We start from the raw sequence: 141,634 nt of genomic DNA, 5'->3' as shown, positions 1-141,634 counted from the left end.
TAGAATCACGGTCCTGACTAACTGGAGTTTCCAGTAAGAAGAGCCAGTAACAGCTAGGTCCTCTCACCTCAACAGGGCCCAGACACAACAGCATAAAAAATCTGAACCAGTCAGGCTAGGCCCTACAGTGTTAATTATAGCAAAGAGCAAATGCCTTTGTGGAAATGATTTAAGGGATGGGATTGTTGTGGTACTTTTTTTTTCAACCTGATTGAAACATAATTGAAGTACATTAACCTGCACCTAGGTAAAGTGTACAATGTGGTCGGTTTTGACATATGTATACACATATGTATGGAAACATCACTACAATCAACATTACAAACATCACCCCCCCAAAATTCCTTTGTGCCCCTTTGTAAGTCATCCCTCTCCACCCCTGACAACCACTGATTTGCTTTCTGTCACTCTAGTTTGCATTTTCGGTGATTTCATTTGCATAGGTTCATACGGTAAATACTCTTTTTTTCCGCCTGGCTTTTTTCACTCTGCAGAGTGACTTTGAGATTTTTGTGCTGGGGATGAGATTTAAACTGTAGTTCTGCCATTTCTTAACTGCAGAACTATGACTGGGGAAATTGCTTAACCTGTCTGTTCTTCGGGAAGGAAACAATAAAAAAATCCTACCTTGCATAGTTCTGAAGATAAAATGAGTCAATATAAGTAAATAAAACACTTCAGTTCCTGGTACTCACTGGGTGCTTGATAAATAGTAGTTATTTTTGAATATATGTTTGGGGTAGGAATTAAGGAGGGTAACTAGCACAGCACGGGGATGGGGAGAGTCTTGTTTAGACTAATTTGATTCATGGCTCAGGTTTAACTATTTGTGAAATGTTCTTCACTTGCACACCCCAAACCTGCCAGCCTAACCAGGAAATTTTTCTTTAGTGAGGGCTGGGGACATGGAAATTTGTAGCTTTGGAAGTCCTGCCAATTTGCAGTCACCCTGTTGGAAAAAAACAAAATCCTACGAGGCTGCTTTGAAAATGGAAAGGGTGTATTCCTTCTCCATCCTCGTTGCCTCCGCGTCCAACTGGCCCGGTTTCCTCAGCCTTGGAATGAGCACTCCTGGCCTGGGGGTGGGGCGAGCTTCAGGGGTTCTTGGCCAGAGGAGTTTTAGGTTTTCCGTGTGACTCGTCGCCGCCAAGCCTGGTTCAGGACAAAAGTGGTCAAGCTGAGGAATTTCTCAGAGAATCTCAACTGGGATCCCCTGTTTCTTGGCCCTCCTAAGTGCCAAGGGCCATGGGGACCTGCGACAAGCGTGTTGTGTTTGCTGCTGGCAACTGATGTTGCTCGTCTCCTCCTGCTGCTGGGAGGGAACTGCTTTTTCCTAAGCCTGAAGACACAGACTGAGAAAGAAACAAAACAAAGAGGACACGAGAGAAGAAGAGAGGAGGGAGGGTGAGAGAGGGCTGAATTGATCGCCGTCTGTTCAGGTCTAGCTGGAAAACACAATGAAGTGAAAAGCCTTCTTGGTTGGTGTGCTTTTCTTCATTTTTTCCCAGGGTTTGAAGTGGGGAGGGAGGGATGGGAAAAAAGAGAGGAAGAGGTGGAGGATTGGCAAGGCCTGGGCAGAAGCAGCACGAAGCCTTCAGGGATGGGGAGGGGAAAGTAACTTGGTGATTCTGGGACCCTCTTGAGCCAATCCCTTCCTTCCCTAAGAGACGGTGGCTCAGGGTGATGTTGCTAACAGTGTATTTTGAATGAAGAACAATCCAGTAGCTGAAGCCCGCCCATCCCTGACCTAGAAAAAAACACCACGTAATTTTTCTTCCATATGGGGGTGGTGAGGGCATTGATGTTGGTTTTATTTTCTCCAGAATAGAGTATTTGCAAACTTTTATTGCCTACTTTATGCCAAGCGCTAGCCTAAGTGCTTTACAGGCATTCACTCAATTAATCCGTGCAACAGCCTTGTGAGGTGTGGGTTCTATTATTATCCCCATTTTTCCGATAAAGAAACAGAGGCTTAGAAAGGTTAAGTCAAGAACCTAAGGTCATGCAACTAGTCAGTGGCCAAACCAGGCTTCATCACCAGGTCTGTCTGAATGCTTAGCCAGCATTCTTAAGGACTGCGCTATGTGTATATTTAGATATAGTCTCTTAAATAGCTCACAGTTTACTAATACTCAGAGGGGAGGGCTGGAGCCAGGGAGCTGGGAGGTGGTTAGTCTTATGGGAAAGCAACTATATAATACAATGTGTTATGGGCCTCCCTAGCAAGTTGAAATAAATGCTCCTGGAGGCCAAAGAAGAAAATACTTGTTTATAGGCCTGGGGTGATGGAGTTAAGGAAGGCTTTTTACTTTTTTTTAAAAAAAAAAGTGACTTTAAAAAAGGTTAAAAGCTCAAGCTGAAGAGCTACCTGCCTGGCATCAAACCCAGCTCTGCCACTTACGAGCAGTGTGATCTTGGTCAAGTGACTTACCCTCTTCTGAGACTCAAGTTCTGCAAGTTCCTAACAGCCAGGCTAAACTTTTATATTTATTAGTATAAATTATATATTTGATAAAGAGTTACTATCTAAGAAATATAAAGAACTTCTAGTCCGGCTGGTGTGGCTCATTGGTTGAATATTGACCCATGAACCGGGAGGTGATGTTTTGATTCCCAGTCAGGGCACATGCCCAAGTTTCGGGCTCGATCCCCAGTGTGGGGCATGCAGGAGGCAGCCGATCCATGATTCTCTCTCATCATTGATGTTTCTATTTCTCTCTGCCTTTCCCTTCCTCTCTGAAATCAATAAAAATATATTTAAAAAATAAATAAATAAAAGGAAAGGCGTTTACTAACCTCATCATCCCAGGTCTTTAGGCCCAATAATCATGGCAATTCGATTGGAGTTACGGTGACTTTTGTACAGATGGGTATACGACAAGATGCAGTCTGCTGGGGGGCTTCTGAGAAAGGTTTCCTCCCTGCTAAAAAGAGACCCACAGCCCTAACCGGTTTGGTTCGGTGGATAGAGCGTTGGCCTGCAGACTGAAGGGTCCCAGGTTCGATTCCAGTCAAGGGCATGTACCTTGGTTGCGGGCACATCCCCAGTAGGGGGTGTGCAGGAGGCAGATGATTGATGTTTCTCTCTCATTAATGTTTCTAACTCTCTATCCCTCTTCCTTCCTCTCTGTAGAAAAATCAATAAAATATATTTAAAAATAAAAAAATAAAATAAATAAATAGAGACCCACAGGAAGATATGGCCTGTCTTCTTCTGCTAGATCTTATCTCGTCCACATGAGATGCCTAGGACTGAAAAAATAGTCTTGGAACCATGAATAGTGCGGATGGAGACAATGCTGACATACTGAGTATGTCAGAATTGAAACATTTTTTATCCAAAGTGATGACACAACAATGACATCATCGAATTCTAAATTAACCCTGAGGGCCTCCTTCCTCCAGACTTATTATGAGATGATAAATATTCTTTACTGTTCAAGCCATTTTGAGTTGGGTTTTCTATAACTTGTGGCCAAAGACCTCCTAACAGACAGAATATCATAAAATCAGGGCTGGATCCTCTGACCCTCCGAGTGCTTTTTCTCCCTGCAGCCTTTCCCAAGTCGAAAAATCACATTTCCTCTCCCAAGGAAGTGCTGTGTCTTAGCACAAAGTCTACGGGGTGCCCACTGTGAGGCTGGGAGTTTGTGGCAGCTATAGAGGTGCACCACTCAGATCTCAAGGAAGAACTTGCCACGTGGCTGCCCTTTCGAGTGGAGCCTACGTTCCTCACAGGAGCCCTTGTTAGTGCCTGAGCGGATCGGTGCCAGGACCTGGCCACTCCTGCAGTGCGGGGCTCCTCTGAGGAGCAGTCTTTCCTCCAGAGCCTGTTCCTGCCCAATTCTGCTTCCCGCTTTTGTCTTTCCCAGGCATTGCCCCCCCACCGCCCTCCCCCTCAGACTGCATACTTTTCTCTGTTGCAGTGTCTGCTTCCTAGAGGACCCAACTAACACAGAGTTGAAGACCAATCATGATTCCTTTTGAGGGGTTTGTCCAGCCTGGTCTGAAAATGGAAAGCCTACTTTCTCCTTTCTGTTGTTCTACATCTTTCCCAATACACTGCTCCTAATATCTTGAGTAATAGATCAGCAGAAGCTCAGTTATTTAGCAATTGTTAAGTTCCTATTTATGCTAGCACAGCACTGGAGGCCTTGCATTCCTCGTCTCATTGAGTTCTCAGCAAAATCCTGCGAGATGGGTATAAGTTTATTTATTTATTTATTTATTTATTTATTTATTTATTTATGTATTTTTAATCCTCACTCGAGGATATTTTCCCATTGATTTTTATCGAGAGCAAGAGGAGGAGAGACAGAGAGAGAAATATCGATGTGAGAGAGACACATCAATTGGTTGCCTCCTGCACCCGCCCTGTCCAGGGCCCAGGCCGGGAGGAGCTGCAACTGAGGTACATGTCCTTGACCAGAATTGAGCCTGGACCCTCAGTCCACAGGCCGATGCTCTAGCCACTGAGCCAAACTGGATAAGGCTATGTATTTAACTGATGAGGAAACCAAGGCCTGAAATGTTCGGTGATGTATCCAACGTCACATCATCAGAAAGTGGCAAATTTTATTTTATCCAAATCTGGTTATCACCCCCTCAGAGTCCTGCCTCTCTGCCTACCTCCGTTAGTTTCTATGCCTCTGCCCCGCTTTGCCACTCTCTGCAATGACAGTTTTATGTGTTTATTGTCTGCCTCTGTCTCTGAAAGGGAACCTTCCCAGGGCATGGGTCCTGCCTTATATCCCCAGAATCTAGAGCAGCCGTGGGCAAACTACGGCCCGTTTGAAATGAATAAAACTAAAAAAAAAAAAAGACGGTACCCTTTTATGTAATGATGTTTACTTTGAATTTATATTAGTTCACACAAACACTCCATCCATGCTTTTGTTCCGGCCCTCCGGTCCACTTTAAGAACCCATTGTGGCCCTCGAGTCAAAAAGTTTGCCCACCCCTGGTCTAGATCAATAGCTGGCACTGAGCAGTGCTCAACTAGTCCCTGAACAAATTCATAAAAGAAACTAAGCTCATCTTTAAGGCATGTTTCTAATCATGGTTTTAAAAAATAACACCTCACATTTGAATAAAGCTCTACATTTCACCAAGTGTTTCCACTGGCGTCTCATTTGACTGACACTGTCACTCCTTCTTCAGGGTCTTCTCACACTCTCTTCTGTGCCGTTTCCTTAGGGATGCTGGCCCGATTCTCACAGCCCAGGTAGGAACTCGCGTTAACACACTCTCTTCACACCTTGGAAGTCTCTTGTAGCCCTGATCACAATGCTAGTTAAGTAATTATTTTATGACTGGCTCCCCCCCTAGCTGAGGCTCCATGAGGACAGGGCCTTGTCATGCCTGTATATATTATGTGCCACTGTGCCCGACACACTGTGGTGCTCAGTATATATATGCGCATATGAATGTGTATTGTATAAATGTATATGTATAGAGCTAATTATTTCCACTCAATAGATGGGATAATCAAAACTCTATGGTCTAAGCTGCTGGCTGGGAAACTTCTGTTTGTTACCCTGAAGAAATGCATTGTTCAGCATGACCCCAGGGAACATACAGCCACACCCACATGCAACAGTGCTTGTACTATTGCAGTCCAAGAACAGATATTTTATTTATTTATTTATTATTTTTTATTAATTAAATCTTTATTGTTCAGATTATTACATTTGTTCCTCTTTCCCCCCCCATAACTCCCCTCCACCCAGTTCCCACCCCACCCTCCTCCCTCATTCCCCATCCACTGTCCTCATCCATAGGTGCATGATTTTTGTCCAGTCTCTTCCCGCATCCCCCTCACCCCTCCCCCCCCCAAGAATAGCCAGTCTACTCCCTTTCTATGCCCCTGATTCTATTATAATCACCAGTTAAGAACAGATATGTTCTTTTATTCAACTTGACTTTATTAAAAATTTTTTAGTTCCAATCCATTTTGTTGTTTTCACGACCAACGAATAGCTGAACAACCTAGGACTCAGTGGCTTGCTCAAGGTCAAGGTCCCCTAACTAGGATGGTGGTGGAATCAGGAGAATAACCCAGTATTCTTCCACCTACTACCCTCTGGTGAGTTTCTTGCCCTAAGGGAAAGTGATCACAGAAGTCTTGGGTTGGTTTTGATAACCAAAGAACAAATTTGTTCTTCTACCTTCCAGCCACAGTGAAGGCGATGCTAATCTCACCATCTGCAGGCGTTTCAATTCGCTTTGTCCAGATACCTGGGCTCTCTGCAATGCAACTGTCCAGAGGGTTCTTCCTAGAAGCTCTGAAGATAGAGATTTAGCCCTACTGGGTAGCACACCCCGACTTGCTGGAATTCCCATCCGAATTACACCAAACATGAACATGTGGACAAAGGCACATGGCATATTAAATGATTTACTGGGGTCAAAGGTCAAGTCAATGGCAGACCTAAAGTTAGCCTGCCACACATCTCCAGAGCCTGCGAGGCTAAGACACAGGGAAGCCTCAGCTAAGCGGGGCTGTCAGCCTCCACCTGGTCAGCCATCAGCCAGTTAATCTACAACAGCACCTTCTTTTCCTACCGCAGGGAGGTTTGCCTTGAACTCCTGGGAAACCTGCCTTCTCGGAATCTAGATTTCTCTGCGCCGGCGTCTAGTTTAGCTGGTGTTGGATGCAGAAGCCGAGAGAAAGCTGAAACTTGTTTATTTGTTCTCTTATTCCTGGATTTATAATTTGACCTAATATACTGTATGTCTGTACATGTGTTGATCTCCAAAAATGTTTGAGCTTGCCTGCTTCTCAGGCCATGTTGGCAGGCAGCTGTTAAAGCCATCAGCGATGTTTGCTTCCAGTTACAAAAGAAAACATTCTTTATTTGGGGCTATGTTGTTGTTTTTTTCTTTCCTGATTTAAAAGGGGAAATATGTTTCCCAGTAGAGATGTGGGGCTGCCCCCATCTCCTTCTAGGGCTAAGAATGACTAAGAAACCTTTTGGCACACCTGGTTCATCATCTTTCTAATATTCATACTTTTCCCCCCTCTCTTTGTGAAAATATTCTTAGGGGATTTGGTCTGAAATTATTTGAGCGACTAGGCAGGTTTCTCTCCCTTCCCCGGGGATACCGGTTTATGGTTCAACATCTCTCTCAAACTGATGTGTTTTTAGCTTAAAATAAAATAAAAAAAAGAGTCAGGTTGTGTCCCATTATCAGGTGCACTGATGAAATAACTGCTGATGGAAGCAAGAAAACATGAGTAATTCTAACCTCTGCCCAGAGTCTTTGAAGGAATGCACAAACCCTGACCTTGCTTTGGTGCCTTGGAGAGACCATCTGGGGAAAACTTAATTTCCCAAAATATATATGAAACTGAGCGTTCCTCCAGCGGGGAAGTAGGAAAAACCAGATGGCAAATGTGAGGTTTCCATATGCAAATATTTGTTTCGGAGAAAATGATTTAAACACGATAAATACACGCTTGGAGGACTGACCTGTGCCCAGACGAGGAGCATGGAGGGAGCTGGAGGTGAAGAAGGGCGGAGAAAAGAGAAGCCAGACAGTAACTGGGAAACGGACACCAGGCAGCATGACTTGCGGGAGGTTGGGGGTGCCATTGGAAGTGTCAGACCAGCGCTCAGTAACCTGCTGGACGCAGGGGAGGCGGGGAGGTTTGAAAACGAGGAATGGAAGCCTGCAAGGAAAGTGTGGCTGCCTAAAGGAAAGCAGCTCAGAAAAAAGACTCGGTAAATAGTTCCTCAGAGGAATCCAGGGGTGGTTAGCATCACTGAAAGGGCAGCTCTGACTCAGAATTGAAGGTGAGATCTGGGTCACGATGGGAGGGTCTCGGTAACCCCAGGATTTCTGACTGAAGGGCGAGGTCAAGTTGAAACTGCTAATCACCAAGCGAATGTGCTAATCACACGAATGAACCACATGACACTAAAAAACAAGACTTTTAAATGGTATCTTTTAGAAAATTTTAGATTCCAATGGTTCATTCCTGGTATATGGGAAAGCAATTGACTTTTGCATACTGACCTCCTAATATGAAATATCTCTCCACTTATTAAGATTCCTTTTATTTCTTCCATCAGTTTTCTACAATAGATCTTGTACATGTTTTGTTAGATTTATACCCAACTATTTGGGATTTTTGGTGCTAGTATAAGTATTTGGGGATGTGTGTGTGTGTCTGTGTGTGTGTGTGTGTGCACGTGCATGCTATTTTAAATAGTATTTTTTTTTTTTTTTTTACATTTCAAATCCCAGTTTTCATTGCTGGTCTTTAGGAAAGCATAAGATGCTACACTCTTGTCTTCTTAATTGCCATTTTGAGCTTGTACCCAAAGACACTCTTAGTGAGGAAAAGCTGGGGCAGGATGGGTCAGTAATCACAGCTGTCCCCTCCCCATCTTTCCCTCCTTCCCCTCTCGGTAAATATTTGTTTACTTCATTTGACTGAGTCGATGTTATGCTAAAGAGCAACTAGGGAGGAGGGGGTACTGGTGAGAAATAAGGGAAAATGTCTAAGTCTCAAGGTAAGATCTTTGGAGGAGACAGGTTTGAACTCTTAGTGTCTGACACAGAAAGGTGAGTGTGGGAAAATTGGTGGTAACAGCATCATCAGAAGAGAGGGGGCTTCACCCAGTGATTTGGGTAAAAATAAAGGCATATTATACCTGGGGTTAGATGTAACTTTCTATCAAAGCAGCATGTGAATTGAATCAAACCCCCCCCCCTTTTTTGCCCAGAGTAATTAGAGCATAATTAAATCATTGCTGTGTTAATGTTTATGCTAATGTTTGTTTCAGAAAGCAATAAGGAAACATGAACAGTCTCTGTGCAACTTGAAGGTTGTGAAAAAGTGCAGCTTTCTGTGGAAACGGGGTTGAGAAAAAAAATGAGAAGATTTTAGACCCCACCCTTTTATTCCCAGGACCTGGGAAGTAGGTCTCAACAAATCTGGAAGCAACTCAGCAAAGTTGACTTTCGTGCCCAAGTGTCCAAGGTGGGCAGGGCATAGATGAGTTTAAACAACTCTTATCAACAGAATTTAGAGTAGCAGCTAAATCTAGATTCATGTGGCTTCCAGGGAGTTGTACTTGGACACCATGTAGATTGACACTTTGGACAGAAAGGCTGTTGCTTACTCAGTGACTGAGGTAGCGGAGAGACATGAGTCTGCTTTGGGTTCAGGTGAACTGTCTGTGGACTCATACCATCCCTAAATCTGAAGAATGTCTTCTGAGCTGTCAGTGAATGAAATGTGGAGCTGGGGAGATATGGTGTCATGATAGGACAACCTTTAGAATCTCTTCCAATCAGGATCACCTATGATTCCCTTAGCCACAGGGTTAAAGAGTTGTGCCCTAGGTCATGGAGGGTGACTGCAGGGGAAGCACTCCTGGAAGCCACAGCCAAGGCCTTGGAGCAAAGCAGTGGGGGCAGGTCACCTAAGAGGTTACAAGTGCAGTGGGGGAGCCATTTCTAAGAGGGCTGCTCTGAGTCGCAATTAATTAAGGTGTAAGGGAAAAGACACCTTCTCGCCTTCCCAGCTTTCATTCTGGGCCCCAAAGGAAATAATTTACACAAGGTTCTCACCTGGAACATTTCCCCGACAACTGGGGTACGTGCACATTTCTTTCATGCCTCTGCAAACACTACAGAACTTTCTTTAGGTGGTTTCTGTACTCAGAACACCGCCATTTTCTTCTTAGGCAAGGACCTAAAAGTCAACAATAATATTACTTCAGAGAGGGGCACGTGTCCACTAATAGTTAAATAAGGAGGAAAGTTTTATTATGTGAGACCAAGAGCATGAGCTTTGGAATTGGTGGCTCTGAATTAAATTTTCTGTTCTGCCATACACTGGCTTTGTGACAAATTACTTGACCTCTCTGAGTCATAGGGATGATAATAACAACACCCAGTCTGTTGTCCATATAGGCTGTTGTGGTAAGCAGGGAAATGCTGTACATTAATTATGATTATTGTTGGGGCAAAATTGGTATAAGGCCTCCCTGAAAACTGCCCTAGGAGAGCGTCCATTAAGGAGGACTGACATGGACCTATTGATACAGGCAGGTCAGGAAGTGTGGGGAGAGTGAAAAGGGTCAGCCAGTAAATATTTATTTATCGTCCACTATGTGTAAATCATTCTTAATACAGAGGGAGAAAAGTGGGGTGGGGGGAAGAGTTGGTAGGCATGACTCCTATCCTTTGACAGGATACCTAGAGAAGACAAATACACCATCAAAAGTGTGACTGATGCCAGGTAGTATAGACCTACTACAATGCAGGGAGCATAGACAAATGCAAATAAATAGTCTAGTCAGGGAATGCTGAGGATTTTTGTGGGAGGGCTTTCAAAGGAGCTAACACATGAGTTTGTGATGGTGGATGGTAGGACTGAGATGAGAGGACTTTCAGAAAGAGAGCAGGTCAGGGCAAAGGCTGAGAGGCCTGGATGAATAAGACATTCACGTCACCTACCAGACACTCATTACAGACTCTGCATCATGCTAACTTATTTTACATGCTGTTGTCCAGTTTAACACATGCACAGGGGTGAGCAAAAGTAGGTTCACAGTTGTTCATATGAAAAAAGACATGCAGGTTATGATTGTTACAATAGCTTTATTAACTCTATTTTGCATACTTACAACTGTAAACCTACTTTTGCCCACTCCTGTACATAATAATGCAGCAGATTAGGCCAGGGGTCCTCAAACTTTTTAAACAGGGGGCCAGTTCACTGTCCCTCAGACCGTTGGAGGGCCAGACTATAGTTTTTAAAAAAGCTATGAACAAATTCCTATGCACACTGCACATATCTTATTTTGAAGTAAAAAAACAAAACGGGAACAAATACAATATTTAAAATGAAGAACAAGTAAAGTTAAATCAACAAACTTACCAGTATTTCAATGGGAACTATGGGCCTGCTTTTGGCTAATGAGATGGCCAATGTCCGGCTCCATATCTGTCACTGCTCGTCGTAACAAGTGATGCAAGTGTGCATCAGTGAGTCTAGATCTGGTTGGAGATTTCAGATGTTTCATTCTGTAAAAAGGCTCTTCTAACTTCAAAAAAAGAGGCCCTACTAACTGCAAAATAAAAAAAAATAGACCTCCTAACTTAAAAAAAAAAAAAATCCTAACTTGTTCTTACCTCGGTCCTCAGGCAGCAGCAGGCTCTGCACAGGCAAGCTCATGACTCGTCCAATCACACCTGAGACTGAGAGGAGGAGTCGAGAGACAGAGAGAAGGAGGGGAGTCGGAGAGTGCGGCACACATTCCACACATGCGCACTGCGGGCCCAGTCGGCTGCTAAGCAACAGGCAGCGGCGGCAAAAACACCTGGCGGGCCAGATAAATGTTTTTGGCAGGCCGCATGTGGCCTGCGGGCCGTAGTTTGAGGACCCCTGGATTAGGCTTTGTCATCCCTATTTTACAGATGAGGAAACTGAGTCTCAGCAAGATGAAGTATTTTGCCCAATGTCACCTAATAAAGAAATGGCAGAGCCAGAGTTCAAATTTAGATGATCTATCTAACTCCAAGTCCAAAAGTCTTTTACAGTATGAAGTATTTGTTGGAAATACTGAAAATAGGTCAATATGGATGGAATGGAAGTTTTCATGCTGGGGCAATAAAAGTGGAGACAGGTAGAGGTAGAGGGAATCAGAATATTGCATGCTAGGCAAAGGGGTTTATATTGACCATGAAGTCCATGGGTGGCCAAGTTCTCTAAGTAAGGGCGTGAGTGACACAACTAAAGTCTGTATAGGATTTCTAAGTCCAAGGCTCTGTGGGGCACTGGCTGTACTGACTAATTATTAGGCAGTTCAGGAGGGAAAAAGGTAGCCCCTTATTAATTTACTAGAGGCCCAGTGCATGAATTTATGCACCCAGTGCACTGTGGGCCCAAGGCTGTGGTAGGCACAGGGGTGTGTCTCAGCTCATCCTCCGCGCCCTTGCCCATCCCACCGTGGCCCCAGTCTCCTGTCTGCCTGCAGCCCTGCTTCCGCCGCTGCTGCTCCCACACGCTGATGGTGCTGGCCCCACTTGCACACACTGACTGCGTGGAGCAGTTGGAGCCAGTGCCAGCAGCAGGTGCGAGCAGGGCCGGCGCTGTCAGCAGGTGCAAGCGGTGGCTGCTGCTCCGATCACCCCTCAGGAGCAGGGGGAGGTGGAGAAGCCCTCAGGGGCAATCAGGGCCGGCAGCCACCATTCGCTGATAAGTAATTGGGACTGACACTGGGCACCGGCAGCAGGTGCAAGCGGCTGCTCTGGTGCTGGCTGTAGGTGCGAGCAGGGCCGGCGCTGGCAGAGGGTGCAAGTGGGGCTGGCGCCGGCAGCAGGTGTGAGTACCAAGTGGTGCACAAGAGCAAAGAATTTTCAGTAACCACCAGAGGCTTGCCCCAGTGACAGCGACCGGCACCCTGCCTTGGTCTGGCGCCCCCGATCACCTGCTCCACCATTCCGCCGTGGCCAACACCCGCCATGTTCCGCACATGCCCCTCCGGTGGTCAGCGAACGTCATTCATAGCGACTGGTTGTTCAGTTGTTCGGTTGTTCCAGTTGTTTCGCCGTTCGGTCTATTTGCATATTAGCCTTTTACTATATAGGATTCCTGGATGATTCCTCATCTTGAACTTATTTCCTTGATTGTGTTAATCTTGGGTACTTCTCCAATTTCCACCCCCAATATAGCATCGTATTTCAGTAATGAGAAAAGTAGAAGAGATTCAGTTTGGTCCTGGATACTGTAGTGAGTTACAGTGATGAAAATGCTCTCACACTGGCTATGCTAGCACCGTGAATACTATTGAATCAAGTCTTCCAATAAGAGGCTTCTACATTCTTTTCCTCAACTAAAGATTTTGATGTCGGTCAATGGTGACAGACAAATTGCTGGAGGGTTAACAGACAATGCCCACATTGTGTATGAGAATTTCTTAATTGATTAAGTAGTAGTTTGGTTGGGGTCTCAAATGTGTATCTGCAGTAGTAATTCTTTCTTTCCTCCAATCCCGTTTTTAACTGAATTTTAAAATGGATATTGATCTTCAGAGCTTTAAAAAAATGTACATGCCCTATGACCTAGCAATATCACTGTTAGGACTTTATAAGCAAATTTAAAGCAAAGTCAAGTATGTGAATATGGAGCACTCTTTGTAATGCCGAAAAACTGGAGACACCTAAGTTTCCAATAATAGGGAATTGGTTGAGTAAATTATGGTACATCTTATTCAGTGGAATGCTATGCAGCCATTAAAATTATATTGAAGAATATTTAATAGCATAGAAAATGTCAAGGTTATATTAAGCTACAGTTGGGCAATTTTTTAATAGTCTGTGAGGCCCTGTACAAACAAGCCATTACCATCTTTTTTTTTTAAAAAAAGTGTTTATTGCCAAAACCGGTTTGGCTCAGTGGATAGAGCGTCAGCCTGCGGACTGAAGGGTCCCAGGTTCGATCCGGTCAAGGGCATGTACCTGGGTTGCGGGCACATCCCCAGTGGGAGATGTGCAGGAGGCAGCTGATCGATGTTTCTCTCTCATCGATGTATCTAACTCTCTATCTCTCTCCCTTCCTCTCTGTGAAAAATCAATAAAATATATTTGAAAAAAAAAGTGTTTATTGATTTCAGAGAGCAGAAGGAAGAGAGAAGGAGAGCTAGGAACATCAGTTCGAGAGAGAATCATTGATCAGCTGCCTCCTGAATGCCTTTTACTGGGGATCGAGCCGCAAACCGGACATGTGCCCTGACCGGGAATGGGTCAATGCCCAACCACTGAGTAACACTGGCTGGGCTACAATTAAGTCATTTTTTAATGTTTAAAAATATATAACTACTGCACAACTTTAGGATGACTATTATATATTTTTAAAAAACATCAGAAAACAAGTGTTGGCTTGGATATGGAGAAACTGTTAACGATTGTGCATTGCTGGTGGGAATAAAAAATGATACAGCTGCTGTGGAAAACAGTATAGTGTTTCTCAAAAACTTAAGCATAGAATTATCATTCGATACAATAATTCCTCTTCTGGGTACATACGCAAAGAACGGAAAGCAGAGACTCACACAAGTATTTGTACACCAGTGTCTATCACAGCACTCTTCGCCATGCTACAAGGTGGGAACCACCCAGACGTCTATCAGTGGAGAATAGACACATGTGGTCTAAACGCACGATGAAATACTATTCAGCCTTTAGGAGCGAAATTCTGATGCATGCCGCCACATGGATGGACCACGAAGACATGATGCTAAGTGAAATAAACCAGATACAAAAGGACAAATATTGTATGCGCCCACTTATACGAAGTTCCTAGAGTAGCCAAATTCATAGAAGCAGAAAGTATAACAGTGGTTGCTGGGGCTTGGGGCCAGGGGGAAATGTGGAGTCAGTGTTTAATGGGTACAGAGTTTCAGTTTTGGAAGATGAAAAAGTTCTGAAGATGGATGGTAGTGATGGTTGCACCACAATGTGAATGTAGTTAATGCCACTAAACTATACACTGAAAATGGTGAAAATGGTAAATTTTATATTATGTATATTTTACCACAAAATTTTTTTAAAAAGAAAAGTCTATATACAAAGGACTATATAGAAGGCTGGATAGCAGATTATAGGAGATTTTCTTTTCTTTTTTAGTTATCTTCTATTTGGATTTAAAAATTATTAACAATTTGCTTTTAATTACATAAGAATTATATAAATACATTCTCCATGTAAAAGAGTAAAGCATTACCGATAAGGTTAAAATCTCCTTAGATCACTTCCTTCAATCAAAAAAAAAAATCTACACCTATATCTATAGGCTTTTAAAAAAATGTTTTTATTGATTTTAGAGAGAGATGGAGGGAGAGTGAGAGAGAAATCTTATGTGAGAAACTGGATTAGTTGCCTCCTGCACATGCCCCGACTGGGGATTGAACCTGCAACCTGGGTATATGCCCTAACTGGGAATCCAACCGGTGGCCTTTTGGTGCATGGGATGACACTCAACCAACTGAACCACACTGGCCAGGGCTAGGATTGTTTGGTACATAACATTTTTTAACTTAAAAAAAAAGTCAACACTATTTCTTAGACATGTTTCCATGTCACTCTTTCCCAGCTTCTCTCTTTTTAATTATTGTATATCATTCTATAGATGGATACATTATAGTTTAGTTCACCAGTTGCCCATTGATGAACATTTAGGTTGTTTAATTGCAGTTTTTTTTTGCTATTACCAACAATGCTGCATGAATACAATTTGTGGTTTTTAAGTTGATTCTAATAACATGTTTTACATTTATAAAGAGAAAAAGTATTTTAAAATGTTAAAAAATTTATTATTTTAATTTGAGCTGGAACGAAGGCAGAGACTTTAGTTCACTGTGTCCCCATTTTCCTAGCGGCCAAGGTGGCCCAGGACACATATTTGCCCTAACATTGTGGGTGTGTTAGGAGCTAAGTGATAACAATTGGCCTCTATTATTTTTTCTCACAGAATTCAGAGTAATATAAATCCATATGTTTCCCCCCTTCATTTTCATGATTCATTCGAAAATTGCAAAGACCACACTGCTACAGATAAGAGGTTGAATCCACTTCTTCTAAAACCTCAATCAAGGGAACTGAGACCTGGGGAGAGATCTTTCTGTGCAAAGGGGGAAGGAGATAATAAGATAGATATCTGAACCCATATAGAATATCAAACTTACGCCCTGACCGGTTTGGCTCAGTGGATAGAGCGTCAACCTGAGGACTCAAGGGTCCTGGGTTTGATTCCAGTCAAGGGCATGTACCTTGGTTGCGGGCACATCCCCAGTGGGGAGTGTGCAAGAGGCAGCTGATCGATGTTTTTCTCTCATCGATGTTTCTAACTCTCTATCCCTCTCCCTTCCTCTCTGTAAAAAATCAATAAAATATATTTTTAAAAAAAGAATATTAAACTTAGGTAGAATTGATATAATTTGGCCCCTTAGATATGTAACCCATTAGCTCCCATCATCATCGGATCTTCAACTCCTAACCTTATACTTGGGATGCTGGAGGTGTTGGAATTAATGAGGAAATCAGCAAATTCCTAGCACCCTCTACTTAGTGCCATGTCACCGTTAACCAAAGGTGCAACTGAGTGTAAAATAAGTGAAGTTCTTGCATTTGCTAAAATGAGTTACAACACAAAGGCTCTCCAGTTTAAAAAAAAAAAAGAAAGAAAAAAGGAAAAGAAAAAAATTTGCCTCCTTCCAGCCTCCCCTCAACCCTCTAATCTCATCTGTGAAAAAGAACTGTACTTTACTGTCCACAAAACAGTCTATTTTCAAAGTGAGGGAGGATTGCTCTGTGAGGAGAGCCATCAGGAACTGCGGTGCATGAATTCCTACTTGTTTATAGAAAGCAGTGGCTAAGGAGAGACACTTTGAAACCACCTGTGAAAGAATTAAAGACCAAGGGGGGCAAAACCCCCATCACAAACAGAATCTCACTGATCAAGTGTGAAAGAAAAGGAAGAAAGAAAAAGCCAAGTAGATCTTTGCAGGCAACCACTAGATGGACATAGAATTCAAAAACATTCTTTAGTGAGATCAAGGATGGCAGGCTTTGAAGCCTGGAGGGCTGGCGGGTCTCAGAAACGGCCTGCCTGGCCGTGGCAATCCCCACACCGAAGCGTCCGCAGTCTTGCACTTGCTGGAGCAAGGCATTTAAATTGGAACAATGTCAAATTTCACAGCTATCTTATGTCCAGTGACCTTACGGGACCCCAAGGAAAAGACTGATAAAAAATGATTGTTCTCAACAAGGTCCTGAAAGCGAAGAAGTCACATCGGCAGCCTCCAGAAACAACTTCAAAATGAAAACACCCGCACATTATTGCTTGCGGGACGACGAGCAAACGGCTTATTTATTCTCTATTCTTTCTGCTGAGGGCTCACGGTGTGTCTTTTTCTTTACAGTACACACACACACACACTGTGAAAGCTCTACCACCACAGTACCATTAATTTCTGAGGATAAAGTTATCTTGGAAAAAAGAGGAGGTCACAACTACCCTGAATTATTTAATCAGTTGGAAACAGGTTTTATTGTTGTTACAAAGAAAGTGAGACGTAACTAGCGTCTGACAAAAAAATACATCTGTACATTATGTGAAAGAATAATTTGAGGACAAAGTTGAGATCTCAAACCTCTGCTGTGTTTTTTAGACAAGAATTTCAATGATACTTCACATCCCCTAACTATGTCTAAGCGAGTCATCTAATCTGAATGGTTCCCCCCCTCTTTTAAAAGAATATTATATGTAAAGAAAAGAAATAAATATTAGAAATGTAGCTAAAATTCCCTCTCACCCCCTATCTCATTTTCCCCTTCCCAGAGGCAGCCACTAGCATAAGTTTGAGATACATAATTCTGTAAATTTTTGAATTTTTATATACATGTATACATTGTTATACCATATGAATTATGATATTTTTTGTTAAGTTTTCATAAATTGTATCATACTTATATATTGTTCTGAATTTATTTATTTTGCTTATTACATTCAACTTTATGTTTTTTGCCATCTATCCAGATATATATTTGATTATTTTTTTTGGACTTAATGTTTTAAAGGAAGAAATCAAGGAGGAAGAAAAATGTATTCATACTAGAACAGTTGCATGTACCTATATGCTTTTGCCTATCTCTGTTTGGGAGACTAAAGCCAGGAGGACTTCTTGGAAGAAGAGGCCTACATTTAGTTTTTGAAAGAGATAAAAACATGCTAAGTGACAAAGCATGTCATAGGGCATTTCAGGGATACCCCATAAAATAATTTCCTAAACTAGAAATTGTGAGGTTTGCTGTATGATTTTTCCTTCATTGTATAGAATATAGGTTTTATGGCTAATAAAAAACCCATTTTGGTTAGATGAAGATTTTGACTGTGAAAGATATGTTTAAAAAGGGATACCATAGGAACCAAATCAAGATTTGCTAAAACCAATCAACTCCAGAAATTCTATAAAACAGTATCATTTAAGTGCAACAGGTGGATGCAGACCAATTACAAATGAAAGACGCTTTGATCCATGGAGTCATTGGTGCATGCTGAGTAAAATACATTCAAAATGTATTTGTGGTGAGATAAAGATATGGAGGTCACAAGGCAGTGCTGCTTCTGTGAGTAGTTTTAATTTTACCTCGTCAGTACCCCTGTATACAAAACTTGAGAAAGCAAGACTTGGATTTGTTCAGGTTTCCTTAAGGAGGGGCCACAGAATCCTTGAAGCATGATTTGAAAAAGATGGATAAGATATTCCATCCAAAATTCAACATCACCTTTAATCTTGCCCTCTCCTCCTCTAATCCCTAGGTAATGTTTTGTGCTTCTTTTGCAGGAAAGCAATTTTGTTAATCACTTTAGCACCAATTCTTGCATCCCTGGCAATACTCAGAACTGCTTCCATCCAAGTCTTTGATGTGGGAAAGAAACACACACACTCTTTCGCATGTAATCTGAAAACAATTCACCTCTTGCCAATGAATGCACAGCACTCCACTTTAATAGAGAGCAAGTTCTGTGGAGGTTTGTAATCCTTTCTGCCAAAGAAGAGAAGAGAGAGAATCACTCAGGTAGCCCAACCTCATTCAGGAGTTAAAATCACTTGGAATGTTTTGTGGTGTGTTTGGGGCTTTTAAAAAATATCACTTGCTGAAGATTACTGCTCTCAGGGGAAATCAAAACAACTCAAGATTTTAAAAAAATAAAATAAATAAATAATAAAAAATAAAAAAGACTCCCCGTCTGCAACTCAAACAGGATATTCTTCTCAGTTCAGATAACTCTTGATCTAAGTGTATTACAAGAAACCTGCTCTAATCCCTCAAAGCAATGGTGTTATAGATAAGTAGCGGTAACTGAGGTGGCTTAAATTCCAGAAATGTACAAAAGATTTGGTTGGGAACAAAACTAAAAAATAAAGAAAGCTCCATCTGCACCGCTGTGACTTGAAGAGGTAAATTTAGAGCAGTAAAAATGCAAAGAATGACCCCTAAAAAAAGAAATAGCCATAAGAGTCCAGGATTGTCCTAATAGTCTTACAGGCTTCTCACAGTGTGTGTGTCTGAAGTCTGTGCGTGTTTCAGGGGTGTGTTTCTGCAAGCATTTTAGGAAAGTGAAATTGTTCTACTGATTTTTGGATCTGATGGAATCCATGTGGAAATTTATATATTTTACTGTGACATTATAACACTCTGATTATTTAATTGAGTTCCAGTATTTTTTCCCTGTTTAGTCCTTTTTCCTAACATATCACTGTTTACTTGAATGAGATGAGATAGACTTTGCCTTTTCTCTTTCTGTCAGCAACTATCATATTTTCACAATATGGGTATTAATTTTGATTTACCACTGACACACCAGTTAGTATATTGCAAAAACCCCAGCCCTCTTCTCCACTATAGCTCTGTATTGGCGGGTAATGACAATTTCTTTTACTTTTCTTTTTTTAAAATCCTCACCTGAGGACATGTTTGAAGAAGAGAGGAGAGGAGAAAGAATATCAGTTGCCTTCTGTACATGGCCCAACCAGGGATCGAACCAGCAACCTTTCAGTACACAGGATAACACTCCACCAACTAAGCCACTCCGGCTGGGCAACAATTTCTTTCATGATTTTTATGATGGCCTCTTCCATTTACCCGAAATATGCTCGAAAGTGCTCTTTTACTTTTTAGAGTGTGCCTTTCTTTTTTTTTTTTTTTTGAGATAAAGTTTATTATTTGATAAGTAATACACACAAATACTTAACAGTTAAAAATTCCAAAGGTATAAACTAGCATATATAGTGAAAAGAAACTCTGCCCCTCACCCACTCCTTAGAAGCAAACACTGGTACTAGCTTTTTTGTATTTCTCCAGAGATATACAAGAGTCAAAGCACACAAATATAATTCCCCCGAACAAATGACAATGTGTGATATGCAGTTATGCATTTGCTTTTTTCACTTAATGTATATTAGAGATCCTCTATAACAATGCATATGATCTCTTCCTTGTTCTTGATCACAACTTCTTAGTATTCTATTCTATGGATGTTCCCTGAGTGATGTAAGCAGTTTGGAATATATTTGTTCCAAACACTTCTATTCTCTTGTTTCTTCTCAAGTTGATTTTATGACTTTATCTATGGGTTCTGTTGAAGAAGTGATTTAACTGTAACAAGGAAGACCCTTGAACAAATTTAAAAATTTTATTTTCTAAACTTTTAAAAACTTAAAAAAAATTTATCCCAAGGGATAAGGATTTAGAGTTTTCAAAAGACCAGCATTATGGAAGTTGTGTGATGCCAAGACTTTCAGTTACTTCCTCTGTTTCCTCGTGGATTCCACCTAGACCGTGTCATGATCTAACAGCTTAAACATTTAAAATACTGTTGTTCACTGATTTCCCCATGTGGGTTAACATAGGTTACTGAAGGGAGAATTTTCTTCTAATAGTTGATATTAACTTTAATTCTCTTAATCTACAAAATATTAAATATTGCTTTTTAGCCCTTTAATTGAACACCAATTCAACATGCTATCTCCTATGTGACGAAAGATTTACATCAGGGAAATTCAAACTTCTAGTTGACCTCAACTCTTTTGGAAGAGCTGGGCAAGCAGTGGAGCCTGACCATTGTGATTCCTCTCCTCTTGTTGAGAGGGCCAAGAGGTGGAGACCTTGAGAGATGATAGGTTAACTATCCTGGGTGATGTCACATACCCACTGAGATTGGTCGTGCTTCAGGGATGCATGAGCAGCTGGGCAAAGTTCCTTTCTACTTCTTGGTGGCTCCGTAGCACTTGGAAGCCCAGGCCCTTGCCAAGTGAGGATCTGAACGTTAGCTCTGTCATGCCGGGGCTGATATCTAGGCAATTATTGTTTGGTTCTACTATTAGACTGACTTCAGTTTCAGCTTTTTAATCTATCCACTTCACTCCTAATTTATGAGCTCCAGTCATAGATGTGACCTTTAGCTTCTCTTTGCTTACTCTTTTACTGGGACACTTCTAGCATAAAGCCTGTCGTCTGTTGTGAAGGAGAGCTGGCATTGAAGCAATGGAGTTGGTGGTTCAGGGGCCGTTGTCCTATGTTAGGAGCAGGTGGTCTTGCTAAGCTCCATGTGTTTGAAACTTTTCTGACCAGCACTTGCACTGCTAAAGGAAGAAGAGCTCCAGCTGCACTCCTTGTTTTCGGGCCAATCTATGGAACCTGGGGAGATCCCAGGTTTAGCTGGGACTACGCCCTGATTTTCTCTTCTTGGTGGATTTTAAATGTAGGGAATTTTTCTCATTTATTTCTCCATTTGTGTTTGAAACAGCTGCTGTGAGAAGGGAAAAAAGACACATTTACTGGTTACATAATTTTTTTAAAAAAATATATTTTATTGATTTTTTTACAGAGAGGAAGGGAGAGAGATAGAGAGTTAGAAACATTGATGGTAGAGAAACATCGATCAGCCGCCTCCTGCACACCCCCTACTGGGGATGTGCCCGCAACCCTGGCACATGCCCCTGACCGGAATCGAACCCGGGACCTCTCAGTCCGCAGGCCGATGCTCTATCCACTGAGCCAAACCGGTTTTGGCTACATAGTTTTTTTGAAGTAGTGACACAGGTTCTGAAAGGATAACAGTTAAATTCTGGTCCAAAAGCTTTACCTAGTATATGAGTATGTGTGTGTATATATATTTTACTAAAGTACCCCTCCCCCAAATTAAATAAGACCTATCTTTATTCCATTCATATCCAAACTTTCATATTTAACAACTAAACACAACCCACCCTTTGTTCAGAATAATGTACTTGAATAATTGAATGATAGTCCAATTATCCTTTTGTATTTTTCACATTTTTAACAGGACCCAAAATCTAGGATAAGATAAATTATATTCTGTGATTCATTCAGTGTAATGAGTGTCTTGAATGAAAAAAACTTAAAGGCTCATATTTGACCTGGCACTTTCTTCCAAAAGAAGATACTTAAGAGAAAACTTTTCCCTAGAAGGTATCATTCTTTTCTTAGAAAAAAACTCATTAAGATTATATTTGTATATAATCTATCTCAGTGGTGACCTTATTTTTATGTATGTATTTACTTAAAGAAATCCATAGATACTCATAAAAATTTCAGAAGATCTTTTGGTTCCATTCATCTTCAAGTTTTATATCTTCCATCATCTGTTGCTAAGTGACTCTGTCTTCTGACTGACAGAAATCAGAAAAATCACAAATTCTGATGCTATATGGCAATACAGGAATTTATGTTAGATCCTAAATGTTCTACATTTTGTTCAAAATCTCTTTGACCACCACCTATTGACATGAAGAAGGCTATTTCAGACTAAGCAATAATAGCATTGCTTCATTGGCACATCTGGAAATCTGTTTTTCCTACGAAGTTACATTTTCTATTTCCATCCTGCCCACCCCCTTCCTTGCTCTTGGATCCATATAGACATATGATCCTTAAATTTTATATACATATGTGCATATTTACAATATATATTTAAGTACATATTATATAATTTATATAAAAGTTTGTGCTTGAAAATGTCTGTTTTCTCAGTTATAGTCAGGACAGTATCTTGGAATGATATCTGACCCTTTGGAAAATAAATCTAATACAGATGTTAATTGGATAACTAGAATTCTTAGGTAGTGGTTTGCTTTTTGTTGGAGATGACTTATGGTACATTATTTTTACTTTTTTCTTTTGCATTTTGGGGGGACAGGATAGGGTTTCATATCATGAATCTCTGTAACTCAGGAAACACACTGCCTTCATGTGCATTACAACTTTTACAAAGGTTTTTTGTAAAAGTCACAGAAGGCTAAAATTAACTTTAAAAAAACTTCTTTTGGCTCGGCCGGCGTGGCTCAGTGGTTGAGCGTTGACCTATGAACCAGGAGCTCAGGGTTCGATTCCTGGGCAGGGCACATGCCTGGGTTGCAGGCTTGATCCCTGATGTGGGGCATGCAGGAGGCAGCCAATAGATGATTCTCTCTCATTATTAATGTTTCTGTTTCTCTCTCCCCCTCCCTTTCTCTCTGAAGAGAGAGAATATATATATATATATATATATATATATATATATATATATATATATATAAATTTATCATTGGTGTAGGTCTTACAGTTCTTCATCACATTGAGACTTCTCCCATTGAGGTATAGCAGCGACTATCTATTGTTGCAAACAAACTGTTTTTTGTGAAAATATATTTTTAAAAACTTTATTTTGTAGAACAGATTTAGATTTACAAAAAAAATTGTGAAGCCAGTATAGACAGTTCCCACATACTCCCATTATCAACATCTTACATTAGTTCATTTGTATCAGTTAATGGACCAATCAGGTTTCCTTAGTTTTTACCTAATGTCCTTTCTCTTTTCTGTTCTAGGATATCCTATTACATTAACTTGTCATGACATGACTCCTTTGGGCCGTGACAGTTTCTCAGATTTTCCTTGTTTTTGATGATCTTGATATTTTTGAGGAGTTCTAGTCAGGGACATTCTCGATTGGGATTTATCTGATGTTTTTCTCATTATTAGGCCAGGATTATGAGTTTTGGGGAAAAGTACCATTTTTATCACCATATCAAGGGCACCTTCTATCAACATGACTTGTAGATTTTGAACTTGATCACCTGGCTGAAATAGTGTTTGTCAGCCTTTTCCATTGTCAAGCTACTCTCCCCCATCGCCCTTCCCTTTCCATATTGTACTCTTTGGAAGAAAGTCACTATATGCAGCCGTGTGTGTGTGTGTGTGTGTGTGTGTGTGTGTGTGTGTGTGTGTGGTGGAGGAGTTATGCTCCACCTCCTTGAAGGTGAAGTATAAGATAAATTATTTGGAATTCTTCTGCATGAGATATTTATAAAATAAACTTTTAAAATATCAAAATGAACTAGCTTAATTAAATTATTTTTCTTATTTCTTCTAATACTCCAATTTGGGTGTAAACACTTCTTGGGCTTTTTGTTCTGAACTAATTATCTGTGTAATACATGATCGCTGCAGGAAACTTAGAAAATGCAGAAAAATGTAAAGTGACAGCAAAAGAAGTACCCACAATTCCACCTGTCATAAGCCATAAGCATTCATTTCTAGCATTTGGTCATCTTCTAATCTTTTCTGCATAAAGTACCTATTTTTAAACAGTACTTTAAATTGTTTCATATGAAATAAAAATGTTTTATCTCTTAATTTCCAGAGTTGATATGACACAGAGAGTGGATTTATAAAAAAACAGAGATCTTGATGGTGTTTCTAATAGAATTTCAGGATATAAACCACCAACCTGATAGATAATTTCTGAAAACAACAGTTTAGACTCTATCCTTCCATTTACGACTTGCTCAAATGTTTACAGATATAGCATTCACTGTTAGGCCTCTTATTTCTTCTAATACTCTAATTTGTTCTTAATTTTACTATTATATGATAGCAAATAATTCCACATTTTAAATGGAATAAATAAAGTTGGAAGAAACTTAGGTGGCCAGATAAAAACTCTGACAATGATCTAGGCTTCAAATCTCCAACTCTCTTGCAGCATGATGTGTTTGGAATCATGACAACTTTTCTTTTTTGACTTTATTAATTTTATAAAGGTGATATATGCTTATAAAAATCAAACAATATGAAAAAGTAAAATCCAAAAATTGTATTACCTAGAAATAACTATATCTATCCATCTATACATACATACAAGTAGGGACAAAGTTCCCAAAAGGCTAATATATATACCATACATACATTGTTACTTAAATTCAACAGAAGAAACTGAAGCTGAAGCAAAATGAAGGAATTACTAAACTTTAGTTAGTTAAATGTTCTTTTGCAAGATACATCAGTTCCTACAAATCAGTTTAAAGATTATGAAAAGCATTAGGGGTTGTAAGTCTACATGGTTAACTCTTAAAAAGTAATTGAGACAGGAGCTAATTTATTTGCTTAGAAACAGCTTTTATTTAAATACCGGACTGCTTGATAGTCAGAGGTATAGTATTATTAGGTGTGTCTTTATTAGTTGTAAGGGACCTTAAAGGTCCCTTATTCCATTTTCTGCTGTGTATGGTGAAGGCATGGTTCAGAGCAAGCTTTGGGGTTAGATATGATTTAATACCTACCTGTTCTTCCATCCAGGAACCATGTGATCATAGGCCTGTTTCATCTTCTGCCCAAAATGGGTTAATAGTACCTTCCTCATGTGGTTGTTGATAGGAATAAGTGGAACAATACATGGAAAGCTCTTATGATAACAGAATATATTCCAATTTTCCATTTTGGCTTTGCCTTTCTGCATAGTGAGTACTTTGGATTTTTGGGGGCAATCACTAAACCATCAATTCTACCTTGAACCATTCACTTAATGTCTAATTTGGGTGTGAAAGGTGATTTGATGTTTTGTAGTGATTATTTAATTTCTCCATTAATAAAGGTAACATGGGGTAAAAGAGTAAGTTGCACTTGTGTGAGTGTGGATTTTAATACTGATTTGATTTATATTGGATTAATTAAACAATTTTCTGAGCCTTGAAGTTTTCCACTAAAATCTAGGTGCAATATGGATACATTACTCAATTTTACTGTGTAAAGGAACAGTTAAAAAATAGTCACACAGTAAGAAATTACAAATGTGTCTAACAGAAATCTGAACACAAAATATAGGAGCCATATACAGCATTTATTTCTGTCTTCCAGCGTCCCTCACAGTACACAGTATAACAAAATCAATAAATGCTAAGATGATGATATTACCTCAATTTGCAGAGTTCCCACCTCAACAGCCTTATAACAGTATGAATAAGTAAATTTCTTTACAATGATCTCAAAGCGATGGTCTAAATTCTTTAGGTGTACTGAAATGTCATAGCAATTATTGCTTTTAATAAGTAAACCACTGGCTGGAGTTTAGAAATCTTTTTCTACACAGCGCCTTTTTTTTTTTTGAGTATTTTTTTTTTTTTTGGTAACAGGATTTGACCTGTAACTATTATTGAGAATTTTCTTAGTGGAGTTCAAAGCATTTTACAGGGATCATCTCATTTATCCCTCGAAAGTAAGGCAGAGGCATTATCTCCGCTACAAACTGAGAACACTAAAAGGCCAACATAGGTGGGGTTTTCTGTTGTTGTTTTGCTAAGATCAAAAAGTAATTCTAGGGCAAAGCCAGACTCGGGTCTGACCTTGTTACATGATGCTTCTGCGACGCCATAGTGCAATGTAGTTGCTTCCCTACACCTCTTCTACACCGGGCTAAGGTGTTGAATAATTTCCAGAGTTGATTTCTCATTCATTCTTTCTACCTAAAAATGGGTCTTAAGATGTTAATACAAAATGAAACTCTCAAATCCTTCCTACCACAATTTGGGGGTACAGAATACACCGACAGGAATAAGCATTTTCCTCCCTCCCCTCCAAATCGTGCTGTCCAATGGAAAAATAATGCGGGCCACAAATGTGTAAGTCAGATGTATACTTTTAAATTTTCTTGTAGTTACACTAAAATATGTTATTTAGGCCAATGCATCAAAAATCCTATCACTTCAACGTGTAATTCATATAACAGTATGGAGACAGTTTACATTCTTTTTCTAGTATTAAGTCTTCAAAACCTGGTGTGTATTTCACACTATGGCCCACCTGGATTTGGATTAACCACATTTCAAATGCCTGAAAGCTACGCGTGGCTGGGGGGCGGGGGCGTGCCAGCAGGTCTAGACTTCAGTGGGTTTTGCTTGGCTCTCCCTTCCGATTGGTGCCCTTGTGAATGGAATGGGTGGCGTGGGGAAGGGCTCCTGGGTGACTCTGAAGAACCCACTTGCGTTCGGGTGGTGACTAATAAGAAGCCATTTACTGCTCCAAGACTGGGGAGTTCGGGACTCAGGATCTAGCAAACGGCAAACCTCCCCAAATGTCTAAAATACCAGCTCACTGCCAGGCCCACGGGTCCCACCCGGTGCGAGGACCCGGGCCAACTTCTAGGGGCTGCAGGCGGTGGGCCCGGGCGGTGGCTGGTGGAAAGGGGGCATCTCCCGAGGCGGAGGCGAGGTCTCAGCCGTCCCAGTGGGCGCTGCTTGCGGGCAGGAGCTCGCACCAGCCGCTCCTGCGGGGGAAGCTCGGCGGCGGCCTCGGCCGGGCCCAGGCCTCTCGCTGGAATGAACGCACGTGCTGGCGCCGAGCGCTCCCCGCGGCCCCGGCCTGGGGGAGGGAGGTCGGCTTCCCGGCCCGAACCCTGCGGCGGCTCCGCGGCTGCGAGGGGCGGGCCCAGGTCCCGGCCCGCGCCGCCCCATGTGACCCGGTCCGACACGGTATCGCCTCCTCCCGCGGCGGCGGCGGCTCGGGCTCGGCTCCGCGTCGGGCCGGCCCTGCGGCCGCTCATGGGCAGCCAGGGCCGCTTGGGGTCCCCCGGGAACGGCGGGCCGGGCGAGGGCGAGAGCGGGGAGGCGAGGAAGCCGCAGGAAGGGAAGGCCGCGCGGGAGAAGCGGAGGAAGGGGAAGGGGAGAGCGGGCGCCGGGCCGGGCGGAAGAGGAAGCGGGGCGGAGGGGAAGCCGGGGCCGCGGGACGCGCAGGAGGCGGCGGGGCCGGGGTCCGCGGCGGGAGCGAGCGCAGGCCCGGGGGCGGGAGCGGGGGGCGGCGGACGCGAGGAGGAAGGAGCGGGCAGGGCCGCGAGGGGAGCGGAGAGGAGCGCAGGGCCGGGGGAGGAGGCCGAGGGAAGGGACGATGGGCAGGAGGAGTGGAGGGTCCGGGCGGGGCAGCGCGAGGACGCCGGGCCGGGGGGCGCGCAGGGACCTGGGGGAGAGGCCGGGGGCCGCCTCGCGGGGGCCGGGGCGGAGGCCGAGGAGGAGGCGGCCCCGGAGCCCGCCGGCCGCCCCGCCGCGGGGCCCGCGCTCTGGCGCCTGCCCGAGGAGCTGCTGCTGCTCATCTGCTCCTACCTGGACGCGCGCGCGCTCGGCCGCCTGGCGCAGGTGTGCCGCTGGCTGCGCCGCTTCACCGGCTGCGACCTGCTCTGGCGCCGGATAGCGCGGGCCTCGCTCAACTCCGGCTTCACGCGGCTCGGCACCGACCTGTAAGCGCCCGCTCCCCGCCCCGGGCCGGCCCGCGTTCGGGGGAAAGGGCGGGGCGCCGCGGCCTGGCCGGCCCGGGGCCGTGTCGCCCCCCCCCCCCCTCCCGATACCCGAACCCCGAACCCGAGCACCCTTGTCTTCTCGGGGGGCTCCCATCCGAAGAGCCTCCCGAGAGCATCCCTCCGCCCCGAGGGCGGCCCCCACCGTAGCCACCCTCAGCTCTCCCTGCAGCGTTTGGTGCTCTTTCCACGACGCCGACTCCCCGCGTTCCCCGGCCCGAGCGCCCGCTGGTCTGGGGCCCTGGAGGCCCCCTCTGGCCCCGGTCTAGCGCTCTTGGCCACTGTGGGGTCCACCAGGACGTTTTGTGGAATTGCATCCCCGCACCCTCTTCTAAACGTTGTGGGGCTCCAGGGCGCAGATAGAACCGAATATGGAGAAAAGGGCTCACACCCGAGAAGAAGGCGCGGGGCCAGGGTCAGCTGTGCTTTAGGACTGGATACGGGCAGAACGGCGCCCAGAAGGGTGCCCGCGCATGGCAGGTGCCCGCGCACGGCCGGAGGCTGGGTTCCGTGTGGGCTCAATGGAAGGGCATGGCACTGCCGTTCGGCTTGTTCTTGGCGGGATCTGAGACCTCGAATGAACCACTTTCCTGACCCCTAAGCTATTAAATAGAAAGGAAACCATGTATGGACATAGGGGGTCGGCGCGGGGGGGGGGGGGGGGGCGGGGAGAAAAGTTTTCAGATTGCACCCAACTCCATCCAGTTTGGGTTAAAAAAAAAAAAGTAGTTCTAATACAGTATTAACACCAAAGAAAGTTGTTTTAAAACATACAAAGCTATAATGCCACCACCTCTAGACAACTATTCATTTTTTAAAACTTTTCGGTTGCACACTTCTTCCTCCCTCTCACTGATTCTAACAATAGGTACATAATAAAAGTTTGTAAGCTGTACCATAATGAGATTAAAAACATTCCTCTAATATTGAATGTTTATGTTATGCCCAACTTTTCGCTATTATAGATAACAATGAAATGAATAATGTATGTTTGGTAACAGCTTTATTGAAGTATAAGTCACATTCCATCCAATATAGTATATCTCTCTTTGAATTGGTTACTTAGGATAAATTCTCAAGATTGGCATTATGGAATCAAAGGTTGGTTTGTAAAGATATATCAAGGCACAGTGGCACCAGCAATGAATGATGAAACCAATTTCATGTGAGAATTTAAAAAATCTTCGCTATTTTGTGACACATAATGGTACTTCAAAGTTTTGTTATTTATGCATTTCTTTTACCACTGACCAGGATAAATATTTACCCATGTGTTTGTTTCACCTGTGAGATTGTTCCAAGTCTTTGCCCATTTACTATTGCAATCTTGATGTTTTTCTTATAAATTTGGAATCCTGTGGATTGTAGCTATTAGGCTTTAGTTTGTTTTCAAGTATTTTTCCCCAATTCTTTATACTTTAATATTTTTAGCCTATAGAAGGTTTACACTTAAAATAGGGTTACAGTTACTGAATGGAAAATAATACAGTAATTAATAAATAGCAATACAAGAATAAACTGTTTTGTGTACTCACAACTGTAAACCTACTTTTGTTTACTTCTGTATATCAGAATCTGTCAGTCTTTTGTGGTTTATTTTCTATTTCCCCCAAATCTGAGAAATTTATAACTCCTCTACAGACCTGATAAATCTTCTCTTTGAATAGCTACTTGTTTCCTTATCATTTGATTTTTAAAATGTTTTTAAATTGATTTTAGAGAGAGGGAGGAAGAAAGAGAGAAACATCAATGTGAGAAACATCGATGTGAGAGTGGAATATCAATTGGTTGCCTCCCACATGCACCTCCACCAGGAATTGAACCCATAACCTGGGCATGTGCCTTGACTGGGAATGGAATTGGCAACCTTTCAGTGCACAGGATGATACTCCAACCAACTGAGCCACACCAGCTAGGGCTGTTATAATTTGATTTTAAAAAATAGTTAAAACTTTCATCAATACCACTTTGTGTGCAAGGGATGAGACTTCAACTCTTATTTTCTAAATGGCTACTTAGTTATCACTATACATTTTGTTCTTTCCCTTTGTTCTAGAAAGCTTATTTTGTCAAATATTAATGTACATATACATACATATATATGTGTACATATATGTATATGTGTACATATCTATATATATGATCTATATCTGAACTCTTCATTTTGTTCTACTGATATATTTTTCCATTTCCACACTATTTTAAATATTTTTTTGATAGGGTCTAATATCTGTTAGGATTAGATTATCCTTGTTGGATTTTTTTTTTTTTTTTTTTGGTGTGTGTGACATCTCTACTTCCACTCACCCACCCAAGCAAAAATAAATTCTTTGCCTTTTCAAAAGTTTTTGTGGTTTTCGCTATGAAGTTCCCGCACACCTTTTATTATATTTATTCCTAAGTATTCCTAAATATTCTATGCATTTTGTTTTTATTATGTTTTCAGTATGTTTTCTAGTTGGGTATTTTAATCATGTACAAGATTAATCTTTTATAAATTTTGGTCATTTTGTTCTAGTACAATTTTATTGTTGATGATAATGATTATCTGGGGTTTTGAGGGTTGTAGTCTTGTTACCTTTATTCCTGATAAGAAAAACTTTCAGAGAATGTATCAGTTGACCTATAAAAGAAGTTGGCTAAAATGACTGAACTCAAGACAGCCAAGGCAAAGTTTTGCTTTCTCTCTCTCCTAGAGCAGTGATGGCAAACCTTTTGAGCTCGCGCGTGTCAGCATTTTGAAAAACCCTAACTTAACTCTGGTGCCGTGTCACATATAGAAATTTTTGGATATTTGCAACCATAGTAAAACAAAGACTTATATTTTTGATATTTATTTTATATATTTAAATGCCATTTAACAAAGAAAAATCAACCAAAAAAGTGAGTTCGCATGTCACCTCTGACACGCGTGTCATAGGTTTGCCGTCACTGTTCTAGAGATTAAGTGAACGAATGAAAGAATTTTTTTTCAGGTGTTTTAAAAGAGAGACAATGGGAATGAGTGTGCATTCTATAAGCAATAACAATAAAAAAAAGTGAGTTTACAGTATAAATGTCTGGTGCTTTGAGACTACAAAGTGATAGAGCTTTATTATTTGTTCGGCCTGTGTATTTTGAGTTCTTGACTGTGCCCTGGGATGAGGTATCTCCAAACTTCTAGGGAAGCTGCTTTACCACAGCACTTGATAAAGAGCAAGGTCATTGTTTTCTGAGCTGAGAGGAAAAGTTTGTATTAGAGCAGGTGGAACCCGTGTTGACCAGTGTGGTCTGTTTCTGGACAGCTGCAGAGACGTGATAAGCTACCAAGAGAGGTACTTGTCATCCCTGGAGGGAGATGGCATGCACCCATTCCTCTTAGGGCATCAGGGCGCTAGGGCCAAAGTTCAGTGAGAGTATGGCTGCTTGGATGGTGGTAGGGCTGTAGTTCATGCTTTGGGCTGATTAATTGCCAACTGGACAGTGGGATAAGTTTTTGTCAGTGACACAAAACTTCATTTTATCAGAAGCTTCACCTTAACCTCACAGCATCAGAGTTTTTAGCATCTATCAAGAATGGGAATACCATACCTAGAAAAATGAGGCTTAAATGTGTGAGTGCTACAGCGTTCAGCACATAGTAGGCACTCAATAAATTGTTGTAAAGTAGAACTTCTTAATTGCTTGGCTTCTCCGCGAGTCAATCTGTATATGGCAGAAGTGGAGATGCGGCCTAAGGGCAAGAGGGAAAACACGCTGCCTAATTTCTCTCACCTGCCCTGGATGTTTTTGGAATCGTGACAGCAGAACCTGTGGGCTTAGGCCCGGGTCTGCACTCCCTGCCGGAGAGCCTCTTGATTCTCTGAAACACAAAACTGCTAAGGTTTACTGACCTTCCGGCCCAGGGCAAGTCCCATTCAGTTTGGCTGTTCCTAACTGATCATAGCTTTGTTGATGTGAGTAAGATGAACTGCTTTGGTTCCTTGTGATTTGTTAATGGTCTTATACTTGTGCTTGAAGGCATTTTGGCCACTTTTAAACCACAAACAAATGATTTGCTTTCCTTTAGGCCTCTTGCCCAAACAGTGAACACTGGTAGGTATCCTGAGGGTTTTCATTTTTTCTTGTTTTTTTTTTTTTTTTTTTTTTCCTCCAAGCAGACACAGAAACAGCCTGAGTCAGTCATCTGGCTTAAAATCAGTTTTGTTTGAAGGCTTTATTAAGCCTGGGGAAATAGAAATATCTTTAATATAAAAATCAAGGAAATGTTTCATATAGCAATCTTTTAAGTTTTCCCTAGAGCAGGGGGCAAACTAACTAGTTCAGTCTTCAAAAACAAAATAGTGAAATTGAACTCTGTCAGTTTATAACATTGGCTAAATGAAGGTAGTTAGTGTGGCAGGTGGAAGAACAAAGATGCTATCTACAGATATTCTGATACTGAAAATTAACAAGCGCAAAGAAAGGAAAGAAAGAAGTACATCTGTGTATGTACTAGTAAACCTATTTTTAAAAAATACTTCTGCCAGTCTTATGTTAAAGAAAGCCTACTTAATCCTCCTCCCAAATTAAGTCCTATATGTTCTCAAACTTGAATTTTATTTTAAATATCCTTTGAGCAATACCTGGGTGCGCTTGCATTTACCTGTGATAGATTTGCCTGGAACTAACAATAGGTGTTTAGGGAGTCAGGCTCTGAGGTGTTTGCCCTGGCATGTACATTCATTCCTCAGACGGGGTCTGGTAGGCTGGGAGCACTTTGAGGCTGGGGACCTGGGGTATCTATTTCAGTGATGATTAACGTCCAGAGTGGTGAGATGGACACAGATAAGCAGAGTGTGTTTGTTTGTTTTAAAATGATTGTGCCTAAGAGCATTTTTTTTGGGGGGGGGGCCCAGAAAGCATAAAGTTTCCTTTCCTAACTCTGAACAGAGAAGGTATTGCGGACTGGTTACATTTAATGCCTAAAACAAATATCAACTTAAAGTAACTTTGCTTTCTCCTTCACCTTTCTGCCTTACCTAGGGAGGAGAGTCACTTACTTGTTCTCCAGTTCATTGCAAGGTTTTGTATACAGGCTTGGCAAAAGTAGGTCTACAGTTGTGAGTATGCTGAAACACTGTATATCCTTGTATTATTTATTTATTAATTATTATTAGGTGTTTTATTAACTGTAAACCTACTTTTGCCCACCCCTGTATGGATGTTATTAATCTTCAGTCGTTTGGGGGAAGCCTTATTTTTAGTGGTTCTGTGAGCTAATAAAAATTGAGTTCAGTTTACATGCTTATAAAATAAATAAAACAATACACCTGTGGAAGCAGGAAATAGTCTAGTGCAGTCAGTACCTCCAAATGCAGACTGGAAGAATGGAAGGGGCCTTTTCCCCCCAGACCGTGAGAATATAGAAGCTGCTGATATCCTTTCCAGTCTTGTAAAACTGGAAGAGGAGGGGGTGAATTTGCTAGCTTTGAGGGCAGAAACATGGAGAAACCCAGAGTCCGCCCAATCTGCAGGATGAGCAATTCCTATTGGAGTGATATTTGAAGCTATTGCAGTACTCCATGCTTTGAATTTTCTGTGTCTAACACCTTCACCTGAGGTAAAAAGTTGTGCTTGAGCTGCTGAAGTCAAACTGACAGTGAGGTTACTGAGGCAACATACAGAGTTAATTTGACATGGAAAAGAATTACCTTTGTGTGACAACTTAACCTTAACTCTGGGTTGACTCTGGCATTGGATACATTTCTGGTCCCAACTCATAACCATGGAACAGGGAGGAGTTCAGGTAGAGTCTTCTGGAGGCCAGGCTCCAGTAAATTTTGAAAATTTAAGATGAAATAAGCTGTTTGAAAAATGAGAAAGTTGAGTTGAATTTTCAGTAAAAATTGGCATACCTCCGCCTTTGATTCTTAGAAACAGATTTTTGTTAAGCTCCAGAATTTATGTCAGGTGTGTCAACCATCAGGTGAGGCTGAGAATCCCAAGATCTGGCTTATTCTTTCTATTCAGCAGTCTTGCTCAGGTTTGACCAGGATTCAGCTGGAACTGCAGTTGTAATTTGTAGAAGCAAGATGGCTGGGCTAATTAAGAATCTTTTGAATCCTGAATCATGTAAATGCTTGAACTGTATCTAAAACTGAGTATGAGACTATCTGGAGAACGAATTTATTTCTTGTTAGTGGTTTGGCACCTGTCTCAACTTTGAATCAGTTCTTCATTATATTCAGACTGTCCACATTGCCCTCCTTGGAAGTCTGGGCCACCCAATGGGCCCCCGTGCCTGCCCCTCTCTAGCCCACAATTAATTGCCAGTACATTCTTTCTTCTTCTCCTTCGTTTTGGTATTTGACATGAGTTCAAATTGCTGAGAAAGGTGACAACTGTGAAATGAAGACAGGGCTTGGAGACACCTTAAAAAATACATGCAAAGGCCACTAAATGACAAGAGCAGACTGCCAGGCTCTTTCAAAACATCACCACGTCTGTTGACTTTCCATTCCTTGTCCACAGCACAAAATTGGAGGTCAAAGAATCATAGGAGTTAGAGATGGAAAAGACATTTGGGGTCAGCCAGTTCATCCCTCCGCCTTCTCCTGCCCCTGATTCCAAATCATTCCATACATTATATTTCTCCTCCAGCTCTTGTACAGTTTTCACGGTCTTCACTCAACCCCGGCCGTCACCTTTGGGGAATGATGCTGGAGGCTCTGTCCAGTTTCCCCGCAGCAAAGAGAGAGATTGCTTCTGCCCCCAGTTGACATTCGTGAACTTCTTTGTTGGTGGTCTCAGCTGAGAGGCTGAAGGCCCACGGCAGTCTCTGCTGCCTGGGGGCGGGCTTTTCTAGACAGGAAAGTGCATACAGTGTGTGATGATGTTGGGGAAGGGGAAAGGGCCAGGGTTCAGCGTAGCCACTGCTGAATTGGTTCCTAGACTCTTGTTTTTCAGGGCCCTTGACCTGAAAAGAGGGGTGTGTGTGTGTGTGTGTGTGTGTGCGCGCGCGCGCTAGGTATTGGGGAGGTGGACAGAGATAAGGAAATAACACTGAATAGGAGTTTGATAAGAATTCTACCTTGCAAATGGGCGGGTTAAACAAACAAAATAAAAAACAACAACAACTAGTCCTGTGAAGTAGTAGAAGTTTGTTTCAAGAAATACATGTTAGGGAAGAAAGTGGTTGGTGGCTTACTGTTCAAGAGGTTTTAGCTTAGAGTCAAGTTGAGAAGAACCGATGGGCTGGAGGGAAGTATTTTGGACTAGGGGACACTGTTGCTGTCGGTGGGTCTCCCCTTGTTTTAAGTAGCAGAGAAAGAAGTCCTCTGTTTACTGGCGGCGTGGTTTGGCAGGGAGAATGGTCATTTTTAGAGGCAGCTTTGGAAGGTTACCCCAGCTCCCCCTCTTGTTCTAGCAGCTGTTGGGAGCAGTCTGAAGAGGGTATTATATTTCTTCTGGTAACTCTGCCAAGAATGAGAGGAAATCCACAATCTGTGGGCTTTTTGGGGGGATGGGGATGGGGTGGCAGGTGATGGGACAGGGAAATGAAATTGTTTTATAATAAATATGTTGAGATACTGTTCCTGGAAAGCTGTTTCTCTGGAAGGAATGGTATTTCCCCTGCTGACCAGCTCTGTAATGGTCTCTGCCAGTACTTCTCTGTCTTCCCTGTAGCCCCCATGCTTCTTTGAATTTTCGTTAGAAAGTCCATATGGAATAGGTGGGTCAAGATGCCGATACGGGTGGTGTGTGTGCTTAAGAGAGGCCTTCCTCTAGGAGTTCCTAAAGGAGAACTGCTCATTTATCACTTATCTTGGCTGTAGTTTGACTTTATCATAATGGCCTAGGAACTGGAGATATAAAAACTTTCTGGGTGGTATCTAGTTCATGTTCTCTCCATCCCTTCATCCCAGGCTGGAAGGCACCAGGGATTTTGAAACTTGGCCACTAGGGCTAAGAATCTGCTTTGGTGGTTAATATGGAACACAGTTATAAGGTTAAAAACTGTGAGATGACCCCGATAAGCAGAGTAGTGTATTCCTCTCACATTTCAGGGAGTCCAAGGAAACGTCATTTTGAAGGTATGAGAATAAAGTCCACTTTTGAGTCTGTTAGTGCCCAGTTCGGGTTTCACTTAGAAGATGGTCTAGTTCAGTGGTCGGCAAACTCATTAGTCAACAGAGCCAAATATCAACAGTGCAACGATTGAAATTTCTTTTGAGAGCCAAATTTTTTTTTTCTTTTTTTTTTTTTAATATATATTTTATTGATTTTTTACAGAGAGCAAGGGAGAGAGACAGAGAGCCAGAAACATCGATGAGAGAGAAACATCGATCAGCTGCCTCCTGCACATCTCCCACTGGGGATGTGCCCGCAACCCAGGTACATGCCCTTGACCGGAATCGAACCTGGGACCTCTCAGTCCACAGGCCGACGCTCTATCCACTGAGCCAAACCGGTTTAAGAGCCAAATTTTTTAAACTTAAACAATATAGGTAGGTACATTGTTATTAACTTAATTAGGGTACTCCTAAGGCTTAGGAAGAGCCACACTCAAGGGGCCAAAGAGCCGCATGTGGCTCAAGAGCCGCAGTTTGCCAACCACGGCTACTATAAAGAAATAGTAGCATCTTTCTTGCTGTTGTTTATTCTCAGAAAGTGCTAGATTAGCCTTGGATTGTGGAATTCTTGAAAACTGATTCTGTGACCAAATGAGTGTGGGAAATGCTGTTTTCCACATCCCCTCTCTTGGGTAGTCACAGGCCCATTGGTAAATTAAAGACAACAAGATGGCCCTAGCCGGTTTGGGTCAGTGGATAGAGTGTCGGCCTGCAGGCTGATGAGTCGCAGGTTCGATTCTGGTCAAGAGCACATGCCTGGGTTGTGGGTTCAATCTCCTGTGGGGGTGTGCAGGAGGCAGCCGATCAATGATTCTTTCTCAGCATTGATGTTTCTAGCTCTCTCCCTCTCCCTCCCACTCTGAAATCAATAAAAATATATTTTTTCTCTGATAGAGACCCATTTATTGCCCAAAATGTTTTTATTATAAAATTCTTTTTTTCACTGATAAATATTCCTTAACATCTTGCAGAACATGCACACGGTCAAGTGTCCTGCAAATACAGACCTTGACCAACAGCAGGAGGAAATGAATGTGGATGTGAACATGACCATAAATCCTAAGCTCACCAAGGGATCAGGGTCATGCCCAGTGCTTCTGAAACTGCCTTGGACGGCTTTGCCCTGTGGGTGCCACATTAAGATACTTTATCTGCTCAGATCCCTCCCGTGAAGCCTGTCTACCATAAGGATTTGGAAGCCTTGGTTGAATTCCTGAAGATGTGCTGTATTACACGTTTTTAGGAAAGGCCTTTGGAGCTTGGAGGTAGTATGCCCAGGCTCCTGGAAATCTATAGATATTTTTGAAACTGACTTGCCGAAGGGAAACTGCACTTTTGAGAAGTTGTTTAAGCAGTTACTCTCCAAATACCTATTATATCAGGACCATGGTTCTCACCTTTTGTGTCGAAGACATACTTTTGTGTATGATGTTAGAATTTTTGATAATACATTAAAGGATTAAAAGGTGAAAGTCTTTTTTTAAACCAAGTTTTAGAAAGTTGAAAAACTAGTTTATATACTTGTTAACCTTCTGGTATGTTCCTATTTAAGTAGAACTATTACTGCCCTGACCTTGTTCTCTTATAATATACTTTGAGGTAAAGTTTATATCTGTTCCTCTGAACATGCAATCTTCCTCTTATTTGCAGCAACTATGTCACGAGTCACACTGTGGCTCAGTGGTGTGTCTCACAGAAAACTTTATAAAAGTGTGGCTCTTTTTTGAATGAAAATAAATTCTATAAATTGTTTAAAATTTGATGGCACACTTATTCAGGGTTCCTGGTATACCACTGGTTGAGATCCACTTTTAGAAGTACTAAGATGTTTAAGACTTGATCCTCTGGAATTTATGACTGTATTGGACAAACAAGACATACAGCTGTGAAAAGCTAACAAGGCTAGGTTTATGGTAGGTTCAGTCTATGGGTTCACATGAGAGGGATAGGAATGTTTGGAGGGGTTAGTGAAGTAGAGGCTTAAGCTGGATCGTGAAGAATGGGTGAATTTGACTAGTGCCCAGAAGAGGGAAGGAGGCATTTGTCAAGGAAAAAGGTAGGCTGGTGCTGACAATATAGGAGAAGGTATGGGTATAGTTATACATGTAGAAGAGATGGGCTTGGCTAGAGTTCACTTGCATAGTGTGGCGCCATGGAAGGTGAGGTTGAATGAGTAAGGTGAGTTGTCATTTGGAGGCCTTTCCTGGGAGATGTGAGTCACCATGCTCTCGGGCATGGTTCTGTCCTCAGGCTGGCATGTTCCCTACAGTCTCACTTCACCTTGCATGTTTGGGTTACTCCTTGTTCCCTGACCAAAAGAGTAAGCAATTTAACACAATATAATGATTTTTCATTGATTTTTTTTTAAACCTAATTATGGACATCTGCTGCTGAGGGCTATTGGCGGATTTAACTTAATGCCAAATATAAAGGAAGAGTTAGAAGTTTCTTGTATTAGGCTGTTTAAATACTTCTACTTAAAGCCAAATTATTAATTTAGTAGAAGAGTTGGTGGGTACAGGCAATGTGGGGGGAACTCTGCTTTCTGGAGAGTAAGAAGATCAGAGAAATCAAGAGATAGTACTAATTTAAAATTCCAGGCCCCCAAGCATCATTTTGCATAGTCCTGTTTCCCCTCCTTAGCCAAGTGCCCCTTGAGATGGCCTTGTCCATCACCTGTGGACAGATACCCTCCCTTTCTGAATTTTCAAGTCAGCAGGAAGTTATGTTTATGGTAATCATGCCAGTCATGCAGGTGGACAGCTTGGGTGGCATCAAGGGGAGTCAAACTTCAAGATAGAGCAGGGAGGGAAATTGATTTGTGATGCAGGCGTTTTCTGATCTTAGGGACCGTGCAGGTTTAAGACCTCTATAATATAGACACACTTTCCTTTCCTTTACCCCCCAACCATTTTTCTTCAGACTAGGTTTATTTATTTGCTTTTGGGTTGGAGTGTGAGGAGGGGTGAAATGAAAGGGGACTCTAGATAATTGCCTAGATTAATTTCTATCCCTCTGGACTCACTTGTTGCCAAGATTTTAAGGGGTCCAATAGCTTACTGTGGGTGCATGTTGGTTGTTTTTGTTTAAAATAGGTCATGTGCCCAGGAATGCAGTCAAACTATAATGGTGACTAAGTGCCGGAAAGCTGAGAAGAGGGGGCCCAAGTGGAAAAATGAGCCTGAGGCGAGAGAAGGAGGGCTGGGAAAATGGAAGTTCCAGTAGGCCCATAGGCCAGGTTAGAGATTCCTCCGTGCATAACAGCCATGCAAGAGGCTTATTTACAGGGCACCAATCATTTTTGGAGGGAGTACCCCCACTTTACACCAGTAACTGTGTTGCAGAAACAGCCAACCAGAGAGCATTTCAAGGATGGGAACCAGGGTCCTTATTGAATTCCCAGGGGCAACTGCTCCTGCCTTCTCAGGCACTTCTGCTGCCTTGTTTTACTGACCCTCTCTGACTGGACCACAGCAGGTCCCCACAGGGAAGGAGGGGTACTTGCTTTCAGAGAAGGAATTTTTTTTAATTCTTGATTTTTTAGGCATTAAAACCAATAAGAACATGAAAATGATTTGTCCAGCTAGGAAACCATCAGAGATGATTGAAGAAAGAAGAAAAAAGAAAAGGGATGAAAAAGCCTGGTTGTTCAATTGCTCTTAACAAAGTGGTACTATATCTCGGCTGAAAGCCAAATGGAATGGTTTAAAACAGTTGAAATGTGGTTTGAAGGACCAGAGCATTCACTGTGGGAGAGGAAGCCTGCACCTGCTATTTGGTCGCAGCTTCTAAAGTTCAACTCTGAAAGTTTCTTGCTGCTGTGATCAGGCCCTCAGGGCAGTGCTTTGACCCTTAGTAAAGTGTCACCAAATTGCAGTTAAGTGACCAGGGAGATGAGAGAAGTGTTGTCCTTATCCCAATTCAGGAGATCTACTGATTCATTCCCCCTTGTTTCCTTCCTGTTATGATCCAGAACATTCAATTTTGGTTTTATTCCACCTATGAACTTAGACCTAACCGAAGAGGAGAGGTTAGCTGTAAACTATCTTTTTATTTTTAAATTTAAATTCTTTATTGTTTAAAGTATTACATATGTCTCCCTTTTCCCCCATTGACCTCTCCCCACCTGCTCCCACCCCCCAGCACATGCCCTCACTCCGCTACTGTGTCCATTGGTTATGCTAAATTCTCTCTTCTTTTATATCTGGGCTATGCAAATAAGATTTGACAGGAAGTCTAATCTTTTTCATTAAGAGTTCAATTCTTTTGGTCCATCCTGTTGACTATTTTTTTAAAAAAATAATTTTAAAGTATATTTTGTTGATTTCAGAAAGGAATGGAGAGGGAGAGAGAGAGAGAAGCATCAATGATGAGAGAGAATCATTGATTGTCTGCCTCCTGCATGCCCCCTCCCCCCCACAGGGATTGAGCCCACAATTTAGGCATGTGCCCTGACCGGAAACTGTGACCTCCTAGTTCATAGATCAATGCTCAACTACTGAGCCACCATGGCCAGGCCCTGTTGACTATCTTTTACTGTCCTCAGTTCTCTGTCCAGCTGGTAGTATAGGTTACTTACTAGTAATGTGAAACCAAGGACCATAGTCACCCAATGGACAAATTCAGTAATATATTTTAGCTTTAGCATGTGTGCACCCAAATATTAATCATTCAGCCTGAAAGAGGACTGTTTGACATTAGAAGAACAATTTCTAATAGTTATAATTGAATTAGAAGAAAAATGATTAATTAGCTTTTAGAGATGGCACCATTAATGGATATTAATCACTACATATATTTATAGTCATGTAAAATTAACCTTTTTGTAGTGATTTATAACTCATACTGTACTTTGTTTTAGGTGTCATCTTTAAAATACCACAATTGTGTGAAATACTACCCTTTCATAGGCAAAGAAATTGATAACTAGAGAAATTAGATAACCAGGTTTGGATCCCAGTTTTCTAAGTTTGCATTTTATACTTTCCCCATAACTGAATTTAATCTACTATTTAAGGGTAAATTGAAAGACCTAACTCACAATAATTATGTGATATATTTTTTTAAAAATTGCTCACTTCCTAAAGTACCATCTATTTACCTCTTCTGACCTGTTATTTATGGAGACGTAATTTTATGTAGTGTCTCCTCACCTTTACTTTATACATTTGACTTAGTTTTAAAATTACCATTCCTTGCTATAATAATTTCCAAAGTATTTTGCAGTCCTCACATTTATCATTTCTAGTGGGCAATATATTTCATTGTATTAGTATACCATTCTCTCCCACAGACAGACATTGGGCTATTTTCAGATTTTAGCTCTAATGTATAGCTGCAACTATAAATATCTTCATAAAATATATTTTTCTTTTGAATTATGTCTTTGCGCTGCAGTGCCCAAAGTGGGAATGCTGGGTCAGAAGCTATAATTTAACAACTTTTCTCCACAGAATTCCTTTCTGAAAAGCTGTACCAGCATGCTGCTAGCAATGCATAGCCAAACCAAATCCTTCTGTCAAACCAAAGTTAGTGGTTTTTCCAATTAATAGATGTGAGGTGGTACTTTTAATAGTTGTTTTTAAATTTTATTTTTAATAATTGTTTTAATGTGCATTTCTGTGAACTATTATTGTTGTGGCTGTTTCCCTAGTGTTTTATCATGTGAACACTGTGTGACTTCTTAGCTGCTTTCGGATATGGATGACAGTGTATTGGAGACAGGGTGGTACCCTGATAGGTTTTTACAGTTTCTTAAAACTTTTAAGCATAAAACTTTTACCTATGGTATTAACTGTTAATTTTTCCTACTCTGTTGCTTTCATTTTAATCTCTTTTTTCTTCTGTGCAGTATTTAAACTACTTTTAGTTAAAAACCTATTTTAAATTCACTTTCGTTTTGGGTGAGATTATTGTGATATGAGATGATAATTTAAATTCAGTTTTTGCTCTACTGATATGCAATTTTATAAACAGATTTCATGTTTAGCTCTGTGATCTATTTTGAATTAATTTTTCCTTATGGTGTGAGGTAGGGGTCAGGGTTCATTTTTTTCCTTATGGATAGTCTGTGCTTCCAGCATTGTTTGTCATCCTTTATTAAATTGCTTTAGCATCACTATAGACACTTTAAAGGAAAAGCTGTTCTCCTTGGATTTCTTAGATATCCTAGCATGGAGAGAGAAGAGTTATTCCTTTCTTGTCTCCTAGTCCCTTCATTTATATCCAGATATATTCTGGATCAGCGGTTCTCAACCTGTGGGTTGCGACCCCTTAGGGGGTCGAACAACCCTTTCACAGGGGTCGCCTAAGACCATCAGAAAACATATATAATTACATATTGTTTTTGTGATTAATCACTATGCTTTAATTATGTTCAATTTGTAACAATGAAAATACATCCTGCATATCAGATATTTACATTACGATTCATAACAGTAGCAAAATTACAGTTATGAAGTAGCAACGAAAATAATTTTATGGTTAGGGGTCACCACAACATGAGGAACTGTATTAAAGGGCCATGGCATTAGGAAGGTTGAGAACCACTGTTCTGGATGTTCCTGAGTCCTGACTTGTAAGCCCATGGAATTTTCTCTGGTTGGCAATGAGTTGTAGTGACTGAATTACCTGTTCTGTTTGGACACAGGATGGCCAGTGTACCAGTAAAAGAACGAGTGAAGGTGTCTCAAAACTGGAGGTTGGGGCGCTGCCGAGAGAGGATTCTGTTGAAGTGGAGATGCAGGTAAGTAGCCTTTTGACTCTTAAAGCTACCTGGGACAGAAAAGCATGCTGGGAAGTGAAAAATCTGGTCCTAGCTGGAGTTGAGTAGCCTTTCTTGGATAGATGACCCTGGTGATCCTTTAAATATGACAAAGGGGACATCAGAGGGACAACTTTTTTCACATTTATCAAAAGGATTACAGAAATGGTATTTTAACGAATTCCATATTTTTATGATTATAAAAACAATAAATGTTTATTGTAGAAATTTGAAAAAAAAATAGAAATGTTTAAAGAAGAAAATAAAACTTAACTTATAATCCTACCACTCAGAGGTAACCACTGTTAATGTATCTCATCAAAAGAAATAAATGAAGCCAATATTTCAACCTATCTTGTCTTACAATGATTTTTCTTTAAATCTTCTACTCTAGGGAGTTACCCTTTTACTCCTGGCTTCCTATAGTTCTTTCCCTTACTTTATTAAAAAGCAAAATAGAATCTAAAGGTTTGTCGATATATGTTACAGGAGGCAGAGCTCAGAAAAAGTGCTAGGAGATTTAAATAATGGCGTTGGAACTACTAATACCACAGATTTTATGCCTTATCATAATAACTTTTTCAAAGTTATTACATGATTCTCTACCAAAAAAACTGCTCTTTGTTGATTGGTTGGATTGAATAGGGAATATCATGATTGCTCATCTGTACCTGTACTGATAGATATAGAGGCCAGGCTTCTTCATCTGATGACCCTTCTCGCTGTGTCCAGTTTCTGCTGGTTTTATTGACATCGGCTGCTGCGAATTAATGTGATAGTGGTATGGTAAAGAAAGCACAGGGGAGAGATGCGGATTTTTATGACGAAGGACTTTACCCTTTGCTTCCCACTTTTGTCTTTTAATACCAGAAAGTAGAGTTTACTTCTCTATCAAGGTTTTGTCCCTGGCATTTTTATTTTTATTATTATTTTTGGCTGGTTTAAAGCAGTTTGGCAAATAAACACACAAAACAGTTACCAGGCTGCCCTGGGATTCTCCACTGTTCACCTGGCATGAACCTGGTTTCTTGTCCTAGGCAATGGCTGTTTACCAGATGGCTCTTAGCACGAATTTCAAACCCCTCTGCTTGCTGCCCACTTGAGTGTGCCACAAACTCATGCAAGGGGATGCTGAAGAGGAATGTGCATAATGAGAGAGAATGCAGGCATCCATACACACGCTACACATGTTCCATATAATATATGCGCACACTTGTAAAAACCTCACAAGCAGAAACTCAGTTATTACAGAGTCCAAGCTGCATTTAATGGCCCGTCAAGTCAATTTGCAGAACTTTTCCACATTCCCATGACGCTTATATTAAGGAGTCTGGGGAAGAAACACAGCCCAGTTTGCTCAGACAGGCTTGGCAGTGAGAGATGGTGTCTGTAAATGGGGATGAATCAACTGTCCCTATGCTTTGCTTGGGACCTGGTAGCCTCAGAATCCCTAGTAGAACAGGACAGGCTGCTGGGAAGTCTACCTTGGGAAAGGGGCTTAGGCCCCACAGAGAGCTGGTGTCTGGCAGAGCCTTCTTTCTTCTTAAATCTCACTCTGTGCCATGGGACTGGCCTGTGGCTTCTAACTTTTTTTTTCTTGCCAGTATCTATATTCCTTTATCGCTCTTTTTTTTTATTATTTAAAGTTTTACATATGTCTCCTTTTTCCCTTCTACCTTTCTTCTTGCCAGATTGTAGAGGGAAGCTTTAACTCTGTGTGGATTTATTTTATCTGCTGCCTATGAGAGCTATTTCTCTGTAGCCCCTGTAGTAAACTGCCCTAGGGACTGTGTTTTTCCATTGCTACTCTTACCCTGTATCATCTCATACATCTAGAAATGTAGATATCCCCTGTGAAGATCTAGGTATCTAATCAGTACATTATTAGCATCCTTTCCTAAATGGCTGTATTCCTTTCACTTATACTAGTAAATGGCCCCTTTGCTCTAGAATGACAGGGGAAGGGAGCTTTCCTGGGATCACTCTTCTTCTTTCTCTATCATACCCTAACCAGCCTATTGGGAAAGAGACATGTATGGGAGTCTTGGAACCTTGAAACTTAGCAAATCAGTGAGGATACAGAATGAAAAAATTTACTTCATCAGCGTGGAAGGCTTCTTTTAGTCCCTCCCCACCCCTCAATCATTGCATTTTCTAAGCTCTGCCTACCCAATAATTTAAGTTGTAAGCATTCTCCAACTAAAAGTGATATTTAATTGGTCTTTTAATTCTCACTCTCTTAGGTAGTCCAAAGATGACTAGGTCAACACAACATTCAGTCACTCTAGTTTTCTGAGGGTACCCTAAGGTCATTTTGAAGAAGGGGAGAGCGAGGGATAGACTTAGCCTTGCAGGTCATCCTTGCTAAGTTGGGGATCAGTCAGCCTCTCCAAAGCTTGGAGTTAGATTTTCATTCTGTATCTTGATGATCCTTAAATTTTGTTTTTCATCTCTCTAGTCAGATGCCCTGGATGCAGCTAGAGGGTGATTCTCTGTACATATCCCAGGCTAATTTCATCCTGGCCTATCAGTTCCGCCCAGATGGTGCCAGCTTGAACCGTCGGCCCTTGGGAGTCTTTGCTGGGCATGATGAGGACGTTTGCCACTTTGTGTTGGCCAACTCACATATTATCAGTGCAGGAGGGTAAGTGCTAAGGTTTCTCCTTCCAGCCTCTTAGGATTTTTCAGGGACCATCTGCCTGTCTCTGACTTTTCTGTCTCAGCTCCAAAGGGATGAGGATGCACTAGAAGGAGTAGTGGGTTTTTCTCCCCATTCAAAGCACAGAGATTTCCCAAAGGCCCTTACTAGGGTTAGCTGGGAAGGAAAAGAGGAAGAGCCTTTTTTTTTTTTTAAATATATTTTATTGATTTTCTACAGAGAGGAAGGGAGAGAGACAGAGAGTCAGAAACATCGATGAGAGAGAAACATCGATCAGCCGCCTCCTGCACACCCCCGACTGGGGATGTGCCCGCAACCCAGGTACATGCCCTTGACTGGAATCGAACCCGGGACCCCTCAGTCCGCAGGCCGACGCTCCATCCACTGAGCCAAACCGGTTTCGGCAGGAAGAGCCTTTAATGAAAAGTGAAGCTGGTCCTGATACTCTCAAGGGGGGAATTTGTTCTGTCTCTCAGCTCTGTTCAGCCCCAGTGCACTGAAGAAGTAGAGGTATCTGGAAGACCAGACTGACCTCATTGGACTGAATTGCCTACAGCTTAGCAAATTTGGACGTCGTTGGAGGCTTGGGCTGTTTCTGTAGACTTGTTCTCTTCTTACAGAGAGAATAATTGGCTGTTGGGGTGGGCTCCTTATTTCTCTCCTAGAGATGGAAAGATTGGTGTTCATAAGATTCATAGCACCTTCACCGTCAAGTACTCAGCTCATGAACAGGAGGTGAACTGTGTGGATTGCAGAGGGGGCATCATTGTGAGTGGCTCCAGGGACAGAACGGCCAAGGTGAGATGGTCACTCCCTTATACTGTTATTCCCTCTGTCTATAGGGAGTGGGTGGGAGAGGGTGGATAGGGCCTGAGTCTCAGGATTGGCTGAGAGCATTGGGTGGGGGTGGGGGAGACAACACAATAAAGGACTCACTTATGTGCCTCTGGCATGCAGCTTGCCATGCCAGGTTGTCTCTTTGCCAGCTGGCCTGGGAAAAGAGTGGACAGTGGCTGGGAAGCTTGCCACTCACTTGAAATGTGGCGTGAACTCAAAAACAGAGGGCCTGGCCAGCTTTTCCTCTCTGAGCTGAGTTTCCTTAAGTTTGTGGGTTAAGTTCTGACCCCAATATTTTATTTAAAAATCTCCCTCTTTTTACTTGCTCTCTGTTTGGGGAGGTTAATTTTTCACCACCTTGTTTATTAGCAATCGGGCTGATAATTAAAATGTGTTTTCGCTGCTCCTCTGGAGAGTGATGAGGTCAGTGAGCAGCAGAAAGATGACAAGAGAAGGGTGTTATTTGTTGCGTCATTGCCAAATTGCCTGGTCTACAGTCAGACATCTGCCAAGTCCTAACAGAATGAGACTGATAGGTAGTGTGCCCTCTGCTTTGTGGACTCAGCTCATCCACAATTTGGGTCGAATAGGCTTCCACCCATGAGATAGAGAACTTTCTCCATTTCTGTGTCCAGCAGCCCTAGGCAGGGCCCACACATGCCTGGTCCTTTGGGGCTGCCGTGGGAACTTTGCTGACAGTTCAGTTGATGGTGCAGGAGGCCTGATAGTATCTTGCTTGTCTGTTTCCCAGCATCTAGAGACTTCCTAGTGTTAACAGGAGCAAAATGCTTGTCCGTGTCAGCAAATAGGCCTCTAAGACATAAAGGGAGAGGACTCAGGAGAGGGAAGTTTCAGTTTTTACTCACTAACTTTTCTTACTCTGAGTATCCTCTGGTGACTACTCCTTCATGGAAAAATGTCAGTAATTTATATAAAAAGAACAGCTAAATATATTCATTTCTATTTGTGGAAGTTTCTCCTTCATTTGCTGTTGTCTTCCTCACACATTATATTCTGCCAGAGACATGTGCACCAGCACAGGGAGCCTGAAAAATCTAGAAAATTTATGAACCAACATGGAAACTGAATTTCCTATTACCTGCTTCCCACTCCTCTACTCTATACTTCAGATTTCTGATTGGTCATGGTGTTTGTACCATTCCTTGAAAAGAGACTGGCCTTAAGTTGCTATACTGCTCAGAAGTCAATTTGCATAAAAACCTTTTTGTGGTACCTGTGACCTAGATCATCCCGTCTCATTGTTGTATCTTCTTGTCACAGCTTTAAGCTTCCCCTGGCTCTTCCTTTTCAGTGACACCTCTTTTATCCTATTTGAGCTGATACCCTGAGCAGTATAAAATTAGGCTTTATGACCGCAGCAATTTGAGGATTGTATATTGTAAAACATTATAGCAATTTTATCTGGGATATTGGGTTAGTTTCATGTTTTACCAACTCAGCCCTATTTAGTGACTTAGTTTTTTAAAAAGTATTGAAATAGGTAATATTGAATTCTAAAATCGTCACTGCAGTATATCCTGTTTCTTTTGAGGATTTCTTTTAGGTCAGTGACAGAATTCTCCCTCCTGGTTCTTCAACTTCAGAAAGCTAGTCAGCTCTTTGGGGCTAGCTCATCTTTTCTGGCTTTCTGGGTGCTGCTTTTGTTTCTTCCTTTCTGATACTGTCTTTGCATTTCACCACCTTCGTCTTCCTGGCCCATTTCTTTCTTTCTTTTATTATTAAAAAAATATTTTTAATGATTTCAGATAGGAAGGGAGAAGGAGAGAGAGATAGAAACATCAGAGATGAGAGCGAATCATTGATCAGCTAACTCCTGTACACCCCCACAACCCGGGCATGTGCCCTGACCTAGAATCGAACCATGACCTGGTTCATAGGTCAACACTCAACCACTGAGCCACACCAGCCAGGCTTCCTGGCCCATTTCGCTATTACCCACAGTTATTCTTTATAACTGACTCTCCATTTCCTTTTGGTGGCACGTGCAATTCTACAGCTGCTTCTTCAGATTTCTGATACACCTAAACCTACATAAGAACTATCATGTTTGCCTGTAAACATCAGTAGCAGTGGTTCTCAACCTTCTGGCCCTTTAAATACAGTTCCTCATGTTGTGACCCAACCATAACATTATTTTCGTTGCGACTTCATAACTGTAATGTTGCTACTGTTATGAATCGTAATGTAAATATCTGATATGCAGGATGGTCTTAGGCGACCCCTGAGAAAGGGTTGTTCGACCGCCAAAGGGGTCGCGACCCACAGGTTGAGAACCGCTGATCTATAGCCCGTTTTGAGGGAGTTCCCTAAATATGTACTGTGTCTTAGGATAGAGGTTTGTTTTATTGGGGTGAAGGAAACAAAAACATTTTCTTTGGAAGATCGCTGAGCAAGGAACTGCCCAGAAAGCCCTCTTCCCTCCCCTCCCAACTCTAGTTTCTAACTTACTGTGACTCAGCGCGGGTTGCTTCTCTGGGCTTTAGTGGGGCTGGTCTCACCTTCAGATGTGACAGGATGGTAGCTTATGTTCTTGGTGGGCCTGGGCTGGTACTGACCATCCCTTCATTCCTTCCTTTTTCTCTATTTCATTCATTTTGATACGTGTCTATACAAGGCATCAGGGCTCTTCAAAGAGGAGGAAGATATAATCTCTCTCCTCAAGTGGTACTGAGACATGTGTGCACTATGAAGGTGATCAGAGGTGGCTAAAGACTGAAGTGTAAGGCTCTATGGAAAGGGCCAGAAAGTTCAGAGGGTGGAGGGATCACGGCTGGATTGGGAGGGGAGACTTTATGAAGAGGGAACATTTGAATTTTTTTTTTTTTTACCTTTTAGTTATTTTTCAATGCATGGGTTTGCTTTTTTGATTTGTAACAATACAGGATGTAACCAGGCACTGTACTAAGCACTATATATATATATGGTGTTTTTTTCACTTTATCTTTTAGTGTAATTTTCTGCTATGTAATTATTCTTATAATATATTTTAGATACCCAATGTACACTGATATATCTAGTTTATTTTATAAGGTTTTCCATTAGTATTATAAATTATTTGTTTGTGTCGTCTTTAATGGCTTCACAATGGATTTACCATAATTTAGTCACTGTTTTTCCTAGTGGATATTTGTATCTAGTTATTTTCATATAGTATTAAGAGTCACTGTTATTGATGCCTAATGCCTACCAAACACTGTGCTACTATGCAAGAGAATTTATACATATCTTCCCATTTCCACACTGCAACCCTGAAAGATAGGTGTTATTTCTATGTTACGCATGAGGAAACTGAGGCCAGGAAGTTATGAAATATCTATAAGATTAGAGATAATAAGTAGCAACTAGAGCTCAACCCAGATCTGTCTGATTCCAAAGCCCATGTATGTGCTTTCTGCTACCACAGGCTGCAGGGAATAGTTTTATCATTTAGGTTTTTCTTCATTTTGGGATAATTATTTTAGGATAGGGTCTCAGCAATAGAATTACCCAGTCAAAGGCTTTGGTCATTTTAAGAGTCTTGATATATACAGCCAACTGCTTTTTAAAAGGACTGTATCAAGGTCTACTCCTACTGAGTTCTGTCTTCTCCAGGGGATGGGTCTCTTTTGGATTTGGCCACTGAGGATGAAGATGTGATCAGCAGACTCATGTTTCCGGTGGATAGTGTGTTGCTGGGGCTGATCAGGAGGGCCAAGTTCCCGAGATGATGCTCAGAGTTGGCAGCATACTTCCCAAGCCACTTCTGGGGACTAGGACCTTGTTCTGTGATTTGTACAATCCAGGAATCCACCCCCAGCCTGTTCCCTGGAGGGCACTAGTGAATTCAGGCCTCAGCTGTTTCCGTAGGTTTTGTAATCAGAGCACTTTGTGTCTTCCCACCACCCATGCAAGAACATGCCTTCTAGGGGGTTTGCATCAGGGAAAAGGAAAACCTCTCTTCCAATCTGGGCCATCTAAGAGAGGACATTAGAAGTGCATCTATTGCTATCAGAGTGCCCTGACTACAGATCCAGAAGAGTAAGCTGGAGTCGTGGCACTCCAAGAAATTTGTGCTATTTACCTTTATTTTCTGCCCTTTTCCATCCAGGATCTTCTTGTTAAATTTATTTCCTTTTCCCTATTTTGAGAAAAGTAAGTCATACCCTCTTCCCTCCATCATGTACACAAAATCTAAAACACTTTCTCCTTTTATAGGGAAGAGATATCATGTGACCCTAAGGAGGCAGGACCACCCCCACTCCATTACCTACCCCTTAAGCCCAAGGAATGTTTCCTGGAAGTTCTTCCATCTAAGGCCCGAACTGACTTGTGTGTTCCCCTTATAGCACTGCAGGGACCTTGAGAGGTCATTGATCCATCTGGCTGCCTCAGGATCCCTCCTTGGCTGCTGTCTGGGGACTGCTCTGTATATTTGAGGTTTCCTTTCTGTTTAGTTAGAGGCTTATTTCCCTGTGTGTGTCATCTGGGATAGGGTGAGGTAGGGGGGCCTTGTGCTTAATGGGAGATTTCTAAATGCACTGAATGCTGAGAGGGCTCTGTGAGTGTTGATTAGAGTTAAGCCCAGAGTGGCTGCTAATGTACATTCCTGACTGATAGGGACCAGATAATGTGCTCCAAGCAATATTTTTAACCTGTAGGAGATATGGAAGCTTAAAAGAGTTAAGCTTTTCTGCTACTTTTGGTGACACTAGGTGCTAAATTCCGTGCTGACATGAATAGCACTGAATCCTGGGCATTATCAACAAACAAACAACACACCACCTTTCTACTTTGAAGTCTCTCTTCTTCCATTCTTTCCTTCCCTTGCATCTTTCTTTTTACTCCTTTCTCTAGTTCTACTCTAATTCTATCTCTGTCCTTCCATACTGTGCCTTGATCTTTCTCCCTCCTCCTACCTCCCCAAAGTAAAATCTTGGTGAGAGATAGGAGAGAGGAAAATCCACAAACACGGGGAAGGTGCGAAGAGAAGCGAGCCCAATCTACTCGCTCATCTCGGTCAAGTCTCAGCTGAGGAATGTGGAACTTCGGATTCCCTGGTATAAAATTGGCTGGGAAGTAAGAGCTGTCTTGGGTGGAAGTAAAAGAGGTTGGTTAGGACTGGGAGCCAGGTCTGTTTGGGTGGTAGGCTATCCAGAAGCCAGGGCGGCACCTCTACTGATACCCTGCGCTCTGTGTATACAGGACAGAAAGGATTCTCCGTTCCCACCCTCCTTACCCCTGCCCAGGGACAGTCACCCCACCCCAATTCCAGGCAATGCCAACGAGAGCATCTTCTCTCCTGTTTCCAGGTATGGTCTTTGGCCTCAGGCCGGCTTGGGCAGTGCTTACACACCATCCAGACTGAAGACCGAGTCTGGTCCATTGCTATCAGCCCATTACTCAGGTAAGGGAGACATTTTGGATATGTCTCATATAATAATGCTTTTATTTTACAAGGTCAGTTGGGCTAGAAAATCCTCTACCTGTATATGCTAGGTTGCTTTGCGCTACTCTCTTGGAGATTTTGGAAATCCTCCGGTTCATATAAGCATTGGGTTGAGATAACCTTCTAGGAACCAACTTCCTAAGCATCTAGCCCAGCAATGTGAAGGAAGAGATACTATGTTAGAAGGTAACTGAGTCCAGCTGTTACAGCCATGTCTCTTCTGGAAGAGATGTCCTTTGGGGTTGTTACCAAAGCAGAGGCCTCTCAGCACCTCTGGGAGGTGACAGCACCAGCCAAACTGCTCTCATAACACGTCAGTGGTTTGTTCCCCTTGGGAAATGTCTTTTGGAGAATCCCTTAGAACAGTGGTCAGCAAACTGCGGCCCCTTGAGTGTGGCTCTTCCACAAAATACCACGTGTGGGCACGCACGTACAGTGCGATTGAAACTTCGTGGCCACACCCAAGGGGCCAAAGAGCCGCATGTGGCTTGTGAGCTGCAGTTTGCTGACCACTGCCTTAGAGCATTGAGTCATTAGGAGAGCTTGGGACCTGTATGCCATTGGGCCCTCATCCAAAGACATGTATGTACAGTAGAGGCACTGATCATTGTAGCAGAAGTGCCAGATTTTTTATGGTGGATTTATCCTACCTTTGGCCTGACTGGTATTTCTCTAGCTTTATCTATGAATGAGTGAGCTTGCATTCTAACTTCTGCTTTCAGTCTAGGCTCTCTTGGACTAAGGCAGAGCCTCTCTCCTCCTCAGCAGGGTGCATTGATGGCCTCTCCTGCACCTGCTCTGTCACAGTGTTTACTTAGGGTCTTCCCCACTTCCTTTACCCCTCACTCCCCATCTAGATGATCAGTAGGAAAGCTGTAGGGCTGCCACCCTCCAACACTGGGTTTGAGTCAGTCATTTGTTTTATGGGAGAGTCAGTTCCCCCCTTTGCTCAGCCCCCTTCCTTTTTTCTCTTCACCCAATGGAGCTTGCATGCCTCCTCCTGCCCCCTTCCACACCTCCCTTTCAAATTTTTTTCTTCCTAAAGAATTAGAGCCGATTAGCCACGTCATTAATTCTTCAATTTGACGGCTGATATAGCAGGACCTGAAACACATTGCTGACCCCAGAGAATGGAGACCCCATTCCTTAGCATATTGACGGTGGGAGAAGTTAATTAAAATTCCACAGAGCGGAGGTGTCGGCTAACCTATAAACCTGTCGCTGTTCAGAACAAATCATTCTAGCAATCCTCGGAAAGAGGGAAGGAAAGACCAGCAGGGAGAGGCCCAAGCCTGTGGGAGCGGAGGGTGGAAGATGGAGCCACCGAGCTTTGTCCCCTCCTCAGTTTCTTCCTGATGATGTCCCTTCTTAAGCCAGTTAGCCAGGCTTTGGGGTCTGTGGGCTGGATATGTGTAAGGACTGAAGGAGGGTGGGGCAGCCTGTGGGGGATGACAGGTGGGCTGGTGACTTTGTCTTGATGGTTACCTGTGGACTCCTGCTGGCTTCAGGCGACTAGGGTGGGGTCCGTGGTAGAGGGAAGTTCTTCAGGGCTGGAGATGGTCCACGTGCTTGCTGCATATGGGTTTAGGCCAAATAACACAAGCAGGCTCTCCCAGCATCCCCACACAGATTCCTCTACTCTACCTGCCTCTTCTGGAGTGTGTTAGGCTACCTGTTCACAGAATAGAGCATGGCAGCTGTTGAAGACGGTGCCAATAAAAGGTTGGGGACAGCCCTAGCTGGTTTGGCTCAGTGGATAGTGTCAGCCTGCGGACCTAAGGGTCCTGGGTTCGATTCCGGTCAAGGATATGTACCTTGGTTGCAGGCTTATCCCAAGCCTGGGCCCTAGTCAGGCACATACAGGAGGCAACCAATCGATGCATTTCTCTGTCTTTCCCTATCTAAAAATCAATGGAAAAATATCCTCGGGTGAGGATTAAAAAAAACCAAACCAGGTTGAGGACAGACGTCTGCCCTCATCATTGAGTAGCAGTTTAGATTACCATGAACTGAGTTTGGGTTGTTTTTTTTTGTTTTTTTTGGCTACAACTTGGAGGAAGGACATAGCTTTCTATTACTAGTACTGCTCTATGCCTGCTACTACTACTAGCAGCTAACATTTATTAGTCATTAGCTCTATGCCAGACCCTCTGCTACGTCCTTAATGTTCCTCATCTTTGGTGAAAACCTGGATCTTATGTTTTCTTCACATTCTCCTTTAGAGTCTTCTTGTCCTCTTAGCGCACTTTCTTGGCCCTGGATGAATCTTTCACTCACTGTTGGCTGGCTGTTCAGTTCCTGACCCACAGTTATTTGAGATGACCTTTTCCCTAACTTCACAGATGGTATCTTGGACTCTTTAAAAATAGTTTGCTTTTGGGATTACACTAGGTGATCAGGGCATATGCTGGTATTATCTCTGTTCCTTTTTATTTTACCTGAAAATATACTGGGACAGGGGCCTTTTCATCTTATTATTAGATCAGTTTCTTTTCTCTGTGTCCATGAATTGGAACCTTTCAATAAACTCACCCATTTATCCCAGTCTGGGAGCCTTTGCCTCCCAGCCTCAGGGTCGTTCTGGAAGACTGAAATTCTGCTTTGCCACCAGCCAACAGAGTAGCCTTAAGTCAGTCATTCCCTTCTCTGAGCCTCAGCTTCCTCATCTAATAAATGTAAATACTACTTCTTTTCTAGACCTTTCTAGAGTATTGTGAAGATGAACTGAAATGATCAATAAGAAAATACTCTGCAAAGCTGAAAGGACCATAATATGATGTCAGCCGGAATCTCCTCTCTGGGATAGTACTTGTTTAGTGGCTTTACCTGCTCTCGTGGCTCCACTCTTGCCCGGGGCTTTGGCTGGCCCTCGTGGCTCTTTTGCAGTCTTCCTGAAGTGGGGATTCAGCAGGAATTTCCCTTTCCTCTCCCTTTCCTCCCATAGTGTTCCTGCCCTTGATGGCTGCCTTCCGTTCCCGTCCCTGCCACTTTCCCTATTGAATGTGGTCATCAGTGTCACTAATGTGATGAGCTCCTGAACCCCTCATGAAGAACATGGGTGGGGTGGGGTGGGGAGAAGCTGTCCTCTAGGGCAGCTACTCCTGGTTTACCTGAAAATTTCTAGCTCCCTCATAGTTAGAAGGAACCTGGACAGTTAGAAGATCTGGCACATCTCTTTTCTTAATTAATCTCTTTCTTCTATTTAAAATATGTCAGAGCTATTTGTCATATTTATCTGATGCTGGGCTTTTGTGCCTTTTTTCCTTATGTGTGTACTTAGATACTTGTAGCATGAAACATGAAACCTCAAGCCTTAGGCTTAACTTGTGGAGCTCACGACTGGAAGAAAGCAGGTATTCTTTCTTGTGTCCAAGTATCACCTATCCTTCCTTCCATGACCCTGAGTTCTCGATTCATAAACAGCAATGGGAGATGATATTTAACACCCATCATGTGCTTAGAGTGTGTCAGGTACTCACAAAACATAGAAGTAAAACTAGTAGTCTCCACAGCAGGGTGGCAGACAAGGACCTTTTGCTCTAGCCTCTCACCCATCTTCTTGCCTTGATAGCAGTAATCCTGTTTTTAAGATTCATGCCTTATAGGTGAAGCCCTCCTCCTGCAGAGGAGGCCCAGCCGGGAGCTGTGAATGAGTGAAGGAAGAGTGGCTGGAGGCATGTCGGGGTGTATTTGTGGGGCTGAGCACATTCAGTCCAGCTGGTCTCAGACATACAACCTTCTGAGGTCACAGTGGATTCTGAGCACTTGTCCATGAGTAACACGGAAAAGCAGAGTTTTCAAAACGTGAACTATGTTTTGTTGCCATTTAAAATTACTTCCAGCTGAGTAAAGCTAGTAAATACTCAAGAGTTAGGAAATGCAGAACTATTAAAGACTTAATTTCATTCCCTTCTACTTTCCATCTTTTTCTCTCTTACTTGCTTTCCTCCTTATTCCCTGTGTATTGACTGAGCACTTGCTATGAGGCAGCTCCCCAAGGTCCTTTCAGTGGTGGGGACAAGACGGTACTAAGAGCCTAAAACTAGGCTGTCTTTGATTGAGGGGTAAGAGGAGTGCCATTCCTGGCTGAGGGAGAAATAGAAGCTTAGGGAAGCTTGATATTGGGCTCATGTGGGATGGGGCAGAAGAGGCAGCAGTTGGTGCTCAGGTCTCTAGCCTGTTGCCGTGTCCTACGAGCTAAGGGAGGACCACAAGACGTGCTTTTACCACTGGCATTTTGGATAGTAGCTGTGGCCCTTGAAGGACTCTGTGGGGACTGGGGAAAATTCTCTCCTCCTGAAGGCCAGAGTTGAGATGGAGAGGGATGGTGGAAGGCAGTGTGTAGTCGAGGTCTGGGCTGACTCAGGCAGCTGTACTGGTAAATGCTTGCCCCAGTCCAGGAGTATGGATGCTCTTAGATCTTTAGTTCGCAGGGCTCCTTCCAAGCCAGCCACGGGGGTCCTGGTGGTCAAATGGATCTGTAAGCCGACTTGCCCTGGTTGCCTGAGAGGGGAAGAGAGAAGAGCCCCCAGACGCCATGTTTATTACCTTTCAAGAAGAAGGAGGTGCTCAACAGAATCCTCTCCCCGTCTCTGAACAACACTTGCTCTCGTGCGAGAGTGTGGTCAGGAAGGCTTCCCGGGACACTTGGGTTTTAATCCCTTCTCTCTTGTTTCTGTCATTTGGGAAATATATGAGTGGTATAGGTGTAGAAACTTGACTTAGCTATGTTATTAAATATACAATATAATTTTGTGTTACTTTGCTCACTGTGGTGGCCTGTTTGTTTTCTGGGGGATTAGTCCAAGTCTGCATGAAATGTACCGATTCAAATTCGTAAAGTGAGTTGCGGCCTCTGGGGGGTTTTGATGGAGCAGCTGCCCCTTCTTGCTTCATTTTTCCCAGAGGTGAGGGAGAGTCTGGAAGGAAAGCAGGCGCTGTGTACTGTTTGGTAAGGGGGTGGGTTTATTGGGAGAGCAGGGTGTTTGTTCCAGTGGCTACAGAGTTTACTGTGTGTCGTGTGTGGGGTAGATGCATATTCACTAGCCTGTTGAAATGCACCTTTCTTTAGAGAAAGGTAATTGCATCTGGAGTTTTCCCTGACAGAGAGGTTTGAAAGATTGGAAAAAGCAGCAGCCAACTTTCAGTTTGGATTCTTCTGATTCCCAGTGGTTCAGCAACCCTTTGGCCCTGGGCTGCATAACTCAGTGCTTTTAGGAGAAGACAAATCAAAAGTAAAGGTTGTGCCTCTGAGTTTTGCTTTTTCTGGTTGGCAATGGAGAGCTGCGTCTTGAAGAGGATCCCTAACCTTGATAACCTGAAAAATATTCTGATGGTTGACTTAGTTATGCTTCACCTTGTGGCTGGTTCTCCTGATGGCTTGGCCCTTGGTCAACTCGAAGACCTCTCTGCTCTCCCTCCCAGGGCTGGGCAAGGGGGAAGCTTCCTCTGGGGCCTGTCTAGGGAAAGGGGACCTTCCTAATGAAGGAGTGGCTTGATGTTCCCCTTTGCCAGGCTGTAGAGCACACAGGAGGGAGCTTCCTGATGTGGTGCCCTCGGATGAGAGAGTCAGAGGCACAAAGGCACCATGGAGGGGCCAGGGATTGGCATGGCTGGCAGGGGAGGCATGACATCTGTAGAAAGAAGGATGCTCTGGGTAATGCTAGATGGGCTCCTTAGTCCAACCTGAAATGACCAAAAAATTGGAAAAGGATCAGTGTGGGGATACAGTTGAACCAGAGTCTGGTCCTTCTGAGTCTCAGGGCAGTGCTCACTACCCTAGAGTTCATTGCCTGGGCTAAGCCAAGCCTCTCCTATGGATGTATCCATCAGTAGCAAGGACGAAATGCCACAGGAACTGGGGTGGGTTTCACTTCCTCAAGATTGGATTTCTGCCACTGTCCAGGGCAAGATGGGCACAGGGAGGCTCATGTGCTAAGCTGCTGGCCTGAGACCAGCAACCCAACCAGTCCTGGCTGGCCCAGAACCCATTTGTGGGAGCGACTCCTTCCCAGGCCAGCAAGGTTGGCTCAGTTGTCAAGAGCTGACTTAAATAAACTACCACAAATAGAAACAAAGGCTGCTGCAGAAGCCTGAAACACAGCCGGTGCACGGAGACCCTGCCCCTACTAACAGGGATACATTTCCACCCAGTCTCAGTGCTTCAATTCTTTGGTTCCCCGTCTCTTGTCTCTCTCCCACCTGCCGCCCATCCCCAATCTGTCTTTCTCCAGATATGTAAGCATTACTATGCGCTAGACCAGCCGTGGGCAAACTAAGGCCCGCGGGCCCGATTCGGCCTGTTTGAAATGAATAAAACTAAAAAAAAAAAAGACCGCACCCTTTTATGTAATGATGTTTACTTTGAATTTATATTAGTTCACACAAACACTCCATCCATGCTTTTGTTCCGGCCCTCCGGTCCAGTTTAAGAACCCATTGTGGCCCTCGAGTCAAAAAGTTTGCCCACCCCTGGTCTAGACTCTGGGGAAACAGCAGTGAACTAGACAGCATAGTGTGATGGAGAGACAGACCGGTCAGTGGTAGTCTGTGTGCTAAGTTCTCAGATGGGAACAGACACATTGGAGGGATCAGAGTCTTCCTTCTGGCTCCAGTCCCGCCTGCACCGCTGTCTTCCCGAAGCGGGAAGGGAGAGGAAGGTAATTTTCCCGCCGCAGCTGTGGCTGACTTTTCTGGGTTGTGTGTGCAATGTGCCTGTGTTTTTCCACCTTTGATCACTGTTCTGCCAACAGATAATTTAGCAATCACATCCCAAGGTGGAAGCATGGAGTTAATGTTAAAATTAGTTGTTGTGTTTTTTTTTTCTTTACTCTTTAAACTTCAGTGGGTGATGAGGCAGAGAGGGAGGTGGGAGGGTGAAGGGGAGCTATAAATTCTGTGGCTGGTGTAGCTGTTCTCTGAGCAGCCGGGAAGCCTCTGATGTCTCCACAGCACTTTCATTAACATTTAAATTAAGGGTTTGTTTTCCAGTCTGTTTTATAGGCAGGGACCTTTCATGGCCTGTCACATGTACCCCCCCCCCCCCCCCTTTCCAAGCAAGTGTGTAATTGTAGCCACTGCTCTATCCTAACTCTGGGTTGCAGCTGGAGTTCAAAGGGAATTCCTGGAGATGGAGCTCTGGAGGTACAAGGTGTACCAGTCAGGATGTGGGTGTTCCTCCACGATGAAGGCGCTGTGCCGAGCTCTCCTCTTATTTGACCTGTGCTTTTCTCTGCTCTTTTAAGGGACATACACTTCAATCCGACTCTGACCCCTCCCACCCTTCCTTCCCGGGGCCATCAGCTTGTGGGAAAGCCTGCATCCATGAGTGCTTTCTCCTTATATCACCCGTTAGGCCCTGGGACAGATCCTTCCAAGATACAGATCTTTATGCTTATCTTCCTCCTTTTGATTTTTTTTTTTTTTTTTTGAGCCTCAAGAATACTTCCTCCTATTCTACTTAGAGAAGCAACAATATAAAAGAGATTACCATCCAGGAAGAATTTACAATATAATAGGATCCTTTGGTCCTAAAAAGTGCATTCTAGAATCGATAGACATGTGGACACACCGTAGTTGCCAGCTCTGAGTGGACAGTGTTTGAAACAGCATACTGACTTCGGCGAACATCGAGGACACTGTTTTTCGAGGTCTTGGCATCATAGGAAGCTCTCCTCCTCCTCACAGAGTGAATTTGTTTCTAAGCTTCCTTCCCCGCTAGCATATCTGGCCGCATTTGGTGGTGTTTTGAAAAGATATTTGTGCTCTGGTCTCTCTCCTCCTCCTCAGCATCCTGTTGATCTGTAGATGATGAGAATGTGTACTAAACACTCATAAAGCATCTCCTTAGTTTATAACTTCTAAGGGCTTAGTTCACCTAACTGCTGGTCTTGAGCTGGCTTTCCTCTCTAGACAGTAACGGGGGCATTATTCTCTTTCTGATCAGAGACTGAGAATTTTCTTTCTCTCAGACTTTTGACTTCACTATTTGAGTCACTGCACCTTTCCTTCTTCTTTCACTAATCCACTCAGACAGTTTCTGACTTATCTGCAGGATTGAAGATGGCTGAGTGTCTTGCCCTCCTGTTCCAGGTAACCTAGTCAACAGGTGGACACCCTCATGCCCTGAAGTCTTGCCCAAGGGGAGTGTGGGAGGAGCCAGGGTGACCCTTGTGCAGGTGCTGCTGGGCTCAGATTGCAGCCTGGTGTCCAGGCCCTGCCTGGTGGTGATTAATCTGGGACACGGGCCGGCAGAGGCCCAGCCAGGGCAGCTTTGGTCCCTCACTGTGAAGACCTTTGGCTCGGAGACTGAACTGATCTCTGTTGCCTGCTTCGGCGTGAGTTTGATCTGTCAAGGCTAAAGAGGAACCTGATGGTGGGGCGGAAACTTCTAGTCCTGTCTGACTTATGGCACCGATCCATTCCAGTGGCCCTGTCATGATAATACTCGTATATTTAAGAAGATTTCCCCACCTGTTAGCTGTAACCCTCGGATCAGTCAGAAGAGGGATCTGCATGTAATATCTGTGTTTTTAGTTTCTTGAGTCATGGAGCTTACTCTTATAAGTAAATTGGGAGTTGAGGTGAGTCTGAGTGAAAAAGATAATGATGAGGGTGTAGCTGGATCAGTAGCATTAATGAATGTTTGTGTATTGGGGGTCATGTCAGAGGTGGAAAGATCACCCCATCCTCCTGCAATTCGGTGAGTCTCAGGCAATTTGGGGCAGATTTCAATATTTTATTTTTGAGTTGAGTTTTAAAATTCCTTGTTTTCCCTTTCACTTCAAGCCAAATTTTTTGAAAATGTGCTTCCCCCTTTTCATCTCTCAGAGTTATTGTCTCTGGGATCTCCAGATGGCAGTCCATAGTGTCAGCTATATTTCTTATGTTCTCCAAGTTCAGGACAATCATGCAAAGCTCTGCTTGGTCATGGGCTTAAGACCCGAGAACAGGAATCCTGATGCCCATGACCATGTCCCTATATCAGTGAGTCTCAGTAAGTTTCTCTATTATAGTAGTTCCATCTGAGGGGATAGGAGATTGGAACCCAAGAGCTGGCACATTTTCCTCACATCATCAAGAGAATAGACACCAATGTATACCACCAATAGTAAGATATGTTGACACCATTGATATGGAAAGCTGCAAAGATGCTATGAATCATAAAGGTCTGTGTTGATTCTGAATTCTGCTGTGCTGACTAGCTTCCATGTATGGTGACCATAAAGGATGTATTTATGCCTCAGCAAGCCAACAAATGTATTTGGTTTTTCCTTCAGATCAGTACTAAAAGATTCTGGCTTTGTGGATTCTGTAGCTGCTAATCCCTGTGCCTCTCTAGCAGTCTCTTAAACAGGACTCTAGAGGTTTCAGATTGTGAGCTTTGGGGAGGGATGTTATTTGCCATCTTTTGTAGGAGTTACGTGCCTGTGTGCTACAGGGAAACCCCTGTGCCTCTGGGGTGCCCTATTTAGCTGACCACCCAAGATCCTTGCCCCTTTTCCCAACTGGTTTTGCTCCACACTGGCCAGGGCATTTTCCTAGGGGGTAGTTTGTAACATGGCCTGTCAGACAGGCTTGGTTTAGGCAGAAGGTACTGGCAAGGGAGGATGAGTGGAGGGAGGAGGGAGAGGAGTACGCGTAGACAGAAGCCATGGTAATTGCAAAGTGAATATTAGTCCAAGAGCTGCTGGCCCAGGAAATTGCTTTCTGCAGAAGCTTTCCTCTTTCATAGTTTGCAATGCAAATTTAAAACATGGATAGGGAACAAAAAGTGTAGGAGGGGCAGGTGGAGTGCCAGTTGGGATGTGATAACATCCACAATCTTCCCAAGGGCCTTAATTTGCAAATGGGAATTTCAAGTAATGAGCGAGAACCTTTTAGGAGATTAAAATAATTATAAATCATATTTTTTTGTGACCACACACACACACACACACACACACACCTTTTCTGTGTTCTTGTGTTCAGACTTGTCCCTGGCCCTGCTCAGCTTGCCCTGCTGTCTCCTTCTCTGCTCCGTCCTACAGTAAAGCCATAATCCAGCTTCTGAAACAATGGCCATGGTGGTCATAGGGTAGTATTTTGATTTTCACAGCAGCTCCATCTGGTCGGTACACTTTAGAAAATGCGCACACTGGCCCTGGGGGCTGGAGCCTGTGTACATTCTGAGGAGCATGCATCGTGAGGAGGAGCTTGCCCGCCTTTACAGAAGGCATTAAAACCAAGGCTCTTCATCGTACGCTTTCTCTGATCCCCTTAACACTGTGTTAGGCAGAATGTGGGGCCAGCGGGCCTCTTTCCTTCCTCTAGTTCCCATGCCTCATCTGCTCCATCTAGGAGGTGTGGCTTTCTGCTTCCAGACTGAAGACATTTAAGTCTGTGTTGCTTGGTGGTGCTGGAGGAGGGGATAGGTAGGGGATGGCCACCACTTTCATTGTGCTGGCATAGTAAGTGGTCAGGTGAGAAGCTTCAGATCAGCTTCTTTCTGGGAACTGAAGTGAAGTAGACAGGAAGACAAAAAGACTAGAATAGAAGGAAGAGCTTTTCAAGTATAAATGTGCCTCAGTAGTAGAGGCCCCGTGTAGCTGGGGGGGCTGCATCTTCTCCTTTATGTGTGGCTCTGTTGCATATGTGACATGCACTGGCAGAATAGATAGGGAAGGAGAGGCTGAGATGTGTGGGGTAAACTGAAATGAACCCCTTTCTGCCCATGGCGACCATTGACTGGGGACTTTTGAAAGAGAGATTATCTCGAGTCTTGCTCTGGGTCAGTCCTGTTGTGCTTGGTCAAAACTCTGGCATTTCAGGAGCACAGTCTCCCGATAGGATGTTGTCCAGCCATCACTTAACATATACTTCTCACTCTGAACTTACTGCACCATGGCCTGCAGGGGCTGTGGAGAGGGTATGGCTCAGAGCACATGACCCACTGTCTCTCTTTCTCCTGAGGATTTTACTCTTACAAGATGTTTCTCTTTCTCCAGTTACTTTCTGCCTTGTTGCAGCTATAGCATTAGCTGTCCTGGCCAAGCCTGGGCCTCTTCCTCCTGGGTCTGAATGGGAAGAGACCAGGTGAGTGACTGGAGTGGGGTCCTATGGTAAATGATCCAAGAGAAGGAGCTGGGATGAGGGTGAGATTTGTAACATTTAGCAAAGAGAGAGGGGCACATGGGTTAATGTGTTTGAAGTACTCTACCTTCCTGACCAGTTTGAATCTCACTAGTATCCAAGGTGAGCTGTGGTTGAGAATAAAAACAAAAAATTAGCCCAGCTGGTGTAGCTCAGTGGTTGAGTGTCGACTTATGAACCAGGAGGTCACAGTTTGATTCCAGGTCAGGGCACATGCCCAGGTTTTGGGCTCCATCTCTGTTAGGGGGAGTGCAGGAGGCAGCCAATCAATGATTCTCATCCTTGATGTTTCTATCTTTCTCTCCTTCTCCCTTCCTCTCTGAAATCAATAAAAAAATACATTTAAAAAATTAATACAAAAAGATAAGTTGTTCAGGGGATTCTTCAACTTGTTAGAGGTCTGGCCAGGAAGAAGGAGAGGAAAAGTTAGGGTTATAAAATTATATTAGTTTGGCAGTGAGAATCAAAATAAAAACCTGAAAACCTTTTAACACATAAATTCCATTTCTAGGAATGTATCCTAGGCAATAACCAGACTAGTATGCAAGATGTATGTATTAAGATTTATATTAACAACACATACATATACATTAATAGGGGTCTGGTTAAATATTTTATGGTACGTTCATTCAATAGAATACTACATATTTATTAAAAGGAGAATCTAGATATATAGTCATTGATCCCAAAAGATGTCATAACATATTGTTAAATGAAAAAAGGTCACAAAACAGTATGATAGTTACTTCACTAGCTCACGTGGTCTGTTTGTGCTGACATTTATTTCTTTTACTTGTTTGTATTTAAATATTTTATAATGAACCTATTTTTATAATTAGAAAAAAACTTAAGTTACATTTAAATGTCTATTTTAGTATCAGGCATCTGTATACAGAATCCTTCCTTTATTTTTTATAGTTATTAAATTAAATATGGACCTATATTTACTTTTTTATTTTAAACAGTGTTATTGAAGTATAATTTATATACCATAAAATTCACTCATTTTAAGTATACGATCTAAGTATACAATTCCATGATTTTTAGCAAATTTACAGAGCTGTGCACCCATCACCACACTTCACTTAGCATATTTTTATCACCCTGAAAAGACCCTTCCTTACATTCACTTCTGCAGCATTAAATATGGTTTCATGCTCAGAAACTTTTGTGGGGAAAGAAATAAGTTAAAATATTGGAATTTGTTTAAAAAGGCAATGTAAACTCAGAAATGTTTTTCTATGTGGAATGTGTATTTCTGAGTGCCTGCCTTACAGATGTATCAAGAATGCTGTAATGTGCAAGCTCACATGGGGAGTATGAAGTACAAGAGGCAGTTTTCACCATCCAGGGGCGTATAGTCCAATAAATCTGCACACCCTCAGTTTATTCCAGGATATATGCAGTGTGAGAGCCATCAATTCTCAGGATTATTAACAAGAAACCAAAGGAAAGCAGTGGCCTTTTTGTTAACTCTGGAGCTTCTTGGGTGACATGGAATTTGAAGTGGGACTTCAAGGATGGCTTTCCTTAAACTGCTGAAGGGAAGTTGAGGCAAGGGGACAGGTCTGAACAAAGACATAAGGGATGGAAAGTTGAGTGTATGTTTGGGGGTTCAGAATGAACAACGTTGGCTGCCTGGGATGGAGGTTTTGTGTAAAGATGTGGCGAGTGAGGCTGGAGTGGAGGCTTGGGGCCTGCTTTTGGAGGGCTTTGAAGAGCAGAGTGTGACTTTAAGCTGAGGATAATAGGGAACCATAGAAGGTTTTTGCCAGATTGAAGCCATTAAATAATTTAGTTGGTGGCACAGTGTATAGGATACTTTGGAGAGGTATAGACTGAGGCTGTTGTATACTTTTCTGGAAGTAAAAGTAAGGGACTGGACTCCTAGGGACAGTGGGGAGACAACCTGGATTCAGGAGAACAGAGGAAACAGTCTGTGGGCAGTTGTGACTGTATTTGAGGAGGAGAGGGGAGAGGCCTGCATGAGTGCTTCTGTGAGCCTGGTGGTTAAAGGGGACCATGGCTCTGAGAAGGCTAAGTTCTCTGTTGATTAGAGTTGGTGATGGCAGTCCGGTAGCCATGGCCGGAGACAGCCAGGAAGGTGGACCTCAGATATGGGGTCAAGATGTGGAAGGTATCAGTATGGAGACAACAGTTGAAATGATGTGAGGGGTTAGTACCAAAGGAAAGCTCAGAAAGAAATAAAGGCATCCGGGTACGGAGAAGAAACCAAGAGGCAAAACATACTATCAGAGAGAGCAGATCCTCTAGTGAGACTAGACTTTGGGCAACTTACATACACTCACTTATTACTAGCTTGCTTGTTAGGCCTCCTCCCTTTTCTAAGTGATGATAAGAGACATAAAATCAAAGTGCACAACAACCTTGATAGTGATGCGTGGAGATTTGCAAGCATTTTATTCTTTTTGCTTAAGTCAAACTACAATAATCCCAAGTTTTGCTTTCTCTCAAGGTTTTCCTCTGGCTCTTGTTCTGTTCTCTATTGTTCTGCCCTATGGTTTGTTTGTTGGTTTGTTTTGCTTTTTTTCCTCTAGGGTTGCCTACGTTGGGCTTGGTAATTCCTCCCCTGCCCCCTCACAAAACCATTTAGTGTAAGTGGGTCGTGGAAGGCCAGCAACTGAACTAGAGATGCTAAGTGAGGGAGTGTCATTAATCCCAGTAGTTTTCTCCATGTATGGTGGTATCAGAGGAAAGCAAAAGAGGCCGATTTAGGAGAGAGAAAAAGTCAACTGACCACTTTGCCATTTGGAGAGATTTGGCATCAGAGCCCCAGGGGCAGACCAGGTTCTGGGCTTGCTTGGGCATCTGTGCCTGTCTGAAAACTTTTTCTTTAAAGAGAATTAAATAGAAACTTTCAAATCCTCCTCAGATTTTTTAGGGTAGTAATTCCATGGGGTTTGTCATTTGTGTTTGAAGCTAGTGGTAAGGAGGTTGGAATGAGGAGAAGCGAAGGGGTGGAGATGGAAAGCAGAGAAGGAATCAGAAAATTTATTGAGGGAGAGTTGGCTGGGTTTATGGGGTGGGGGGGGATCTCTCCCCTCCTCCCCATTCGGATTTGAAAGGGCCGGTGAATCTTTGATTAGGTGCAGGTCAAAAGAATTTACACATTGTGACCTTAATAACTAGAGGTGATTGGCAGGCGGGCTGTGGGGAGGGGGCTGCGGGCCCCTTTCATCTCACTTAGCACAGAGGAGAGACAATGGGCCAGCCGATTTTCCTTGTTGTCCCTTGTTTGAAAAGGTCTGGTGTCTCTACTAGGTACCTGTGACATGGGGGTCTTGATTGGGGTCTCATAAAGGCCCCGTCAGTATGTCCAAAGGCCAAGAGTACAAAAGCAAGCAGTGGGTGGGGGTCTCAGCTGACCACTGAAGAAGGGAGGGGAGGGTCCTGGAGGCAGTGGAGGGAGAAGCAACCCCCGATGGGAGCCCTTATAGAAGGAGGAGAGGAGGGGGGCAGAGAAGGGCCATTTTTGTCCCTAACTCATCAAGCACATCTGCAGAATTGTCCAAGCTGCCGCCGCCTGGTTTCAAAAGAAAAAAATGATCGTTTGATAAACCGTCCCTGATTCACCATTTTCTCACAAGGGTGGGAGACCCAGCCCTGACCTCTGTATGATTTCACATCAGGACCAGGCTTTCTTTCCTCCACCCCCAAATTACTAGAGAAACTTTGAAATGTATCCTGTGGCTTTCTCTCTCCCTTCTTCAAGTCCTACCCCCCCTCCCCCCCCCCCCCCCCCCGCCATTTCCCACCCTCTCCACCCCACTGGCCTCTGTTTTCTCCCTGGGCGCTCCAGAGTGTAGGCAAGTAATTAGTCCCCTCTTTCTGGGGCACAATGAAGCCAGGGTGTTTGGCAGGCCCCTTCCCACCGCTCACAGAGCCGGGGGCCTGGGGGGAAGGACCAGGTGGCATGTGCAGCGTGTTGCAGGCCGGCACAATCGTTGGGGCACAGGGCCGGGGACTCAGGGACTAGTGTGCTCCTGCTTCTCGAAGGAATGTGCAGAGGCGCACGCATTAATGGTCCCCACACAATGCTTGCATTTTTTTCCAGGCAGAGGCATCTTCCTGTGAAAAGGCTGCCAAACCTGGAGCCCAGGCGGGAGCTTTGGCCCCAGCGATGGCGTTATTTCCCACCCTGCGCCTAGTCACTTGGAGCTAACATGGGAGACCAACAGGCCGCGTCTCCCGAGAGCCCGATCTTTGTATCCGATGTGTGCTCCCCCTCTGCCCTGTCAGTTTTGTGTGTTCACGGAGTGTTGATTTTAATGCGGGTCTCTGTTGGGCTGGGAGGCCAGGCTGGGGGGCCTCAAGTCTTTGTCTTGCAGGGCCTCTTCTTCTTGGAGGGTCTTCAGCCCTGGAGGCTAGTGGCAGATTTGAGAGGTAGGGTGAGATGCCAATTCTGGCTGGCAAAGAATTCCCCCATCCATGCGTCTGTCACAGACCGTGTGGGGTGCCCAGAAAACAAGAGCACCTCGGGATGCGCAGGCACACGCTTGCTTGGCCCTCTACCCCCACCCCTTGAGGGGTGGTTAGTTCTACCACACAGGGCTGCCAGCTTGAAGTGAGTTACCCTCCTTGTGACAGTCGGGCAGGAGCACAGATTGTGAGCTTCAGGGAGCCAGGACAGGGCCTTGTCTGCAGGGGTTGAGGAGGAGGTATGGACGGACAGGAGGGGTGCTGGGGGAGCACAAGTCTGCTGCATATGACTACCCAGCAATTGGGTAGGGTCAGGAGAGAACAGGACTAGACAAAAAAAGACGAATGTCTGGGGGAGCATTGGCAAATCTCAAATGCTTAGCTTCGGCAGTTGAGGGGAGAGTTCCCTACAAACTAGTGACTGAACGGGAGGCATTTTCTCCAGTGAGGATAACTGGGGCCCCATCACAGGTAGACCCACTAGGGACTGTCCCACAGGATGGCTTCTGCCTTTACCACTCACCTCACTGCACTGTACCCTTGTGTGGGGAGCTGGGGAACGGGCCTTTACCCATTCTGGGCCCTTAGTCTTGCTGAGAGAGAAGATGTCCATGCATGACTTAAGTAGGGGGAGACACTGGGACATCTCCCAGCCTGGTGGTGGCCTGCTCTGCTTCTGGGGAGAGGGAAACCCAGGGATACTTTGAGTCGAGGAGCTGGTGGTGATGACCTGCCCAGCACCACCCACCCATGGCCAGGTCCTGGTCCTAGCATCTGGTGTGGTGCTGGGGGTGGCGCCTTCATTTGAGGAGTCAGGTTTTTAGAAAGGGGCTGTGTCTTCACTTTCCATATGATCAGAAGGCAGCGGTGTGGGCTGGCCACTGGGATGAGGTGGCCCTGGAGAGGCATCCCGCCAAGGTTCCCGGAGCACAGCGGCTCCTCTGTGCTGCTTTTGGCATCCGTCAGACTGTCTCAGGAATTAGTGCCAGTCACCCTGCCAGGCCTGACGAGGGAAAAGAAGCTGGAGCTCTAAGGCCTTTGAGGGGCCTGAGTTCCAGTGGGGCTCACTAGTAAGGGGCAGCTCCTGCTTTGGGCCACTCTGTGGCAGAGAACATTTCTCTTATTGAGAAATAGGCACTCCCAGCAATACCGACCCCTTCCCTTTTTCCTTGTACTGTTCTTTCACTTTAACTTTCCCCAAAGCGATTTCTTCCCACCCTTCTCTTCCTTTGGTGGACAGCTCCTGAAGAGCCTGGAAGAGTCTGAGCTTCTGTGTGTGGATGTGATAATGGAGGGAAGGGGTGTCAGGGATGGTTACTTTGCGGCTCCAAGAAAACACTGTCCTTCCCCCAGGCTATCCTACCAGGGCTGGGAGGGCACCAACAGATCATAATCTTTCACTGTGAACTCGATGGAGGAAAGAGATGGAAACAAATCATGGAAACAAATTAGATCTAGCTGTAGAGGGTGTTCAGCTGGAGAAAATGAGCATTTCTTACTAATTGGAGTGCAGGGCATTTCATTATTAAGCTTCATTACAAGGGGCAGAGTGCAGCAGCCTCTTTGGGAACTCCCTGGACGGTTTTCCCCCTTTTAAAAGCATAATTATATTTACTTGGAGGAAGAGTCAAGAGTTGCTCTTGGAAACTTTGTGGAGCACCCAGGGATTTAAAGGAGAGTTTGGAATAAGGTAGGAGAAGGGAGAGGGACTAGTGGCAGGGTGCTTGGAGGTGCTCCCTCATTCCTTGACAATAAAAAAAGGGTGGAAAAGCCCTGATGCGGGTGGGGACCTCACTTCTGGAATAAGATGGAGGAATCTGGACAAAAAATAAAAATGTTGATCAGAAATCCTGATTTCTGGGAGACCTGATACTTGACCTTTTTAAAAAAATAATTTATTGGGTGACATTGGTTAATAAGATTATATAGGTTTCAGGTATGATTTGATTGCTTTAAATTTTGTATTAAAATACAAAATGGTGCCCTGGTCGGTGTGGCTCAGTTGGTTGAGCGTCGTCCCATGCATTGAGAGGCTCTCATCAGGGCACATGCCCAGGTTGCAGGTTCAATTCCTAGCAGGGGGTGTGCAGGAGGCAGACAATCTGTTTCTCTCTCTCCCTCTCCCTCCCTCTCTCTCTAAAATCAATTAAAAAACATATAAAAATCTTAAAAGTACAAAATTGTGAGATTCAGATGCAGTGCAATGGTCTGACAACTGTTGTTTCCCAGCATGCACCGGACTTTCACCTTTGGAGCCAGGGAAGGGCTGGAGTGGGCTGGGTCTGATTGAATGCATACTAACTTCAGTCCAGGTTTGGTCCTGTTCGTGGAATATTATCTGAGTCAGTCAGGTGAGGTTAGCTTTAAAGTTTTGACTCCTTTTCCTACTGTTGCCATCCTAGGGTTCATGTCTGAAGTCTAAATCAGTCACTAGGAAAACTCTGATTCAGGGCGTATCTGGTGTTCATTGTTCTCAGGGAAGCTGAGAAAAGGCACTGATTTGTCATGGGAAAGTTTCTCCCATGACGGGGGTCCTAAGAGCAGAGGTACAGAATTGCATTTAAAATCAATGCTTGTTTTGACTTGATCAAAGGTCTAGAATTTTTGCTTTCTCTCACCCAAACCATCCTTTGCTCTTAGCACAAGTCTCTGCTTAGCCCAACCTCCCTGAGGTTCCTGGGACTTGAAGTACACAGGATGTCTTTCTGTGGTTGTGGACCTAATCCCTAATGGAGGCCTAGTCCTGTTCTTTAGCCTGGGACCTCCCCAATGATTGGGTGAACCTGGGGTTCATGAGTTTACTGAGCAACTGTAGGAGGCAGCTTATTTCATCTGTCTCTTTCCCTCTTTTCCCCCATTCCTACCCATACAGAGGAAAAAGTATCCCCTTGAGCACTTTCTGCTTCCCCCCAAAATGGAGAAGAGATGATCAGAGGAAGCAATTAACACCCCATGAAAACTAACGGAGCAGTGTGTGTATCTGTCACCTGTCTCAGGCCTGTGCGTCTGTGTGCATCAGGGTGGAGGCAGGTTCCTTAGTCTATGGGAGCCTTCCCCCTAAGCAAGAACAACTCTCCTGAGATGATCCACATGCAACTCTGTTTTTCGCCTTCATTACTCTGTGTTGATGCCACTCCTTCTCCTAGTATAGAGTACGTCAAGAAGACTCCTCAGCATAAGTGAGGGCATGTATGTGGATTCTTAAAGCCCTCCTTTCCTTTTCCCTGGAGCATGGAAGAGGCGCGCAGAACCTGGTTACTGAGTTTCTGGTAATCACTGTGTTTCCTGAAGTCCTTTTTCTTCTCTAGATTTTCTTGCCCAGCCTTCTTCCTGGGACTCCCCTTCCCTGTGAAGTTTCCTCCTATTGGTGGTGGAGTGCAGGGACACGTTTTCTTTTTTATTTTTAAATTAAATCTTTATTGTTCAGATTATTACATTTGTTCCTCTTTTTCCCCCCCATAACTCCCCTCCTCCCAGGTCCTGCCCCACCCTCTGCCCTCACTCCCCACCCACTGTCCTCATCCATAGGTGCATGATTTTTGTCCAGTCTCTTCCCACATCTCCCACACCCCTATCCCCCCCCCAAGAATAGTTAGTCCATTCCCTTTCTATGTCCCTGATTCTATTACAATCACCAGTTCATTCTGTACATCCGATTATTTATTCACTTGATTCTTAGATTCACTTGTTGATAGATGCATATTTGTTGTTCATAATTTGTATCTTTACCTTTTTCTTTTTCTTCCTCTTCTTAAAGGATACCTTTCAGCATTTCATATAATACTGGTTTGGTGGTGATGAACTCCTTTAGCCTTTCCTTATCTGTGAAGCTCTTTATCTGACCTTTAATTCTGAATGATAGCTTTGCTGGATAAAGTAATCTTGGTTGTAGGTTCTTGGTATTCATCACTTTGAATATTTCTTGCCATTCCCTTCTGGGCTGCAAAGTTTCTGTTGAGAAATCAGCTGACAGTCGTATGGGTATTCCCTTGTTGGTAACTGAGTTTCTTTCTCTTGCTGCTTTTGAGATTCTCTCTTTGTCTTTTGCTCTTGGCATTTTAATTATGATGTGTCTTGGTATGGTCCTCTTTTGATTCCTTTTGTTTGGGGTTCTCTGCGCTTCCTCGACCTGTAAGTCTATTTCTTTCACCAGGTGGGGGAAGTTTTCTGTCATTATTTCTTCAAATAGGTTTTCAATATCTTGCTCTCTCTCATCTTCTGGCACCCCTATAATTCGGATATTGGTGCGCTTGAAGCTGTCCCAGAGGCTCCTTACACTATCTTCGTATTTTTGGATTCTTTTTTCATTTTGCTTTTCCGGTTAGGTGTTTTTTGCTTCTTCGCATTTCAAATCTTTGACTTGATTCTTGCGTTCCTCTGGTCTGCTGTTGGGTGTCTGTATAGTATTCGTTATTTCAGTCCGTGTATGCTTAATTTCTAGTTGGTTCTTTATCACAACATCGAGGGTCTCATTAGATTTCTTGTAGATCTCATTAAGTTTATCGGCAGTTTCTAGAAACTTATTGAAAGACCTTAAAAGTGCGGTTTTGAGCTCTATATCCTCCATTTCTGTCATGTTTCTTTGTCTCCGCATTTTTTATGCTTTCTTGGTGCACCCCCTAGTGGTCTTTGTGCGCAGTCTTGTTGTAGTTAAGCCTTGATTGTTGTAGGTATTACTGGCGGGGATTTGGCCTCCAGGCCAACTGGCTATGAGAATCAGCTGTGTCTGCAGTGGGAGAACTTCTGTGCTGAATCTCTAGGGCGGTGCTAATCTAGCCTTTGCCTGAGGCTATCTGGCAATGCCTCTGTGCAGGGCTTGGGTGGGGCGGGTCCCAGGGGATCTACAGGGCGGCCAGAGCAAGCAGTTATGGCTGCTCTCAGTCCCATTCCCAGAGGCTCTGCCTCTCAGAGTCCCAACAACCGCTGCAAACCTCGGAGAGAAAGCTGCCTTCGAGTTCCGACCGAAGCCAGACAGTCCTGCTTCTCCCGTCTGGGTCCCTAGAGACTCGCCCGGATCTGGAGCTCAGAGTTTGAGACTCCCTCCCGATTGAAACAGACAACCGTGCCCTCAGCCACCAGCCCACTCCGCATGCACCTCCGCACCTTAGTATTTGACTTCAGCACTGCGCCTCCTCTGAGTCTCGGTATGCTATTCTCTTTCCTCCTAGTTGTAGAACTTCCACTCAGCCAGCCTTCCTGTGGTTCTGGGTGATGTCCGTTCCGTCTTTTAGCTGTATTTTTGAAGTGGTTGTTCGAGGCAGCAAACTCCGGCGTTAACCTATGCCGCCATCTTGGTTCGGTCCGACACGTTTTCTAAAAGAAGTTTTGTGTGTGCTTCTCAGGTAAGTTACAGTGGATGGTTGTGGCCCTGTGGGAGCACGCAGACGAGAGCAGGTGCTGTGGACTTGGCTGTGAGGTTGCAGCTGACCTGAGAGTTCTGAGCAGGTTTATCATCAGGGTCTAAACTCCTTAGCGTTTTCACAGAGGGGGATGGGAAGTTGGTTTTCTCTAGAAACCTTCTCGAGGATTCCTCAAACCAGCAGCTAACAGTGTCCGATATTGGCACAGGTACTGTGTAGCAATGAAAGTCTGAAGGGAGGTGGGTCACCCAGCCTGTAAATCAGGAACCCACACCACTGTCAAGTGTGTGCAAATTTATGTCATTTTTTTTCATTCTTCTGAAAGGTTTGTATTCCATCCCAAGTGGCTTAGGTGGGGAGAAAGGAAACTTCCTGTCAAATGACCTTGTTGGTATTCTAATGTTTTTCCAGAGAGAAACCCATAGTTTTTGTGATTTCAAAAGTGGATAACAAAAACATGCCACCAGGGGAATGCAGACTGGTGCAGCCACTGTGGAAAACAGTATGAAGTCGCCTCAAAAAATTAAAAAAGGGACTGCCATTTGACCCAGCGATCCCACTTTGTGAATATATCCTAAGAATCCTGAAACACCATCAGAAAGAATATATGCACCCCTATGCTCATAGCAGTGTTATGTACAATAGCTAAGATCTGGAAACAGCCCAAGTGCCCATCAGTAGATGAGTGGATAAGGAAATGCTGTGGTACATCTAAACTATGTAATACTGTGCAGCTGCAAAGAACAAGAATCTCATCCTTTGAGACAACATGGATGGACCTGGAGATTATTATGCTAAGTGAAATAAGCCAGTCAGAGAAAGACAAATATCACATGATCCTACTTATATGTGGGAACTAATGAACAAAATAAACAGATGAATAAAATAGGTCCAGAGGCAAGGACGCATGGAACAGACTGACAGACCTCAGAGGGGAGGGGGCTTGGGGGGATGGGAAGAGATTAACCAAAGAACATATATGCATATGTACATATAGCCCATGAACACAGAATAGTGGTGAAAGCCTGGGGAGGGATGGGGGATGGGGGGAGGGGGGCAAATGGGAGACATCTGTAATACTCTCAATAAATTTAAAAAAAAACACTAAAAAACAAAAACAAAACCCCATGCCACCAGAACAAATCTATTCCAAAGCAAGCAATGAGAATGCGGTGTGAGTGGCAGGGCTTAACTCGAGGAATTGGACGGGTGGCAGGCAGCTGCTTAGGGAAGAGATTCCTAGGCCCAGTATTGCCCTAAACGCCTATGTGAAAACTTCTTCTCTGTGAAAGACCCAATGAGAAGAGTCCCTCCCCTCATCTTCTCTGAGGCAGTAGGACCACAGAGGGTCTGGAATCAGTGCTTGGGCCCAGTAGAAGGGAACCAACAGAGGCAGGATGACCTGTGGGTGGGGGCTCCTTTTCTGGAAATAATGTAGGAAACAGATAAGGTCATCATTGGAATCTCCGCTACCCATTGCAAGAAGCCTTGGCCAGGCCCAGGGCCAGGAGAACTCGGTTCTTGGGAAGAAGTGGGCTCTGGCAGCGTCTGGTGTCAAGCCTCTGTTTGGAAAACCATGCGTACCCACCACTAGCAGGACCGCATGGGTCTGTGCGGACCTGGGGATCTTGAGGCCCCAGAGTTTTGTGGTCAGGCTGACTGAAGCCATGCCTGTGCCCCATCCTTAACCACTGTCACCAGGAGGTAGAAAAATCCCCACCAGGCTTCTAGGGACCAACTCTGGCTCTATTGGAACTTTAAGTCTCAGAAGAGGGATAAAAGGTATTAGGTGTTGTGGGATCACTGTTGGCTGTTTATGATCTGAACCTGGGTTTGAAATTAATTGGATTGCAGAAACAACTTACTTTTATTATTTTTCAAACCACCTAAATACCCCAAAACCAAATCAACCCCCCCAAACTTTTCATCCTTCTCCCTCTCCCTGTGACTGTATTTGCTGTGCAGTGAAAAGTGCTTCCCCAGCCTCCTTTGGGTTACTGTGCTGAACCAAGTGAGAAACCCAGGGAAGGAGGAAGGTGGTGCCAAAAGGGCTTGCTACTGCTCCCCCCAACCCCAAGCTCTGCGTCCCCTGGCCTGCCCTTGCCGCCTCACTGTCTGGGCTGCAGCCCAAACAAGCAAAGGCGCCTTGACCAACAACAAGCCCCAGTTTTGTTGCGCCTGTGGGGGAAATGCTTTCTGGAGCCCAGGGATCTCCTCTGAGAACCACCTGTGCCTCCTGGCCTCCTGTCTAGCCTGGGATTTTGGCACAAGGGCCCCTGCATTCAGCCAGCAGGCGGATGGTAGAGTGAGGGGCGGGAGAGGGCTAAGGGGGCTGTGGTCAGTTTAAGGGGGTGCAAATTCCAGCCTGTCCCTTTAAGGCCCCTGCTTGGCTCAGGATCTCCTGTGGCCCTTGGCCAGGTTAAATTTGTCCTGTCTGTCATCAGTACTGACAGTAGCTTTCTAAAGGATAGGGACAGGGAACCTGCGCTCTCTCTTCTTACCTAGTTCTTTGAGCTTCAGAGGGGAAACAATATAGGTTTTTTTTACTGGCCACTTCTTGATCAGTCCCCAGTGCCTCTCTGTTGTCTAACCAATGATGGTGATAATGACTAGGATGAGAATGACCGACACTTATGGAGCGCCTACTAAATGCCAAGTGCTATGCTGAACACTTTATATCTCATTTAATCTTCCCAGATAGGTGCTGTCTCCATCCTCAGTTTAGAAGGAAGGAAGCTGAGGCCTAAGAGTTAATTAACATGCCCAAAGTTACCCCTGGGAACTGACACACCCAGGCTTTGAGCCCTGGCCTCTGACTACGGAGCTCATGCTTTTTGACTACCATGCTAAACGGTCTGCTTCCTCAGCCCAGGTGATCGCACCGTCATTTGGGACTAGGACTGCTTGATTGTCTTAAATTGCTTCCAATTTTTAAAAATATGAATTGAAGATTTGACTCTCTTGCTGGAACTTAAGCTGCCTATGGGCAAGCCTATGCAAGTTTTGTTTTTCCTGAACGCCCCAGCAAGTAGTGCAGGGGGACCTTGGATAGCCCTGAGGTACTTGAAGGAATGAGGGCCCATCTCTGTCTGCCTCAGCTCAGGAATTGCCCCGGCAAGACTTTGTTCTATGAGAGGGGTGGTTGGTCCCAGAGCAGGGACTTACATCTGAGGGGAAGAGAGTGGCTGTGCAGGGTGGACACGAGGCTGGTGCAGGGGCAGCAGAGGCTGGGAAGACAGAATCCAGGCCAGATGTGATTGGACCTGGGCCAGTTGTTTTGTGTGGACAGGCTTGCTTGTCCCCTGCAGGTGATTGGTCGGGTTGCTCCCAGAAGAGGCTGTTCCAGGAGCAGTGGGGTGTGAGGAGAGGGTCTGCTTTCCCATCTCTGAACTGTGGGTGTTTGGACTAGCCTCCTTTACTTTCTAGATTCTTCTGTAGAGAGTCACTTTGAATCTCTTTTGGCAGGACTTGAGTTGGGGGAGTGGGTGGGAATAGAGCTTCTCAGCAACCAGTTCAGGCCAGTGAAGAAGCGGGGTGGGGTGATACACCATACTGCAGTCATTTTTAAGGCTAGATCGCAGTTTTGGGGGAAAAAAGGCAAAAAGTTTGACCTGACCACCACCTACAAGCCATATGCCAAATTACACCAACTGCCCCCCAGCCATAGTTGCTCCTGAATATAGTTCACGCAGGCTCTCAGAGGCTGCTGTGGTGAGGCTTTTAATGACAAATGTGGTGTGACCCCACTTCTGTTGGTGTGACTCGTGGGCAGCCAGGAGGCAGGGCTGTAGAGAGTAGCCTGTAGTATGGGAAGCTCAGCTTTGTTCCTTTTCATTGGTCCCGGGTTCTATTGGGCCATTGTGGTGGAGTAGCCTGGAGAGTATCTGGCTCTGGGGTTTCCAGGCAGAGCTCTGAAGGTTTGCGTCAAAGGCAGCAGGGTTGGAGGCCACATCGGTGTGGCTCACCCTCCATTCTCCTCTCTGCTCAACCAGAACAGCTCCCCTGGTTCTTGTTTTATAAATCAACTAGAGATGGAAGTGCACAAATGTTTTCTGTAGCTGTTTTTGTAAGTTAGAAAACATTACAAGACAGGGGTGCCCACTGTCACCACTCTTACTCAACATAGTACTGGAAGTCTGAGCTAAAGCAACTTGGTAAGACAAGAAATAAAGTCATTCAAATCTGGAAAAAAAAAAAAAAATTGCCCTGGTTGGTGTGACTTGGTTGGTTGGAGCATCATCTTGTGCACCAAATAGTCATGGCAGATTCCCGGTCAGGGTGCATGCAGGAGGCAACTGTTTATCCTTCTCTCTCCCTTCCTCTCTCTCTAAAAAAGTAAGTAAATAAAATAAGATAAAAGTTAGAAAACATTGTTGTAGTATAACTGTTTCCCATTTTACAGACAAGAAATGTGAGGCCTCAGGAGGTTACAGGCTTGCCCAAGGTTAGACAGCTGTGAGCAGCTCATCTGGCACTGAACACTGGCCTCCTGAGTCCCAGCTCCCGGGCTGGCCAGTGCGCCCGGTGCTCACTGCCTTGGTGCCTGCCTGGCCTGTCTTCTCACCTGGCAGTGATCTCAACTCCTCATTCCCTCTCTTATCTGACTGTTTGTCAACCAGCCCTTCTGTTTTTAGTGTTGTTTTTCATTCTTTCCAGGAGAACTACTCTTTCTCTCCTGGGTCTGGGGTCAGGGCTCTTCTTGGGCCAGCTGTGGGAGGCAGGTAGTAACCACATCACTTCCACTGCTGGAACCCACATTCTGGCCTTTGGACATCCTAGCAATGACCCCAGATAAGCCACATGCTGCTTTTACCCTGTGACTTCCTTGCTGCTTGGCTGCTTTGGTGGCAACAGTAGGCTTAGAGCCTGGGGTCTCCTGGCTCTGCACTCCCAGGAGAGCCTCCTGCCCTAATGCTTCCTGACTCAGGGGTATCTGTGAAGGTCCAAAGTGTAATGTGAGCTCCAGGCCCTCTGGGGAGAGCCAGACAGACACAGCCCTGTGGCCCCCCGCCCCACCCCCACGTCCTGCCCCAGGTCAGTCCCACCACCCATTCCCCAGTCTTTGCTTCATAGGTACAAGTCAACCAATCATCTTGCAAGCCTCTGCCTCCCAGAAAACTATCTGGGGCCACTGGCCTTGATTGGAAGACACAGATTGGGTGGGTGATGATGTAGGTCCCTTGTCCAGGCCCCAACCCCAGCTGCCCCCACCAGCCCTGGCTTACCACGGGGCCCAATTCAGAGGCCTCTTTTGTTTGACTTGCACAGAGCAGCCCCAGCGCACCGTTCCCACATGCTGAAGTTTCCCCACCATTCTCCGGGAAGACTGAAAAGCCCTCAGCTAATTGCGTTGGGCTGAAAATTACCACTTCCCTGCATGGGTTCCCCTGCTGCTGAGGACATTTGTGTCACTGCTGTGTTTAGGGGGAACAAAGGCCCCCTGTGGGGAGAGCCCAGGTACGAATGTGGGATGGGGGAGTAATTGCAGTCTCTCCAGGTTAAGCCCCTGTTAAACTTCAGTAAGTCAGTTAGGCTGGGAGGGAGGGCAGAGACCCCCACAATGAACGGTTCCCACTAAGCAATTAAAGAAAATCATTTTAGCTTTGAGGAGAGAAACTGCTTATTAGAAATTTTGTGGGTCCCCGTCTTCCCTACCTCAGCCCCCCCTTGGGGATGAAACAACAAAACGCCTTCCTCAATAGAAGTGTTTCTCCTCCTCCCACTCATTGTGTGGCCTGAAAGCACTTACTGTGGGAGGGCGGAGGGAGGGACAGGCAGGCCGAAGGGAGAGAAAATGGCAGGGGCTTAACACCTGGGCCGACTAAAAATTACAACTGCCCAGGAAGGCTGGGCAATGCTTACAGCACAGGTTTTGGGGCATGGATGTGCATGAATCCATGGGCCCACTTTCCTCTGTTCCCCAAGCACTGGGTGCATCTGTGTGAGTATGTGTGTGGTATCCTGGAAGCCCCCTTTACCAGGCTGTGTGTGTGTGTGTGTGTGTGTGTGTGTGTGTCTGCGTGTCTGCTTACATGTGTCTTTTCAGCAAAGGATGGCAAGGCCAAGAGAGCCCAGCTGGGCCTGCACCTCTTCCCAAGGCCGTGACCGGGCCCATGTTCTCTTTCCTCCCAGGAGCCAGATACCATTACCTTGGAGTTGAGCCATAGCATAACTTTCTGCCTGGGACAGTCAGAAACTGAGGGCTGAATGGCCAGCAGCCACCTACTGGCCCTGGGCTAGGAATGGTCTGGGGGCGTAATGGATGGACATGCTGGTCTTCACAGTGCTCTTCCTCATGTTGCTTGGGTGGTGATGAGGTGTGGAGACTCAGCAGAAAAGAAATAAGTGGCCTGAGATGTTTTCTTGGTATGTAGCTTGGCTCAAGGCCTTATGGTAGGAGTCTCCAATTGACATCCACACCCCCTGCCCCCAAATTTCTGAGGAAAAGTACAGACTGGAAAGAAGGGTTGATCTTATTTTATCTTATCTGGGGAGGGCATGGGGGGGGGGAGGTAGAGTTATACATCAAAAGTCTGTAATTTGGTCGTTTACAGATGCGCATGCCTGTGCGCACCACAGGTTACAGGCAGAGTCAGGACCACACCCCATCCTGTCCCAAATCCTGGTACGTTAGTGGAGGGCCTGGTGGCTCTGATGGTGGGCATGGCATTGAGTCAGTCCTGCCCTGGCCCCAGTGCTTCACTGTGGCTCATGATGTGTTTGGCCTTTATTCCAATGTTCCAAAGAGGTGAAATTAAACATCGAGGGGTTGACTTTTCCCAGAAAAAATATATGCCAAGTTATTTGCCTACCAAGGGGCCTTAGGAGGTAGAGTTAGGTGCCCACAGCCTGCCGGCGGGGAGGTGAGGGCTATTGACAAAGTCCTGAGCAAGAGCATGGCGGTAAGGTTTTCTGAGAGCAAGGGCTGGTTAGGGTCTGAGGGTCTGAGGGAATGTGTGGAGTAGCTCAGAGAGGAGCAGGAACGGGCTGCTCCCTGCGGCAGGCTCCACACGGTGCCCGCCTGTAAGGAGATGGTACCTTGGAGGAACCGAAGCTCAAATACTTGTCATGTTTTGCTTCAGTTATTTTATATGTATGTATTTATAGCTATATATGTCTAAATACATATATACATACACACACATATAAGTGTCTGTTTATGTCATATATAGTGACATATTTATAGAGTTTTTATATGACATGATATCATTTATTTTATGTTCCAGAATGTGGTTTTCCATGTATGGGAGGGCCTTCGTTTCCTCACACCTAATTTCTGATTTATGACTTCAAATGTCTTTCTGACCTAGGGCCAGGTTTATTTAAAAAAAAAAAAAGAGAGAGAGAGAGAGAGAGAGTGAGAAGGTTTTTGGGGACTGCTTTAGGTTGTGTGGGCTGTTTGTTTTGTTTTTAAGAAAAACAGGATTTTACGTGCTATGTGTGAGTTTTCGGTTTGGTTCCTCTGCATTTGTGTGTCACTGACTCTGTCAGTGAGATTCGGCGGTGGAATATTCACGTTTGCTCATATGGTCAGATTTACTTTTTCCTTGGTTTTTGGGCTGCTAGTAGTCATGATCGGAAAGGGATAAAAGAAGTAACAAAGGAATTGTTGGGGTCAAATCTCAACTGTGTGTGTGTATTTTTAAACTTTTAATTCTGAAAATTTTAAACACACACAAAGAGAAAATGGTAAAATTAACTCCTGTGTTTTCATTCCTATCTTAATTACCTTATTTGTCTTTAATTCAAACTAGATAAATACCTGGAAAGTATCTATAAGGGACCCATTTCTCAGATGCCTGGCACTATTGTTGTTGAAAATAGAAGGGTCTGAGAGTGGATCAAACTCTCATCAGAGTGAGCCTTGTGGTTTCCAGCAGAACTTTTCACTCTCATCAGACTCTAAAAACGACATGCAAGAGCCTAGCTCTCTGAAGATCAGGGCTTTCTCCCTTAGAAGCTATAATCCCACTCCTTGAGCAGCATCCTTGTTATCTGCTGTTGTCCAGATCATCTCCTCACCAACTGCTGGGAGTGGGAGAGTAGATTTTTTTCCTGGCCTGGGTATAAGAGAAGTTCCAGGCCAGGCTGTACTGCCCTATTTTAACTGTTCTCCTAGCAGACCCACCAACTATTGATTTCATGGTTGAGGTATCTATTCTTAGCCAGGCCTCAGATGTGCAGTAGGTGCCCGACAAAGCCCTTTGTTCATCTGTCAGTGAGGATATTCAGATGGGTGAGAAACCCATCAGTTACTGAATGAGGCACTGTATAGTGGTCAGGACAGATTGGTTGTAAGTGACAGAAACTAAGTTCACATTAACTTAAATAAAACTGGAAATGTTTGGCTGAGCAATCAAGGCAAAGGAAGAACACAAATACATCTGAGCTCAGGAGTAGCTGACCCAGAAGCCACAGAGGTGCCAGGACTTGATACTTCTGAGGTGTTCATCTTTCTTTCTTCCTGAATCTTAGCTCTTGCCGTTTTCCCAGCTGACCAGTGTATTCCAAAGGCTGCCAAGAGTTTCAGAGTTTGGCAGCTCATCACTTAAGTCATGGAGAGTGACTGGTTTTCAAAAATCTCAGGGCAGAGACTCATTGGCCCAGCTTGGGTCAGCTGCCCATCCCTAAATCAATTAACTGTGTCCAGAGAAAGGAGAGTGCATAAGAACAGGGGAAATCTCTTAGGAACCACATGTATGGAGGGATAGTGTAGGGCAAACAGAACAGTAGGCTCTACTATTTTCCTAAAGGCCAAATTACTCTAAGACACCCAGTCCCAAAGTGTCTACGTGGATGGCACTGCCTTTAACCTCCTCTTCCTCACTTCATTAATGGTCTGCTGATCAGAGCTTCCTCCTTTGTAAGCTGTTGATGGTGTCCTTAGAAAAACCTGCCACTTTCCTAGTGTGACATGCACAGGGGAAAGACCCTGGCTGCAGACGTGTGAGGTTGGACAAATGAGCAGTGGCCAGCACCCTCTCAGTGGTGCAGAGAGAGAGACTGGAGCCAAGTCCTGACCTGGCTGGTCCTCCTCCAGGGGAAAATGACTAGCAGGCAGCCTGAACTAGACTCTGGGAGTACAGTTGACCTGGTAGAACAGGATGGAAGACAGAGACTCCTGCCTCTTCTCTCCTTAGTGCCATTGTTAAGAGGGCAGGAAATCTTGAAGAGAAACCACGTTCAAGGTCAAAGTTTCTGGTGCTACTAACTAATCTGGAAATCAGAAGGTTCCTCAGAACTTCACCTTCCTGAAAAGCCCTGTGATGGAAGTCTCTTGCTTTATAAAAGGACCTCAGTACCTTCATTTTTATACTATCTCAAGCCTGATGATTTTTCCACCTCCCCCTTTAATATAAGCCTGTGTCTGTGTGAACAATGTGAGGACTCAGGGCCCTTTTCCCCCAGCACAGGAAAGGAGCTGACACAAGAACTATTAGTTGGATTCGCATACCAATATTTGCTGCTAGCCCTCCTCTACCATGAAGACCTTTTTTCTTGAGGAATAGGTTTTACGTGATACACACACACACACACACACACACACACATATGCACATATACAGTCCTCTATTTTCTTCTTGCCATAGATTGTACATCTGTAACCCTGCTGTTTATAATTTATGATGCTTAGCAGGCCCTGTTGATCTACCAACCTCCATGATGCCCCCTTCCGTCTCTCAGCACCCTTTACCCCTTGCAGTAGCCTTCAGGGTAATGGTGGAAAACGCCGCAGCGATCAGACCGGGCTGAGGAGTGTAGAACTTCACCTCCCCTCTCGCTCCTCGGTTTTAATGGAAGAGCAGTGGCGCAGGGATACAAATGGTGATGGTAAATCTGTAGGTCAACACTCATGCCCACTGCCTCCTTTTTTTTTTTTTAAAACTTGCTAGATGTCACCATGGAATTCCTTTTCATTGGCGGGTCATCAGGGCCTGTCTTAAGCCGGGCAAGAGTTAGGAGGCCAGTGGATGAGAAAGATCAGGCAATTATGTGGTGGGTAGTTTGGATGAGCTCTTCTGCCCTTTGATTCCTTAAAGAGAACCTCTTTCTTTAAGGTCTTGATTGTACTTTGATGCTTGTCACGTGAAACTGACTCCCCAGGTTGGTGCTTATGGAACACTGAGAGTAAATATTTCCGTTTATATTCTAAAACATAGGGATGCTTTAAGATATACTTAATAATACTATTATCATACTAGAAAAATATCATCAAGTATGTAGGAATGTTTTGAGAGTTGAATTGATCTATATGAAGTGCTTAGAACAGTACTTGGAAGTTTAACATTACTGCATGTGTTTTTTTGCCATATGTATTTGTTTCTATAATTTACTTCTTGAAATTTATTTTTTTTGCTCATTTATCTAGCCCTGTCCTTCCCCCACCCCCTACCCCATGATTTTTTTAAATATATTTTTTATTGATTAAGATATTACATATGTGTCCTTATCCCCACGTTACCCTCTACCCCCCCACCCCCCGCTCATGCCCTCACCCCCCCCCCCTGTTGTCCGTGTCCATTGGTTAGGCCTATATGCTTGCATATAACTCCTTTGGTTGATCTTTCCCCCTTACCCCCACCCTCTCCTACCTTCCCTCCAAGGCCCGACAGTCCAATCAATGCCTCTCCGTCTCTGGATCAGTCCTTGTTCATCAGTTTATGTTGTTCATTATATTCCACAAATGAGTGAGATCATGTGGTATTTATCCGCTCTCCAGTTCCATCCATGCTGTGGCAAATGGTAAGAGTTCCTTTTTCTTCTTCCTCTTCTTAAAGAATACCTTTCAGCATTTCATATAATGCTGGTTTGGTGGTGATGAACTCCTTTAGCGTTTTCTTATCTGTGAAGCTCTTTATCTGACCTTCTATTCTGAATGATAGCTTTGCTGGATAAAGTAATCTTGGTTGTAGGTTCTTGGCATTCATCACTTTGAATATTTCTTGCCACTCTCTTCTGGCTTGCATGGTTTCTGTTGAGAAATCAGCTGACCATCGTATGGGTACTCCCTTGTAGGTAACTGACTGTCTTTCTCTTGCTGCTTTTAAGATTCTCTCTTTGTCTTTTGCTCTTGGCATTTTAATTATGATGTGTCTTGGTGTGGTTCACTTTGGGTTCCTTTTGTTTGGGGTTCTCTGTGCTTCCTGGACTTGTAAGCCTATTTCTTTGACCAGGTAGGGGAAGTTTTCTGTCATTATTTCTTCAAATAGGTTTTCAATATCTTGCCCTCTCTCTTCTTCTGGTATCCCTATAATTCTGATGTTGGTATGCTTGAAGTTGTCCCAGAGGCTCCTTACACTATCTTCATATTTTTGGAACCTTTTTTCTTTTTTCTTTTTCGGTTGGGTCTTTTTTGTTTCTTCGTATTTCAAATCTTTGACTTGATTCTTGGGATCCTCTTGTCTGCTGTTGGATCTCTGTATATTATTCTTTATTTCAGTCAGTGTATGCTTAATTTCTAGTTGGTCCTTTTTCATATCCTCGAGAGTCTCACTAGATTTATCGAGGGTCTCACTAAATTTATCGGCGGTTTCCATAAAATTCTCGAAAAACCTTATAAACGTGGCCTAGAAGTCTATATCCAGTCATTTGCTTTCCTCCATTTCTGTCATTTGTGACCTGTGTCTTTGTCTACGCATTTTTTATGCTTCCCTGTGTTGATAGAGTGGTTTTGTGTGCTAGGTGTCCTGTAGGGCCCAGTGGCTCAGCCTCCCCAGTTACCTGAGGTGGACACTCTTTGTGCACCCCATTGTGGGCTTTTTGCACAGTCTTATTGTAGTTATGCCTTGATTGTTGTAGGATCACTGGGAGGAATTGACCTCCAGGCCAATTGGCAGTGAGAATCAGCTGTGTCTGCAGTGGGAGAACTTCTGTGCTGAAGACACCCTTCTGGGGCAAGACTTGCTTCAGTGGGGTTTTGGTGCTCACTGAGTCTGCACCCTGAGTGTGTCCCTTATGGATCTGAGGAGTTGTAATCCGGATGGTCCCCCTCTGACAACTGGGTACACTGGCTCTTGGATCTAAGGAGGTGCTAATTTAGCCTCTGCCTGAGGTTACACAGCAGGAGCTACGAAGAGAACTGCAGATTCCCTTTCCTTTTCTGGAGTTTGGAGGTACCCTGATGAGGCCCAGCTGTGAAGCAATGCAAGCCGCTGTGGGGCCTTGGGCCTTCTCTTGGAATTTCTGGGTCTGTCTGGCCCAGCTGCAGTTAGATAATTTTCAGGTTGCAAAGGGCCGGGGCATTCATATGAAAAGCCTCTGCCACAGCCTGGGTGGGGCGGGGTCTCAGGGAATCAAAGGGCGGAGCAAGCAGCTATGGTGGATTCTCAGCCCTGCCCTAAGGGGCCGCGCGTCTCAGTGTCCTGGTAATTGCTGCAAGCACCTCTGAGGGAAAGCCGACCTCAAGTTCCAAGTTCTGCCCGCTGCCAGACAGTCCAGTTTCTCCCAGTATGAGTCCTGGGTCCCCAGAGACTTCCCGGAACCGGAGTTCAGAGCAGTCGGGAGCTTGTGACTCCCTCCCGATTCAAAAAGACAGCCGCGTCCTCAGGTGCCCCCCCTTTTTGCGAGCGCTCGTACCTCTGCACTTTACTTCCGCAGCTCCTCTGGCTCTCAGTGTGCTTTTCTTTCCTTCGAGTTGTAGAATTTCCACTCAGCCAGCCTTCCTGTAGTTCTGGATGATGTCCGTTTTGTCTTTATGTTGTTTTTTTGAAGTTGTTGTGGGAGGCAGCAATTTCCCGGTGTTTATCTATGCCGCCATCTTAGTTTCTGCCTACCCCATGATTTATAAGATCTTTTTATATGTTCTGGGTATGAATCTTTTGACTATTTTATATATTTGGCAATTCCTTTCAGCTTGTTGTTTACAGTGTTTTCTATTGTGTAGAAGCTTTTAGAATTTGGAGAGTAGTTCTGTCATCTTTACCCTTATGGCTTTAAAGTTTTGTTTGGTCTTAATAATGTCTTTCCTACTCCAAGATGATAACTATTTTCCTATATTTTCTTCTAATACTTTAATGTTTTTTGCATAGCTTAAAAAGTTTTTATGTCCTTAATCCATTTGGAATTTATGTCTGCTGTGAGGTAGGGCTCTAATTTTATTTTTTCCCCCAAGTGTGTGTTCTAGGGCCTCTATATCATTTATTGATTAATTCATTTTTTATCTACTGTCTTTAAAGGCTACATTTAGGATCTACTAATTCCCTACAAATATATGAATATGGCTTTGGATTCTTTATTCTGATCCATTAATGTATTTGTCTGTTCCAGCATGAACATCATAATACACCTTTGTAGTATGTTTGACATAGAGTTACTTCTTTCTCATTGTTTTTTTAAAAATATTTTTTGTTATTCTTGAGTATTTCCTCTTCCAGATAAATTTTACAATCAGTTGATTAAGCACAATCAGTATAATGGGACTGTACTGTACTTGTAGATTAGTTAGAGGAGAACTGCTGGTTTTATCATCTTGAGACCTCGAATCCAGGAACATGATGTATCTATCTCTCCACCTATTCAGCAATTCTATGTCCTTTGGTAAAGTTTTATAGTTTTTTTCCAATGGGGCTGTCTTGTTTGTTTGTTGTTGTTAGGATTATTCTTGGCTATTTTACAGTTTCTTCATTCTTTTTTTGTGAATAGATTTCTAATTACATTTTGGTTGGTGATTGCTGGTGTATAACTAACATCTGTGGGTATTTGCTATGTTCCATACACTGCTTTGAGCATCTTACACAGTTTTTACGACAAGCTTATGCATAGGTCCTTTTATTATTTCTGCGTTACAGATAGAGAAACTGGGCTTTAAAGAGGTTAAAAAATTCATCTAAGATCACACGGTCACTAGGTGGCAGAGGCAGAAGCCCTGAGCCTGCACTCCTTTCCACTATCCAATGCAGCATGCCAGCTACTTCATCCAATACTGATTCTGGTTGTAATAATGTTTTAGTTGAGTCGGTTGGATTTTGTAGGTAGACAACTATATTGTGTGTAAATAATGAGCATTTTTATTTAGTCTTTTTCCATGCCTCTTGTTGGATACATAGTTTTGTGAATATCTTATCATCATTTCTCAGGAAGTCTGACGCAGTCAGTTTTCCTTTAGCACTGGAACATACTGCCATTTCTTTCTCTTGGGAGTGGGTGAAGCTGTTGTGTTTAGAGGCCAGGTATATGGAAAATAGAGTGTAGAAACTCTTCTTGCAGCCCCAACACACTTCTTGTTAAATTCAATAGATTGTATGTTATTCCATTGTACTGTGAGTTTTTGTTTCCTATGTAGTTAATTTTTTCTCTGTATATTAATTCTGTTCTTCCATTGCTCGAGTTTCTAAATTTCTGCTTCTTGAGTGGAGTGGGTACATTTGGGAACAAATGTGTCTGTACCTCCAGCCTCCTGATGTCGCGCGGGCCACGGTCTTGGCCAGGCTGACCTTCTACCATCTTGTGAGTGGGAAATAACCGTTTTGTGTTTCTGTGGAGGCATTTCCCAGGTGTGGGACTGCACTCCTCTGTGGGGAGCAGAAACCCTGCTTTGGTGGCCCTTGTTGGTTAGGGCTGCAGGATGAGGGCAAGCATTGGCATCCTCAGCCCCAGGATACTCTCTCTGGAGCCTGACCTAGGTGGTTATTTGTACCATCTTGTCCTGAGGCTGTGTGTGTGTGTGTGTGTGTGTGTGTGTGTGTGTGTGTGTGTGTGAGAGAGAGAGAGAGAGAGAGAGAGAGAGAGAGAGAGAGAGAGAGAGAGAGAGAGAGGAAGAGAGAGAGACAGAGAGAGGAAGATGGATGACTAGGAGAGGTGTTCCAGGCCTCTGCCAGCTGTGGGGGTCTGTCTGTTCTCTCTTGCCTAGTGCCTAGTTGAGAAGGAGGCCAGTGGAGCCTGCTATTTTGATCTGGAGTTTCCTTCCTAACCTTGAGCTATGGTCAGTCCCAGAGCTTCAGCCCAAGCTGTGCCAGGCCACCTTTGCTGACACCTGCTCCAGCAGGCAGCTCATTATTGGGTTCACCTGCTCTTGGCCATGAGTCAGTGGACAGGAGTGTCTGGTTTTGTGTTTTCTACAAGATGTAAATAATGTTTTGGTCTTAAAAATGTAGCACACCCTCATTAAAGAATATTTGGAAAATAAAGAAAATTTAAGAGAAGAAAGAATTGCTAATCACTCTATTGCCAAAACACAATCACTTTTAGTATTTTAGTATGTTTCCTTGCACTCTTTCCTTTTCTATGTGCAGGCTATTTTTTTTTCTGACATATAATCTATAATAATAAAAGGGTAATATTCTAATTAGACCAGATGTCTTCCGGACGTCATTCCAGACGTCCTTCCTGACAAAGCCGGGGCTGGAGGGAAGCCAGCCTGGGTCCCGGGTGCCTGCTGGTGGCCAGAGGAGAGAAGCTGGGTGCCGGCGGGAAGCTGGTGCCGACAGCCCAGGTCCTGGATGCCGGAGGGAAGCCCATGCTGGCAGCTGGGGGAAGGAAGGCCTAAAGGAAGGCCTATTCTTGCACGAATTTTCGTGCATCGGGCCTGTAGTTGACATATAACTTTATATTAGTTTCAGGTGTATGACATAATGATTTGATATTTGTATACACCACAAAATGATCACCACAATAAGTCTAGGTACCATTCATCACCATACATAGTTACAAAATGTTTTTCTTCTGATGCAAACTTTCAAGATTTTCTCTCTCATAACTTTCAAATATGCAGTGTGGTATTATTTATTATAATCACCGTGCTATACATCGCATCTCTATAGCATTTATTTTATAATGGAAGTTTTTATCTTTTGACACCCATCACCCTCAACCCCCTCCCCTCTGGTAGCCACCAATCTGTTCTTTGTGTTTATGAGCTTGTTTTTTGTTGTTGTTTTGATTTGCTTGTTTATTTTTTAAACTTATAATAGGTTTTTTTTCCTCACCCAAGGATATTATTTTCATTGATTCTTTCAAAGAGAGTGGAGGGGAGGGAGGAGGTTAGGTGAGGGGGGGAGAGGAGAAAGAGAGAGAGAGAGAGAGAGAGAGAGAGAGAGAGAGAGAGAGAGAGAGAGACTGATGTGAGAGAGACACATCGATTGGCTGCCTCTTGCATGCTCACTGACCAGGGCCAGGTTATCAAGCCTGTAACCGAGGCATGCACCCTCCACCTCCACCAGCAACTGAATTCATGACCCCTAGGTCCGAAGGCTGACACTCCAACCACTGAGCAAACTGGCCAGGGCAGTTATTTTAAAACTTACCATCCTTCTTCAATTCTGAGATGCCATCATTTCATATTTTATTATATGTATTATAGCTAACGTCTTTTAATATTCCACATATAAATGAAATTATAAGGTGTTTGTCTTTCTCTGTCTGATCTATTTAACTTAGCATATGCCCTCAAGGCCCATGTCTACCCATGTCCTCTGCCCATTTTTGTTGTTGTTTTGCTGTTGAGTTGTATGAGTTCTTTATGTATTTGGGATATTAACCCCTTGTCGGATATATGATTTGCAAATAATTTTCCCATTTAGTGGGTTGCCTTTTCATTTTTGTTGATTATTTCCTTTGCTCTTCAGAAGATTTTTAGTTCGATGTAGTCTCACTTGTTTATTCTTTCTTTTGTTAGTTTTGCTTTTGGAGTGAGATCCAAAAAAATTATTGCCAAGATTGATGTCAAGGAGCTTATGTTTCTTTTCTAGGAGTTTCATGATTTCAGGTCTTACATTCAAGTCTGTAATCCATTGTGAGTTAGTTTTCGTGTTGGTATAAGATAATTTTGTGTATGGTTTCATTCTTTTGCATGTAGCTGTCCAGTTTTCCCAACATCATTTATTGAAGAGACTGTCCTTTCCCCATTGTATATTCTTGCCTCCTTTGTTGTTAAAAAATAATAATAAAGGTCTTATTATCTTTTAGTTTGATGGGCAAAATTGTGTTTACCTTTCCCTCCCTGGTCTTACAGCTTTAGTTCTGGGTATCTTCTCCTCCCTCCCCACCTTCATAGGCAGGCGCTACTGGAGATGCAGGCCCCATAAGCATGCTCCTGCCCGTAGCACTGATGTGACTCTTGGTCTTCTGGTCTGTGTATTGCATGCAGGTGGATGTTGGTTGGAGTGAACAAGATTTATTTGCCTCTCTCTCTTTTTTTTTTTCTTTCTTTTCCAAGCCCATCTATTTCCCTTCCCCGCTGGGTGGCTCAGGGTGCCCTGTTGACTAGAATTTGGAAACTGGCTGCCTCACTCTTTCACCTGCCCCGGCCTATGTCTCTCCTCTTCTTGACTTCTGTTGACCTCCTGTTCCCACTCCGCTAGTTCCCCCCTCACGGTACTGTCACTGCACTACTGCTCCTGGCTTCCCCTCACTGGGTGAGTTTGCGTGACCTTCACACTGTATTCATGCTTCGGGACTTAGCCACTGCAATGATGTCAGTGGTGCAGGTTAGCAGATGGCGGCGGCAGCAATGAGACCTGACATGTTCTAATGACTCCCTCCTTCCCGTCCTTGCTGGCCAAGCCAGTGGAGGGGCAGGGGTTTCCTTGAAGCATTTTAGGAGGGGGCCAAGGGAAGTCAGGTTTGGGGGGGCTCCCAGGTGCTGATGAGGCCTGTGACCTTTGCTGCTATAATATCAGTGTTTCACAAGTGGGGCTGTTTAGGAGCCCACTTGCAGCCCATCAAAAATTGATTTAATTGCAATTTTTCCTCCAATTAGGAGCACTGGAGCCTGACTAATTGGAGTAATAGAGAGTAATAAGGCTCAGATAAAAAGCCTTCCTCGGCGGCCTTTGTATCTCGTGTCAGTGCCTGTCAGAGGTCAGAGAGCTTGCATATTCTATTAGGCAGCCCAGCCTTCATTTGTACAAATTAGTTTACCCAACAGTAATTAAAATGCCAGTGCGGGTTGAAGAGAACTGAATACACTTGATGGGCATGTTGGTGAATGATGTGACAGCTCTGGTGGCCTCCCTTGCCAAAGTGTGTCAACCTCGGCTCAGAGGCGGCTGGGGCTCGGGCCAGCTGGGCGGCTCCCGGCCAGCCACGGGGCACAGCTGCTGAGCACGCCACTCCGTCGCTCCTCTCATCTTCCAGGTGGAGTCACTTGTTCATTTGTCCATTCATTCATTCAGCAAGCATGTGAGGTTTCAGTATGTGTCAGGCATTATACTAGGTGCTGGGGAGAGAACTTATGTGGCAAGGGGTATAAAACCACCTGGGCTCTGGAATCAAGACTGACTGGGTTCAAATTCCAGTCCTCCTACTTACTCCCTGTGTGAGCTAGAGCAGCTGACGTTACTGCTCTGTGCCTCAGTTTCCTCATCTGTAAAATAGGGAAAGTAAAACCTACTGCACCGGGTTATGAAGATGAGATAGCCTAATGCTTTTGAAACACTTGCTCAGAATCTGGCACCTAGCAAGTGCTCAATAAATTACTCACACCCAATTAATTTCCCTTCATACCTTTCTCCCTCTTCTGTGTTTTGTTATTTTCTATTCCTGCTGTCCTGATGTGAGGGCTCCTATGTCTACTGCTTGGGCCTGATACTGATCTCTGTGATGCCAGGTTTACCTGACCTGGGACTAGGGGGCCAGTAAAGTAGGAAGGGGATCTTGGCACAGAATGAGAAACTGTAAAAGACTGGCTCCTGGTAAGGGCTCTCTTGTCCAAAAAGAGTATAGTTTATGGAGTCAGAATGACTTTTAGACCCTCAAGCTGAGAGTTTGTGCATTTGCATGTGTGAGACGAGAGAGTTTTGACATTAATTTTTAGGTACTATTGGTATTTCTCATCTATTATCTGGTTGTGGTGCTTATTTCACTGCCCCAATGATATACAAAGTATACCATTGTCATGTGTCATTCAGGTCTGGGTCTGCTGATTTGGGAATTACTCCTTTAAGAAGCAGAGGGACCCCATTCATAGCCCGTGACTAGCTTCTTGGCCTTGTTGGCCATGAGCTCCGGAAGGCCCTCAGTTCAAGTCCACAGATTTGTCCTGAGCACTTCTTCTGGGTCAGGCACTCTGCTGGTCACTGGAATACACAAAAGAGCCACCAGCTATTTCATGATCTCAAAGGTAACATGGGAAGATAACCTCCCAAAAGGCCATTTGTCCCAAGAAGGTGAGATCCAAGTGTGGTAGGGACTCAGAGGAAGATGGCCAAGCCATCCGGGAGCCAGCAGCTTCTGCCTCTGCTGTCCCTGTCCCCAGGCGGCCCCATGGTTTGAGTTTGAGTCCTGCTGAGTATCCCCAGCAGAACCTGGCTCCAGATATGCTTGACTGTTGCTTGACTGTTTGTTGTTTTTTGCTGTGTCATATTTGATTAAACTCTTTGTGCCAGGCGGACTCTCTACTTCCCCTCCTTCCCTTCCTCCCTGCTGCACATGGTGAAGTGAGGGGAAGACAGCTTGTGGGAAGAAACGTTCATGGGTGTCATAACCAGACAGTGAAGAAGGGCCTTCGTGGGGCATGCAGTTGAGAGGCTCCCCTCCTGGTGGCAGATGGCCAGGGCCAGGGTGTGGGCAGGGATAGAGCAGCACGGGAGTCCCAGCAAAGTGTCCCCCTCCCCACCCGGCCTGCTGGGAAGTCAGAGCTGTGGGAGTGGCAGGGATTCAGGCTCCAGGTGCCTACCCTCTCTCTGTTGACTGGCCTTGATGCTCATTTAGGCCTGTGGCGGGGCAGAGGCCTGCCGCAGGTCTCCGTAAGAGACATCTCTGCTGGTGCCCTTACCTGGCCCCAAATCTTCAAAAATCTGGAGAGCCCAATTGCCTGCTCGAACAACTTCCAAGTGGCTATTATGTTTCCTACCCAAGGTAATTGGCTTTACCAGTTGTTAATGGATTGCCCTCCGAAGGAAAATGTAGGGGCGGTCAGGACAACACCTCCCAGCTTTGTAGTTTGGGTCTTCACTGTCCAGCGGCCATTTCCCAGGCTGGGAGTCCCTTGGGAGATGACAGAGTGGCTGTTGGGGCACACTGCTCTAGTTTCATGGCTGCTGGCACTCCCATGGGTTGAGGGGAAGCTAGGATGATGGAGCATGTCCCTAGAGGAAGTCTTGGCTTGAGGCATGGAAGCCACAGGGTGGCTCCCGTGGCTATTTTGTCAGTCTGGGTTGAAAAGCAGACACCTGCCCTGCAATTTTGATTGTAAATCAGTGGCTTGGCCAGTGCTTGCCCTAACATCTCCCTAGTCATAACTTGCAGGCCAAGTCCCCCCTTCCTCCTGCCCCCAGCCAAAGCCCCTGGCTTCTAAAGAGCCCTCTCTGCGGAAATCCATCTCCCCACTGACATGCTTGGGATCAGAGAGCCACAGGTGCTGGGCAGGGCCAGGGTAGATGGGCTGCTGCCCCGCATTGCAAACATGTCATTAGTATGTCCAGTCCCTCTCCCCCCATGCCTGACATGTAGGGACATGGCCCTGCCCTGCCCCGGGCTCCTGAGTGACACAACTGCTTTCAGCTCTCCTGCTTGCAATTTAGGTTTTCAAGCCCTGGCTGGGCTCCTGTAGGCTTCCCCTCCCCTCCCCACCCCTGCCAAATCCTCTAACAAAGGAGTGGCCTGGTTCGTAGGTTCAAGTTCTAGTCCCAGCACTACAGCCAGCCTGGCTCGTTGCACAGACCCTTCTCAGTGGGCTGGTGCCTGCACTTAAGTTGAAACTCTGCAGATTGTATTTGTTGAACTTTTTAGGCCAGTGATGGCGAACCTATGACACGCATGTCAGAGGTGACACGCGAACTCATTTTTTTGGTTGATTTTTCTTTGTTAAATGGCATTTAAATATATAAAATAAATATCAAAAATATGTCTTTGTTTTACTATGGTTGCAAATATCAAAAAATTTCTATATGTGACACGGCACCAGAGTTAAGTTAGGGTTTTTCAAAATGCTGACACGCCGAGCTCAAAAGGTTCGCCATCACTGTTTTAGGATTTAAGAGATACTCTGGGAAAGATGGTCGGAGTGTTCCTCTCACCTGCCTCTTGGCAACGTCTGTCCTTGTCCTCTAAACTCTGCCTGACTCCCATCCCACTCCACAGTGGCCCTGGCTGCCTGGCCTCTGACATTCCCAGCTCTCCCACCTTCATTTCAGGCATCTCACCCACTTCATCTTTTCATATGGTTACTCACCTCTCACCATTTTCTTTCTCTGATTGGTGCCTTTACATCTGCCCTGTGCTTGGACCACATTACCAGATACCCTGGGCTCTGAAAACCTTCAAGAACGCCCCCACCCCCTCAGCTCTGGAAGGGCATCACCGTCCAGCACCCAGCAGCCTGTTCCAGGAGACCATTCCTGTGCGATGGCTTTGTGAACTTCATGCAGCTGAAGCCTGAGAGGCTTGCTTCTCTTGGCCTCAGCGTTGTGCACCTAGAGATGATTTTTTATGGTGGCAGAGACCATGCAGCTAGGTCAGAGTAGCAAGCTCAGCCATCGTGAACCTGTGGTTTCTCTGTGCAGGCAGCTCTGGGAGGTTACAGCCCTCACCGTACTTCCCACTGGTCTTCCCACAACCCCTCTGATGGCTCTCTTGGCTGCTTCTCTCATCCTGGCTTAACCCCAGAACCCCTTGGAGAATGAGCACTGCACCGTCAATTGTGTAGCCATTTCCGCCACAAGTTCTGACAAGCCAGACCTGACTCTGCTCTCCTTTTGTTTGGCAGCTCTTTTGTGACTGGAACGGCTTGTTGTGGGCACTTCTCACCCCTAAGAATCTGGGACCTCAACAGGTAAGAGATTCCTGAGCCCACCGTGGCTTGCGGTGGGGGAGGGGCTGGAGCTGCCAGGGCGGCAGTGGAGAGAGCTGGTGGAGCCAGCCCCCCTGCAGGTGGCTGCGCAGAGATCCGGGAGAAGGCTGGGAAGCACCCCTGCCCCGAAACTCAGTACAGCCTCTGCTGTGGCACCTTCTCATGTGGAATCGTTCTGTTAGCTTGAGGAGACTGCTAAAGTGATTTATAATTGGTAAATAATTTCATGTAAAATTTATGATAACAACAGTTTGGATTTATGATACTTTTTCTCCGGGGAGTGCCTATGTGGCTACATAAAATCCCATCTATCCTCAGAGATGGCTTTTCTAAAATAAAGATATTTTGGAAGTGGCCTACAGATCCATAAAAAGAATTATACAGAACAGTTAAAATACATCCAGGTTTTATTTATTTCTCTGTCTTGGCAGGCTTGACACACTCCCATCTGATTACCTGCCATTCTATCGTATGGTTTTCAAAAACTTTTTATTTTGAAATAATTATAGATTCATATGAAATAACGCCTTACACAGTATAATATTAAAACCAGGAAATTGAGATTGGTACAGTCCACAGACCCTTACTCAGATTGCACGTGTGTGCGCGTGCACGCACGCAGGTAGGAGTAGTTCTTTCCAGTTTTACCCGGTGTGTAGATTCAGGTAATCACTGCTGCAAAAGATACAGAACTGTCTGTTCCATTAGCACAAAGATCCCTCATTTACCCTTTATAATCATACCCATGCTCCACTCCTTGTAGTCCCTCATCCCTGGCAACCACTTGTGTTCCTCATCTCTATAATTTTTCCATTTTGAAAGTATTAAATAAGTGAAATAATATAGTATGTAATCTTTTGATATGTCCCCCCAGCATAATTCTCTTGAGACCCATAGAAGTTGTTACATGTATAAATAGCACTTTACTTTTTATTGCTAAATATAGTATACTAGAGGCCCAGTGCACGAAATTTGTGCATGGGTAGGGTCCCTACACCTGGCCGGTGATCAGGGCTGATCGGGGCCTTCCTTCTGGCTGCCAGCCAGTGCCTCCCTTCGTTTCGCGCCAACCCCTGGTGGTCAGCATATGTCAGTGAGTGATCCAACTCCCGGTCGGCCGAACTCCCGAGGGGACACTTTGCATATTAGGCTTTTATATATATATATAGAGAGAGAGAGATTCTCAGGTATGGATGTAACCAAGTTTCTTTCCCCATTGAACAGAATTCACCCATTGAAGGGCATTTGGGTTGTTTTCAGTTTTTTAACTATTGCAAATAGAGTTGTAATGAACATTTGTGTGTAGGCTTTTGTGTGGACTTAACGATTTCATTTCTTTGGGATTAATGCCCAGGAGTACAATTGCTGGGTCATTTGGTAAGCGTATGTTTAGTTTTTATTACCTGCCAGATTGTTTTGAGTATCTTAACTATTTTATATTCTGACCCTAGTGTATGAAAGATCTAGTTTCTTCACATCCTCAATGGCATTAGGTATTGTCAATACTTCTTTTTTTTCCCCGTCAAGTCTAAGAACTCTTCACCTCGGCCTAAGCACCTACAATCTGGCTTCAATGCCATAATGAGCAATGAGGATGTGCTCATCTTGCCTTTCCCTTGCCTCAGTTGCTCTAGCTTGTCTTCTTTTGTCTCCATCTTCCCAGAAAAGTCTTAGCCATATCTTTTTTCCTGTAGTATCCATTGTGTTGTCAGTCTTTGTAAAATATTTTTTATAACACATGATAATTAAATAAGGTTTTCTCTACAACATTCTCTTAATGATCATCCAGCTGCAGGGGTAGGAAACTCGCAACTTCACCAAATACCACATTACATCCTTGGCCAGCTCTGAGACTTAGAGTGCCTCCCGTCATCGAGGGTTGATCTGCTTCCTGGAGGTGTGATCCCGACACGAAGCAAGTTGAACCTCTCCTCTGAAGACAGGCCTTTAGATTTCAGAAACCTTTGGTCTTGCTCCTCCAGGGTCTTCTTCTTTGTCGGCCAAAAGTCCAAGACTCTTTAGTTGTTGCTCATAAACATAATAGATCAGTTGGGTGCTTTTGTCTGTAAGTAATGAAGACCTAATTCAAAGTGGCTCAGACAATAGAGGAATTATTATTATTGTCTTACATGACCAGGAGTCCAGAAGTTGGCTAGTGAGCTGGTTCCAGGATTGAGGGGTTCAGTGGTTCAATGAGACCATGAGGCCCATTTTCTCTTCTGCTCTCTGTTTTGCCACCCGTCAAGGTGGCTTTTGCCCTTGCCCACAGGTTTGTTTACTAAAGGTCTTCCAACTCATAAGGCAACACCCAAAGGGAAGAAGGAAGGAAGAAGACATGTACTTGCCTGGGGCCCCTTTTTAAGATGAGGAAGCCCTTCCTAGGAGCCCCCAAGCCAGCTTGTTGTATTTAGTGAGCCAAAGGTGTATTCTAGCACTCACCCTGAATCAAACTCTGTCATGGGAAATGGAATGACCAGTCCAGATTCACCTCTAGGCCTGGGGAAGAGCTCAGCTTCCCACCATGCACGTTGGCGGTGGGGGAGGAGGAGGAAGGCACATAAGCAGGGTTTGGTCAGCAAGAAAGAGAGGAATAGCAAAGAGCCCAAATGAGAATGGGTACAAGATACCTTGAAGGTTGAGTAATCTTCGAGTGTTGGTCTCACGCCTGTTTTAGGACCATTCTTACCTGAAAGTTTCTCTGATTTATCTGGTTTAATTCCCCTTAAAATGGGGTGTTCATAACTGAGTACTGAACATAGCAGGTGTGGGCTGAGTGGTGGGTGCTATCATTTCCCTTATTCCAAATCTTCTACTTTTGTTGTTATAGCTGATTGTATCACACTGTTGCCAGCGTAGCTAAAACTTCCAAGGACTCCTTTGTTTGTAGCCCCTGGGATGTTGGAGTTCCTGCAGTCTGTGAAGGTTATTCCCATGGCTCATTCTGCCGAACTCGTGCTACTGGCAACTTCTTGCATCTGAACGGGGCTGGGGAAGGAGCCCCTCCGCTGGCGGGTGATGGGGAGGCTGTGAGGAACGACAGAGGGAGCGCAGGCTGTGGTCAGACAGACCTGGGTTCTAGAACCGACTCTGCTGCTGATTAATTCTATGACGTGGGGGCCTCTCTGAGCCTCAGCCTCCACATTTGTAAATGGGATCTAATTATCCCTACTTAACAGAACCAGTATAAAAAATTTATTTTTAACAAGTACCCACACAATGCCTGTCACCTTGGGGTCAGTCAACCACTCAAACTGTCTACTTCCCTCTCTTCCTACCCATCCACAGCTGTCTCCCACATTGGCACCTGGTGTTTGTGGAGGCTCACCCTTTCAATCCTCTAAATATTTGTGGCCTATGACCAGTGGAGGGTGAGGGTGAACATGCTGACCTCATGGCATAGAGAAGGCACTTGACAGTAAGGCTGTAAGTCACAAAGATGGGCATTTCTGCTGAAGGTCAGTTTTACTGGACCTGGTCTTTGGCATCATCACTGGCCTGGGCCCAGGATGGTGGACAAGCCAGCAAGGTGGGCGGGGGGGTGGGGGGAGGAGCGCGCGTACTGCCATGGCCCATGGCCCATGGCCCAGCTTTATCTTGAGGTTGAGGAATCTTCGAGTGGCCTCTTTTGCCTGTAGTTGCCTTGGCAGGGTGGGGGGTAACGCCTGGGCACAGATTTATGATCAGGATGGAGTTCTGAGGCACCAATCCTTGAAAGGCATTCTTTTATGAAATCCCTAGGCCTCACTCAACCCAAACACAGTTTTTACAGAACCCGGAAAGAACCCAAATGAAAATGGGTACAAGATAGTTATGGCCTCGATTCTCACTGGAACCAGACAAGCAGCAGCCACTTCACCCTCTGGCCAGCCTACCCATGGGTGTCACTTGGCATTGCCACCTTCCTAGCCCCCGTAACTCCCCTCCTCACCACTGAGAGCAGCCAGGCTTGTTTTAAACGTCTCTCCTGTCCCCAGGGGAGCTTGGAGGACCCAGTGCAGGGTCTGGGGAACGATGCCCTGGTGGAGGCATCTGCTTTTGGAGGGAGGAAATGGATGGTCAGGATGACTGTGTGTAGCTGTCTTTCCCAGAGAAGCCCGAGCAGATAATAAAGCCATGTAGAAAATAGGATTAAGGTAATGAACAGGCAGGACAGAGTTTGATCTTTCAATAACGCCAAAGCCTGACTGACAGGCCAATCTGGAAGGTGGAGCAACATCGCCGGCAGGACTCAGCGGTGGGGCGGTGTGCGGTGCTGGGTGGATTCTTTTGCTTTTAACCTGTCACTGCTGAAACTTGAGGAGCACTGGGATTTTCCTTTTATGTGTGCAATGACTTGGGGGGAGGAGTATGGAGGGGCAGTTTTGCTCTGAGCATCACCCCTCCAGGGGCTGCCCTCAGGATGGTGGTCTGGGACATAGCTTGGAAGTGTAGGTGCCCTGCTGAGTATCAGTGCTTCCTCAGGCAGCCTAGCTACTTACAATGCCTGGGGACCCCTTTCAAGGTCACATGACTCCCTCGGCCCTTCATTCCATCAAGATTCCTGGAGAGGGGAAGTCCTGGCTGGAGCACACAGGTCAGAGGGCAGCTGTCGCACACAGCCATTGCCTAGATGTCAAGGAACTTGGTGTCCCCCCTTCCCTTCCTCTCTCCTGGAGCTGGGGACCCTGGACTGGGCCCAAGTGTAGGATTTCTAACCTGTCTGAACCAGGCAGAGAGGAGGATGGAGTTCTGCGGCATCAGAACCTGCTCCTGAGGGTAGATGCTCTTTAGGCCCAGTCCCCAGCCCTCAGGACCTCCATCCTGACAGACAGTGCGAACAGCCAACCACTGAAGTGTCCTTAGCTAGGCCCTGGGGTCCCATCAAGCTTAAAGGACTGCCAGGGCCATCCTGTTCCCGAGCCTGAGGTCTAGAGGAATCAAGCATTGAGCCAGGCCAATGGCTGGGCCCCAGGGAAGGTGTTGTCTTTGTGGGGACTGCCTCCCACCTGATAGAAAACTGGGGGAGGGGTATCTGACTGGCCTGATACCACACACACCCCTTCCCCAGGGCTTGTTCTTGCTGTGGGTTATACTTTTCTGCCAAGGGACATTTGAGCTGGATCTAGCATTGGTGCCCTGAGAACAGGGCACAGTGGTCACCCTGGTGGTGGTGGGCAGCTGGGCAACAGGATGAAGAGGCCTGTGATCCCAGACCCGGAGGTGTCATAGTGGGTCCAGCCATAGCTCTAAACCAGCCTGGGGACTGTCAGGTAGGGAAGGGGTGGCCTGGCTACTACTCCAAGGGCATGGAGGGTTTGAGTCCTTGGCTAGGCACTGTGCTGCCTTGTGCGTGACCATAGGCATGACCCCTGCACTCTTCCTCCTCTCCTCTTCCGCCAGGGCCATCCCCAGTTCCCCATTACTCCTCTGTTTCCTTCCTAAAGCCCCTAAGTCTCCTTTCTCAATGAAGGCTGGGCAGCAGGCTTCTCACATTCGGTCAGGGCCCTCGGGGCCTTTGCTCCATCTGACACCCTGGATTAACCCTTCTCTGTCTCCTGAAACCCTGCTCGCACTTTAGCATAAACAGCATCTCCATCATGAAGCCCACCCTGCTCCTGACCCCTGTGGCTGGACTGGTGGCTGAGAGCACTCAGAGGGCCACCTTGTCAGCCACCGTGTGGCCTGGTGGTGAAGCCCCCTTTGGGCTGGGAACTTTATCTTGGGACCTTGGACTCAGCACAGGAGCTGCATTTCAAGGCATCGCCTCGAGTTCGGAATGGCAAGGGCGCCTGGCTGCAGCCAGCTGACCGTCGGCAGGAGGAGCGGGTGTCCTGAGTGCAGGCTGGGCTGCTGAGGGCACCATTAGTGCCCATCCCCGCCAGGTGTGGCTTTGTCTCTGCCCCAGGCCCTCCGCCTCCACCCAGGCAGGGGGCCTGCCCTCCGTCAGGCTGATTATGGGAATTGCCCCTCTTTAAAGTACCTGCCTTCTCCTTTGAAAGTATTACTGACAGCTTTTTTCATTTTCTTTTTTCTTTACCTCTTTAAGGAACCCTGTAATTTCTTTTTCTTTCTTTCTTTCTACCCCCCTTTTCTTTTTCTTTCTTGTCCCCTCTGTCCTCCTGAACTCTTTGAAATTGGCTCTCTGCCCACTGACACCAAACTGATACTTTGCGTTTCACTTCTCCTTATCCCTTTATGGCAACAGATGTTGAAATTTTGTATCCTTTTATCTGCCCGCTGCCCCTTCCTGTAATTACGGTCCCCTTGTTAGCAGTACAAAGTGGACTGCCTGGCCTTTGAGTCATTGTGTCTGAACATGTGTGCATGGGCGGTGCTGGAGGCCATGCACGCGTACACACATGCATGTGAGAGGCTGTGTGCGTGGCAAGGGCCCTTCCCTCTCACCTGGCAGGGCTGGGGCAGACAAAGCTTTCATGGGCTTCTCATCACCACTTCATGGGACCTGTCTGCCTCCTTGGTTCTCTTGCTCTCCCCACCAGAGGGTGGACTAGGACAGCCATTCCCTGCTGAAAAGCCTTGCAGCTCTCTGCCCCTCCTGGAGTTCATGGCAGCTGAGCAGTATGTCCACCATGGCCTGGGAACCAGGTCATACCAACTTGCCCCCTCACAGACCAAGCCTCTAACTAAACCAGATTGCCAACCAGGCGCCCCGCTCTGCACTTTTGTTGTTGCTGGTCTTTCACCTGGGCCAGTGGTCGGCAAACTCATTAGTCAACAGAGCCAAATATCAACAGTAAAACGATTGAAATTTCTTTTGAGGGCCAAATTTTTTAAACTTAAACTATATAGGTAGGTACATTGTTATTAACTTAAATAGGGTACTCCTAAGGCTTAGGAAGAGCCACACTCAAGGGGCCAAACTCGTGAGCCACAGTTTACCGACCACGGACATAGGCCATCCCCTCTCTTCTGTCATTGCCTGTCACAACCCTGTCACTCACTGAATCACTGAGTCTGTGCCCATAACACTTGCTTTCATCTCCTTCTGGTGCCACCAGGTCACACCTTGTATTGGTAGTTGGATACGAGGCGGACTTCTCTCCCTCAACCTCGCCTCTCCCTAAAGTGCCTTGTGTACAGAAGGGGCTTAGTAAATGGCTGTTGGTCAAGGAAAGGAAGAGAGGAAGAAGGGGAGGAAGGAGGGAAGGAAGGGAGGGAAAACCTCCCACTTTCTTAGCAACCATGTTGGGCCCAGCTTATACCTATAGGCCATCTATCCCCTGGGAATAGAAGATACATAGAAAGTTGAACTGTTTGTCACCTTCCCACCCATTCCCTCCACCAAAAGCCATTGTTGCATTTTGTGGTAGCACATGCAAGATGGCGTGTCTTCACCCCCAAACAGATTCAGGAATGAGCACCCATAGGATCTCCAGGGAACATCACCAGGAACCCAGTACATTAATAGTGGCTGTAAAATGGTGTGTGGGCCACAGGAATTCTTAGATGTGGGCAGACAGGTGGGAGCCAGGGGGCATTTCAGGGCCCTTAAGCACAGGCGGACTTTCTATGGGGAAGTGTCCAGAGGCTGGGATGAGAGGTCTCAGGGGAGGGAGGGAGGAAAGAGAGAGGGGAGCAGGGTACCAGGCTTCCTGGCTCTTCGGGGCCCAGACTGGGAGTGGTGGGGTGTTTCTGCTAGAGCCCAACTCCAGCCCGGCACTCAGGGCCCCTCCCAGGTCAGACATCCGGGTCTTCAGGGCTAACGCTTACCTTCTGTTATTTTTCCCATAAAGATGGTCATGGGGTGGGGGTGGATCAGGGTCTTATTTACATTTTTCTCCTCCCTGACTATTAGGGAGTTCCTCTCTTTCTTCCCACTGCCCTCCAGCATCAGTGGAATTGCCTGGGCAGCAGGGTGAATTGGGCCAGGGAGACCTTATTTCCCTCCTCAAGGGTCCCTGGGATGAGGCCCTACATAGCCAGGCTGCGAACACATTTCCTTCAGGCTGTCCTCCCTGCCTGGTCGCATTCATCAGGATCACAGGGGCGGCCCATCTGTCTTTATCTTTCCCTGGGTCGAGAGAGAATTGCTGGAGTCATGCTTGGGGGAGGCTGGGTGAGGAGGCTCCCCCCTCCACACCCCTCCCCAGCCCTCAGCAGCTCCTGGAGGCCCGGGCTTTGTGCACAGGAGTTGGAAGGGAATGGACTTTTTGTCCGGCCTTCTATAGTGACAGACCCTGCCCTTGCTCCTGTCTTGGCCTGGGCTCTGAGCAGCAGCCCGGCTCCCACACAAGTTGTTCCACAGCCAAGGCAATGCACCCCTCCCGCCCCCCACAGTGATAGGCCCAGAGGCATTCTTAACATTCTTTCCAGAGAAAAGGGGTGAAACGTCTGAATTTGGGGGTCACCATGTTATACAAATTGCAATCTAATCGTTTTTTTGTTTTTTTGTTTTTTTACAAAAATACACTTGCAGTAAGAAAAGGAGCTCGGAGGAAGGGCTGACGAGACAGACAGCTTGCTTTGTCCCCCTTCCCCCCAAAGTTTGGGGCTATTGTCAGCCAGTCTCCCTCCCTCCACCACAGCAGATAAGCTAGAGTTGTCTAGTTAAATTGGTCCTGGGGTAGGGGCCACAAAGGGCCCACGGTGCCATTTCTGTTTGTTTTCCCAAATCAAAACCCCAGCAGGGCTCCTATGGTACTGCTGGGCCGCTATTGGAAGAGACTGGCCATTCCCCAGAGCGCGGCGTGTCCGTTTATGCTCTGAACTTAACCTCACGAGCACTGCACAACAGAGCCTTGAGGGTCCAGGCCCAGAGACAGGAGAAATTGTATCTTTTTATTGGCCCATTTAAAGTGTGTGTGGCCGTTAGAGAATCGGAGAAGCGTGCACCAGAAAGAAAACTCCTCAGCCCGGCCAGGCTGGGCTGGCAGACGGGCTTTCAAGGACCTGTCCTGGCCCCAGGGGCTGAGGCTCACTCTTGCTCTTGGGTCTCGCCCGCAGGGCAGAGTTCTGTGTTTCTTTTTTTAATATATTTTTATTGATTTCAGAGAAGAAGGGAGAGGGAGAGAGAGACTGAAACATCAATGATGAGAGAGAATCATTGATCGGCTGCCTCTTGCACATCCCCTACTGAGGGCTGAGCCCGTAACCCGGGCATGTGCCCCTGACCGGAATCGAACCTGGGACCCTTCAGACCACAGGCTGACGCTCTACCCATTGAGCCAAACCAGCTAGGGTGATTCTGTGTTTCTTATTGCAGATGTTGTGGCTGACACTTCCCAGTGGTGGCTCAGACACGGGGACATGGGCCCAGGTTAGCAACTTGGTCTGGGTGTGGCCTTTATGCTGCTGACCCTGCCTGGCCATGGATGCCCAGCTCTGCTTCCTTCCCTTTCAACCCTGGGACCAGCGGTGGGCAGGCAGAGCCACGCTGGGCTTCACACCCCCAACCCTACTGCCTTTCATCTTCTATTTCAAACAGACAAACATGAAATTACTTCTCCAGATTAAAGGGGAGAGCTCCTCAGTCATTCCTGAAGGCCTCGCTAATGGAGGGGCAGGGCCCCCAATCTGGAAGGAGAGGGAGGACTGTGGAGCAAAACAGCCCCTACCCGGTGTCACAAATCTGCACGTGTGCCCGTGAGAGACACCAGCCGCCTGCAGGGCTCCGCCTGCCCAGCCGGGGGGAGTCACGGCTAGTGAAGGGCTTTCTGGGAGCCCGGTCTGTGATCTCTAGGAGACGCTGATCTGGAGAGAGGGCTTGCTGCCTGATCCTTCTCGGGATTCTCCCCGACATCCCTCTCCCGACACAGGCTTCTCCTGTGTTCCTCCCGGGGAAGGAGGCGGGGGGACAGGGTGCTGACGTAGGGCCTAGCCCCCCACCAGACAGCAACCGTGTACCTTGCTGGGGGTCATGTCTCTGTGCAGGGCTCCAGGGGAAAGGCAGAGTGGGCAGAGAAGAGCCCGCAGCCTCCTCCTTTACTCCTTCAGCCTTCAGGGAAGATGGTGGCTCCAGTGGGGAGAAGGAAGGAAGAGGGGCAGCATCTGTGTGAGGTGGAAGGACTAGAGCTGAGGGCCACATTCACACATGTGACTGGCAGCCCCATCAGCCTTAAGCCCTTTGATTAACACTGTTTGGGCCAAAGCCGGGCTGGTGCGACCACGAAGTCCTCCCGCTCCATGCCCAGCCTCTTACCTGTGAGTCCCTGGGACGTATCCGAGAGCCCAGCGTCTTTTGGTTGAAGCTGAGGAATGGGGTCTGGAGGGTGCCCCTCTTCTCCTTCATTTCCCCCAGTCATTCTGCAAACTCACTGCTCCTACCCGTCCCCTAGCCTTGGGGATTAGCGGGTGCACTTGATGTTGAGGGGTAGTTGCTAGGGCCAGGAGGCCCCCCTACATGGTTGCTAGGGGTCTGGCATCAGGCGAGGGGTCTGCCCACTGCCGCGGTCACGGAGGGAATTACACAGTCACAAAGAAATTGTTCTTCTCAGTAATCTGCTCTTGGCCACCGGGAGGGGCGAGGGTGGGGGAGCAAGCTGGAGCCCAGCAGGCTGGGGGCTGTGATCACAGAGGCGTGCTCGCCCCGGGCTGGGGGCCAGCCTGGCCAGGAACACCAGGGACCAGCCCGCTAAGCTGCTTTCTCAGCGATTTCTGTCCCCAGACACAAAGGTGTTTACTTGTTTTAACATCTCCTGGGACTCCCCTTCTCCCTTTGTGTGGTCTTTATCCCCAATGAGGTTTGAGCCCCAGATTACAGGCGGGAATTAAGGCATTGGACTCAGGCAGCTCAGAACTGCATGACCTGCAGGATCAAGGAGTATAAAGTAACTGTGTGTGTGTGTGTGTGTGTGTGTGGTGTGAGGGGCAACCCCTTCAGCAAGGCCCATTCATCCTCCAGCGGAGGAGAGGCTGGGTGGCGGGTGGCCAGTGTGCAGGTGTGATGGAGGGGCTGATGGTGATTGATTGAGGCCTTTAGCTGGGGGGAGGGACTGGGGTGGGAGGGAAGGGAGTCTGGGGCATCTCCTCCCTCAGCCCCCCTTCCTAAGGGAGTCTAATTCTAGCTCAGGAAGGAGAGCTGCATTTCCTTAGGGACTGAAACCATTTGGAGGTTCAAAGAATCTGTGTGGGCCAAGGTGGGATAGTGGCTCATCCTCTGCCCTTCTCTCTCCCCAGTGGGCAGCTGATGACACACCTGGGCAGTGACTTTCCCCCAGGGGCTGGGGTGCTGGACCTCATGTATGAGTCCCCTTTCACGCTCCTGTCCTGTGGCTATGACACCTACATTCGATACTGGGACCTCCGAGCCAGTGTCAGGTGAGTGCTGGATAGGAGGACAGGTGGTGGGAGACCTATGTCAGTCTCGGTGGGAGGAGGTACAGACTCCATGTCAGGGACCGGTAGGGAGCAGCCGGCAAGGTCAGATCAAGCTTGGACTTCCCACCTGGGAGAGCGTAGCCGCCAGGCCCTGATCAGAGAGCCTTGGGAGCTGTGAGGGTGCCGCCCCTCAGCATTCTGTCCCAGCCTTTCTGCCTTTCTAAGGCCTTCCAGGTCCTGTGACATGTGGTCAGCCACGTGAAACACAAATGAGGGCATAAGCTACCCTGGGTCTGGAGTTTGATAAGAGAGAGACCTTTACTGAGGGGGCTTTCCCCCGTTAAGGCTGCTTTTTAAAGAATTTGGTGATTCAGCCTCTCCCAGCCAGAATGGGGAAGGGGTGGAGGGAGGGCATCCTGAGCTCCCCTGCATCGCCTCTTCCTGGACAGGAAGTGTGTCATGGAGTGGGAGGAGCCCCACGACAGCACCCTGTACTGCTTGCAGACGGATGGGAACCACTTGCTGGCCACAGGTTCCTCCTACTACGGGGTTGTACGGCTGTGGGACCGGCGCCAAAGGGCCTGCCTACACGTAAGCATCCTGCCTACCTCACGCACACCTCCCGCAAGCCAGCACTCATGTTTATGGGCTGCACCTGAGAGTGGGTGTGCCTGGAGCGGTGGAGGAAGCCCACAGTGCACCTGACCCATTGCACGGGGCCTGGGAGTCCTGGGTTTGGGCTCCCCTATCTCCTACTCGGGCCTCTCTTGTCATTCTGTGCCTTCCCTTGCAGGCCTTCCCGCTGACGTCGACACCCCTGAGCAGTCCGGTGTATTGCCTGCGCTTCACCACCAAGCATCTCTATGCGGCGCTATCTTACAACCTTCACGTCCTGGACTTTCAAAACCCGTGACAGGCAGGGCCACCCTAGCTGTGGGCCAGGGAAGCTAGCTACTCAGGGACCTCTCTTGCTTGGAGGGTGCAGTGATAATGCTCCCCACCCGTGCCTGTGCTCCCAGACCTGCAACCACAGTGCTTGAGCACTTAAGCCAAAGGCTGCTGACTCCTGGGACTCAGATTACCTAGTGGTACAGCCCCTCCCAAGAACCAGTTGGAGAGAAGAGACCTACTGCTTTGGGAGAGTGAAGCTGAACCCACCGGGCCTTGCTTTCCCATCCGCCAGAGCAAGGATCTGGCCTGGAGAGGCACCCCCGCCTGCACCTCACCCCTTAGAGCCATGACAGCTTAGGTGAGGTGAGGTGCTCCGGCCTTGCCAGTGGTCCCTCTCTGCCCTTTCCCTGGAAGGAGGGTGTGGCTGCCAATACCCCTGCTGGCACCAGCCCCCACCTCCTCAGTCAGACCCCACCTTTGGACACGTTTTTGGGGCTGGGGACTCATTCCTGGGGCACTATGGCCTGGTCTCCCTTTGAAACCAAGAAAGGATAAAGGAAACCCAGAAGTTCTGAGTGAGCTCTCAGCCAGCCCAGCCTCAGGCCAGCTGTTGAGACACGCTACAATATTCATTTTTGTAAAAATAAAGCTTAATTGTTCAAAGATCTGGTTCCTCACTTGCTGGAGAGGGGACAACGGATTCAAATTTTGGGATGTACATGCTGGGAAAGAGTAAGACCAGCCTCATGGCTCAGTGTCCCAAAGAACAAAGGTTTTCTCTTTTTCAGGAAACCCTCTCATTGACCACCCACCCCTTTGGCTGTGGAAGGTCCCTAGGATAGAGAAGGGAGTGTCGTCACCAGCTCCTTCCCTGGGCGTAGGAGCAGACAGAAGTGGACAAGAGGGCAGTGCTCCCGCAGTGACTCAAAACTTTACTCAGAGAGAAGACCATGATGCAGGGGCCAGGCGTGCCCCGGGGCCAGTTCTTGCAGAGCTTGTAGAGCTGCTGGAAGAGAGGAGGCTGCCCTGTGCCAGAAAGGCCCAGGCTGTGAGTCTTACAGGTGACAGAAGAGCTCACTCACCCTCCATGCCGGAGGTGCAGGCTCAGGGCCCACTACTGGGTTTTACAGTCCCCGTCACTGCTGTGGGCCATCTTTACCTTCTTTAGCTCCTTCTGCAGCTCTGACTCGGCCACCAGGACTTCCTTTGGCTTCTGGTACTATAGATGGGCCAGAAAGGACATCATTCCGTCACATTCCGCCCTCCCCTCCACACACACACTCAGGGCCCCTTTTGATCCCTTTGTTCAAAGATGAGGAAACTGAGGCCTACAGGGTTGACTGATTTGCTCAAAGTCACATGGCTAAGTAGGAGCAGGCCTTGAACCAGAGCCCCAGTCTGTGATTTCCATCCCTCCCCATCACCCTCTGTCCTCTTCTAGCTGTCAGATTCCTCCCCGAGCCCCACCCTGCTCTCCCCATGCTGAAACAGATGCCTGTTCTGCAGCTAGTACACCTCATGGGCTGAGGCTAGTGCTGAGGACTCCTATGGAATGGGAAGTGGGCAGGGAAGGAGGGAGGCTCTCCCTGACGCAGTGGCTAAGATGTCTGGGTGAATCTTACGGAGATGATCAGGGTGCAATTGGCATAAGCAAAGCTCAGCAAAGAATCATCCAGAGGTAGCTGGTATCTGTCCAGATCAGTAATGGAGAACTTCTTGTAGTACCTGTGGGGACAAAATGAGGTCATGGGGACACCCAACAAGGTGACTCCAACAATTTGGCATCAGGCCCTGTACTGCTAAGCTTCTACAACGTTCTCTCGCACTTCCAGCAGCCAGAGAGGAAGAAAGGAAGCCCACTGGAACGCCAGTATTTTGGGGCTTAGTGGCCTTGGAAAGAAAAGGATCAAAGGCCTTATGGCCAGTCCAGCAGAAGAGCAGAACTGGTCATGATTCCTCAACTAACCAGGGATTAGTGACTCATACTTGAGGTTTAGGACTACCCAGGACAGACAGCAGATAGCTCGAGCAAGCCAGCCCTCCTCTGGATCCCAAGAAAACGGGACATGTGCGCTAACCAGGGACAGAATAGAGACATCGAGGGTGACCCCCCAAAGCTGACAGTTGCCATATACATGGGGCTTCCAGTGAAGACCTCAGCTACCTTTTCCTTTGTTGGGGTCTCTTAAGGCCGTATTAGCAGACTCTACTTGCCGGCCAGAGAGGGAAGTACATCACAGGAGAAAGCTCCCTGACAGGACAAACCATGGAGCTATCAGGGAAGCTGTATCTCTGGGGCCCTGGACTGCTTTGCTGCCACAGGTCAGGACTGATGTTCCTTGCTCCTGGTCTGGTGCTTATCACACCAGAGCACAAAGAATGGCCTACTCATTGCTAGCAATAGGCCCTTTTGGCATCTGCCTTGGAAGTGCAGCTAGGCTCTGGTCAGTGGCTGCCAGACCTGTCACCCAGGCACTGCATCACCACTGCTGCCGGGATGTGTGGGTTGGGAAGGGAAACGCTGCAGGCAGGTACAAACACACTCAAGTGAGGGGCCTGGGGAGGATGGGGCTTTTAATACTTCAGAGGAGCCTGGTCCTTGTGGTGACAGCTACCTTGAGTCCACTTCAAAAGCCCTGATGCCCTGGGGACTCGGAGAGTTGACATCAATGTAGCACTTCTGCCCCACTCTCCCTGCCCAAATCCCTTAGTTTAGCAGAGGCTCTTCAGGGCCCCTCTCCTCCCAGGTTCCCCACTCCCCACCAAGGTGCTGGGACCCATGGCAGGAAAAGAATGTTTACTTAAAGGCTGACAGTTCAAAAGGAGTGGGGGCTGGGAGGTCCTAATGGCACCATAGGCTTGCTTTATTTTCCAAAGCTCTGCCCCAGGGAAAGGTGATCCATCTGCCTGCAAACTGGAGTGGAATGCCGGCCTCATCCTCTTCCTAGCCAGCCCGAGCTGAGGTCTTTTCCTGGGGCCCTTGGTCTGGCCAGCAAAGGTGGCAGACACTGATAATAGGGGGGAGTCAAAGGTTAAACAGCAAGGATTAGATGAACACAAAGGCTTGTTAGGAAGTGTTAACATCTTCCTTGCAAATATACACAGAAACAACTGGGAGAGAAGCAGCGCAGGCACATGCAGCCCAGCCGAACCCCGGGCCGTGTAAGGCTTTGCCCTGTAGACCAGCACCGGGACATCCTTTCTGCTGACCTGCCTTGTGCACCCGCCCGTGGGACAGGGCACTCTCAAGCCACATTCCCCAGGCTGGAATCCTGGAGCTTGGCCTCATGGCAATGGCAACAAGATCTAAGGGAGCCTGAGGTGTGTGGCTGCCTCCTCTGTCCTATACCCACCATCTTTCACGAGATTAGAGGAATGGAAGCAGTGGGTCTGGAGACTCAGCTTTGTTTTGAGTCTGTTCTAATAGGTTTATTGGTTGAAGTTAAACAATTTTCCTTAGAAGCTCCTGGGGAGTGTGGGGCATCTCTCTTCAAGGAGCAGTCCCCGCCCCCATTCCCTGGCCTTGGGGTTTGCCTTCAGGGGAGCTGCACTTGACTTTCTCCCCAGCACCTGGACTAGAGAGAGACCTACTGTACTTCTGCAGAAAACAAAATACTCAGCCTCAGGCAGCAAACATTTCTTAGGCATCAACTGTGTCCCAGGCCTTGAGCTGTAAGCCTCAGGATTTTAAGGATGAAGAAGAAACAAGGCCGTACTGCTGCCCGAGGAGACCATGCTGTATTTCTGTTCAAAGTCAAACTCTTATAGCAGGTGGTTCCTGGGCTTTTTGCAGACGCCCCAACACTCCTCCCCATTTTCATCTCCCTTCATTGTTCTCAGTCTCAGCCACACACTGAGAGGTAACATTTATTAATACTCAATCTGTGCCAGGCACTGTTCTACACATTGATTCCTCAACACAACCCTCTGAGGTTGGTTACTACCTCTCTAATCCTCTTTTACAGAAGAGGAAACCGAGGCCCAAGTCACAGAACTGGTAAAGGGAGACAATCTAAAAACAAGTGATAATCCCCCAAGCCTGACCCCTCCATCTTTCCACATTCTCACTCCCAAGTAACAGACGACCTGGTATAAGTTCCCTGCACCTGTCCAAGGAGGGGGGCAGATATGGGAGGTGGGCTCCCCAGGAACCCAGCCACCCTGCAGGTCTCCACAGCACTCTTTCTAACACATGGTGGTTTTTCTTTCTGAATCTCAAAAGTGTTCAAAAGACATGTGGGAGCAAAGGCTCTCAGGAGGGCAGGCCATTTAGCTTTGAGTCTCGGTTTCTTCCTCCTCAAATAAAGGAGCTGTCCTAGATAAATCTGAAGTCTGCAGGTGCCAGTCCAACAGGTTGGAATAGGCCAACTTTCTTCAATGTGTGCCAAAAGGACAGCTCCTTTTTGGCTATTTCAGAAATGACCTACCATATCCCGTCACTCTCTTCCCACTGTATCACCTTCCCCATTCCCAGTCTTTTCCCAACTCATTCGCCCTTGCAGTGAACTGAGAAAGGGCACAGGTCAGGTCTTCAGAGAGAGACACTAGAGGACAGGGCCACGGTGGACAGCCACATGGGCCATACGCCACACACCTCCAGGAGGCACCCTGTACAACTGTGTGCAGGGTTGGCCAGAACAGTCAAGAGAAGCCTCCAGCCAGTCCAGTCCATAGAAAATCAGTAGGCAAATCTTTCTTTCTTACACATCAAGGCTCTGGGCACTGTTCATCCCTGCCTACAGTAGCCCCTCCTAGAGAGTCACAATATACATTCACATACTAAAGGCTCTCAAAAGTCCTACTGAAGAAAAAGTTGTTTATTCCAGAGTTTCCTAAACTTATTTGAGCACAGAATCCTTTTTCTAGCAATGTCTATTAACACTTTCTACAGTGTTAGTATCACTGATGTCAAATCAGCCAAATTCCCTTCACATTCGAATTTCCAACGAATTGTTGAGGACCTGCTTAAGGCTGGCCATTTGTACATACACATTTTCATCACATTTTCCGATCTGTGAGGTAGGCATGAGGATTCACCTGTGATGGATGAGGAAACCTTGCCCCAAATACTACGACTAACACGTGGCAGAGGCCAGATTTAAGCCGACATCCTCCTATTCCAGCACCCGGGCTCATTCCACTCACAGCTGCCAGCTTCCAGGCCAAGGCTAAGAACCTTTCTGCACAAACTCCCCTAACAGGAACAGACGGTGCTGCACTGGGGTCCTGGAAATGCACCTTCTTCCTTCCCTCACCAATACCTGGCCAAGGACATGAGACACTGGAATCAATTCCTCCAAGAAAAGTGGCCAGCCCAGTTCTTCAGGGACAAGGCAGGCATGGACAAAGGAAGCCTGAGTTTCATTAGTAACCACATTCCAGAATATTCGAACTGGGGCAGGCACAGAATCTCCCGGTGAGTCAAGAAGTAAAATCAGACAGCAATGCCCTGGTGCAGTGGAATCTGCAGGCGCCTGGGCACTGAGACCAGGCCTAAATGTACCTTCTGGCAAGGCAGCCCATTAAGCTGACTTTGCAGATACACTTACATAATCGTTAACATGGAACACAAGAATAAAAACATGTACCCTGCCAGTCTCCAGACGATATGATAATCAGAGAACAGATTTTAAGGAAAGTATTCTGAGAGGTTAAACATTGCTCACAGAAACAGCCAGTAAGTTCTGTTCAATTAGTTGTAAAAAAAGGTATAGGGTATTTTACTACTCCAGGTAGAATCTGAAAATGCCACTTAGCTCAGGATTAAGGGTTGAGCGCTCCCTCTCGCCTACCTCCCAGCAGAGGGGCCTGAGGAAGGCTGGGCTGAGCCAGGCTGGGCCACTGGAGCCAATGGTTAGTGTTGGCTCCAAAGTGAGCACTGACAAACTCATCTTCCCTCCAATCCCTGGCCCCACCCCTTTGGAGGCACTATTCCACCTGGCCTCAGCCATGAGTTCAAAAATGTCCTCCATTCCTTGAACCCAGAAGTGGGCCTCTAGCCATGGAGCTCCTGGCCAACAGCGCCACCTATGGCTGCATACGCACATGAGAGGGGACCCAGAGGATCTGCCCTCGGATGAATTTTTTGGTGAGCCAGCTAGCCTCTCTGCTCTCATTCCCTGGTAATCACATTTCCGCCCGATATCTGTATTCGACAGTGACCTCTGGGGGACAAAAGGGAGGCAGCAGCCAGCTCCACAAACTGCTGGGCTGCAGATTCAAGTGCTATCAGAAGCACTTTTGTTCCCAGTTTGGACCCGAGGCCTCCTACGCCAGGGAATGCTTGCTGAAGTATGGAGTTTGTTTTCCTAAAGGCAATTGCTCTGTTGTCTGAAATTGCTAAATTCCACTTTAGGCACTGACTCCTGTTAATGATGAGAACAATAACGGGAATAAAGTGCCTTTTGTCTGAGGGCTTCAAAGTGCTTTACAAACGCAAACCCTTATTATTATGACTTTATATTTATAGACAAGGCCCGCTGCAGCGGCTACTGGCTGCATGTACAGCAATAATCCTGAAATTAATTCATTCATCTCCACCCCTTCCCTGTCCCCTTAACCCTGCCAAAGTAATGGGGTGGGGACTTGGGGGGATCCAAAGAAATAGGCAGGACCCAGGGCTGCACTGGGGGAGCCCAGGAACCACGCTGCTTCCCTGGGGGCCTGTGGACCTGAGGGATGGGGGGGGGGGGGGCGCGGCTGGCACCACAACATCTGAGAAAATGGACTAGATCCAGCCCATGGATCCAGAGGTCAAGGTCACAATAACCTTACAACAGAAGCACCTAAGATCACAAGTTAATAACCAGGTGATTCCCTCATCTCATTCATGCAAAAAGTATTTATTGAGCCCCAGTATATGCCAGGTATTGGACCAGACACTTGTTTAGTTTCCCTGCGGTGATGGAGCTGATGACATTATTACAGCTGGTCCTGAAGAGAGGAAACCCTTGCGCATTCATTGCCTACTGGGGTTTTAGTGAAGCCCTCCTCCTTCCCTACTTCCCTCCCTCAGCTGAAGAAAAAAGCTTCTCTGCCCTCCCCGCCCCCCAGGGTAAGGAGCAGTCTGAGCCCTAACCCAGGACAACCCCACCCCACCCCCTCTGCTCCAACATAGGCAGGCCGCTGTCAACCACGCCGCTGTCAACCACGCTGCTTACTTTTTGTTGGTTGTTCTGACAACAACACGGCGCTCCGTCTGGTCCACACAGACACTATAGACATCCTTAGGGTAGGGGAGGTTTCGAATCCGCCACTGGAAACACGTCTTGGTGTCCTTGCGCATGAAGATGGGCTGCAGAAGGAAATCCCACCCCAGGACTGTTCTTGAGGAGGGTAGGAAGGGATGCCCCCGCCCCCTACAAATCTCTGCCTACAGACACAATGGGAGACCCTCAGCTCGTCTCAGCTCCCTCTGACGCTTCTATCACGTTGACATGCCAGGTCTCAAGCCCTTGCCCTGGGATGACCACGTCAAAAGCCTTTGGGTATTCATTCGGGCAAACATTTCTAGAGCACTGTGCCCAGGTGGGCACACTGGAGATGAAGAGGTGAACAAGACATGGTCCCTTTCTTCAAGGGCTGGGAGCCCACTCCCCACTCAGCTCCCCTCCCAAAGACACCTGGTAGATAAACATACATTGGCATTGCTTTCCTTGATGAGTTCAGGCCCCAGGTTCCCTGCTCCGTGGGGTGCTGGCTCTCCCACCTCAATCTGCCACTGGCCCAAGGCTCCCAGGGCACTTTTTACACGCCACTTTCTGACTGGGGAGAGAAAGAAGCAAGGGAATTATGGGGAAGAAAGAGGCTCTGCTCTTTTTTGCTGAATCATCAACATCACACTAGTGGGTGGAACAGGATCAAAGTGGGAGCTACAGGCTCCTTTGCACTGGCTTTTTGAGCAGGAACCTCCCAGACTCTGAAATCTCAGTTGAGCATTTCAACATTAGAGAACCTATAAAATTCATATCATGAGTGCCCAGACAAAAGGAACATAGCTCTTTAAGAAGCCACATGGAGATAAACCCCAGTTGTGGCTTCCAGAAGGGGAAGATGGGAGGGTTAGGAAAAGACTTAACTACTGGTAATTGGGAAAATTTGGATCCCAACATGTGTGAGTTGACATGCATTCTTTCTCTCTAAAAATGTGCAAAGGAAAAATGAATTAAGAGGGTAAAATCTGAGAGGCAGATTTGTCTCATGATTCAAAAAATCCAAATGTAGCCCGGACAGTGTTGCTCAGTGGTTGCACATTGACTTATGAACCAGGAGGTCATGGTTCGATTCCCAGTCAGGGCACATGCCCAGGTTGTGGGCTCCATCCCCAGTTGGGGGCGTGCAGGAAGCAGCTGATCAATGGTTCTCTCTCATCATTGATGTTTCTATCTCACTCTCACTCTCCCTTCCTCTTTGAAATCAATAAAAATATATTTAACAAAAAAAGGAAGTCCAAATGTAATGTGAATTTTTTGTGAAGCAGAATCATTCGTTTATAATGCAAACAGCTATCTCTATTTTACCTTGTTTTACAAGCCAGATGTTTGCATAAAGCTTTTTTTTTTTTTCAAGTAAGGAACATACATTAGGGAAATTGTTAAGTGAAAAAATCAGTTCAATGGACATTACCTGGAAAGCCCTGCTGGGAACCCCATTCAGCTGTGTCATCAGGGCTGCGTCATGGGGCAGCCCATCACTGCAGGGGGGCCCTCTGGAGCTGGAGCCTCTCTGTTCCGTTCCCTGCCTGCTGCATTGGGGTGTACTCCAGCCTGGGCAGCCCAGGTGCTGCTTAAGGCCAGCAGCCTTCCTAAAGCTGTTTTAGGAGCTCAACGACTCAAAAAGGGCCAGGGCGTCTGCTGCAGCTGTTCCAGTTAGCGGCTTTTTCTGGGCTGGGGGATGAGGCTATAGTCTGATTCTCCAAATCAGGGAAGCGGTGAGTTTCTTTGAGACTTTTTGAGCAGCTGTGCCAAACCGAAACACCCTCACTGCTCTAAGTAAGGCACGCAAGCTGCACACAAAAGTGTGCTGTAAAATTAGAATTTTCCCTTGAATATGTGCTCTTACAAGGTCTGCTGCATTCTGCAGTATGATTTTATTATGTCTTAGGGCCAAAAATTCTCCCTAGAAACACATTTCCAAGTTTATAATGAAAATTAATATGGAAGAGTAAAACTTGGAAATATGCTTTATAGGCAATTTTTTCCCCCCACAAATACTTCTACTCTTTTAAGTGAATGGACTGTGACCGGGAGTATATCCAAATCTACTCATGTAATATAGCACCTCGCTTAACTGGGAGCCAGCCTTCTGGGGCCTCTGTCACAGTCACAAACTCAGAAGTGACAAATGCCTCCCAGCAGCAGCTTCTTGTGACGAGACCTACACACCTCACTCTGTTCTGTAGGGAAGATCACTCCTGCATTCTCACTCAGACTATGTATATAAAATGCTACAAGTAGAACAGGGCAGGAAATGAACTGCATTCCCAGGCACATGGGCAATCACATGAGGGGACAGCTCACATTCAGGGGGCAGTGTCAGAACTACAAAGCACGTGGGACCATTTAGTGAGGGGAAGTAAGCACCCTTAGACCCTGAGGGCATCACTAGGTAATGAAATACAGTCATCACAGATCTAAATGTGGGGGTTCCCTCAGAAAGCAGCTGGTCCGATGCCTGTGGCTTTAAAATGAGAAACAGTGTTTCTTCCCTTGCCACCACTCTCCAGGGGACAGAGTATGGGGACTTATCAAGGCTCAGAGAGATAAACCAACGTGTAAAGCCAAAGCTACAATTCAGGCCCCCTAACTCCAAGTCCAGAATTTGAATCATTAATAAAAGGCTAAATTATATTCTATAAATGTTCAATAAGATTGTATGCTATTTAAAAAGGTTTCTATTTATTTTTTTAAGTATCTCTACTTCTCTTTTTATATTGTAGCCTTTAAAGGAAAAGCTTTGCTTATTTGAAATATAATTTATGAGGAGTACCTAACTCCCGGGACTGGACAAGTGAGGTGCTCCTCTAATCATGGGCCTTGTTAAATCACATGTCCTAAAGCTTGAGAGCCAGTGTGGCCAGGAGCAGCAAGTTCGACTCTAGGATTTTGCACAGAAGCCTTCCCAAAGAGCACACGAAGGAGAAGGAAAATCAGCTACTCATTTCTTTACCACTGACTTTAAAAGCCACTCAGGTCACAGGAATTTAGCACCCTTGGCTGTTTCATCTCTTAAAAACAAATAAAAAATCTTGGGATTAAATTCTTCGTTAGAATGCAGAAGAAAGTCTCCCTACTCATTCCCTTATAAGATTCAATAAATGACTGTGGTAAAGTCCTGGTTATTTTTTCCCCACGGATGTGGGCGTGAGTGCACACGTGCAAATCCACACTGTCTTTCCTGTCGTCTTTGTTCCTGAACTCAAGGACAGCTCCTGCGGCAACAGACGACTGTTTCCACCTGCTGTCACTCTGATTTGATTATATGTTAAACCCAAACTGGTGTGTGCAAGGCAGCTCCTTGGGACGCTGTCAGATCTTCCCGGCTGAGCCAGGGCCGGTCCTTGGAAAGGAGACTGTCATTGACCCTGTAAAGGGTCTGATGGGGAATCTATGAAGGAAGCAGCGCCTGGGGGCTTCTCCTGTCGGCAGGAAGCAGGCTGATGCCCCCGGCTGCTGGCTGAAAGGAGGCCCCATCTTCCAGGTGGGCTGGAAAGTGGAGGTCCTGAAGGCCTCTTTCCCCAAAGCTCCGAGCCTGGCCCATTTCCAATGTGGGTAATTACATTCTCCCTTCCAAATACTCCCTGCAGCTTACACTGGATGCAGGATTCTTCTTTTCTGCCCTAAAACACTGCAGCGTTGCTGTGTGGCTATTAAACAGCTGCCACGTCCCATCCCCGAGGAGGCTGAAGGGAATCGAGTGGGTCATTTATAAAGCTGGTGAAGTGCTTGGGAATGAAAGTGCTCAATATCCTCCAACCGCAGCCTGGGGTGGTTAGGCTGGCGGTCAAATACCAAAGCAGATTAGGCCGGTAATCCGAATGTAATCGTTGGGAGACGGCCTGCCCTTCAGCCTCTGCCCCCCTGGACATGTTGTGTTCTTCTGGGGCTGGTTTGATGTTCCGATCATTGTTATGGGGCCCTTCAGTTTTTTCCTCTATGAATACATACAGCATTCATTGTGGGGGTAGGAATGAATAGCATTGACAGGGTAGAAAAAATACGACACTACTATGCTTATTAACACCAACTGAAGAACTCTGTCCTAGATGGATGCACCATTGGCAAGTCTTCCTCTGTAAATTACTTTCTGGGTTTTTCTAACAGAAAACCACTTTGGCCAATTATCAAATATATATGACTAGGGGCCCGGTGCACGAAATTCGTGCACTGGGTGTGTGTGGGGGGGGGGAGTGTCCCTAAGCCCAGCCTGCCCCCTCTCACATACTGGGAGCCCTCAGGCGTTGACCCCCATCACCCTCCAATTGCAGGATCGGCCCCTTGCCCAGGCCTGACGCCTCCGCCAGAGGCATCAGGCTTGGACAGGGGACCCCCATCTCCCCCCGATCACTGGCTCTGGCCCCCGCCCAGGCCTGAGGCCTCTGGCCCAGGAATCATGCCTGGGCAGGGGACCCCCATCTCCCTCTGATCGCTTGCTCCACCCCCCGCCCAAGCCTGACGCCTCTGACCCAGGCTTCAGGCCTGGGCAAGGGGACCATCATATCCCCCCAATCCCCGGCTCAGTCCCCCGCCCAGGCCTGATGCCTCGGCCAGAGGAGTTGACCCTCATCACCCTCTGATCACCAATCACCGGATCGGCCCCTTGACCAGGCCTGAGGCCTCCGGCAGAGGTATCAGGCCTGGGCAGGGGACCCCCAGCTCCTCGCGGTTGCAGGCTCCGCCCCTGCCCAGGCCTAACGCCTCTGGCCTAGGCGTCCGGCCCGGGCAGCGGGGACCCGCAGCGGCAGCAGCCCCGCGATCGCGGGCTCCGCTTTAGGCCCAGGCAAGGGACCCCTAGCTCCTGGGACTGCCAGCTTGGACCGTGCCCAGCTCCCATTGCTGGCTCCACCCCTACTTCCTGCTATCACTGGCCAGGGCGGAAAAGGCGCCTGATTCTTCGATCATGGCTGGGGGGCAGGGCAAAGGTGGCCCCAGGGCCGCCTTTGCCCTGCCCCCCAGCTCTTAGCTCCCCCCTGGGTTTCCGATCACTGTCAGTGGCAGGGGGCTTCTTCCTGCTTTCCCTTTCGCCTCTCTGCATTGTGCCTACATATGCAAATTAACCGCCATCTTGTTGGCAGTTAATTTGCATATAGCCCTGATTAGCCAATGAAAAGGGTATCGTCGTACGCCAATTACCATTTTTCTCTTTTATTAGATAGGATTAGCTTGAAAAATGGAAACTATTCCCATTTACGGCCACAAAAACCCTGTCCATATTCTACTTCATAGAATGCACAAGTAAAAGTCAGCTCAGGCCCTGGGAGTATTTATATTTAAAAGTTAATAATGATCCCCCTGGTCTGGCTCAGTGGGTAGAGCATCGGCCTGCAGACTGAAGGGTCCCGGGTTTGATTCTGGTCAAGGGCACAGGCCTGGTTGCAGGCTCAATCCCCAGTAGGGGGCGTGCAGGAGGCAGCCAATCAATGATTCTCATCATTGATATTTCTATCTCTTTCTCTCCCTCTCCCTTCCTCTCTGAAATCAATAAAAATATATATATTTTAAAGTTAATAATGAACAGTATTTTGCAAGGGTAGCTGGTGAGGGTGAGGGTGGGGTGGGGTGGGGTGGGGGTAGAGATGGGTAAGAAAAGGATCAGCTGCTCAAAGGGTCTGGTGGTTCTCTCTGCCCATCTCTGTCCTGTTCCCACCAGCCCCTCCTCAGGTTATTCTGAGGAGAGCAAAATTTAGTAAGAAGAAAACAAAACAGGATTAAATATTCTCACTCCCAGCAGTATGTTGTTGAGAACTAAAGCACTGGCTCTTAATCAGGCAGACCTGGTTTAAATCCTAGCTCAGAAGCTAACCAGCTACGTGATTTTCAACAAGGCGCTTAACCTCTTGCAACTCCCCCACCCCCCTTTTACCTGTATAATGAGGACAACAGTACCTACCTCATTGGGCTGTAATGGGGATGATTACACGAGATAATTCACACAAAGCACTTAGCGTGGTACCCAATAGAAGTTATGGTATTACTGTCATTATTAGGTAAACTTTAGCCAAACAATGTTCTCTGATGAACCTCCATTTCTGCTTTTAAGAAAAAGGAATTTGGAGGCCACTGTCTATCCTCTACGTTCCAAGAGAAGTGGCAGGTTAATATAGGATGCTGCCAATGAAAAAAACTGGACTTTTTTTTTTTTCATTTTAATTTCATGTGCAAGCACAACTAAAAGGCCTGGGTTTTATTTGTTTATTTGTTTTTACAGCCACAGCAGCTATAGCTGTTTGATTTGCTCTGTATGGAGAAGAGAGGTGACGCTGGGGGCTGGGGGAGAGGAGCTGCAACTAGTCTCTGGTCTGGTGATGGTGGTGGTTAGCCCACGTGACCTCTGCTTTCATAAGCTCGCCCCGTTAGGCATTCCAAGGCTGTCACCCCCTGGGAGTGCTATAAATTACAATGCATTGTGAGGATATTACTACTGTATTGGTTTCCACCAAATCAGTGTCATATGCTAAACACATCAAGATTTTTAATAGCACCAGACTAAACCAATTGGGACTAGAGCCCAAGCAGCTCATAATAAGGAGAGATCAACACTTCACTCTGTGACGGAACATGCGCAGGACACACATTTTAAGACTGGAGACTAAGAGAATGCAAACCAGTGTAATCTGTATTGTCGGTTCTGGACATTTATGAGCTGTCAGAAAAAGGGAAAAAGAAATTCCCTCACCAATACTACCTGTCGATCAGTCCCAGGAAGAAATTAAAGTCAAGAATAATGACAAGAAAATAACCCAGTCCATGATTCCATCATTGGTCTTAGCAGTTCAGGTAGAACTTAATAAAGAGACTAACTCCCATTGCTGACAGCCTCAGGCCCTGGGTCAAAGAACCAGCCACCTAGCTCTGGGAAGTGAGTTAATGCTGATGTACAGATCTGGGAACAGTGAATGGACAAATCAAATAATTCCCAGAAATCCAAGCTGGAGCCTCTATTCATGAGCCTCTTCTTAAAGGAAAAGAGCTGCAGAAACACAAGGTATAATGCTACAAATTACCATTTCTACCCCCTATACCAGGGGTCCTCAAGCTTTTTAAACAGGGGGCCAGTTCACTGTCCCTCAGACCGTTGGAGGGCCGGACTATAGTTTAAAAAAAAACTATGAACAAATTCCTATGCACACAGCGGCAGCAAAAACACCCGGCGGGCCGGATAAATGTTTTCGGTGGGCCGCATGTGGCCCGCGGGCCGTAGTTTGAGGACCCCTGCCCTATACCTTTGATTCATTCTCCAAGATAACTGTCATATTGAATAGTACCAACACTGAGGCAAAGTCAGAAGCTGCTGCCTCTGATACTTGCTTGTTTCTAGTGAGGCTTCAAAAAAACAAACAAAAAAACCCACAAAAAACTGTAGTGAAAACGTGCCCTTACCACTATTCAGCCTACAAGGTTCACTTCCAGTTGCACCTTCTCTGAAGTCTTTTCCCAACAGATTCTCCACATCCCCATTCCCACCTTGGAAAAACGACTCCCTCTCTAATTTGTTTTGGGTTGAGTGGTCAAACGAACTCCCACTCCACCTCCGGTATCCAGCCCTGGCCTCAGATTATTCTCAGGGACAATCTTGCTTCAAAGGCCTCGGTCTCCCCTGGCTCCACATCCGGTGCAGGGCTCCTCCCGCAAGCCTCAGGCGAGGTGTGTGCTTAGGTCATCCCAAGTGTCCCGAAGGGCCTGCTGGGAGACCCTGTCACTTACCAAGCAGTTCACTTGTCTTCTCATCATATTCTTCGGCCATTTCCTTCCCGTCTGGGAACAAATAGTGCACCTTCCTTCTCCCTAAGCACAAAGCAGAGGGTGCTTAACTCCCAAGCCTCCCCTTGCCTTGTCCCTTACAGGTCAGGGGTCTACCCGGGAGACACCACAGCCTCGGGCTTATTGAGAAGCCCTCCCAGGGCCTCGCTCTCGTTGCCAAACATCGCCCATCATTACTTTAAGATATGTCCTGGGACTCTCTTCCTTTCTGAAGATTTCTCTAGATATATCTTTGCTCTCCTGTTCCTCTACCAGCAATAGCTCCCTATATCTCTCCATCTGTTAAGCTTCTCCTTGCTCTTCAAAACCCAGCTCAAATATCACTTCCACTGGGAAGTCTTCCTAAACTATCACCCCGGCCACCTTGGCAAAATTTGCTTCCCTGTTCGTGCCTTTCTAATGCTTTATTTATATCCATAGTGGAGAATTTACCATATGGTATGATACGTTTAAAAGCCTCTATCTCCCCAGGAATGATATCATGTTTATCTTTCTCTCCCCAGTTTCTAAAACCAAGCTTATATTCTCGGGATATTAAAGTGGGCTTCCCAACTAAGTACTCCTCCTAACCATGCCATTGTTTTGCCTTGTGCACACCTCTAGGCCATTCCTACACACAGCCACACAATGTTAGTCCCCATGTGTTTCCTTTTTTTAAAAAAAAAACAACACTTTTTTTTATTGATTTCAGAGAGGAAAGGAGAGGGAGAGAAAGATAGAAACATCAATGATGAGAATCATTGATCGGCTGCCTCCTGCACGTCCCCTACTGAAGATCAAGCCTGCAACCCAGGCATGTGCCCTTGATTGGAATCAAACCAGGGACCCTTCAGCCTGCAGGCCGATGCTCTATCCACTGAGCCAAACCAGGTAGGGCCCCATGTGTTTTCTTCACAGCATTTACCTTGGTTATGATTTTACATCTGTGTGAATTACTACTGCCTGTGTCTTCTACTAGATAAGATGGGTTTATCCCCCCTGCCTATGGCTCCCCTAGTATCAAGCACAGTACCTGGCATATAGAAGGAGCTCAACTCAATATTGATTGAAAGAATGGGTGAACAGTGATTCATCTTTCACTGAAAGAATGAAAGAACCCACGGGAGTATGCCAGCCTGTCTCTTCCATCAATGTGGTGTAATCATAGCATTTCTGTAAAGGTGGCTCTGCCTTTTCCCCTATATTTACAGGCTGGTAAGTGGATGTGGGTAGGCTCCTCAGTGAGACTAATAACAGAGGACTAATGCCCAGTGGGCAGGTCCAACATACATTTGATGAATAAGAGCCCCAAGGCCCTAACCAAAGTATTAGCCAAAACTTGCAATTGTAGCCTATCTACCAAGCCTTTTTCCTGTTCAATTCACTCCTCTGGGACATTGTTCTTTACAGTTGTTCCTAATATGATATATTCTGGGGAAACTCAACCCCCAAATTGGCATGTCTTTCAGCAGGCCCCTAGGTCACACCATCCGTAATCATTTAGATGGCTCAAAGAGCTGGAAGGAGTTTTTCTGTTAGGAGTGATACAAGGTGTTGCCTGTGAGTAGCTGAGGGTGTCTGGCCTGGAGTCCAATCTTCAGTCCGGGCAGGATGCAGTGCTTACTACTGGCCAGCTTCTTTGTTTTTTGTTTGCATTTAATTATCATTTAATAATCCTACGGGCCCCCATTATCTACCTGTATTTCACAAATGAGAAAAATTGAGGCTTAAAGGTCATGCAACTTGTCCAAGGTCATACAGCTAGGACATGATGGGTCCAGGCTTAAACACACTTGAAGCCTAAGTCCGAGCTCTAATAACCATCCTAGGATAATCTGTGTGTCATTAGGTATTTTTAAGGTTGACACCATTCCATGGGGTTGCTGGTCATTTTCTAGTGAATTACCTGTTTAGGCCTTAGCCTATTTTCCTTAGGTACTCATCTTTTCCTTACTAATCTAATTGAGCTTTGTATATATTAACCATGTGCCATATATATTAGCCACATGTCATACAGGCTGCAAATATTGTTTCAATTGCCTTTTAACTTTGTTTAAAGTGAATTTCCCCAAACAAATGGGAGCATGAGTGTGCGGGGGGGGGGGGGGGGGGGTTGGGGGTTAATGGGGGGGGGATGAGGGGGGGAAAATGTATCCTAAGGGTAAGAAGCCTGTGTACACAAAGACTTACCAAAGAGAATGTTCACTGCAGAATCTTTTGTAAGAGCGAATTGGAAATAGCCCAAACATTTAACAACAGAGAATGAGCTAAATATATTAGCCCTACCATGAAATATCATTTGGGTATTAAACATGATTTTGACAATTGGTATTTCTTATACAGAAACATGTTTATGAATATTTTTATATTCTTTTACACTGATCTGTATTTTCTAAATACCATACAATAACCATAAACTTAAAAGTTAAGTTTATTTTTTTAAAAAGTGCTTAATTTTTATACAGTCAACTATTCTTCCTTTGTGGTCACTACCCATAAGTTGTACTTAGCAGGGCAGCCATATTTAAAAATATCCTTCTTTACCCAAAGATTTTTAAAATATTTATTTATACTTCATTCTAACACAGAATGAAATTACTGTATATAGGTATGTATATATGTATGTTGATAAAAAATTTTTAAGTATATTGGTATGATATTTTATTAAAAACTATCTGTGAGTGTTGTGGCAAGAGGTCACTGGTTCGATTCCTGGTCAGGGCACACGCCCGGGGGGCGGGCTCGATGTTTTTTCTATCTGCTCCCAGGACACATCTTGGCACACAGTAAAGCCACCCTAAATATAAATATAAATATAAAGCCGTGTTTATAACAAGCAAATGAGCAGCTGATTTTAATTTCCATGCTTCCCTGATTGGCCTCTGCCTGTGGCTGTGAGTCCCCAGTTGGTAAACTAAAAGCTACAGGAACTTAGACCTAATTCATTCTGGCTACCAAGTGGGTCCAGGAAGGGACCTTGAAGTTCAAGGAGGGCCTGCACCGGCCAATCCTAGAGTGGAAGTCAGGATTCCGTACACCTGTGCCCATCTCTTCCCGGAACAGCCCCAGGCCCTTGCTGTCTCCCCTAAAGACTCAAGGAACATTTAGAGGTTCACTTACAAACAACTTTACAACTGGAAAGCAACTCAGAGATAAGCAGCTCATTTTACCGATGAGGAAATTGAGGTCCAGACAAGTACAGAGAACAACTGGAGAGCCCGGGGATTTAACGGCAGAATCGTAACTAGAACCCAGGTCTCCCGCCCTTCCCAGGCACCAGGCTGCCTTCAGCAACAGAACCCCGAGACTGAGGGTCATGGGATCCCGGGTCAGTTGTACCGTCTGGGTGGGGATCTGGGACTAGTCTAAAACCTTCTTGGACCGTTTCCTCTTCTGTAAAATGGGGTGAAAAATTAACAGCCTTTCGGGACAGCGGTGCGGAGCAAATGCCACCATGAATGTGAAAGGAATTATGTGTTATTAGTAACACCACTCCGAGCGGAGCGAGGTGGGATACAGGCCACCAGGGGGTGTCCAGAGATGCGTGTTCCAGTTACGTCACCTCTCTGGGCCTCAGTTTCCCCATCTGCAAACGCAGGACCTGACTTGGGTGGCGGCCGCGACGCTTGCGGCTCTGCGCCCCAGGCGCTGAGGCCCTTCCCGAGGCGCGAGCGCGGAGGGCCGGACCCGGACCGGGGGGAGGGACGAGGGACCTCGCGGGGCGCCTCGAATTACCGTCCTGCAGCAGCGCAGTCTTCTCGGCCGCCCGCAGGCTCTCCAGCCAGCCTGTCACCGCCATCTTCCCTCCGCCGAGCCGTGCGTCCGACCGCTACCATGACGACCGGCCCGCCCAGGGTCACTTCCGGATGACCCGGAAATTGTTCTGGTCATTTTCCTCCCCCTCCCCCACCCTCCCTCCATCCGCTCTCATTGGCTGCCCTGCTAAGTAAGTAGTAGTTTCTCTTGCTCGACCCCTGGGTGGCTGGCCGGGCCTGAGGCGGACCCTGCCCCGGACCGAATCCAGGGGGTGGGGCGGGGCCCTCCGGGCAGGGTCCGGACAAGTCTCCCCTCCTGTGGCCTCCAGCTGGGATCGTCGCCAGCACGCTCCAGCTGCGACCGCGGCGGAGGCCCCACACCTGCCGGCGTCTTCACCCCCAGCTGTGAGGCTGAGACGCCCCCAGTCCCGGAAGGCGCCGCACACCTGCTGTTGCTGTGCCTGGTCTTCCCGCACCTGCGGGCTGAGCACCGCCACGCCGAGAGGCCTGCGGCCAGGGCAGGTGCGGGGCGTTCCCCTGCCGGCCTCACTTCCCTCCCTCACGCTCGCACCCCCAGGTTTTCCTCTGCGGGTCAGTGATGGGGGTAGAGTAAGACGATGTGGCGTTTGTGCGGAGTCCCACTCAGTCTCCACTCCTCGTGGGAGCCCAAGGCCTTCCTAAAGGCATCGCTCCATTTCCTAACTTGGCATCCCCTTTCGGGAGACCCCTTTGGGGTGCAGCAGGGCAGACACTGCGCCGAACCTTTAGAGCAATCCCTCTGAGGAATGATACCGTTTAGTGCCCCCTCCCCCAAGTTCCCCCAGTAGTTTCATTCTTCCCCCCCATTTCCTCCAATACTCTGACTTTGAAAGGCTGGTGAGTGTAGAGCTCGGCTAAGCAACTGAAGTTCAAATGGGGTTGGGGAGACCCTGGAGAACTGGGCTACTGCCCCCAAGGCCTGGTCAGTAGAGATCCTACCTCCATAGTCAAAGGACTTGGGGAACCCCAGTTCTATGTTTCTACATGACAGCTGCCCCGATCAACCCTCAAACAGAAAGGCCAGGATCCAGCCATACCTCAATGGACCCCAGGGGCATCTTGAAGGCATTTCCCAAGCGGAAGAAAGTCCTTGCCAATCCATCATCAAAAGCACTGGCAAAGATTCCCAAGAGGGAAGACGAAGAAGAAGCAAGAGGTGAGCGAACCCAGTCTCAGAACCCACATTGTTCATGGCCAGAAGCAGATAGAGCCGACTCTGCCTGCCCAGGGCCTGCAGGTTGGTTTATACCTGCCTTGCAGTAGGCTTGGTCCCAGGTCTTTGTTATCTTCTACTTCACCCTGAGACCTCCATTAATCAGAAAATACTCTCTAGTCCCTAAGGAAATGACCAGCAGAATCCTTTGCTCTCCAGGAGGTTCCATGCAGTGTGTATGTGTGTTTGGGGGGGAAGGGGGAGAGAGGGAGCAGAAATCCATCTCAGGCCCCTAGAGTTAAAAGATATTTTGTAGCCAGATTGACAAATAGATGGCAAAAACTTACACTGGATGTGAAGGAAGGATCTATTAGACTGTGAGGCCCGTAAGATATATATGCCTTGTGCCTGGTATCCAGTAGGTGTCTATTAATACTTGTTGAAAGAATAAATGAACAAAGTGACTTATAGGATGCCTACAATGTGCCAGACACTGTTCTAGTTTGCCTCTTACATCAAGTGATGACACATAAGGAAGTTAATTGTGTGCTTGTGGTGGGACCCCCAGAAGGCAGGTTGCCTAAATGGAAGAAAAATGATTGGGGGTAGGAGACTCTAATGGGATCATTCGGAGCAGGTCTGAAAGTTATGACAATAGGCATATGGATATCTCCTCCACAGAGTGGCTGAGTTCCCTACGGGCCCATGTTGTGCCCGCTGGCATTGGGCGAGCCCGGGCGGAACTCTTTGAGAAGCAGATTGTCCAACATGGTGGCCAGATATACTCTGCCCAGGCCCCAGGGGTCACTCACATTGTGGTGGATGATGGCATGGACTGTGAGCGAGCCCTTCGCCTCCTTAGACTGCCCCGGCTGCCCCCAGGTGCTCAGCTGGTACAGTCAGCCTGGCTGAGCTTGTGCCTGCAGGAGAGAAGGCTGGTGGACACGGCAGGATTCAGCATCTTCATCCCCAACAGGTGGGCTGATCCCAGTCTTTCCTCAAATGTTTTCTGGCAGCATCTTGAGCTCTTTCTTTGGGTTATTAAAAATAACTCTCATTGTCTTAATGGAATACGTTAGAAAACCAACGTTTCTGAGTAGAGAAGGATTGAGAGCAGAGTTAGGGTGAGACCTTTGGTGTCTTAACATCCCATCACCCGCCCTGCAGGTACCTGGACCAACCACAGCTCAGTAAGGCCGACCAAGACTCTCCTCCCGGAGCTTGTGAGGCTCTGCTCAGGACAGCCCCCTCTCCTCCCCCTGCTCCCCCTAGACCTGTATCCCCTCCCCAGAGGATAGAAGAAGCTCCAAACACCCAAGCCCAGGTAAGGAGCCCTTCAGCCCCAATATTTCACTTTCCCTGGAAATTGGGTCAGAGAAACAGGGAGAGCCTCAGAAAGGCCGGGGCCCCTGAGAGACGAGGGCTCTCTTATTGTGAAGCCAGTTAGCTCTTCCCAACACTCATCACTCCTATATTTGCCCAGATCATATCTACTACATGCCACCGGGCACCCTAGGCTGGACCAAGAAATCAAGTGGAACACATCCCCACACTTAAGGAAACCCAAGTAGATGCAGAAGACCCAGCCTAATTCCTGGGTCTAACTGGGAGACTCAACCACCCACTCCAAGGAGCATTCACGGGGCAGGAATTTATTGTCTCTTCTTCCTTCCCTCCAGCCTGGCTCGGATGATGACACCAGTGATGGGGAGGAGACCCCAGTTAGCGCAGCTGATTTGGAAGCCCTGATCAGTGGCCGCTACCCCATCCCCCCTGAGGGAGATGGTGACCCCAGCCCTGCCCCTGAGGGTCTGAAAAAGTGGGTCTGTGCACAGCCTTCGAGTCAAAAGGCGACCAACCACAACACCCACATCACAGAAAAGCTGGAAGTGCTGGCCAAAGCCTACAGTGTTCAGGGAGACAAGTGGAGGGCCCTTGGCTATGACAAGGCCATCAATGCCCTCAAGAGCTTCCACAAGCCTGTCACCTCCTACCAGGTACTTGGGGGCTGGGCCAGGGGATGCAGACGGGTGGGATGCGGTCTTTTCTTTACTGGCTAGAGGTTGGTGGAGGCACCGGTCACACGAGGGGATCAGGTGGAGTGGTTGAGATTTTATGATGTCTGGCACTTGCACAAAAGAGACTGATGAAAGCAGTTTGGCAAAATCTTGATAATTATAGAAGCTTGGTATTGGCTACTTGGGGGTTTGTTACACCGTTCTCTCTACTTTGGAATTTTTTCCATAATAAAGTTTTTAAACGTTTAGAATCTGGAGGCCAACAGAGCAAGGTTTGAATTCTGTTTACCATCATTCACTGTGTGACTTCAGGCAAGTTACTTAAACCCATTGAGTGTCGGTTTCTTCACTAGTAAAAAGAGACTAAGAATAGCAACAAATTCAGTGTTCTGTGAGGACTAAAGGAGATGATCTCTGTGGTGCACAACCGGCTACATACTTAGGTCTCAGTAAATGTTGGCTCTCACTATGGTGATGATGATGATGACTAGTGTCACCATTATTGCCTTTTTTCTACTTCCTGTGCTGATCTCCATCCCTCTGGGGAGCAAAAGACAACTTAACCATCCCATTCCACCCAAACTTCTCATCTTCAGTTGTGCCCAAGCTTTACAGAGCCATTAATTGCCAACTGGCTTTTGCTGGACATCTGCTAAAGGAGTCAGCTTCCCCACCCTCTGGCCCCACCCATCCCATCTTCGCATTCTTTCCTGCCTCTGCCAACCCCTTCCTCTAGGAAGCCTGCAGCATCCCTGGGATTGGGAAACGGATGGCCGAGAAGATCGTAGAGATCCTAGAAAGTGGACATCTGCGGAAGCTGGACCACATCAGCGACAGCGTGCCTGTCTTGGAACTCTTCTCTAATATTTGGGGAGCTGGAACCAAGACTGCCCAGATGTGGTACCAACAGGTCATACCTTGCCCCGCCCCCTCTCAGTTTCGCTGTGTCTCAGAGCTCCTGACCTCCAGTTGTCTTACCCTGTGCTCTGATGGGAATGAACCCAGGCTATAGGGAGACCATTTTTCACAGGGACCAGGGCTTATGTAGACCCCTCCCCCAGCTCCCAGGGCCGCCCTGTGGCTTGGTATACTTGAGGCATTGATCTGTGGCAGAGACAAGAAGTATGTTTCTCTGTCTCAGACCAGCAAGGGCCTTTCTGAAGAGACCAGGCCTCAGGGCTGAGTATCCAGAGCAGTAGTTCCCGAATCTGGCCTGTCCAGATTCACCACTAGACCAACAGAATCATATTTTAGGCTTGTGGCAGGGCTCGGTTGTGGCTTGTCTTCCATGCGTCCTGCCTTTCCCAAGTTCCACCGATTACAGACCCAACTGCTCCTGGGGGAGGTCCTGCCTCAGGTCTTCCTTGGAGGCTGGGGGTGATGGGAGCCTTATGTGTGTGCTCATTCACTGCCTCTTCATTGGTCCTGGATCCTCATAGTGCCCCACTGGCTTCTTTTCTCCAGGGTTTCCGGAGCTTAGAAGACATCCGCAACCAGGCCTCCCTGACTACCCAGCAGGCCATTGGCCTGAAGCATTACGATGACTTTCTGGAACGCATGCCCAGGGAGGAGGCTGCCGAGATCGAGCAGACAGTAAGCAAGTGTCTCAGAACAGTGAGGAGAGCCAGGCCCTATTGTAAGGTCAGGGCCTGACTCAAAGCCAAGAACTCCTGATCCCTCAGCGGGGAGCCTAACAGGCTGAGGAAGCTGTGGTCCACCAGAGGTTAGGATCAGGGAGGAAAGAGCGAGTCAAGACTAAAGCTCTGGTAGGGAACTACATAAGGATATTGAGATTTGAACTGTACTAGGTTAGGCTGGGTCAGGGCAGAGGCTCTTAACATTTGTGACTTACAAACTTTTTTTTTTTTTTTTTAAATATATTTTATTGACTTTTTACAGAGAGGAAGGGAGAGGGATAGAGAGTTAGAAACATCGATGAGCGAGAAACATCGATCAGCTGCCTCCTGCACACCTCCCACTGGGGATGTGCCTGCAACCAAAGTACATGCCCTTGACCGGAATCGAACCTGGGACCTTTCAGTCCACAGGCCGACACTCTATCCGCTGAGCCAAACCGGTCAGGGACTCACAAACTTCTTTGAGAACCTGGTGAAAACTTTCTCTCGAGAAGTTGTACACATGTACTGAGTTTATGTCTCTTTCCAGACGTATGGACTTTCTGAAGCCCACCTGTTTGGGGTAGAGTTGGTGAAAAAGCCCAGTGCAAGCAGGATTAAGTTTGGGGTTAGAAGAAAGCTAGGTCAAGAAGTGAGTTAAGGTTAGGCCTGAGTTAGTGCCGGGGTCCAACCCCAGCAGGTCCAGGGGTCCCCAAAGGTGTGGACGGAGTCGGCGAAGAAGGAATGACACGGAGACAGCGTTCAGTTGATCAGCAGCCTAGCCAGGCTCTCCAGCCAAGTTCTGGTCTCGATCTCCAGAGAGGTTCTGCTTCAGATCTCCAGCCAGGATCTCCAGCCAAGTTCTGGTCTGGATCTCCAGAGAGGTTCTGCTCTGGATCTCCAGAGAGGTTCTGTCCAGGTTCTCCAGTCAGGTTCAGTCACCAGGTTCTAGTCAGGCTCTCCTGCCAATCTCCGCAGTCAGGTTCAGTCCAGAATCCCCTGCCATGCTCTCTTGCCAGGCTTCGCCTCCAGGCTCCGAGGCCAGTCCCTGTCCAGGATCCTCCGGCATGCTCTCTCCAGCGAAGTTCTTCTGTCTCTAGAGAACGTTCTGTGTAGGTTCTGTGCCTAGGCTCTGTCTCTCTTGGTCCTGTCTTCCAAGCCCTGTCTCCTAAGTTCTGTGTTCTAAATTCTGTCTCTCTGTCTGGTTACATCTGTATTTATACCAGTTGATTCAATCCTATCAATCTCTATTACAAAGGTTAGGGCGTTTCTTATCTCCATTCCAGGGAGTAAAGATTATGTAGCTTAAGCATGATTGTTCCTAGTTAAAGTGATTAATTACCCGCCTGGCACTTAGTTGAGGAGTTTCATCCCCTCCCTGACTTCAGGGGAAAATCCCTACCTGGGGAAACAACCTTTCTCGGAGAGGTGACCTTGGTTAAAACACAGCGCCAAGAAGGTGAGCAAACATATTAAGAACCGTATGCCATATATGCCAGGTCCCTTGAAACAGCAAGGATGGACCGGCTCCCGGCAAGTTAGGAGTAAGTTTTTTTAGTATTGGATGCTTTTTGTTAAGACTCATGGTTGCCCTAGAAATAAGGTTTGGCCAAGATTAGCATTTGGTTTAGGGGTGGATTATGGGTCAAGTTCATATAACTGGCGTTGGGATCAGGAGCTGGTTGCTATGGACAAGGTTTGCTTACTTTGGTCTAGGACGCTGATAGCGTAGAACTCCACGGAAACTCTATGGACAGCCTAGTTGAGATCAACTGCCAGCTCTTCTCCCGGCCACAGGAATCTGAGGCTGGAGCGGGGTGGATGAACAGGCCCCTTTGTTCACCCATCACCAGGCGCGGTGTCAGTGATGACACCGTCACTCAGCCACGGTGTCCAGGCAAGGAGAATGCCCCAGTGAGCCTCTGGGCCCTCCTGCCCATCGGGCACGCTCCCCCCATTGACGGGCTCCAGCCTGAGGAGTTTTTGATGGGATTACTCGCCCTAGGCCTCCTCCCATCTTCTAGGGAGGCTCAAGAAGGGAGTGAGGGGATTAGCAGAGCCGCTTGTCAGGAGAATTGAGGTGTCATGGCTGAGGGTATCCAGGGCCCCAGAAATCTCAGCATCCTGGGGTGGAGGCGGGAGGCTATCTGCACATGAAAGGCCTCGTGTCTCTGGGGAGGGCTGATGGGCTTATCCCTCTCAGTGAGGGATGCCCTTCAGCTGACAGTCTCCTCTGTCACACTCACTCCTCACCGTCCCATTCCCCCGTGTAAGGGTGTGAGCACTGGCTCAGATTTGCCTTCCTCTCTCCCCTACCTCCCTCTTCTTCCCTGTCCTCCTCTCCCCACCATCACAGGTGCAGTTCTATTTCCGGGCTCCTCTTTTCTCCTCCTCTCATCACAGGTGTAGTTCTATTTCTGGGTTCCATTTTCCCAGTCTTGGGTCCAGGCCACCCTGCCAGCCACCTGTTCAGGCCTCAAGCCCCAACTCACACACACTGCCTGTCGTACTAAATCCATAGATACCCCGGGCTGCTGAGACCTGGCTGAGGCCCTTTATCTTAAGTGGCGTTTCACAGACCGGGCACCTGGTTGGGAGGGGCCACCAGAAGGCGTGTCTCTGCTCTGAAAGAGCCCTAGAGGGAAGATCAGGACTTTCCCTCAGAAACAGCATAGGCATCTTCTGCGTCTTTCCCAGGCTGCCTCCCGGGTGGGAGCACGTCCTAGCGAAGCTTGAGAACTGCTGCTCCCAGGGTAGATCTCTGGCCTCTGCTCCCTGGTCCCATCCCTAGGGCCTTGTTCACGTACCAGGGATCGGCTTGGGGCATAAGCTGGGAGGTGGGTCCCTGGGTCAGGGAAGGCCCTTGTGCTGACACAGGGGAGGAACTCAGCCCTCAGCCCTCAGCCCTCACTGCCCTTTCCCAGGTCCGGGAATCAGCTCAGGCCTTCAGCCCTGGGCTGTTGTGCGTGGCATGCGGTTCCTACCGACGGGGGAAAGCAACGTGTGGTGATGTGGACGTGCTGCTCACTCACCCGGATGGCCGATCTCACCAGGGCATCTTCAGTCGCCTCCTTGACAGCCTTCGGCAGCGAGGTACAAGCTCCATCTCTGGGTGAGCAGGTTGGCAGGGGCCAGGGCAGGGCTAGGCGGCCCCCAGGAGGGAGAGCCTCAGAGTCACAATCTCTAGGCAGGAAGCAGGGAAGGTCGCTTCATGAGAATCCCACCTTGTGGCCAGAGCCATTTCAGGGAAGAGATGAAACGGCCCCACACCACACAGGTGCTCAGCACCACCTGCAGGTTGTGTCCCATCTGATCCTCCTGTGACACTAGGGGCGGGAGGAATTTCTGTGCCCATTTCACAGGCCAGGAGACAGGCCCAGAGAGGGCCAGGTCACCCAGCAAGTAAAGGGTCACCTGGGACTAGAGGACCCAGGGTGATCCGGAGAGAGCTGGGAGGATGGGATGGCCCAGGCCTGGCTCCTAGCCCTCCCAGCAGCCCTCCTATGTCGGGCCAGGGTTCCTGACTGATGACTTGGTGAGCCACGAGGAGAATGGTCAGCAGCAGAAGTACCTGGGTGTGTGCCAGCTCCCAGGACCAGGGCGACGGCACCGACGACTGGACATCATCCTTGTGCCCTACAGCGAGTTTGCGTGCGCCCTGCTCTACTTCACCGGCTCTGCCCACTTCAACCGCTCCATGCGGGCTCTGGCCAAGACCAAGGGCATGAGCTTGTCGGAGCACGCCCTCAGCGCAGCTGTGGTGCGGGACACCCGAGGTCTCAAGCTGGGGTCTGGCCGAGTGCTTCCCACCCCGACTGAGAAGGATGTCTTCAGGCTCCTAGGCCTGCCCTACCGAGAACCCGCTGAGCGGGACTGGTGACCCACGGTCGAGGCGGGAGGGGCACCCACTGGCCCAGCTGCCCCACCTGGCTATCAGGACTCCTCTCTAGCCTCAGCTGGCTAAACCTCACACTTCCATCACCAGCTCCCTGGGCCCGAGGGAAAGGGCCAGCCTCGCTCCCGGGGTCTGCCCTGTTCTCCCCAAGAGCAGGCTGCTCTCCCTTCTGCACAGCTGCCCTTGGGAGAAGCTTGCACGTGGCCCCACGTTAAGCAGGAACAGCTGGCCCAGGCATCCCCTTCCTCTAGCCTGAGGAGGGTCTAGCTGCTGGCGGTGGGATGGGGCTGCAGGGGGAGAGGCAGGCAGCTCTGGCCCAGCATTACCCAAGACCCTTTGGAGCAGGAGAATGAACCACTTCGCATACTCCCTCTACCCACCCCACTTCCTGTGCAGCTGGAGGTGTTGGGAGAGGGTGCCTCAGGCTCCGTGAGGACAGCATTGGCAGGCCCAGGGGCCCAGTGAAGTGCATTTGACATTCAACCTGCCTGGTGTCTGAGCTGCTGTAGCCCCTGTCTGCCTTCTTCCACCCAGGGGGGCACGGAGAGGGGAGCTGAATGGGAGCCCAGAAATGCAAGTTAGCTGCTCTTTATATAGGCCAGGCCTGAGTCAGCTCCTGAACTCAGAAGGACACTGGGGGACGTGAAAAGGGAGAATTCATGGAGTCAGGCGTTTAGGGGTGCCTATCTACCCATCGGCATCTCCTGTGGGCCTCCCCTAGAACAGGCCATCAATGATTCTCATCATTGATGTTTCTGTCTCCCTCTCCCTTCCTCTCTAAAATCAATAAAAATATATATATATTTTTAAAAGTGGCAAAGACTCATTGGGAACAACTAAATGGTGACCTGTGTGCCATTGACAGGGGTGAGGCAGTCAAGGAAGGCTGCCTGGAAGAGGGGAGGGGCAGGCTGGCAGGGAAATAGCCTATTTGAGAGGGTTAAGCAGGCTCTGGAAATAACAGGAACCCGCTTTAGAGGGGCTGTGGTATGCTGGGAGTCGGGAGAAGGCTAAGCTGGTGGAGGACGGAAGGTCAAGCTGAGGGGCGTAGTTCGATAGAGCAGATAGGAGCAAGTCCAGCTAGTGGCATCAAGGTCATTTTCAGAGGCTGGACCTTGCAGGATGGAGAATTCGGTGGGGGGAGTGGAGGGATATGGAAGAATTTGGTGAGGGGAATGAAGGTATATGGGGGATTTTTAGAGCATAAGGGAGCTCTGGGTGCAGAGCTGGGCTCAAACCTGAGTGCACTGGCTGCGAGGCAGGGTGGGTCGGTCTCTGTCAGTAACTTGCGGAGTCCCAGAGCTGGCCTTTGTTGACCTGGTTTCAGTCAGGGGACCCCAGCAGCCTTAGCTCAGAACCCCGAAGTCACGCCACGGGGCCTTGTCCGCATGGGTCACGCAGGGAAGGAACCGAAGGCCCATGGAGCCTGAGGCCCCTGTCACAGCTCAGTACCAGCCAGACAGCTCCCTCAGAGGCCTGGAAACCTGGTGAGGCTGAGCCTCTCCCTCAGAGCTGCTACTCCCAGGCAGGAGTGGCTGCCAGGGCCTGGAGTGGACAAGAGGAGCTGGGGAACCCCTGGGCCCCCCAGGTGTTACGGCTGCTTTCGTCCTTGCTCCAGGTCTGCTAGTTCTACTCTGGACTGTGCCCTCGGGGCCCCATCCCCAGAAAGGTCGGAGTTGGCAGAAGCCCAAAGCCTGGGATGTCGGGGTCCAAATGTGGCCATTGCTTCTCCTCTTCTGCTTCCCACTTCTGTGCCCCTTGTCTCAGCAGGCACCGAGGAACTGGGCCTCCAGGGCGAGGAGAAGAGGGAATCGGTGGATCTTGGGGTAACTTGGCCAGTTAACCTATACACAAGACCTCCCCAGAACCAAGGGGAGGAATAGTGCTGGCTTCTACGTCTGAAACCAGGGGCCCCCATTCCTGCCACCCTCTCCCATCAGGAGACTCCGAATTCCAGAGACCACCTTCGGACCAAAGTCCTGGTTCCCCCTGGCAAGGGCAGAGGGAATCACAGAATGCAAAGGGCGAGTGCCCATGTCCTCCAGAGAGCCATCGGAGGGCGGTCTCCTCGCTGCACAGCTGACACAGGAGCCCAGGAAAAGAGCTGATGGGGAGGTTTCTGTGTTGAGGTTACCCAGTTTGGGGGAGGGGTGGTTCTCTGAGTGCAAAGGGAGCAAAGAGTGGTCGAGGGATTCCCCAGCCACCTGAGAGCCTGCACCTGGATTTCAGCCCAGTGCGCCACCCTATTGGGAAGGGAGACTGAGTTCAGAGCGCAGGTGGGAACGGGCATTCTCTCCAGCAACTGAGGACCCCAAATCACTGCCAGTCAGCACCTGGTCCTGAGGGGGGGGAGACGGCCCCACAAGCTCGCCTCCTGCCCCCCGCCCAGCCATTGTCACCTGTCCCTGGGCCAGAGTTGCCCCTGGTCAGACCACAGGTATGGTAGAATAATGGTTCCCCAAAGATGTCTACGTCCGAGTCCCTGATACCCGTGAGTATGCTATCTTACCGGTGACAGGGGCCTTGCAGAGGTCCTTAGGCTTTATTTTGAGATGAGATTATCCTGGATCATCCAGTGGGCCCAGTCTAATCATGAATCCTTAAAAGTGGAGAACATTTCCCGGCTACAGTCAGGGAGACGTGACGAGGGAAGAAGGGTCAGAGAGATGCGATGATTCTGGCTTTGATGATGAAGGGCCACCAGCTAAGGAATGTGGGTGGCCTCTCGAAGCCGGAGGAGGCAAGGAAACATTGTACTCTAGAACCTTCCTAAGGACACACAGCCCCGGAAAGCGAACACCTTTCCAGGCCTCCCGACCATCTCAGAGATCATCCTCACCAGATACTATAGCTGTCGGGGTACCTAATGCTACCCAGACTCTACAGACACCCAGGAGCTGCCCCAGGCCCAGGATGGGCTCAGCCCCAAGATCTGTAGCCCTTTGTCCACCGTGCCCTTCAGTCAAGGCACCAGCCGGCTAGTTTTCCAGAACCCCTGAGCCACTCCAGTGGTTCTCAACCTTCTGGCCCTTTAAATACAGCTCCTCATGTTGTGACCCAACCATAACATTATTTTCGTTGCTACTTCATCACTGTCATGTTGCTACTGTTACAAATCGTAATGTAAATATCTGATATGCAGGATGGTCTTAGGCGACCCCTGTGAAAGGGTCGTTCGACCGCCAAGGGGGTTGTGACCCAGAGGTTGAGAACCGCTGCTCTGGGCAATCCTGTTTCTGAGCTCTGGAACAGGGGGGCCCCAAGCTGAAGTCCCAAAGCTGGCCCGAGACAGGCAAGGCCCCATCCTCATCACCTTCACTGGGGGCTCTGCAAGCCTGGCCCGCCCCACCATGGAGGCCAGCGCAGCCGGAAAAGACCTCGAGAGAACACTCCTGAAAAGGCCAGAAGAGCAGGAGGAGCAGGGGAGGGGCTGTGGAGCGGGCTCTGAGGGTGCCGCGGGGGGACAGTCCAGTTGACCCTCCATATCTGCAGGTGCTGCGTCTGCAGATTTAACCAACTGCAGGTGGAAAATATTTTTCTAAGTTACATTGTTGCCGACCTGCCTATGATGGTTGCATCTTACTGAACATGTAGACTTTTTTTTTTTGTCATTAGCCCCTAAACAATACAATATAACAACTATTCACAAAGCATTTCCTTGCATTAGGTATTATTAGTAACCTAGAGATGATTTAAAGTATACCAGATGCCTGGCCGGTATGGCTCAGTGGTTGAGCGTCCACCTATGAACCAGGAGATCATGGTTCAATTCAAAAAAGTATCAGTATACCAGAGGATGTGCGTAGGTTATATGCAAATACGACACCATTTTATAAGGGACTTGAACACCCACAGACTTTGGTATCCACGGGGGTCCTAGAACGAATCCCCCGCGGAGACTGAGGGGCTACTGTGCAGGTATCAGGTGAGGGGTCGTCAGCTGCTTGAGTGGCAGTGAAACCACTGCCTGGCCCTTTGCCGCTCTGGACTCAGGCCTAGCCCTGACGGAGCCGGCTCCGGGCTCCAAACGGCCCTTTTACAGCGAGACCCCCTCGGCCTCACTGCCCTCACCCAGGCGGGCGGTTCCTCAGCTGCGCTCTCACTGCACTTGAGTCTGCTCCTTTGCTTGTGCCTAATGTGCATTTCCAGGCCCCGTGTGCACTGCGTGTTCGTGATTTTGTGTCTGTGCACGCGTGTGGGCACCTGGCTGTATGTCGGTATGTCTGTCTAGAGCGCTGTGTGCATGCCCCTGTGTGGTCAAGGTCTCAGGCAGGGCCTCGGGCTGGAAGGAGGGTCCCCGGAATCCGCTGTGGGGCCAGGCAGGGACTGCAGAGGGTGGGGGAGCCCCAGCCAGGCTCTGGGCTCTGGGTGCTGTGTCCGTGGAGGCGGCCGCAGGGCGGGCCGCCTGCGTCAGCCTTGAGCGGCCATCAATAGCGTGCGGTTAATTAATTTGATGGGAACAGCAGGGACCGCCGTTTGCATTTAGTGAAGTTCCAGGAACTTCCAACCTCATCTTCATAATTGGCCTCATAAATTGTAAGAAAGAGAGAGATCAGCAAAGCGGGAGGGAGGAGGGGCCGCCCGTCCGTCCTTATTTAATTTTATTGCTGAAATTCATCTTTTTAGCCTCCTCCGGAATCGGCTCTCCCTGCCGGATTTGCCTAATCATGATAAATTAATATTCATTTCCCCACCTCTTACCCAGCTCCCGCGCTCGGATGGCGTCGGGGAGGGTCTCTTCCAGCCCCTCCATCAGGCCTTGGTGGGAGCCTGTGGGGTGGGGACCGTGAAGGGGAGCTTGCAGGCAGAACAGAAAGCGGAGCCTGGGGAGGGCTGGGGGAGCCCGGGAGAAGGGGGGCTGTCACCCTAGGGGGTGGGGGTGATTGATTTGGGCTCCCTGATGGGAGGCTTCTGAGGCTCCTGTCTCTCCCTGGGCAGGGCCAGCCCGGAGGGCCCAGGTGCTGGATCAACTACCCCTGCCCAGCGAGGGCTGCGGGGAGGGCAGCAAGAGCCCTAGAGGGCTTTTTTGGAACTCGGAGGCTGAGACGAGACGAGACGAGACGGGGGGGGGGGGGGGGGGGGGGGCAGACAGGACGGGTTTGGGGGATGAATTTGGAAGGCCAGCTTGAGTTGAGAGGTTGGTTTTCCACCTGGCCTGGTTTTTGCCCCTCGACCCCACCAACTAAGTGCAGGCCATCTTGCCTGCAGACTCCAGGGGGGACCCTTCCTCCTGTGTGGGCCTCACAGGCACAGATGTCCTCTCTGCTGCCCCACTGGGTGGCTGGGCCCCTTACACTGGGTGCCTGGGCTGTGCTGTGCGGCTGTGCTGTCTACTGCTCTTCCTAAAAAGGCCCCTTTGAAGGCCTGCGGGAGGGTGTTGCTGGGAGGATCGTGCAGTCCTGCCCTTCTAGGGGCAGAGGGGTCCCAGAAGTCCAAAAGATCAAAATTCTCTGTGTTCTTCTGTCACAGTTAGATGTGAGACCTGGGAGGATTTAGATTTCATCCAGCCCCTGGCCCCATTTTACAGATGAGGAGACTGAGGACCAGAGAGGGGAGGTGACTGGCCCAAGGTCTCACAGAAGCCAGGGGGACTGAGGCTAGGATTGAGGGACGCTCCCACCCCACCTTGGAGGCTGGGTGTGGTGGGAGGATTCTAAGAAAGACCTCCAGTGACCCTTGCTCTTGTAGGACCCCCATTCCTTTTGAGTGCGAGAGGAACCTTTCAACTATGATGAGGTGTCACTCCTGTGGTCATGTTACCTTATATGGGAAGGGGGAATTATCTGGGCAGGCCTATTCTAATCATACCAGCCCTTTAAAAGCAGAGTTTTCTCCGGCCAGTAGCAGGAGGAGCAGTCGGGGAAATTCAAAGCATGAGGAGGATTCGCCCTGCCTTTGCTGGCTTTGCTGATGGAGGAGGCCTTGTGCCAGAACCAGGGAGAGTCCTCAGGGAGCTGAGAGCAGCCCAGCTGACAGCCAGCAAGTCCTACAACCACGGTGAACTGTATCCTGCCACCAACAAGAATGAGCATGGAAGCTGATCCTCCCCAGAGCTTCCAGATAAGAGCTCAGCTCAGCCAACACCTTGATTTCAGCACTGTGAGAACTTCAGCAGTGAATTCAGCTGCGCCTGCTGGGACTTCTGGCCTACAGAACTATCGATAATGATAAAAGGCTAATATGCAAATGAACCAAACAGCAGAACAACCGGTCGCTATGATGCTCACTGACCACCAGGGGGAGACGCTCAATGCAGGAGCTGCCCCCTGGTGGTCAGTGCGCTCCCACAGGGGGAGCGCCACTCAGCCAGAAGCTGGGCTGAGCCTCCACCACATTGCTAAGGATGTCTGATTGTGGCTTAGGCCTGCTTCCTAAGCCGTCAGGTGGACACCCCCTGAGGGCTCAGGGACTGCTAAAGGGCGCAGGCTGGGCTGAGGGACCCCCCTCAACCCCCAGTGCACGAATGTCGTGCACCGGACCTCTAGTGAGATAATAAATGGGTCTCGTTTTAAGGGGCACCTTCAGGTCTGGCCCTTCCTCTCCCTGCGGGAAAACAGTCCTGGAGCTCTGGGCAGCCCCAGCTTCCCACTCACTCAGGGGCCAAGGACTGCAGTCCCCAGGTCAGAGGTGAGAACCAATGTCCCCTGCCTTAAAGGCCTCCCGAGCCTCCCCCACCCAAATTCCCGTGGAAGCCACAGGCCCTCGTGATGGAGGAGGGCCCCAGGGAGACGGCCTGAAGGACCCCACCTGCCGCCCTGGAAGTATATGGACTGCAGATTCCCCTCCGGAACCTGGCTCTCCCGCCCTGGCTGGGTAGCTCAGCTGGTTAGAGCGCCAGCCCAATACACCAAGGCTGTGTCCCCCATCAGGACACATACAAGAATCCACCAGAGCAAATCCATGTCTCCGAGGCTCTGTCTCTCCCCCTTCCCTCTAAAATCAACAAATAAAACAATTTTCAAGAAAACGGCTCCCTCCACTCCACGCTTCAAGCTGTGTTTTTCTGGATCTCACTCCCTCCCTGAGATCTGGAGTGGGGGTGGCTGCTCCGAAGCAGGGGGATGGTGGGACAGGGGAATGCCCCAGGGGTATCCACAGGTGCAGGGGAGTCGCCGAAACGGGTATTTGGGGGCGGAGGCAGCCGCCAGGCGCGTCGCTCTGGGGAGTGGGGCGGGTATTGAGGCCAATGAGCGCGTTTCCCGAAAGGCGCCAGCAGAGGGCGCGCGAGGACCGGAGAAGAGGCCCGGCGGCTTGCTGGGGCGGGGGTGCGGGTGTAGTAGAAGGGGCGGCCCGTGCGGCGAGGAACCGTCCAGGGGGCTTCCCTCCGAGCTCTGGGGGGGGGGGGGGGGGGGAGGGGAGGGGGGCAGTGGGGCTGGAAGGGTCCGGACTACGCGATGGCAATGCGGCCCCTCGCTCCTCTGCAGGAGGCGGCCGATGGGAATGGGGATGTGGC

The 141,634-nt window shown here is 46.9% G+C and overlaps 3 protein-coding genes and 1 long non-coding RNA gene across 22 annotated transcripts; 2 read left to right on the top strand and 2 right to left on the bottom strand.

Annotated features, from left to right (window-relative positions):
* Positions 1-27,152: 27,152 nt before the first annotated feature.
* On the top strand, positions 27,153-107,411 carry FBXW4 (F-box and WD repeat domain containing 4). 11 transcript variants are annotated; one of them, XM_059661157.1, is made up of 9 exons: positions 27,184-28,090; positions 42,890-42,985; positions 45,462-45,647; positions 46,328-46,460; positions 51,809-51,903; positions 94,518-94,583; positions 105,717-105,857; positions 106,362-106,448; positions 106,651-107,411. In XM_059661157.1, exons 1-9 carry the CDS (start codon positions 27,402-27,404, stop codon positions 106,661-106,663), a joined length of 1,506 nt encoding a protein of 501 aa, XP_059517140.1. In that variant the 5' UTR covers positions 27,184-27,401; the 3' UTR covers positions 106,664-107,411. The 11 variants fall into 11 exon arrangements, 7 of the variants coding, with proteins under 7 accessions (XP_059517144.1, XP_059517143.1, XP_059517142.1 ...); XM_059661155.1 differs by having other exon boundaries at positions 27,205-28,090; positions 106,307-106,448; XM_059661158.1 differs by lacking the exon at positions 106,362-106,448 and having other exon boundaries at positions 27,186-28,090.
* On the bottom strand, positions 96,108-105,741 carry LOC132214260 (uncharacterized). Its single transcript, XR_009448247.1, has 2 exons — positions 104,445-105,741; positions 96,108-97,625 (listed from the first exon to the last, which is right to left on the bottom strand). It is a non-coding gene; the product is annotated as an uncharacterized LOC132214260 (long non-coding RNA).
* On the bottom strand, positions 107,405-125,561 carry DPCD (deleted in primary ciliary dyskinesia homolog (mouse)). 2 transcript variants are annotated; one of them, XM_059661171.1, is made up of 6 exons: positions 125,441-125,561; positions 121,670-121,750; positions 114,388-114,512; positions 113,909-114,042; positions 108,371-108,473; positions 107,405-107,967 (listed from the first exon to the last, which is right to left on the bottom strand). In XM_059661171.1, exons 1-6 carry the CDS (start codon positions 125,502-125,504, stop codon positions 107,863-107,865), a joined length of 612 nt encoding a protein of 203 aa, XP_059517154.1. In that variant the 5' UTR covers positions 125,505-125,561; the 3' UTR covers positions 107,405-107,862. The 2 variants fall into 2 exon arrangements, with proteins under 2 accessions (XP_059517154.1, XP_059517155.1); XM_059661172.1 differs by lacking the exon at positions 121,670-121,750 and having other exon boundaries at positions 125,441-125,551.
* On the top strand, positions 125,532-134,984 carry POLL (DNA polymerase lambda). 8 transcript variants are annotated; one of them, XM_059661167.1, is made up of 9 exons: positions 125,532-125,651; positions 126,515-126,655; positions 127,334-127,628; positions 127,820-127,976; positions 128,332-128,649; positions 129,407-129,580; positions 130,135-130,263; positions 133,211-133,379; positions 133,802-134,984. In XM_059661167.1, exons 2-9 carry the CDS (start codon positions 126,541-126,543, stop codon positions 134,164-134,166), a joined length of 1,722 nt encoding a protein of 573 aa, XP_059517150.1. In that variant the 5' UTR covers positions 125,532-125,651; positions 126,515-126,540; the 3' UTR covers positions 134,167-134,984. The 8 variants fall into 8 exon arrangements, with proteins under 8 accessions (XP_059517150.1, XP_059517147.1, XP_059517146.1 ...); XM_059661164.1 differs by having other exon boundaries at positions 125,541-125,651; positions 126,470-126,655; XM_059661163.1 differs by having other exon boundaries at positions 125,634-125,651; positions 125,790-126,655.
* Positions 134,985-141,634: the final 6,650 nt, after the last annotated feature.

Source organism: Myotis daubentonii, chromosome 13 (assembly GCF_963259705.1).
Source record: "Myotis daubentonii chromosome 13, mMyoDau2.1, whole genome shotgun sequence".
In the NCBI taxonomy this organism is placed as follows: domain Eukaryota; kingdom Metazoa; phylum Chordata; class Mammalia; order Chiroptera; family Vespertilionidae; genus Myotis; species Myotis daubentonii.
The sequence above is the reverse complement of the archived record's forward strand: the minus strand, read 5'-3'. Positions and strand labels throughout refer to the sequence as shown.

Bases quoted from the DNA above. Each gene is read 5' to 3' on its own strand.
- FBXW4 (XM_059661155.1), top strand. From the start codon at position 27,402: ATGGGCAGCCAGGGCCGCTTGGGGTCCCCCGGGAACGGCGGGCCGGGC. The intron at 46,461-51,808 runs GTGAGATGGTCA...TCCTGTTTCCAG, and splicing joins CCAGGGACAGAACGGCCAAG to GTATGGTCTTTGGCCTCAGG. The intron at 94,584-105,716 runs GTAAGAGATTCC...CTCTCTCCCCAG, and splicing joins AGAATCTGGGACCTCAACAG to TGGGCAGCTGATGACACACC.
- DPCD (XM_059661171.1), bottom strand. From the start codon at position 125,504: ATGGCGGTGACAGGCTGGCTGGAGAGCCTGCGGGCGGCCGAGAAGACT. The intron at 121,751-125,440 runs GTAATTCGAGGC...CTTTGTGCTTAG, and splicing joins GACTGCGCTGCTGCAGGACG to GGAGAAGGAAGGTGCACTAT. The intron at 114,043-114,387 runs GTATGTTTATCT...TTCCTTCTGCAG, and splicing joins TCAAGGAAAGCAATGCCAAT to CCCATCTTCATGCGCAAGGA.
- POLL (XM_059661164.1), top strand. From the start codon at position 126,484: ATGACAGCTGCCCCGATCAACCCTCAAACAGAAAGGCCAGGATCCAGC. The intron at 129,581-130,134 runs GTCATACCTTGC...TCTTTTCTCCAG, and splicing joins CCCAGATGTGGTACCAACAG to GGTTTCCGGAGCTTAGAAGA. The intron at 130,264-133,210 runs GTAAGCAAGTGT...GCCCTTTCCCAG, and splicing joins CTGCCGAGATCGAGCAGACA to GTCCGGGAATCAGCTCAGGC.